Source organism: Indicator indicator, chromosome 26 (assembly GCF_027791375.1).
Source record: "Indicator indicator isolate 239-I01 chromosome 26, UM_Iind_1.1, whole genome shotgun sequence".
Lineage (NCBI taxonomy): Eukaryota > Metazoa > Chordata > Aves > Piciformes > Indicatoridae > Indicator > Indicator indicator.
In genome coordinates this window covers 10,931,766-11,072,969 of record NC_072035.1, presented here as the reverse complement: position 1 = coordinate 11,072,969, position 141,204 = coordinate 10,931,766, and the positions used below count along the sequence as shown (strand labels likewise).

The 141,204-nt window shown below is 50.6% G+C and overlaps 4 protein-coding genes across 6 annotated transcripts in view; all 4 read right to left on the bottom strand.

Annotated features, from left to right (window-relative positions):
• Positions 1–19,400, bottom strand: part of GRK3 (G protein-coupled receptor kinase 3) — a 92,244-nt gene extending 72,844 nt beyond the window's left edge. The window contains exon 1 of the mRNA XM_054392657.1: positions 19,288–19,400. Coding sequence (XP_054248632.1) covers positions 19,288–19,400 — 113 coding nt within the window. The remainder of the gene's footprint in view (positions 1–19,287) is intronic.
• A 22,663-nt stretch (positions 19,401–42,063) lies between these two features.
• CRYBB2 (crystallin beta B2) lies at positions 42,064–45,306 on the bottom strand. The gene is made up of 5 exons (XM_054392511.1): positions 45,253–45,306; positions 44,401–44,519; positions 43,450–43,582; positions 42,836–42,978; positions 42,064–42,232 (listed from the first exon to the last, which is right to left on the bottom strand). The coding sequence occupies exons 1-5, from the start codon at positions 45,304–45,306 to the stop codon at positions 42,064–42,066; spliced, it is 618 nt and encodes a 205-aa protein (XP_054248486.1).
• A 5,481-nt stretch (positions 45,307–50,787) lies between these two features.
• On the bottom strand, positions 50,788–54,458 carry CRYBB3 (crystallin beta B3). The gene is made up of 5 exons (XM_054392512.1): positions 54,357–54,458; positions 52,949–53,067; positions 52,694–52,826; positions 52,405–52,547; positions 50,788–50,953 (listed from the first exon to the last, which is right to left on the bottom strand). Exons 1-5 carry the CDS (start codon positions 54,429–54,431, stop codon positions 50,788–50,790), a joined length of 636 nt encoding a protein of 211 aa, XP_054248487.1. The 5' UTR covers positions 54,432–54,458.
• Positions 54,459–61,399: 6,941 nt separating this feature from the next.
• On the bottom strand, positions 61,400–136,334 carry KIAA1671 (KIAA1671 ortholog). 3 transcript variants are annotated; one of them, XM_054392602.1, is made up of 13 exons: positions 134,737–136,334; positions 133,717–133,810; positions 129,370–129,756; positions 126,568–128,937; positions 124,723–124,839; positions 91,378–91,383; positions 73,836–73,954; positions 68,290–68,545; positions 64,609–64,783; positions 63,618–63,745; positions 63,123–63,256; positions 62,511–62,593; positions 61,400–61,437 (listed from the first exon to the last, which is right to left on the bottom strand). In XM_054392602.1, the coding sequence occupies exons 1-12, from the start codon at positions 136,332–136,334 to the stop codon at positions 62,515–62,517; spliced, it is 5,463 nt and encodes a 1,820-aa protein (XP_054248577.1). In that variant the 3' UTR covers positions 61,400–61,437; positions 62,511–62,514. The 3 variants fall into 3 exon arrangements, with proteins under 3 accessions (XP_054248577.1, XP_054248578.1, XP_054248579.1); XM_054392603.1 differs by lacking the exons at positions 91,378–91,383; positions 124,723–124,839; positions 126,568–128,937; ... (1 more) ...; positions 133,717–133,810; positions 134,737–136,334 and adding an exon at positions 91,427–91,751; XM_054392604.1 differs by lacking the exons at positions 91,378–91,383; positions 124,723–124,839; positions 126,568–128,937; ... (1 more) ...; positions 133,717–133,810; positions 134,737–136,334 and adding an exon at positions 77,239–77,427.
• Positions 136,335–141,204: the final 4,870 nt, after the last annotated feature.

Genomic DNA, 141,204 nt, shown 5'->3' with positions numbered 1-141,204 from the left:
GACCTGGGGTTGTTGAACCTGGAGAAGAGCAACCCCAAGAGGGGATCTGATCAATGTTCAGCAAGAGCTAAAGGACCTCTGGTGGGCTAGAGGATGGGGACAAACTCTTGTCAGTGGTGCCTAGAGGTAGGACAAGGGGCAATGGGCACAAACTGGAACCCAGGAGGTTCCATCTAAACAGAAGGAGAAATTTCTTTGGGGTGAGTGTGCTGGAGCCCTGGAGCAGGCTGCCCAGAGAGCTTGTGGAGTCTCCTTCTCTGGAGAGCTTCCAAACCCCCCTAGCCATTGTGATCCTGGGCAAGCTGCTGTGGGTGCCCCTGGTTTAGCAGGGGCATTGGACTGGATGATCTCCAGAGGTCTCTTCCATGATGGGATCCTGTGGAATTGAAGTGAGTACCTGGCAACACAGTGCAGTCCTTTGCCTTGTGACCAGGGGCACAGCAGCACCTGTGCCAAGCTCAGCCAGGGAGATCTACCAGGTGGTGACACTGTGAAGAAGTTCTGGGAGAGTTCTACTGCAGGTAAAGCAAGGGTCCTGATCCCTGGCACTGCAATGGCACCACCCATTGCTGATGCAGAGGGGTGTGGGCAGCAGGGTGCTGCAGCACAGTTGTGGGTGCTGAGCAGGCTTACCTCTTGCAGCCCCACAGGAGAAAGAGCAGAACAGAAACACCAAGCCCCTGAAGCAGCTCAGAACATGCTGCCTGGCCAAAAGCAAGCAGAAAGATGACTATCTGTATCTTCATCAAACTATGGACTTGGTGAACAGCACAGGTCACCCTAACCTGGTCAGCTCCTCCACCTCCCCAGGAGAGGACTTTATTCCAAGCATGAAGTGAAGAACCTGCTCAGAGGAGCTTTAAGCTGCATCTTGAAGCTCTGGTTCCTACAGCCAGCATCCTGGTCCCTCAGACTTGAGCAAAGGAATCCACTGCAAAGCAGCCTTCAAGGTTAAAATGCATTCTGTAATTAAAATCTGTCACTGTCTAGGAGCTCACATGGTGGCAGGCAGGCTGACAGGATGCAGACAGTCACAGTGCCAAGGTCAGGACAGGTGGAAAATGCCTGCTTGGAAACACATCTTCTGGAAAACTAAGAAGCAAACACCTTATGTTCTTTTTAACACAGTAAGGGGTGTGCATGGCAAGAGCACTGCTCATCCACAAGCCTTCCTCTCAGCAGAGCTGCACCATAAGCAGCAAACCAGAAGGTTCCCTAGGGAAGGAGCTCACTCCAAAGCCAGGATCTGTCCCTTGTTGCAGGGGAATTATAGAATCCCAGCATGGTGAGGATTGGAAGGGACCTCTGGAGATCATCCAGTCCAACCCCCCTGCTCAAGCAGGGTCACCCACAGCAGCTTGCCCAGGATCACAACATCCACATGGGTTTGGAAGCTCTCCAGAGAAGAAGATTCCACAGCCTCTTTGGGAAGCCTGCTCCAGGGCTCCAGCACCCTCACAGTAAAGAAGTTACTCCCTATGTTGAGGTGGAACCTTCTGGGTTCCAGTTTGTGCCCACTGCCCCTTGTTCTGTCACTAGGTACCACCAAAGAGACTGTCACCTTCATCTTGATAGCCACCCCTCAGATATTTATAGACATGAACAAGATTCCCTCTCAGCCTTCTCTTCTCCTGACAAAGCAGCCCCAGGTCTCTCAGTCTTTCTTCATAGCAGAGATGCTCCAGTCCCTTCATCACCCTCTCAGCTCTCCTTTGCACTCTCTCCATCAAATCCCTGCCTCTCTTGAACTGGGGAGCCCAAAACTGGACACAGTATTCCAGGGCCAAGCAGAGTCAGGGGAGAACCTCCCTGGCCAACCCCAGTGCTGACAGAAACAGCAACTCCTGCTCTTCCCCAGCCATAACACATCAGTGATGTTCTGTGACTCCACAGCTAAGCCTGTAAACTTCTGCTAGGTGTCTGCATCTGCAACCACACAGCCATCAGATGGCCACCAGAGCCTGAGGAACAATCCATCAGGCAGCCAGAAGGACGGCCACAGCAGACATGGAACTACACAGAAAGCAGGAGTTACGGAGGAGACTAAAATAAAGAGCATTCATTTTGACATTCCCTAAAAGTTCTGCTCTTCATTTCCAAGCTGTGTGGATTTTGGTGGCACTGAATGATGCAGGAGCTCTTTTGAAAGCATCTTAAACCTAGAAATGAGAAGGGGAAGGAAAGATGTGATGGGATGCATGATAAACATACTCTTATGACTGGAACTGGATCAAGAAGCCTTCTTACCACTGTATCTTAAAGGAGTTTGTAATCATTTACCTTAAAAGCACCTGATTCCTTCTGACCAGTGGATCAGAGTGCAGCTTTGTGAGCTATTATCTGTTGTAGAGGTGCACCCCACAGCTTGAAAAATCGGTGTTGGGCTGTAAAGAATCAGATCTGCATCAAGGGTGGGCTCAAGTTACACTCACCAACAGATTCACCTAACAAGATAAACAGAAAGAAAAAAGAAGGGACTGGAGAACAGGTCTGGGGAGGAGCAGCTGAGGAAACTGGGGTTGCTCAGCCTGGAGAAAAGGAGGCTGAGGGGAGATCTCATTGCTCCCTACAACTCCCTGGAAGAAGGTTGGAGTGAGGTGGGGATTGGTCTCTTCTCCCTAGTATCAGGTGATAGAAAGGGAGGATATGGCCTGAAACTGTGCCAGGGGAGGGTCAGGTTGGAGATGAGGAAAAATTTCTTTGCTGTAAGAGTGGTCAGGCATTGGAACAGGCTGCCCAGGGAGGTGGTGGAGTCACCAGGGTTGGAAGGGACCACAAGGCTCAGCCAGTTCCAACCCCCCTGCCATGGGCAGGGACACCTCACACTACATCAGGCTGGCCAGAGCCTCATCCAGCCTGGCTGCAAACACCTCCAGGGATGGGGCCTCAACCATCTCCTTGGACAACCCATTCCAGGCTCTCACCACTCTCATGGGGAAGAACTTCTTCCTCACTTCTTCCTCACTATCCCTGAAGGTGCTCAAGAAACCTGTGGCCATGGCACTTTGGGACATGGTTTGATGGCCATGGTGGTGTTGGCTTGATATCTGGACTGGATAATCTCAGAGAGCTTTTTCAAGCCAAACAATTCTATGAAAGAAAGCAAGTCACAGAGCAGGAGACAACAGGGAGAAGGAAAGAAACACCTCACGATAGAGAGCAAATCTGTGAGTGATTACTAATGGTGCTATTATTGCCTTGTAATCTGTTGATGACTGGCATGGAGCACCTCTCCAAATGAACACCCAGCTCCCCCTGAATGAAACTGTAAACTGCAGTGAGTCACTGGAGCACAGCCCCAGGGCAGCTCAGCACTCCACTTCAGGGGTGAAAGCAAAGGGCAGGCACTTGATGGAAGCAATAAAAAAGAATTAGCTTCCCTCTTGTATCAGAGCTAAAAAAATGGTGAACACCTCACAAAGCACTCAATCCATTTCATTTTGTTTTCTCTCAGCCTTGTGCCCAGTTCAGAGGTCAAGAGAAGTTAAAACTTCTTCAAATGATTTTGTTCCCAGATGCTGTAGAAGACATTTCACACCTTGCAGCTTCTTTTCAGATAATTTGTGGGGCAAAGGAACCACCCAGAACCTACAGCCACAAAGGACCAGGACACCATCTCATCTGATACCTCTCTCTAAGACTTGTAAAATTCTGGCATTCAAGAGGAAACAAATCATTAGAAGCCTGGGAAAACACATTTTTTGGACAATAGTAAATTAATATGGAAAAAAATATTCCTCTTATTCTGTGATTTTTGAGCATCCTATAGTATTACAAGACAGCAACACAACATCCAACTGACTACGTCATGCAAAGAAAAATAGAAGTGGTGCATTAAGTGGTTGCTCAAATCAGCAAGAGTGTGGCCAGCAGGACCAGGGCAGGGATCATCCCCCTGCACTGGGCACTGGTGAGACCACTCCTCAAATCCTGGGTTCAGTTTTGGGCCTCTCAGTCCAAGAAGGACATTGAGGTGCTGGAGTGGATCCAGAGGGCAATGAACTGGTGAAGGGTCTGGAGAACAGGGCTGGTGAAGATCAGCTGAGGGACCTGGAGTTGGTCAGCCTGGAGAAGAGGAGGCTGAGGGGAGAGTTTCTGGGTCTCTAAAACTCCCTGAAAGGAGGCTGGAGCCAGGTGGGGGTCAGTCTCTTCTCCCAGAGAACAAGAGATAGGACAAGATAAAATGGCTTCAGGTTGCTCCACGGGACGTTTAGGTTGGACATGAGGAACAATTTCTTCCCCTTAAGAGTTTTCAAGGCCTGGCCCAGGCTGTCCAGGGCAGTGGTGGAATCCCCATCCCTGGAGGGCTTTCAAATCCCTGGAGATGTGGTGGTGCTGAGTGGCTTAGCGGTGGCCTGGCATTGCTGGGTTAAGGTTTGATGATCTGAAAGGACTCTTCCAACCAAACCAATTCTGTCACCCAGGACAAGATCAGGCTTCTGCCATATCCTACCCCTTCTCACCCATTTCTATCTCTCTATCTGCCTTTGCACCCTGTCCAAGCTCATGCTGAGCCCACTGCCAAGTCCCCATCACCGCACTGAACTAACGCTCTTAGCATTGCCAAGGCTGATTAACAACAGCACACTCCACCCAAGAACCCCCTGCGTGACAGAAGGATTAAAGCCCAGCAACACCCTCCCACCACCCCCCTCTGGTGTGCATCTCCTCCAGGAGGAGCAGCAGCTTGGCTTCTGCAAACTGTATCGATGGGTTGAAAGTCGACACCGAGGCAGCCAACAAGCAACAGCTTTGTAGCTACTTCGAAACACGCACTGTCCTCACGTTCCTGGAGGATCATCTGCATCGTGGCTGCTGAAACCTGACTACAAGAGCTTCTGAGGACATGAATTTTTCAGGAAGAATTAAGACAGGAATGTCAAGCAAGGGCCTGCCCCTTCTTCCCCACCAGAGTGCTGCTGCTGAAAAACTGGAAGGGAGAGAAGCGGCAGCAAAATCCAAACCTCCTCGCTCCTCCTGCAATTAATTTGTCAATTGGAATTATTCTTTATCCAAAAAAAAAAAACCAAACACAATTAGTGAAGAAGAGCCAATTCTCTTCAATTTTTTCTGTAGCTGTACAACCTTTAGGACCTTCTCTCAAAGGAAGATGGAATCCTAAGCATCAGATGAGCTACAGCTGAGGCTGCCTGAAACACGCCTGCCATTTAGTTATTCATCTAGAGTCTCAGGATGCAATTTCACAGAAGCTTCAATCTCTGTTTGCACTAGGCCAAATCCATCAGAAAGCTGCTAAAATTGGACCACAAAAATCCTGCCCCAGAGGTCTCTGAACTGAGAGCATGACAGGGTCAACAAGCACAATTCAAATACCAGCAGAATGGCACAGGGCCATTGATAGGATCCCAGAATGCCAGCACGGTGAGGGTTGGAAGGGACCTCTGGGGACCAGCCAGTCCAACCCCACTGCTAAAGCAAGAGGTCAGCCTGAGCAGCACCCACAGCTGTGCTGCACACACCCCTCTGCATCAGCAATGGAGTGCCAGGGATCAGGACCCTTGCTTCACCTGCAGTAAAATTCTCCCAAAATTTCTTCACAGTCTCACTACCTGGTAGATCTCCCTGGCTGAGCTTGGCACAGGTGCTGCTGTGCCCCTGGTCACAAGGCAAAGGACTGCACTGTGTTGCCAGGTACTCACTTCAATTCCACAGAATCTCAGCCTCCAGAGATCATCCAGTCCAACCCCACCCTGCTCAAGCAGGGGCACCCACAGCAGCTTGCCCAGGATCACAATGGCCAGCTGGGTTTGGAAGCTCTGCAGAGAAGGAGACTCCACAACCTCTCTGGGCAGCCTGCTCCAGGGCTCCAGCACCCTCACAGCAAATAAATTTCACCTCCTGTTTAGATGGAACCTCCTGGGTTCCAGTTTGTGCCCATTGCACTGACAAGAGTCTGGCCCCATCCTCTTGCCCCCCACAGGTCCTTTAGCTCATGCTGAGCACTGATCAGATCCCCTCTGGGGCTGCTCTTCTCCAGGCTCACCAGCCCCAGGCCTTTACAACCACAGCTTCTTTTTCCCCTTCAGAAGGTTCAGCAAAACAAGATTCATCAAGAATGAAAACTGTGAAGAAATACCTGGCTTCAGAATCAGATCTTCCCAGAACTCTTTCCAAGCAGCTTGAACTACAGAAATCCCCCTGTATTTTCCCTCTCCCTGAGGAACTGATCCCCTTTGATGAGGCCAAGCATCCCTCTGGAGCCCAGCATCCCAAACACAGCAGCAGCAATTCCTCTGAAGCAAAACAAAAGCAGAGGTGTAAAATTGCCTTCATTGATTTGCTGCTTCTCAATGGGCATTTTAACCTGGCAGTTATTTTAAGGTCCCAGAAGGGAGATGTGAACAAAATAACCATCATCATTACAGCAATTTGGCAAGGAGACCGGGAAAATCTGGGGTTAAAAAAGGTAATAAAGAATAAAAAACCCAGAGGACTGATGCACAGACACACAGAATCACTTCCACCAGTGAGGAAAAATGTGATAAGGAAGATTTGGTGAAGCCTCCAGGCTGGGAGAGTTGGGGTTGTGCAGTCCAGAGAAGGCTCTAGGGAAACCTTCTGGTGACCTTTCAGTACCTGAAGTGGGGCTACAAGGGGAGCTGAGAAGGGACTTTGTACAAGGGCCTGCAGTGACATGATGAGGGGCAACAGATTTGATCTGGAAAAGGGGAGATTTAGACTGGAGATTAGGAAGAAAAGCTTTACAGTGAGGGTGGGGACACACTGGAACAGGCTGCCCAGGGAAGTAATTGAGGTCCTATCCCTGGAGATGTTCAAGGCCAGGTTGGATGAGGCCTTGAGCAACCTGGGCTAGTGGGGAGGTGTCCCTGCCCATGGAAGGGGGGGGTTGGAACTAGATGATCTTGAAGGTCCCTCCCAACCCAAACTATTCTATGATCCTATGAAATAGTGAATAATAATGTGGTAAGGAAAACATGGTGAAGCCAGGCTAGAGACTTAAGAAAACCAGAAAATTATGAGAAGGCTGAGGAAGAAATGCTGGGGAAGCTTCCCCCAAAAAAATCTTTGGAGGCACTACCCTGGCTGTCTTTATAGACCAGGAGACAGCACCCATCCATCCTCAGCTCCATGTGGAGCTCCTGCACCATGCAGCCCTGCAGAGACCCAAAGCTGGGTGACAAGCACCCATCCATCCTCAGCTCCCTGTGGAGCTCCTGCACCATGCAGCCCTGCAGAGACCCAAAGCTGGGTGACAAGCACCCATCCATCCTCAGCTCCCTGTGGAGCTCCTGCACCATGCAGCCCTGCAGAGACCCAAAGTGGGTGACAAGCACCCATCCATCCTCAGCTCCATGTGGAGCTCCTGCACCATGCAGCCCTGCAGAGACCCAAAGTGGGTGACAAGCACCCATCCATCCTCAGCTCCCTGTGGAGCTCCTGTACCATGCAGCCCTGCAGAGACCCAAAGCTGGGTGACAAGCACCCATCCATCCTCAGCTCCCTGTGGAGCTCCTGCACCATGCAGCCCTGCAGAGACCCAAAGCTGGGTGACAAGCACCCATCCATCCTCAGCTCCATGTGGAGCTCCTGCACCATGCAGCCCTGCAGAGACCCAAAGCTGGGTGACAAGCACCCATCCATCCTCAGCTCCATGTGGAGCTCCTGCACCATGCAGCCCTGCAGAGACCCAAAGTGGGTGACAAGCACCCATCCATCCTCAGCTCCATGTGGAGCTCCTGCACCATGCAGCCCTGCAGAGACCCAAAGTGGGTGACAAGCACCCATCCATCCTCAGCTCCATGTGGAGCTCCTGCACCATGCAGCCCTGCAGAGACCCCAAGGCTGCAGGAGCGTGGCAGGTGAGCATGCAGGTGGTGCTTGTCCCCACCACACCACAGCAGCCAGGCTGGGGTAATGAAGGCTTTGCCTTGCCCAGCTCCAGAGCAATCTGCCCTTTCCCCACTTCCTTTCTCAACAGGACTTGACACATGCTGACCAGGACACATTCCTGGCATGCTGGAAGGGGTCTGGGGGGGGGTTCCTCTGTGGAAGGGGTTTCTCCTGACACTCTCAGAAACCTTGATTTATTTATGCAAGGAGTGTTTATATCAGTGTTTATGCTGGAGTGGAATGATTTTCTGGGAGAAACCAGGAAGGCATGGGGAGAAGCTGCTCCTGTGGGAAACAGCTGGATTTTCTACAGCCAGAAACTGCTGCTTTCCCATCAATTTAGTTCAATTAAAGGATGTTATCTGGGTTATGCACCTGGACCTGACAGCTCCTGAAAGGCTTTTTTTCTAATGTTACTAATTACTCCACTCCACCACCACCCCCCCCCAAAAAAAGCTGTTATTGAGAAAAAGATTAAACCAGGTCATTCCACATGATTTCACCAGAACTTAAACTGAGAGCTGCATACATTCCTTTCCTGATGTTACAGTGCCAGTGGTTGGCTCAACACATTCCACATAGAATCATCAAGGTTGGAAAAGACTCCCGAGATCATCAAGGTTTGGGAAAGACCCCCGAGATCATCAAGGCTTGGAAAAGAACCCTGAGATCATCAAGGTTTGGGAAAGACCCCTGAGATCATCAAGGCTTGGAAAAGACCCCCGAGATCATCAAGGCTTGGAAAAGACCCCCGAGATCATCAAGGTATGGAAAAGACCCCCAAGATCATCAAGGTTTGGAAGAGACCTCTGAGATCATCAAGGTATGGAAAAGACCCCCGAGATCATCAAGGTTTGGAAGAGACCTCTGAGATCATCAAGGTATGGAAAAGACCCCCGAGATCATCAAGGTTTGGAAGAGACCCCCGAGATCATCAAGGTTTGGAAGAGACCTCTGAGATCATCAAGGTATGGAAAAGACCCCCGAGATCATCAAGGTTTGGAAAAGACCACCAAGATCATCAAGGTTTGGGAAAGACCCCTGAGATCATCAAGGTTTGGAAGAGACCCCCGAGATCATCAAGGTATGGAAAAGACCCCTGAGATCATCAAGGTTTGGGAAAGACCCCTGAGATCATCAAGGTTTGGGAAAGACCCCTGAGATCATCAAGATTTGGAAGAGACCCCCGAGATCATCAAGGTATGGAAAAGACCCCTGAGATCATCAAGGTATGGAAAAGACCCCCAAGATCATCAAGGTATGGAAAAGTCCCCCAGGACCATCAAGGCATGGAAAAGACCCCTGAGATCATCAAGGTTTGGAAAAGAACCCCAGGACCATCAAGGCACGGAAAAGACCCCCAAGATCATTAAGGTATGGAAAAGACCCCCGAGATCATCAAGGTATGGAAAAGACCCCCAAGACCATCAAGGTTTGGAAAAGACCCCCAAGACCATCAAGGTATGGAAAAGACCCCTGAGACCATCAAGGTTTGGAAAAGACCCCCAAGACCATCAAGGTATGAAAAAGACCCCCAAGATCATCAAGGTTTGGAAAAGACCCCCAAGACCATCAAGGTATGGAAAAGACCCCTGAGACCATCAAGGTATGGAAAAGACCCCCGAGATCATCAAGGTATGGAAAAGACCCCCAAGACCATCAAGGTTTGGAAAAGACCCCCAAGACCATCAAGGTATGGAAAAGACCCCCGAGATCATTAAGGTTTGGAAAAGACCCCCAAGACCATCAAGGTATGGAAAAGACCCCTGAGACCATCAAGGTTTGGAAAAGACCCCCAATAAAATCAAGGCTGGACAAAACCTCTGAGACCATCAAGTCCAACTGTTAACCTGGGAAGGTGCAGGCTCTGCAGAGCCTCTGAGAGGAGTTACAAAGTTTATTAACTGTACCAAAAAGATAAATCTGCCTTTATCTACCTCCCACAGAAGCAAGGAGTGTGCTCTCCATGCCACAGCTTGGCTGAACTTCCTCTAGTCGATGCACCCAGCCCTGGGCATTGCTCCAGGCTGGTCCCAGCAGGACCCAAAGCCCATCCACGACAAGCACCAACTCCTGGCTCCACACAGATGCATCACAGCCAGAATGCAACATCCCACCCTGGAAGCTTTCCCCATTAACACCCTGCTGGTTGCAGCACAGGAACAGAATCCTGCACACGCTGATCTCCTCCCAGATCACCCACAGCCACCTTGCTTAATTAAGGTAATGATGCCCAAGGGAAGGTCTAGGTTTCAAAACATAAGCTTCAGCCTCACAGCATCCCCACAGGAGAACTAATTGGAACATCTCCCTGAAGGCCAGATCTCTCTGTGCTGTGCCCAGAGATGCTCCAGACTTCATCCTTCCTGAGCAGGTAAACTAACCTTTGGAACACACATCCCTAGGAACTGCACTGAGCTAAACGAGCAATGGCTTTCTTCATCATGCTGGTCAATAATTTAATTAAGGAAATAAAAAACACAGGGATAGTCTAGGACAGGAGACAAGCATGCTGGGCTGACATTGCTCTCTGATACCCCACAAACATGCTGGGCTCACACTGCTCTCTGATACCCCACAAACATGCTGGGCTCACACTGCTCTCTGATACCCCACAAACATGCTGGGCTCACACTGCTCTCTGATACCCCACAAACATGCTGGGCTCTCACACTGCTCTCTGATACCCCACAAACATGCTGGGCTCACACTGCTCTCTGATACCCCACAAACATGCTGGGCTCACACTGCTCTCTGATACCCCACAAACATGCTGGGCTCACACTGCTCTCTGATAACCCCACAAACATGCTGGGCTCACACTGCTCTCTGATACCCCACAAACATGCTGGGCTCTCACTGCTCTCTGATACCCCACAAACATGCTGGGCTCACACTGCTCTCTGATACCCCACAAACATGCTGGGCTCACACTGCTCTCTGATACCCCACAAACATGCTGGGCTCACACTGCTCTCTGATACCCCACAAACATGCTGGGCTCACACTGCTCTCTGATACCCCACTGAAGAGCAGACCAGAGCTGTCACCTGTGGGGCATGCTCCAGTGTCTCAAAAGCACTCTCACAGGTATGTTTAAGAACATGAAAAACAGGCAGATGCTCTGCTTTCCCACTGAAATTAGAAGACCTTCATCATCAAAGAGAGAAGTCCTGAGGAGAAGGACTCAAAGATGAAAAGCTGGACGTGAGCCAGCACCATGTGCTGCCAGCCCAGAGCCAGCCAGTCCTGGGCTGATCCCCAGCAGCGTGGGCAGCAGGGGCAGGGAGGGAATTCTGCCTCTCTGTCATGCTCTGCTGAGACCCCACCTGCAGTGCTGGGGCCAGCTCTGGAGTTCTCAACACAGAAGTGACAGGGACCTGTTGGAGCTGGGCCAGAGGAGGCCACAGCAATGATGGGAGGGCTGGAAGCCCTCTGCTGTGAGGCCAGGCTGGGAGAGTTGGGGTTGTTCAACCTGGAGAAGGCTGAAGGGGGCTACAGGAGATCTAGGGAGAGACTTTTGACAAGGGCTTGCAGTGACAGGACAAGGGGTGATGGCTTCAAACTGGAAGAAGCTGTATTTAGATTGGACATTGAGAAGAAATTCTTCACCATGAGGGTGGTGAAGGACTGGAACAGGCTACACAGAGACATTGTGGAGGCTCCAAACCTGAAAGTGTTGAAAGCTAGGTTGGATGAGGCCTTGAGCAATCTGCTCTAGCGGAAGATATCCCTGCCCACGGCAGGAGGGTTGCAAGAAGATGATCTTTAAGGTCCCTTCCAACCCAAACCATTCTAGGATTCTGCCTCAGCAATACAAGCTGCACTTCCTAGATGGCAAAGCTTTAGGAAGCACAAGAGCATGGAACCCATCTCTTCCAATAGTTTACTGCCTGCTCCAAGAAAGTGTCCAGTGAGCTATGAGATGCTCTACTGAACAAGGACACCCTGACCTTGAAGAGCACAAATCCATGCTGCTTGCCTCCAATACATCCCCCTCCAGGTTCACCCTAGTCCTCAGAACACCTGCCTGGTGTACACCACATACTGAGCCACCTCTGGCTCTCATCAAGCTTCACTTCCCTTGTCTTAGCTTAAACACTCAAGCCAGATAGAGCAGAGCTGCAAAATAATGAATCAGTTCATAAAACCACTTGACTTAAGAGTCCTTTTTCCTTCTGCAGTCTCACAAATTACATGGTCATTAAACCATTTTGCAGAATCACAGCATGGTAGGGACTGGAAGGCACCTCTGAAGATCAACCACTCCAAACCCACTGCCAAGGCAGGGGCACCTAGAGAAGGTCACACAGGAACACATCTGGGTGGGTTTGGAATGTCTCCAGAGATGGAGACTCCACCTCCTCTCTGAGCAGCCTGCTCCAGGGCTCCCTCACCCTTAAATTCAAGAAGTTCCTCCTCATCTTTAGATGGAGCTTCTTATGTTCCAGCTTGTGCCTCTTAGCCCTTGTCCTGTCACTGGGCACCACTGACAAAACCCTCCTGCTATCCTCCTGACACCCAGTTTTGAAGTATTGATCAGCATTGATGAGATCCCCCTCATGCTGCTCTTCTCCAGACTAAAAAGCCCCAATGCTCTCAGTCTCTCCTCCTCACAGAGATGTTCCAGTCCCCTCAGCATCTTTGGAGCCCTGTGCTGTGCCCTCTCCAGCAAGTCTCTGTCCCTCTTGAACTGGGGAGCCCAAAACTGGACTCAGTACTCCAAAAATGGCCTCACCAGGGCAGAGTAATCCACTTTGAACACTTTCCATATCCTGCAGGCTGTTTTTTTTAACTTCTTCATTCAAATTTTTTAATTCAAATTTTAGTAAGTCCTGGAAATGATGTAAAAAATGCCAAGAAACAATCTTGCTCAGCACAAAAAAAAAAAAAAAACAACTGTAAATGTCAAATGAAAAACCTGAACTGTTTTGCAATTCTAGACAGCCAAGCTTAAGGAGTTCTGCTAAAACAATTTAGAGTCATTACTGCTACAAGCAGATGGGACAAGCTTCAATGAAGCACCACCACCTCCCAGAGCTGAAGTTACTATGACATAAATTCATCTGAATTAACCATTAGATCCTTAATCCTCCCTATCATCTCCTGTTTCATTTTGCATTCATTGGCACTGTTTCTCTGCACAAGCCTTTGCAAAATCTGGGCCTGCTTTTTTTGTTGTTGTTGTTGTTGTTTGCTGTTGCTGAAAGCAGAAGGACACAGCACTTCTTCAGAAGCACTTCTACCCATTTACAACCAGAGAGTGAGGAAGAAGCACAACGTAGCACAAGGCTTCCTGGACTCACTATAGTCACAGAATCATAGAATGGGGTTGGTTGGAAGAGATCTTTAAGATCATCAAATCCAACCATTAACCCAGCATTGCCAGGGCACCACTCAACCGTGGGCCCCAGCACCACATCTACACAGCTCTGAAACCCCACCAGGCATGGGGACTCTTGAGAGGCCTTGAGAGCCTCTCCACAGCTGCCCACAAGAAGGTCGCAGAGAGGCTGGTGTTGGCCTCTTCTGCCAAGTAATTAATGACAGGACAAGAGGAAATGGCATCAAGCTGCACCAGGGGAGGTTTAGGTTGGAGATTAGGAAAAACTTCTTTCCAAAACTTCTTTGCTGCAAGAGTGGTCAGGCATTGGAACAGGTTGCCCAGGTGGAGTCACCATCCCTGGAGGTGTTCAAAAAACAAGTAGATGTGGTACTTTGGGACACTGTCTGCTGGTCATGGAGGTGTTGGCTAGAAGGTCGGACTTGATGATCTTCGAGCTCCTTTCCAACCTTAATTATTCTATAGGGACCCCCCCAGTACCCTGGGCAGCCTCTTCCAGGCTTTGACAATCCCTTCAGTGAAGAAATTTTCCCTACTATCCAAGCTAGACCTCCCCCTTCTCTATAAACAACCTGCAGATAAAGAAGGGGAGGTTGGCTCTAACACCACTGATGTGACCCTGCTAGACCCCAAAAAAAGCCTCCAGGTCCCACGTCTGCCATCAGAGACAAGAGAATGCAAATGGACAGAGGGAGACAGACAGGCAACTCCCTCAGTAAACACGACAAACTCTGCACCAACACAGCAAGCCCTGGCACATTAATCACAGTCAAACTTCATCAGCTTCACCACAAAAGACCTTTTAATGAGGGAGCCAGGGAGGAGCTTTGCAGACCTGATGGGCCAGAGCAGGCAGTGCCTCAATGCAGGGAAGGCCACAAGCTGCAGCAGCAGCCATCTGCAGCAGCTTCCAACGCCGTGGCACGGAGCAAGTTCAGTGCTACCTGCAGAAGCCCCAAACTGAACAGCATGCTTGAAGCAACAAAGAAGCACCTAGATAAGATGCAAAGGGGTGAGGGTGAGTGTAACAGCAACAAAGATGGAAATGACACAACCAATTGTCAGGAAAATGTTCTCAGAGACAGCACTGGAAATGAATGAGCGCAAGAAGGCGGCAGAGAAAATACCCTTGGAGTGGCCGAGACTGACAGGCAGAGAAACAGAGGATCTTAAGCAACTTCAGAGATGTTAAAGAAGGTTCAAGAGGTACAAGAGCATGCTGAAGGACACATCAAAGCAATGACTTAAATTCAGAGGAGTGTAGTGATGCCTGGAGAACAGCAGAAGCAATAGAGGCTAACGGTGCTTAACACCAGGCGGGAGACATCGCTTGGGTTTTGCCAGCGTTCGGCATTGCAACAGGGAAAAAGCAAATCTCAAATAGCTCAGGATGGAACTGGGAAAGGAAAAGCAACCTGTGTGCATTCAGTGAACCTCACTCAGCTGCTGGGCAAGGAAGCAAAGAGCACATCACAGCCTCTCATCACAAACTGCCCCAGCAAGGAGCAGCTGGGATATCAGTCTGTTAGGCTTCAGAGGTCAAGGATGGATGACAAGTGAGGAAAAACCTCATGTGAAAAGCATGGGGGATTTTTAAGAAACAAGCAACTGAAAAAAAAAAAAAAACACCAACACCACCTTGTATCTCCCCAAAAGGGCAGGATTCAGAAGGCAGCAGACTAATGAAACAAAAACAAAAAAAAGTTCGGGAGAAAAATCAGAATTAAATGGAGACATGATTACTGAAATAAGCAGGAAAGGAAAAACGAGATGAGAAACATCTACAACTGCAGCAGCAGAAGCAGGAGGGAAGCCTGGACAGATGCACACTGCTTTGTTACCATGCCCTTGGTATTTGTACACCAAAAGCACTCTAAGCTTACGTGATGTTTACAGTAAAGAACCTTTCAGGCTGACTTTCCTGGCGAGGAGGGCTGCAGGCAGCGTGAGGACAGCAGGCTCTGCACCCGCCTCCATTCCAGTTACCTGATCTCCTGGACTGGTTCTCTCAACTTCACATGATGCAAATCCTTTACTCAAAATAGAAGAAGCTGTTGGGATAGAGTGTTCTTCCACTCCCTTTGACCAAAACAAGGGAAATCTAAATTTGCATGGAAAATAAAGACTTCAAAAGTCTGTTGAAAAACCTAAAAAAAACCTAAAGGTGCAGTTAATCTACTCCTGTTCCCCCAAACTTAAAACATATTAAAGGACTGGAACATGTCTGATGAGGAAAGGCTGAGAGATCTGGGGCTGTCTAGCCTGGAAAAGAGAAGACTGAGAGGGGATCTTATTAAAGTTTAAATATCTGAAGGGTGGGTGTCAGGAAGACAGGGACCAGGCTCTTTTCAGTGGTGTCCTGTGATAAGGCAAAGGGCACAAAGTGGAACCCAGGAGGCTCCATCTGTGCACAAGGAGAAACTTCTTTGCTGTGAAGGTGCTGGAGCCCTAGAGCAGGCTGCCCAGAGAGGTCATGGAGATTCCTTCTCTGGAGACTTTCAAGACCCATGTGGATGTGTTCCTGTGTGACCTGCCCTAGGTGAACCCACCTTAGCAGGAAGGCTGGACTTGATGATCTTCAGAGGTCCCTTCCCACCCCTGCTATTCTATGATTCTATATGATGGCAATTCAGCAGAACAAGACTAAGGTTTCCCATTTGCTTGTATTTCAAACATGCTTTCCCTCCCATTTTAGGTCCTGTTTTTGCAGGACATTCTGCTTCTGACAGCCCCTCAAGTCCACCCATGCAAAACCTACCCCCAAAGAGGGGCTTTTTAGAAACCATGTAAAACCAGAAGGTATCTCAGCTTTCCCACTTCTTGGCAAGGCTCTTAGGAACGAAAAGGAGGAAACACAGAAGGGAAGGAAAAGCAGTTGACAGAGGATGGAAAAAGGTTTGGTTTGTTTTGCTGTCTCAAGAAAAACACCACCACACTAAGCCTCTTCCTCAGGCACTCAGCTCACTGGTGTTTTCTGCCCTCTTTCTTCCCAAAGTGTGATATTTAACAATTTGGGTACAAAAGCAGTCTTGAGGATGCTTCATGTAAACTCTCAGCAATAATCAGCCCCACGGCCAATAAACTCTTCACCCTCAAGAGTTTATGTGCTGCTAAGCCTTGGCCTGCAGCCTTGGAATTCACTCTGCCTGAGCTGCAGCTATTTCCTCGTAAACAGGAAGCCCCCTCAAAATTTGCATTACAGCAAACTCCCTGCCTTCATTTCGTGTCTTATCTCACACAGATAAAACACTGCCGACAGGTGTACCAGGCTCCAGAGGAGACAAATCCTAATGGGAGGAGGTGGGGGGGTGGTGAACACCTTTGTCTCTTGCATGAGGAGATAACCTCAGCAGCACAGAGGCCACAGCTGGGCAGCGGTTGCCTGCTGGAGATAAAGCAAGACCAAAGGTATTCCTGGGAGTAGAGCACTACAGTAAAGCAGGGACATTTCTTTCCAGGCGTGGATGTGATATTCCAGTGACCTTCCTGCTATCCATCCTGGTGACAGCCAGGAGCTGGAGCACCATGGCTGCTCACAGCCAAGCATTAGGAAGCTCAGCGCTCCTCCCAGGAGCTGCTCTCTCTCTCTCTCACACACACACACACAGAGAAATAAAAACACATCACTTGGAAGAATACTTTGATTTCAAACTCCTAAGAGAGGACTTTCTGTGCTGTATTTCTTTTTTAATTTTTTTTTTTTTTTACTGTTACTATATCAACCTGCATTTAAGCAGCTTGATTTATATAATTTTCAATGAATCACACTGCCCAGCGCTCCAGAGCATTTCTCAGTGTACCCAACACACCGTTGTCTGCTTTAATGAGAGGGATCAAAACCAAAAACCCAACCCAGAAGGCAGCGTGCAGACATCTGACACCAGAATAACGGTCGATTTCCTACTGTATGAGGAAATCCCTGGTTTCTGTTAGCAGCTGAGAAGTTCAGTCATTTCAGGCAACCTCCAGCCGTTTGTGGTCCCAGGCTTAGGTAAGTCTCTGTTCTCCTTTACGTCCACGCTTCCTCTCATTCATCTGCTGAGCTGTCTTACACGCCCCCTGTTCCACTGCACCGCTCACAGCTGCCAACCTCTCCCTTCCTTATGGCTTCTCACCTTCTTCAGAGCATGGCAGCCCAGGGGTGGGGGGGAGGGGGGGAGCAGGGGAGGGATGGCAAACAATCCTTTTCCTTTAATATTTCATGTAATCTGCAAACAGGTTCTTCCACATGCAGCTCTAGGGGCAAGGCGTTTCAGTCACCTAACCCTTCACCTTTCCTCCTGCTCTGCCAAACTTCCTCTTGCACTCTGGCTGCCATTTCACAGAATCGTTTTGGTTGGAAAAGACCTTTCAGATCATTGAGTCCAAGCATTCAAAGAAACACTGCATTACAGGATTGTTTCAGTCACAAAAGACCTCTAATTTCCCACCCCGCAGAGCCAAATGCAGGTGAACCATCTCCCTGAGCCCAGAGGAAAACTCCCAAACACCAACCAAACCAATCCTGGAGAAGCAGAGCAGCACACTGCAGGTTCTTCAGGCCTCGTGCTGCGCTGAGAGGCTTGCCACACACTTTGCACAAGGGGATGTGGGTCCGGGGAGCTGCCTTCAAGCCTCACCACAAGAATCAGTGGGGCTGGTATCACTCATGGCATTGCAGAGACTCACCCCTACACACTCTTCGTGTCCCCATCTCTGACCTTCTTGGAGGGGTCATGACCCTGCTGCAAATACAGAGCAGCAGGGCACATCACTGACGCTAAGAGCAGCAAGAGACAGGGTCAAAACCATGATAAATGTAAAGCCACCAGTACACCCAGTCAAGCACACCAGTACCTTGGGATAACAGTACATTTTACTGCTACTATTTTTCCCAATATTTATATATACCAGGAGAAAAACAAGCACCTTCCTCTGCCCAGCAAACCATCCTCAACCAGACCTTCAAACCAACTGCCCAATTTCTTCACCTGAGATCTCACTGCCTGGGGGTTAAGGTGGCCTGGGCACCTTTGTGCCCTTGCTCTGCAGCAACCCAGAATTCAAGCACCAAGGCAGAGAAAGGGGTGAAGAAGTGAGCAGAGGGCTTCAACCCTCTCAGTGACAGCAGACAGCGAGGCTAGGCCACCCGTAGGCTTGTAAACTGCCTACACATCTTGCAGTACATTTTGGGTTGGATTTTTTTTTTTTTTTTTGCTCCTGTTGCGATGTTTTGCTTGCTGGCTAAAGCTGCCTTTTAAACAGATACACACGGGGCCGTGCCAGAGGGGCAAAAGCTTCAATTTCAGCAATAAATAAGCCGTGCTCAGGTGATTTTATAACGCATGCATAACCAGGGACTGTTCACTCAGAAGCTGCTTTCACCACCAAACCTCAGCTATCTCACGGCACCTGTCTGCTCACCCAGCCAGCCCCACGGAAGCCAACGGTGATGGAACTGGCCACAAGACCTGCACCGGTTCATGGCAGAACATCACTTCTGCTCCATGAGCTCCTTGTTCGGAGGGGGGGGGGAAAAAACCCTCTCTCCAAGTCTGTCCTCCCTCCTCACATCTCCCTGCTGTCAAACCTCCTGAAGCATCACCAAAAAAAAAAAAAAAAAAAAGAAAAAAAAAAAACCACCAACCCAAACCCCAGCTCTGCAGAATAAACCAGTGAGAACGCTTCAGGCTGGTTTTATCGTTCTTATCTGCTTTTACCATTTTATTTCGCTCACCACTTGAAGAATTTCTCACCCTAGAGCATCAAGTTTAGGGTCAAGCAAACCGCCCCGAGCCGTGGGGGTGTTTTTCACCCCCGGCAGCAGCCGGCTTCTTCACCTCTTCACCCCGCAGAAGTTATTTCAGCTGAACGCAGCCGACCCGACCCCACGGCTGCCCCCGGCCGCAGCTCCGGGGCCGGCCCGGAGGCCTCGGGGTGGCCGGGCAGGGCGGCAGGACCGGCCGCCACCGGACCGTTATGTGCAGCCCCGAGGTGCCGGCACTAGAGGGGGGAGGGAGGGGAAGCAGGGGGAGGCCGCCGGGCCGGGGTCGGGAGGGGGCAGGGGCTCGGCGGGCCGGGGCGGGCGGTACCTGGGCTCGGGCAGGGTGATCTTCTTGCTGGCCCTGGCCGCCGGAGTGCTCTTGCTCTTCTCCATCGCCATCAGGTAGCTGACATCGGCCAGCACCGCCTCCAGGTCCGCCATGTTCCCGCTCCCGCCGCCGGGCTGCAGATGGAGGCTCCACCGGGGGCAGCCGCCCCCGAGGCGGGGGGTTGGCGGCGGGCGGGCAGGCGAAGCGGGCGGGCAGGCGGCGGCAGTTCCCCCCCCTCCGCCGGTGCCACCGAGCCGCCTCCCGGGTGCGCGTCTGCGTGTGTGTGTGTGTGTGTGTGTGTGAGAGAGAGAGAGAGAGAGAGAGAGAGCGGGGGGGGGAACACAGCGGCCGCCTCCCCGCCCTCCGCGCCCGGGGCTCGCCGCCGGCCCTCTGCGCCCTCAGTCCGCGGCCGCCGCGAAGCCCCCCCCCGCCGCCCCGCTCTCCCCGGGGACACCACACAGCCAGCCGCGGCCGTGCGCCGCCTCCGCCGGGCCGGGCCGCGGCCCCCTCAGCGCCCGCCCGCCCCCGCCGGGCCCATGGCGGCTCCGGGCGGGCAGGACCGAGCGCGGCCGCGGGGCTCGGCGGCCATGGGCGGGCGGCGCGGCCGCAGGGGCTGCCCGGCGGCGGCGGCGGCGGCGGTCGGGGCTGAGGCGGCGTCTGCAAAAATCCGGACCTGGATTCCTCCGGAGAGGCGGAGGAGAGGAGTTGGGGAGCGGGGTAGTGGGGGGGGGGGGGGGGGGGGGGGGGGGAGCCGGTGGGGACGCCCACGGAGATACCGGGGAGGGGGCGGCTGGGGGCTGCCCGGCCCTGGGGGCCTTCGCATGGCTCCTCCCGCTGCAGAAGGTGAGGGGGAGAGGCCAGGACAGGTTCCCGGGGGTGGGGGCGGACAGTGGGGGAGGCCCCTGAGGCTGGGGGTCCAGTGAGCCATCGAGGAGTGGGGGGAGGGGGGGATTGTCTCGCTGGTTATTTGTGTCACAGGTGGGTTTGGGGCTGCAGGAGCTTCCCGGGGGGCCCATGGGGAGCCCAGAAGCCAAAGCCCAGGTAGCCGTAGCCCATCATGGCTCAGATCAGCAAGAGCGTGGCCAGCAGGACCAGGGCAGGGATTGTCTCCCTTTACTCAGCACTGAGGAGGCTGCATCTCGAATCCTGGGTTCATTTTCAGACCACTCACTCCAAGAAGGGCATTGAGTGGCTGGGATGTGTCTAGGGAAGGGCAATGAAGCTGATGAAAGGTCTGGAGAACAAGAAAAGGGGCTAAAAGCACCTGGGGTGGTTCAGCCTGGAGTAAAGGAGACTGAGAGGAGGCTTTCTGACTCTCTAACTCCCTGAAAAGAAGCTGGAGCCAGGTGTGGGTTGGTCTCTTCTCCTAAGAAACAAGTGTGAGGACAAGAGGTTGCCCCAGGGAAGGTTTAGGTTGGAAATGAGGAACAAATTCTTCCCCTATAGGGTTGTCTAAGTCCTGTCCCAGGCTGCCTAGGACAGTGGTGGAGTCCCCATCCCTGGAGGTGTTCAGACAATGTGGGGACATGGCACTTCGGGATGTGGTTTAGTGGGCATGGTGGTGGTGGGTTGATGGTTGGACTCTATGATCTTGAAGGTCTTTTCCTGCCTTAATATTTCTATGATGTCCAAGGAGAGCCTTGGCTGCACCTCCATGCTGAGTTGGACACATATCTTTTAAAATTAATTTCCTGACAGTGCTGGAACATGATGTGCATTAGAAAAATGGGATAAAATAAATCATTGAATCATTTTGCTTAGAAAAGACCTTTAAGATCTCCAAGTCCAACTCTACTGAGAATGCAATCAAATGAAATCAAAACCCACCTGGACGTGTTCCTGTATGGTTTACTCCAGGTGATCCTGGTTTAGCAGGGGGGTGTTGGACTAGATGATCTTCAGAGGTCCCTTCCAACCTCTACCATTCTGTCATTCTGTAACAAATAAATCCATGTGTGAAACCCTCACTGCTGCTCTTTGAAACTCCTTCCCTGGCAAACAATGGTGCCAAACAAGGCAGCACCCTGAAACCAAAGGTCTCCTGGGTGCTCCTGCCATCAGCAGAGCTCCTCGCTCCTATTCCTGGCTCAAAGCTGTAGTAGCAGCTCTGCTGCAGCCAAGCAGATATGCAGATTTCAGCTTCTCTCTTTTCTCAATTTCATCAAATATGTCATAAATAATTGGCTGAATGAAAGGCTAAGTCAATGACAAGTCTGAGGTTTAAAACTCAGCTTGTTTTGAGCTCCTTTCAAGTGCCGCCACTCCTCCTTCCTACATCTTTATGAAAGTCAATGATCTGATTAAAGCTAGGTAGAGCCTGCTGCTGGGAGGATCTCACTGTGCTGCTCGTTGTGAACCCTCTGAGAACCTGATTTTGTTGAAAATCTTAATTGGAGCCAATGCTTTTTACCAGAACAGATCGTTTGGGGAAGGTGGCTCCTCCACTGATGATATTCTTGATAGCCACAGAGCAGGGCTGAGGCTTGGGGTAGAAGGGAGCAGAGGAGGACCTGGGCCACGTCCCTCTTAGAAGCTCAGTGTGAAGTTTCCCACCAGCCCCATTTAAAGTTTTCACTGAGATGGGAAAGGGCATTTTTATTTTCAGGGCTTGCAGTGAGCTCTGGGTCTGGCTTGTAGGTCACAGAATCATTTTGGTTGGAAAAGATCTCTAAGATCATCCAGTCCAACCATCAACTCAACACCACTGTGCCCACTAAAGCATGTTCCAGAGTGCCATGGCCACATATTTCTTGAACACCTCCAGGGAGTGTGACTCTACCACCTCCCTGAGCATCCTGTTCCAATGCCTGACCACTCTGGACGTGCCATGATGTGGTTCCCGTGGTCCTCAGGCTCAATCCAGACCTGGAACTCTCACTCCAAAGCTTACCTCAATGCTTCTGTGTGGGCTCTCCTTTCATATGATGGGACTGACATCTTCCTGTGGTGCCTTTCCCCAAACCTGGCAGGGCATTCTTGCTCAGTCCTTTTGCTGTCTTTAAAGCTGTCCTCCAGCTCCTGCAGGGTTGTTGTCTGATTAGTTGTCCACAGAGAAGGGTACCCAGTGCCCTGTGCTGTAGCACACTGATTACCAATGCACCTCATCTGTGGAACCATTTTAGACTTCTAAGATGTTTGAGTTTTGATGGGAAAGGTCAGGTCCAAAAAACTAGGTTTGGCCAAAAAAAAAGGAGTCCAAAACTGTTAAGAAGGAATATTCCAAACTAATGTTATCTACTATTCTAATTTGTTCAACCAAGAGTAAACATCTGTCACCCTCACCACATCCTTAGCGTGGTTATGTGAGTGGACACCTCCTTTTTCCTGGCTCTTCCATGGTGACAGCCAAGTTGCAGCTCCTGCAGCCCCCCTGTCCCTCCCCACTCACAGATATTTCCATGCAGAGAACTGGCTTTTCATTTCCTGACCTGTGAACATGAAGAAGCAGCAGCAGCCCTGTTGGGAGGTTGCCAACCCTGACCTGATAGTGTTGGTAAACACCACCATCACGATGTGACCACATGGAGGGAGGGGAAAGCAAACAGCAGCCCGGGGTGGCATGGCTGATGGAGGCCCTTTTGCTTTCTAAAATATTTAAATGGCTTCACAGTGATGGGAGGTGTCCAGCCTGGAAAGAAAAAACCAGGAGCAACTAAGTGATGATAAAGGGTGGTCAAAGCAGCAGTCAAAGCCCCCTCAGGGTCTGTCACAGGAAAGCCTCACAAATTGAAGAAAGGCTGAGAGAGTTGGGGTTGTTCAGCCTGGAGAAGAGAAGGCTCCAGGGAGACCTTCTAGTAGCCCTTTAATAATTAAACTGGGCTTAAAGGAAAGCTGGGACAGCCTTAGAGCAGGGCCTGTTGGGACAGGACAAGGTGGGAGGGTTTAAGCTAAAAGAGGGAGATTCAGGCTGGAGAGAAAGGAGAAATGTTTGATGTCGAGGGTGATGAGAGCCTGGCCCTGGTTGCTCAGAGAGGTGGGAGATGCCCCATGCCTGGCACCATTCCAGGGCAGGTTGTTCAGGGCTGTAGTTGCAGATGTCCCTGCTGACTGCAGGGGGGTAGGACTGGATGAGCTTTAAAGGTCCCTTCCCACCCAAGCCAGTCTCTGATTTGTGATGCTGTGATAGCCATAATGGCCATGAAAATGCCACTTGGGGTTCCTAATGCTCTCCTTTTTGCTTCTGTGCCATTATCATCTGGGTTTTCTTGTAATGGTCACTTTGAAGGCATTCTTGGTGACAATTTCTGGGAAGTCCTGACAGCTAGCATCAGAAGCCTTGTTAAGAAACCTGTTCTCTTCTTTCTGCTTTTATGTTTCCACTGGTGCTAGCCACTGTAGCAGCAGCAGTGGGAACCAAAACAGTGATGGGTTATAAGAAAAGGTGTTCTCCCCACTATTCATTTAAGAAGTCTGTGTGCAGTGCAGTCAGAGGTGGTGGTGTGACCCCAAAACCACCTCTGTGCACTGCCCTTTGAGGTGGGTACAGGTCTGGCTGGCACAGTTCAAACTTTCACATCCTACATCCAGCCAGGCTGTGATGCATCAGCACCAGGGCAGGATGGGTCTGATCATAGAATCAAACAATGGTAGGGATTGGACCTTTGGGAATCATCCAGTCCAACCCCCCTTCTAAAGCAGGGACAGTCACAGCAGCTTGCCCAGGATCACAATGTCCTGGAATCTTTCCAGGGAAGGAGACACTACAACCTCTCTGGGCAGCCTGCTCCAGGGCTCCAGCACCCTCACACCACAGAATTTTCTCCTCCTGTTAAGATGGAACCTCCTGGGTTCCACTTTGTGCCCATTGCCCCTTGTCCTGTTGCTGAGCATCGCTGACAAGAGTCTGGCCCCAGCCTCTTGCCCCCCCCCCACTTTAGCTCTTGCTGAGCACTGATCAGATCCCCTCTCAGGCTGCTCTTCTCCAGGCTGCACAGCCCAAAGCCTCTCAGCCTGATTGAATCATTACCTCCAGCAGCAGTAGAACTCATGCATTTTGCAGGTTTCTATTCAGAGGTTAGAAGGTCACAAGGGTGGGTGCATTTTAATGATAGAAAGGAAGCAAACCTGATTTTTCTCCTGAAGGTGAAGCCAGCAGAGCAGGTAATGCAGGGAATATCAATTCCCCAAGTGCCATCTGCAGCTTTTCTTAGCATCTGCCTGTCTCCAGCTTTGTATTCGTCTTCTGTGTGTGGTTTGCTTGTTTTGTTTGTGTGTTTTGTGCCTTCTGTGTTGGTTTGGGTGTTTGTGTGCACATCCCTGTGTTTATAAACACTGCTCAGTGTGCTTGCTCATTCCCCCAGGTAAAGGAAGCCCCAAATTAATCGATGCCAGGGCTGGCAGAGGGCATGATGAGATCCACTCAACGCATTCCAGCACCTCCTGACATCTCTGTGCATGCTGATTGATACTGCTTGGTGGAAGGAAACATGCCTCGTGGTCTGTCTGGGCTTGAGCACAGGGGTTTGTGCTCCTCCAATGCAGAGACAAGTAGCCCTGCCTCCTCCCTGGCATCCCTCCCTTCCTCCCTTCCCAGGAGTGAGTTTCTCCTACCATCTGGATGAGATTTAAATGTTTAATTTTGCACGGCTCTGCTTCAGAGGGTGACGGATGGTACTGCAGAGAGCCAGGAGCCTGAAGGGGATTTATTCATGCACCCTACACTCCCCACATCCCATCCAGCTGATGGTGCAAAACAGGGCACACTGAGATGGAGGTAGGTCTGTCCTGCTGCCCTCAACCTGTGCCAAACCTGATAACAAATAAGATCTCTGCTGCCTGATCTCTTGCAGGGCACAAACTGGAACAGAAGAAGTTCCATCTAAACATAAGGAGGAACTGCTTGAATTTAAGGGTGATGGAGAACTGGAGCAGGGTTCACAGTGGGGTGGTGGAGTCTCCATCTCTGGAGACATTCCAAACCCATCTGGATGTGTTCTTGTGTGACCTTCCCTAGGTGACCCTGCCTTGCTAGGTGGATTGGACTGAATGATCTGCAGAGGTCCCTTCCAACACCATTCTGTGGTTCTGTGCTAGGTGTGGCTGCTACTAACAATTCCCCCTTCTCTTGAGGGGAATGTTTACACAGAAGGTTATTAAAAGCTATTTTTTAAAAGTATTTCTAAGAGATGATACCAGAAACTCACAGTCTGAGATGAACAGCATTAAGCAGTGTCTAGCCTGGTTCCATCCAGAGGATGCTGCTTACAGAGCCAGAACCCTCTCATGCTCCTTGCTCCTCCTCAGCAGTGCTGACGGAGGCTGATAGATTTATTGGTGACATATCCCAATGGGACCTGACTCTCCATGGCTTGTTTCAAAGAATCCTAGAATTGTTTGTGTTGGAAAAGCCCTCTAAGATCATCCAGCCCAACCATCAACCCAACACCACCATGACCATCAAACCATGTCCCAGAGTGCCATGGCCACAGGTTTCTTGAACACCTCCACCACCTCCCTGGGCAGCCTGTTCCAATGCCTGACCATTTTTGCATGAATGAAATATTTCCTAATCTCCAACATAACCCTGGCACAATTTCAGGCCATTTCCTCTCATTCTATCACCTGATACTAGGGAGAAGAGACCAAACCCCCACCTCATTCCAACCTCCTTCCAGGGAGTTGTAGAGAGCAATGAGATCTCCCCTCAGCCTCCCCTCCTCCAGGAGAAGCATCCTGCTTGTGTAATAGCCAAGCAGAGAGGTTACATTTCTCTGCTTCCCCAACTTCTGGCAGCATTCTCTGGGGTGTGACATCGTGTTTGGCTGAAAGGCAGAGGGCAGAAAGCCTTTCCCCATCCTCCTTGACTGAGCTCTACTCACCGAAGTAGTAAATCAGCTTCTGAGTGCAGGATTACCTGGGGGGAAAGCAGAGGAGCAGCAGCTCCTGCTTAATGAGGTTGTGTGGGGATTTGTTAGTCAGAAATGGTGAAGTGCCTGGAGGACAACAAGAGGTAAAGAAATACAAACTATTCTTAGTGAAAATGAGGTGATCTCAGCCCTCCCCACAGCTGCATCTCCCTGCTGTACATGAACAGAGTTGTAGAACCACCATGCTTGGAAAAGACTTTTAAGATCATCAAGCCCTACCCCTACCAGGGTCACTACTACACCATATCCTTGAAGCACCATGTCTAGATGGCTTCTAAAAACATCCAGTAAATACTGATCCTGTCCTAAGCAGAGACCAGAGGATGCAAAGTCACCACTCCCAGGCAGACATGACAGAGAGAAACATTTTCAGCCCAGCAGCCCCCCAAAAAACAGTCTCACATTCTCTCCTTTGCCTGCTAGGCTTCTAAGAAGTGCTGGGCTCCAGGCTGGCTTTGGTCTCTCTGCCTGTCCATGCTGGGCATACCTCTGCATCCCCTCTCCTTAATGCTGCACTAGTCAGCAGTGAGAGGCAAGATGGGAAACAGAGTAATTAATGGCCCTCCCTGCTGCTGCTTTTATTCACTGACTATCCCAGGAGCAATTTCACAGAAGACAGCTTCTGCCTTCACCATGCCATTGTATTTGGCACCTGGAATCTCAGGTGGCATGAGCTGAAGCTCTGGCCTCCCAAAGAAACACGTTGACTCCTCTGCATCCCTACAAATTCCTCCAGCTTTCTCCTGGATGCTCCTAACAAAGGCACCCCAACCACCTCTGACAGATGCAGCAGTTTGTCACCATCAAGTTCCTCTGGGTAGCTAGCTAACATGAGCTTAAGCTTTAATTAGGCAACAAACAGCAATTAAAGCCTCAAAACGCATTATTCACCATCAGCCCTTTGTATTTGAGTAGTCTGACTAACAATAATCACAAAATCATAGAATGGTTTGGGTTGGAAGGGACCTTAAAGATCATCTGGTTCCAACCCCCTTGCAATGGGCAGGGACACCTTCCATTAGAAAAGGTATCCCAAGGCCTCATCCAGACCGGCCTTGAAACACCTCCAGGGAGGGGACATCCACAACCTCCCTGGGCAACCTGTTCCAGTGTCTCCAAACCCTCACTGGAAAGAATTTCTTCCCAATATCCAGTCTAAATCTGCCCTCCTCAAGCTGAAATAACAACAACAACAATAACAACAACAACAACAACAATAATAATAATAATAAATAAATAAAGAAGTCCTCTGTGGACAGAACTAAGAACAGAGCTGAAAGCCATCTTGAGCTTTTTGCATGAGCAAAACCCAGGCACAAGAGGTCCTGCAGCTTGTAATTGCCTCACACCATTTCTCTCAGCACTCTAATAGAAACATCTTTCAGACATTTGTGAGCTTTTTTTTTTCCCCCTGCTCATTTTTAATTGCCATGCAAGACAGAAATATCCTGCTGCTGGCTTCTTCCTCAGTCCATGCCTTGCCAGGCTGCTGGTTCTTCATCCGAGGCTGCTCTTTTCTCCGTAGGTGCCTGAGAGCCTGCCAGCTGTGCTCCAGGTGTGCTCCCAGAGCCTGCCGCAATCTTTTCAACCTCGAAATGGTCCCACAGGGACAATTTAGCAGAGCCTGGCAGTCTGTGGCAGCAGGTTGAGGAGGCTGTGCTGGGGACAGCAGGAAGCCTTGTCCTCTCTGCTGGGTGTGGTGGCAGCGCCTGGCTGGCCTCTGGCTTGGCTCAGTCCTCCAGGAGGAAAATTTGTGTACCTTTCAGATTGCCTGGGATGATTGTAGTGGTATTTTTTCATCAGTATAAATTGTGAAGGAGTAATGAATCTAATTCAGATGATGGCAAGATCAGAATGTCGTTCTGCTGGCCCCTCACTAATCCAATTGCCAGCCACGCAGGACGGTCTTCAGTAAAGATCCATCCCATAAAACCTGGGGCCTGGATTCTGGGCAGATGTTGATGGATGTGGCCACATCTGCTTTGGTGGATCAACACTGATGGCACCCCTGGACCTCCTGCTTCTCTGGTTTAACTGTGCTCACTCCCCAAAGGTGCAGAGCATCCTGGTCCAGGAACTGATGGCTTACGATGGATTTACCGTGAGCATGGTCTGACTCATCTCGCCATCAATGGAAGCCTCCAGCCTGGTTTCCATGGCCTCTGAAGTTTTGGGATGGCTGCCCAAAGGAAGACTTTCACTATGGGGTTTACTCACAGAAATGGTGTTTTCAAACTCCTACAGATGACATTTCTCACCACCCTCACGGCAAAGAATTTCTTCCTAATCTCCAGCCTAAATCTCCCCTCGTCCAGCTTCATTCTGGTTCTGTCGCAACATCTTACAGGAGGTAAATCATGCAGAGCTGCACATTCAAGCCCTCATCTCCAGGGTGCCCATTGCAGGAGTAGATCAGGAGGAGACCATTAACTCTGGCAGGCAGCAGGAGCAGACAGCAGCACCCCGAGGCGATGCTGGCTGCACCAGGCGCGGTGGGAGCAGGTTGGCAGATGGAGACATTCAGGCTGAGATTCCCCCCAGAGTGCCAGCAAGGATGCCTCTGCCCAGCCAGCCTGTGAGGAAGCCTTCACAACATGCTCCTTGGAAACCATTCTCCTTCCCTGAGAGATGCTTTTGAGTTATTCCTCCTTCTCCTGGCTTTTCATACTCTGTTTGCACACCCATTGGCATTTGCTCTCCTGGCTGATCATTCACCCAGATCCAATAGCACACATCTGGTCTCCAAGCTGGCCCTGGGTGCCTGATATCCCCACAGGCAACAGCAGCGTCAGCTGCAAGCTGCATGGTGGTGGAAGCCAAAACCCTGAGCCACCCCTGAGCTGTTGTACCCCCAGTGCTGGATGAGAAAGGGGCACCTCTGCCATGCTCTGATCAAGAGGCAGGTCTCAGCATCTCGCCCAGGAGCAGGGTGCAGAGCTTTGGTGCCAACACACATGCCTCCAGCAGTTTGATCTGGGCAGAGAAGAGCCAAGACCTGTGGCTCAGCATCCCCTCAGCACACCCAGCCCAGGTGCTGCTGCTTGGTCCTGCTCACCCACTGCTCTCACTGCTTGTCTTGCTGGACTGACATCTTGCTGGAGGAAGCAGGAGGTGCCTTCTGCCTGTAGCACCAGCCATTGTGCCCACAAATTCAGGAGGCACGAAGGGAGGCTCATCTCCGCAGAGGAAGCCAGACAAGGGGGCTACACAGGCAACCCATTGTCCATGTCCCAGCCCTCCTCTCCTCTTACCTGAGTGTTGTACTTGAACCCCACATGGGAAAAATCCTCCCTGCCAGGCTGCTCAGGAACCCAGAAGGGCAATCTCATGTTCCTCCCAAGCCAGGCATTCTGCTGTTAATTTTTCTAGTTGGCTGCATCCCTCTCCAGTTCAGTGAGAGAACACAACTCCCTCTGCAAAAGAGAGCCAGCCTGGTGCGTTGAGTGTCCTGTGACAGCACAGCAGTGCTGTGGGCTGCTCCTCCACCTTGGTCAGCCTGCTCCAGGGCACTTCAGGTGCTGTGGATCGAGCCCTTGTCCAGGCAAACCCCGCTAGAAGCATGGGGTGAAGCAGCAGGACTGCACTGCCTGCTTGGGAACAACATGGGGGGGAGGTTATTTGCACTTCCATCACATCAAAGGGGGCCTTGTTTGGATTCTTCTCCTTTTAGCCTGGAGGAGAAGAAGGGGAAAGATTGGTTCCTATTAATAGCCTCACATCCCACAAGATCCAAGCCTTTAGAGGAGCCATGAAAGGCTGCAGCATCTAATTCTCTGGATAAATGCTGTCATTTGGGAAGTGTGTGCTCAGCAGCTTTGATTAATGCCTTCTCCAGCCTGGCAGGAGATGATAGTGATAACTGACTTCTGGGTGTTGGTAGCATCCAGGTCCCAGAAGAGCCTCACAGTGCCAACTGTGCCCTGAGAACCACCAGCACGGGCAAATGTGCTGCCTTCCTCCACAACTGCCTGATTTTACAGCAAACATCCCCAGGACTGGCATGGAGCAAGGGGCAGAAGCACTCCAGCAAGTTGAGGGGCCAGCAAAGCTGGGCAGAGCTCCTCACAGTGATGGCAAACCACTGGTCCTGGTGAGATGCTCATGATACCATCTTTACCAGGGAAGGAGCCAGCAGGAAGCACTATCCTGTGGGGGCAAACAGGGTGAAGGCATCAGGACCTCCCTGCTGCAGGGAAGGACCAGGGGCTGCAGGCAGGGTGGTCATTTTAAGGACATCTGCTGCCCATCTGCAGGCACCTGACCTCATCCTGGAAGAGGGTTTCTCTTGTGTTGGCTGTAGGAATGTGCAAAGGACTGTCCAGCTGTGAGCAAGGCTTGGGGTGGCACCATCCATGGCCACCTGCCTGGGATTAGCAGGACAGCAAGGAGGGACCTGCCCCCACTCCTCAGTGCTCACCATGGGAACATACAGAATTATATCAGCTCTACCTTAAGCTGATTTTCAGGCTCTTCAGGTTTAATCCAGTTGCCTGCAGGTGCCCCTGGCAGGTAGCGATGGCCGTGTCATCACCCCACGCAGGGGTACTGGGGACTGGGTTGACCTTTGTGTGCCAGGCATGAGGCCCCCAGTTGGGCCATCCCCAGGATACTGGTTCTGCTCTCATGCCAGCACCTGAATCCACAGCTGCTTGGTCAGGAGGGAGGCCAGAGGAGAGTTCCATGGGGACAAGGAGGCACGGTGGCTGCGGAGCGAAGCTGTGCTCCCGCTGCACGGTGCACAAGAAGCAGCAGAAGGATTTGCAGGATCATAACCCAGCCTTCCTGCAGTCCCCAGATGCCAAACAATTCCTCCACCCTCTCAGTGCCCTTGTGAAGCAAACCAGTAAATTATCTTCATTTCACAGCTGAGGAAACGCATTCTCAAAGAGGCTGCTCTGCCCAGGGGCACAGAGGCAGCAGGACCGTCCGTGGATGGGGCCCGTGGGCACATCTCAGCAGCATCCCAAAGCCAACCTGCCCTGGGGAGAGAAGGGACAATTCACAGAGGGATTTGTGTGTTGAAAAAGCACAGTGGGTAAATTGCCACTGACCTCAAAAGGATCTTTCTGCTAAAATGCATTCACATGGATTCAGCATCAGCTTTAGCTCAGCTTTGACCCGTGGTGCTGGTGAAAAGCACCTCTCCTGCAGGACAAAGCAGTTTGTCCTCTCCAAGACGCAGTCATCATGCACTAAAAGCAGATCAAAGCACCATGGGATGGAGAGGAGACACTTGTTCCAATTAAACACTAAAAGCAACGGGCTCCTTTCGGCTTGGGTAGGGCTGGGAAGGGCTCAGTGCCTGGAAACCACAGACAGGAAAGTGCAGGCTGCTGATTCCTGCTGCTGCACAGGTGAGCATGCTGCAGCCTCTGCAGATCCACACCTCTCCTGCTGCCTTCACTGCCTGAGAGAGAGCTCCAGGGCAGGCATCTTCTGCACTGCAGGGCTATGGGGTGATTCAACCAGGCATTGCACTTGTGTTCAGAAAGAGAACTGTGTGGGTTGGAAAAGCCTTCTAAGATCATCCAGTCCAACCATCAACCCAACACCACTACGGCCATCAAACCATGTTCCACAGGTTTCTTGAACACCTCCAGGGATGGGGACTCCACCACCTCCCTGGGCAGCCTGTTCCAATCCCTGACCACTCTTGCAGCAAAGACATTTTTCCTAATCTCCAACCTAACCCTCCCTTGGCGCAATTTCAGGCCATTCCCTCTCATTCTATCTCCTGATACAAGGAGGAGAGACCAACCCCCACCTCACTCCAACCCTCTTTTCACGGAGCTGTAGAGAGCAATAAGGTCTCCCCTCAGCCTCCTTTTCTCCAGACTGAACAACCCCAACTCCCTCAGCTGCTCCTCTCCAGGCCTGTTCTCCAGACCCTTCACCAGCTTCATTGCCCTTCTCTGGACATGCTCCAGCCCCTCAATGTCCTTCTTGGAGTGAGGGGTCCAAACCTGAACCCAGTGTTCCAGGTGTGGCCTCACCAGTGCCCAGTACAGGGGCACAGTCGCTTCCCTACCCCTGCTGGCCACACTACTGCTGATCCAGGCTGTTAGAGAGAATCGGGAATAATTCAGGGACCAAAATGTCATTAGTGTGCATGGACCTGCTATGGTCACTGTACTTGCATCCTTGCAGCACCACCACTGTCCCCAAAAGAGAGCCACCATCCTCTAGATACCAGATCAGTGTTGAAAGGGACTCTAACAGTTAAAGTGCCCTGCTTCCCTGCTCAGCCTCTGCCTTTGGAGTTCATCTCAGCAGATAATGGACTTTGCCTTCGGACTTAATCTTCTGTAAATCTCTCCCTTAATTGCTTATCATTGGAAACCTCAAAGCAGCCAGGACAGACACTTCCTGACATGTGATCCAGCTGTCCTCTCCCTCCCTGCCACTGCCGGGCTGCCAGCAGGCACCCAGGGCACCCAGAGCATGCAGCACAACCAGAGCACCCAGTGCATCCAGAGCATCCAAAGCACCCAGAGTATTCAGAGCACCCAGCACCTCCAGAACACTCAGCACAACCAGAGCACTTGACAACACCCAGCACTCCCAGAACACCTAAGAGCATCCAGAGCATTCAGCACACCCAGAGCACACAGCACACCTAGCACAAGCAGGGCCCCCAGCACACCCAGAGCATCCAGAGCATCCAAAGCACCCAGCACACTCAGAGCACACAGAATATCCACAGTACTCAGCACCCCCAGAGCACCCAGGGTATCTAGAGCACCCAGCACAACCAGAGCACCCAGCACACCCAGAGCATCCAGTACAGCCAGCACACCCAGCACTTCCAGTGCATCCAGAGCATCCAATGCACCCAGCACACTCAGAGCACACAGAATATCCACAGTACTCAGCACCCCCAGAGCACCCAGGGTATCCAGAGCACCCAGAACACCCAGAGCACCCAGCACACCCACTGCAGCCAGTACAACCAGCACACCCAGTGCATCCAGAGCGTCCAATGCACCCAGCACGATCAGCACCCAAAGTATCCAGAGTACTCAGCACCTCCAGAACACCCAGGGTGCCCAGAGCACCCAGCACATCCAGAGCCCCCAGTTCAGCCCCAAAACAAAAGGTGTCTGTTCACTCCCCTCTCCATATCCCATCTTCCCACCCGTGGCAGAGCAGAGGAAGCCCTGGGGAAGGGACCACACCAAAGTGCTGGTGCAAGTCCAAGCTGGTGGGACCTAAACCACCCGGGATGCAGCCCCAGTCAAAGCTTTGCCTTTACTGGGAGGTGCTGCGTGTTCCAATGGAGAACATCTTGGCTGGCAGCTGCGAGCTGCATTTCGCTCTGCTGGCTGTGGAAGGAGCCATCCGGCGGTGCCGAGGCAAGACGTCAGCCGCGGGAAGGTTGCTAAGCGAGCGGTCCCCCTCCTTATGATGCACAACTTGATGGCTTTGGCTCCCTGCATGGCTGCTGCTGCTGCAGAGAAGTGACATTTGTCTTAGAGCAGACGAGCAGCCCAAAATAGTGCGTCTCGCTGCTCTTTGCTGAAAAATGTCCTCATTGTCTGCTGCCCCGTGGCTGGGAAAGTCACTGCGGGATGCAAAGCCCTTCCCTGGGGAGTTGGCTTTGCTGTGGGAAGGATGGGGAGACACCAGATCGGTCAAGTCATGCTCAGGGACTGAGCGTTGAGGGACCCCCATGTGCAGGGTGGGGCTGATGGAGCTGCTGGGAGCTGGTTTCTCTCTTGCTCTGATCATCTTCCTCTCCCTGCCTGGAATTTCTGTTTTCCTGATGCTTCACTTGGTGTTCTTCTACAGGTCAAATGTCAGGAGCAGAGGGGACAGCCTGAGGAGAAGAATCTCTGCTGCTGCACCTCACAGATGCTGAGGGACACATCCTGGGGATGCTCTGGAATGCATCCTGGGAATGCTGAGAGACACAACCTGGGGATACTGAGGGACACAACCTGGGGATGCTCAGGAATAAATCCTGGGAATGATGAGGGACACAGCCTAGGGATGCTCTGGAATGCGTCCTGGGAATGCTGAGAGACACAACCTGGGGATACTGAGGGACACAACCTGGGGATGCTCAGGAATGAATCCTGGGAATGCTGAGGGACACAGCTTAGGGATGCTCAGGAATGCATCCTGGGGGTGCTGAGGGACACATTCCCACTCCTGCACAAGCGTCCCACACCTGCTGGCCTCCTGCCTCTTGCACAGGGCACTGCTCTGCCCCAGGGACCAAATTCTGCTCTCACCTCACATTCCAGACCTGCCAGCAAGAGCAGAGGGACACAGAAGTGGCAGATGGGACGGGCACAGAGGTGGCAGAGGGGACATCTCTCACTTCCCACCCCCAAGCACCCAGTTAAAGCCAGTCCTACAACCTCATAATGGGAACAAGGAGGAACCAGCTGCTGTTTCTTCTTTAAAGGCTTAAACCCAGCTCAGCCCAGGCTGGTTTTTAGAGGAACTGACCAACAGAAAGGCACAGCCCCAGCTCCTCTGGGGAAGGAAAAAAGAAGGTTGTGCCCATCCTGAAGAGAGAAACTTGTTTTGCCTCATTCCCCTGGTTTCCTAAGCACATCCCAACAGCTGACCTGTGCAGCACTGCCATAATCCTCTGCTAGATTTTAATCCCATTATGCTGCCATGTGCTTGCTCCCAGCCCGCCTGGGCTGTGCAGAGCAGATGGTCCCTAATTGGCACTTTTGCTGCCCAGGACTCCACAGCACTGGAAAGAGGTTCTTGGCCCTTCCTGGGGATGTTGGAAGGGAGACCCAACACTGGCTTTTCCGGACTCAGATCATAGAATCATAGAATTGTTTGGGTTGGAAAAGACTTTTCAGACTGTTGAGTCCAACCATCAACCCAACACCACCATGACCATTAAGCTGTGTCCCCAAGAGCCATGGCCACACATTTCTTGAACACCTCCAGGGATGGGGACTCCACCACCTCCCTGGGCAGCCTGTTCCAGTGCCTGACCACTCTTGCAGCAAACAAAATTTTCCTCCTCTCCAACCTAACCCTCCCCTGGCACAATTTCAGGCCATTTCCTCTCATTGTATCTCCTGATACTAGGGAGAAGAGACCAACCCCCACCTCACTGCAACCTCCTTTCAGGGAGCTGTAGACAGCCAGAAGGTCTCCCCTCAGCCTCCTCTTCTCCAGGCTGAACAACCCCAGCTCCCTCAGCTGCTCCTCACCAGCTCTGTTCTCCAGACCCTTCCCCAGCTTTTTGTTGCCCTTCTCTGGCCCCACCCCAGCCCCTCAATGTCCTTCTTGGAATGAGGGGCCTGAAACTGACCCCAGGAGTCGAGGTGTGGCCACACTAGCACCCAGTAGAGGGGCACCACCACTGCCCTGGAAGTGGAGGAATGCCACTGGCTGCTCATGTCCTGTTCCCCATCTCAAGCTGCTGTTTCTGGTGCCAAGGCACAGCACTGACAGCAGCTGCAGGGTGTGGGGTGGTGTGGGGTGGTGTGGGGTGGTGTGGGGTGGTGTGGGGTGGTGTGGTGGATGGGTCACACCACAGTCTGTTGGTGATCACCAGGATGAGGAAGCAATCAGGGCTGCCCTGGAGGCTGCCCCAGCCTTTTCTGGGTAAAGCTGATGGATGCCAAGCCCCATCCCACACCAGAAAACAGCACAGGGATGACTGCAGCATCACAGCCTTGCCCAGGAGGCTCCTCAGCTCTGTCAAACTCCTTACTTCCCAGCACAAACCTTTAGCTTTTTGTGTTATTGAAGTATTTGGGGTTTGTCCTGTTTCATAATCGAGCTGGGGACACACAGGGAGGGGCTGAGGGCAGCACACAGGGCAGCAGCAGCTGCTAATCCCCTGCTACATTTTAATCCCATTATGGCTCCATGTGGCTTTCCAGTGCTGGCCTCTGAACAAGTGATGTTTCCTAATTAGCATGCCAACTGGACAGGAGTTCTACTCACTGGAGGGAGCCTAGGAAGCTGCAAACCTTTCTGTCCTTCCTTTTTTACCCACTTCACACTCACGTGAGGAATAAACCCAAGCAGCAGGGAAGCCCATGGGAGCCTGGCACCAGAGCATCCATAAAGCTGCTGCTGCAGCACAGAGCCTCAGGCACAATGAGAAGAGGAGGCTGAGGAGAGACCTCATTGCTCTCTACAGCTCCCTGAAAGGAGGTTGCAGTAAGGTGGGGTTAGTCTCTTCTGCCTAGTATCAGGTGATAAAGGAGAGGAACTGACCTGAGAGAGGTTTAGATTGGAGATGAGGAAAATTTTGTTTGCTGCAAGAGTGGTCAGGCATTGGAAGAGGCTGCCCAGGGAGGTGGTGGAGTCCCCATCCCTGGAGGTGTTCAAGAAACCTGTGGCCATGGCACCTGACACATGTGGTTTAGTGGCCACAGTGGTCTTGGGCTCATGGATGGACTCAATGATCTTGGGGGGCTTTTCTAGACCAAACAATTCTGTGGTTCTATGAGAAGCATTTGTCTCACTGGTTTCTGGACAGGGTTTGGTGTTACCTCAGCATGTAAACACCAGAGATCTCCACCACTGTCCTCTGGGAGATAGGAGAAGCCACAATCCAGACTGACACGAGTCCAGTGATGCTAATGGGTCCTGAGCCAGCAGCCAGCAGTCCTGGCTTAGCTCATTTCCCTTTCTAATCCTGTGGCTTTGGCTGCAGCATTGGGACCCTCAGCTGGAAAAGGTACAAGACACCCCCCACAGCCTGCACCCCCCCACTGCTGCCACTGGTCACTGCAAACAGAGGTGACTTCAGACAGACAAGACAAACCAAGAAGTTCTGCTGGCACATGGCATGCTGCCAGCACCCAGTGTGCCCCCACAGCACCTCCATCCTTCCCCAGGGACCCACCACCCAGCAGGACTCACCATGCAGCAGAGGTCTTCTAAGACCCTCACTCCGAGAAGGACAGTGAGGGGCTGGAGTGTGTGCAGAGAAGGGCAACGAAGCTGGTGAAGGGTCTGGAGAGCAGGGCTGGAGAGGAGCAGCTGAGGGACCTGGGGGTGTTCAGCCTGGAGAAAAGGAGGATGAGGAGAGACCTTCTTGTTCTCTACAACTCCCTGAAAAGAAGATGGAGACAGGTGGGGGTCAGTCTCTTCTCCCAAGGAACAAGCAACAGGACAAGAGGAACTGGCTTCAGGAACCGCCCCAGGAGAGGTTTAGGTTGGGCATGAAGAAAACTTTCTTCCCCTTGAGGGTTATCCAGGCCTGTCTCAGGCTGCTGAGGGCAGTGGTTGAGTCCCCCATCCCTGGCGGGGTTTCAAAGCCTTGCAGCTGTGGTGCTGAGGGCCATGGTTCAGTGGTGACCTGGCAGTTGGTGGTTGGACTGAAAGACCTCTTCCTCGAACACAAACCCTATGAGGAGAGGCTGAGGGAGCTGGGACTGTTTAGCCTGGAGAAGAGGAGGCTCAGGGCTGACCTCATTGCTGTCTACAACTACCTGAAGGGAGGTTGTAGCCAGGAGGGGGTTGGTCTCTTCTCCCAGGCAACCAGCACCAGAACAAGAGGACAGAGTCTCAAGCTGTGCCACGGGAGGTTTAGGCTGGAGGTGAGGAGAAAGTTCTTCACAGAGAGAGTGGTTGGCCATTGGAATGTGCTGCCCAGGGAGGTGGTGGAGTCACCATCCCTGGAGGTGTTCAAGAGGGGATTGGACGTGGCACTTGGTGCCATGGTTTAGGTAGTCATGAGGTGTAGGGTGACAGGTTGGACTCGATGATCCTTGAGGTCTTTCCCAGCCTTATTGATTCTGTGATTCTGTGTGATTCAAGCTGATTCTGTATTTCTATGAGTATTTATGCATGAATTCCTCCTGCAGCCAGCACCCATTCCTGCCTCTGACCCATGGGCACAGCCACCCCACAGCATCCCCACCACCCTATGGCACCTGCAGCTCCCACAGGCACTGCAGGGATGGGTTTGGGGCTGGAGTGCCTACGGGGCAACGGCTGTGAAGCCTCCCCCATAGTATTTACCGGGTGGAGAGAAATAAAATAAAATGAAATAGAATGAAAAAAAAATAAAAAAAAATCCCACTTTGCCAGTCTGGAGAACAGCTTTAGCTCTCCTGTCTCTTGGCACAGCAGCAAAGCCACCCACCCGCTGGCAGAGCTGTGGCACTGCTCAAATATCACCGGCGCCCGCCGCTGACAGCTCCCACTGTGCCCCCGCAGCGAGGGCGACGCTCCAGGGGACACAGCCCAGCAGCCACCCTGCCCGTGCCAGGGAGGGGATGGATGGTGGCAGATGGCACCTCGGCCCCTGGCGTGGGATGGAGGCAGTTGGTACCTTCTGGATAAAATGGAAATTAAGAATTGGAAGGGGGGGGAAAAAAAAAAAAAAAAACAAAAAAAAAAAACAATCCCAGCCCCCAGTTTCTCCCCGCGGGTGGTGGCGGTGCCACCTCAGCCCTGCCCAGCAGCAGCTGCACCTTTGAGGGGGGCAGCACGTCCCCCCAGACTCTTCATAGAGTCACAGGATGGCTGGGGTTGGAAGGGGCCTTAAAGATCGTCTGCTCCAACTGCCCTGCTGTGGGCAAAGACACCTTTGGTGTGGTGGTGATGTTTACAAAGGTGGAAAAAGCTTTCTGAAGCCAAGGGTGGTCCTCACACCCATCAATTACCTTCACCCTCCAACCCAGCCCTTGCTCCTCAACTTGGTTTCTCAGCTTCAAGTACCAACTGGTGGCTTTTGCTATTTAACTGCCATGCTGAGCATCCTCCAAGTCTCAAATTTCTGCTCCTCCTCTTCTCTGGATCCTCCAAAAGGAAAAGGGAAAGGAGAGATGGGAGGAGGAGGAAGAGTAGGACACATCCCAGAGGAGGACACAAAGCTGGAGCCAGCAGCCCACGCTGCCTTCTCCAGCCCCACGCTCCAGGCTGGTGGATCCAAACTTCTGGGAAAGCCATAAATGGCTGAAAACTGATCCCAGTGAGGGAACACCCGAGGGCTGAACCCCAGCTTCCCCTGCTCCCACAGCCAGGGGTGCCTTGTCCTCTACTCCCCAGCCCACCAGCCCCATAGGTGGGTAGCATGGGCACAGAGGGTGCAGGGATTGTTTGTACCATCACTTCCTGAGCATTGTGGGGGTGAGCTGGGTGGCAGCCAGAGCCCCATCAGCTCCTGGCCATGTGCTGGCATCTGACAGCTCCCATCTCGGCACTTGGCACAGGGTGACACGAGAGCAGAGAACCAGCTCTGCCCTGGTGACACCATGCTGCAGGTCTCTGCTTGCCTTCCCCAGACCAGACCTGGCTCTTTGCCTCCCTCAGCCCAGACCACGGCTCTGGGAAGACTGGGAGATGTGCCCACCCTGCAGTGCCAGGCAGATGGCTTCCCATTTGTCATCTGTCTCTGCTTCAGAATGCAACCAGATGGGGTTAGCTCTGGAGAGAGCCACCCCTGCCCCTTCCAGTTGGGAACAGCAGACAGGCTCCCAGCATCACCAGGGAATGACAGCATTCCCACCTGAGAGGAGAGCTGGGTACCTGCCAGCACCATGGCTATGCCCACACCCTACTGGCAAGCACAGTGCCCAGTGGCACAGGGAGTGCTGGGGCTGCATGGCCACCCAGCTGCCATCCCTGCAGCACAGGGTCCTTCCGTGGGCAGTGGGAACAAAGTGGGCAGCAGGGAATGTGGTGTCCCAGCACCTCTCCAGCCTGGGTAGGGACAGCTGCATCCCAGGGGTGACAACATCCAGCAGAACAGTTGGCAGGAGGAGCTGTGACCTCCTTTGGTGAGGGCAGGTCTGGGGACTGGGGTTGCTGGTGAGCAGCTGTGAGTCAGAACAGGAGCAGCTGCCACAGAACAGGAGCCTTTGCTTGGGCAGGAAACCACATCCCCTGCTACGTGAGCTCCTGCAGAAACCATCCACACCTGTGCCCCACCACCACCCCACAGCCAGCACCTGCCTGGGGACAGGCCCTGCTTGTGCCACAGCCACTCAACTTCCTCCTGTCTCTGGCTCAGGGTCCATCCTCTTGTTTCCTTTGTACAGGAGGAGAAACTTCCTTGCTGTGAGGGGTCAGAGCCCTGGAGCAGGCTGTCAAGAGAGGTTGTGGAGTCTCCTCTGCAGAGCTTCCAAACCCACCTGGACATTGTGATCCTGGGCAAGCTGCTGTGGGTGACCCTGCCTGAGCAGAGGCATTAGACTGGGTGATCTCCAGAGGTCCCTTCCAGCCCCACCATACTGGGATTCTGTGATCCTGTTAAAGGGCAGGACCCTGGGGGGGATTTGGGGCATCACTGAGTCCCCTTGATATGGCACCTGGGGCAGCGTGGTGGCTCCTGATGTCCCAGGAAGCAGGCTGGGGTCAGGAAGTGGAAAAAACTTACCTCAGCAGAGCGTGAGAGCATCGAGGTGACCTGAGAGCACCCAGCCACCAGGTGTGGGAATTCCCCTACCAGCCCCAGAGGAGCCACCTCCAGCTTCATTCACATTTTCCTCTTCTGCTTTTGGTGCTTGCCCCTTCAGGAGCTCCCCGAGGGGCTGCAGGGACTGTGGGTGCCCCTGCAGGGACTGTGGGTCTCTGCTCTCCAGCTTAGCAGGTTCCACCTCCAGAAGATGCTGTTTCCTGCTGACAGCTCACAGCCCAAACACCCAGACAGGGTAGAGCTCACCCAGCAGCAGCTCAGTGGGGAGAGCGTGGGTGCATTCTGCTGGTGGAGAGGACTGAGATGGCTCAGCAGCCTCCACCACCATCACCACCTCACCCAGCATCTCCACCATCACCAACACCACCTCACAGAGCCACAGAATCCCAGCATGGTAGGGGTTGGAAAGGACCTCTGGAGATCATTGAGTCCAAAAACCCTGCCAAAGCAGGAAACCTCCAGCACCACCTCCGCTTCCACCTCCACCTTCACTTCCACCACTGCCTCCAATTCCACCACTACCTCCAATTCCACCACTACCTCCTCCACTGCAACCTCCACCACTTCCAATTCTACCTCCAGCAGCAGCCTCCACCACCCTCACTGCCAACTCCTCCATTACCTCCTCCACTGCCTCCTCCATCTTCAGTGTCAGCACTGCCCCAGGCCCCGTCCCAGGTTGGGTCAGGCTTGTGGTTCCTTTGTAGGAGCTGCCATCCCACAGCTTCCTCTGCTGAAGGAATCCAAGCATTCTACAGCATCATTAATGCTGAATTAACTCCTTCTTGCTAATGAAGCTCACAGCTCCTAATAATTACTGCAATTATTTAGCTGGGAGGTGTCCTGACCAAGAGGGCAAACCCCTCACCCATCATGGCACCCACCATGGCACCATGGAGCCTCAGGGCCACATTTTGCTGGCCACAGTAGGACATTTGGCTGTGCACCCTGGGACAGGGCTGAGCCCTGCAGACATTGTGGTTGGATCTCCTTCTCTGGAGAGATTCCAAACCCAGCTGCCATTGGGATCCCAGGCAAGCTGCTGTGGGTGCTCCTGCTTGAGTCCTCCAGAGGTCCCTTCCAACCCCCAACCATGCTGGAATTCAGGGATTCTGTGACCCCCCCTGAGGGATGCAGGCTGCAGAGAAGATGAGTACCTCCCATCCCTCCTGCTTGAGCCCCCATCTCCAGGCAGCTGGGTGACCTACCAGCTCTGGTGATGAGCAGGAGACCAGGAGGTGGGTGGGATGCAGATGGCATGAAGGGCACTGAGGATGCAGCCACAGCATTCCCCCTCCCCCCTGCCCAGGAGCACAAGGTCAGGATGAACATCTCACTGCTGGGGTGGGAGGAGGGGGCCTCTTACAGCCCCCAGGGAATGACAGGGCCAGAGGCAGGACTTTGAAACTCCAAGCTTTTATTCAGTTGCTTTGGCAGCGGCGGGCATCACACAGAGGGGGAGGTGGGAGGTGAGGCCACGGGGGGAGGTCAGCGGCGGCCGGGGGGAACGCTTGCTCCGCTCCCCACACCCCAGCAGGGGCCGGGGGGGCTCTAGTTGGTGGGGTGGTAAGCACCACGCTGGTGCCACTGCATGTCCCGGATGCGCCTGACCGACTGGATCTGGGGGTGCTGGGCGCCGAAATCTGAGCTGTCCTTGTAGTCGCCCTTCTCAAACAGGTACTGGTAGCCCCTGTAGCCGGGGTACTGGTATCCCACCCACCTGCCAAGGCAAAGCAGAGGGAGAGGGGGGTCAGGCACCACCACATAATTGCAGAAGGCACTGGGTTGGAGAGATCCCACAAAGGTCATCTCGGCCAACCCCCTGCACAGCCAGCAGCGACATCTCCAGCTCGAGCAGGTTGCTCAGGGCTGCAGCAAGTCGGACCTTGAATGTCGGCAGGGATGGGGCACCAACCACATCCCTGGGCAACCTGCTCCAGTGTCTCCCCACCCTCATTGTGAACAAATTCCTCCTGATGTCCAACCTCAGTCTCCCCTGCTCCAGTCTCAAACCATTGTCCCTCATCCTATCCCCACAGCCCTTCTGAACAGTCCCTCCCCAGCCTTCCTGTAGGTCCCCTTCAGATACTAAAATGCAGCTCTAAGGTCTCCCTGCAGCCTTCTCCTCTCCAGGCTGAAGAGCCCCAACTCTCCCAGCCTGTCCCCACAGCAGAGGCGCTGTAGCCCTCTGATGGTCTTTGTGACACCTCCTGCGCTGCCGCTCGCAGTGGAGCAGCCGCGGGCACAGCCAAGGTCGCTCAGCCACAGCAGGATGCTCCAGGATGCTCCAGCACCACCCAGGTCCCGCTGCCCCGGTACTCACGTGCCACTCTGCACCCGCACGGAGGAGACCTTCTCCTGGTAGCCGTGGGCATGGAAGCTGGGCACATCGTCGTCGATAATCTCGATCTTCTTGCCGGTGAAGCTGGGGTTCTCGTACAGCACGATCTTGTGCTCCTGGCTGTCCTGCAGCGGGCAGAGCAGAGACGGGGAAGGGAGAGGCGGGGGGGGGGGGGAAGCGGGGAGGGGACATCAGCTGCCGCCGCTGCCCCGGGGCTGGGCAGGGCGGGGGCAAAGCCCAGGGCTCTGGGGAAACCGAGGCGAGGGGCTGGCACCGTGTGCCGCTACTCCCACCCATGCCAGGGGCTGCTCCGCATTCCTCCATCCAGCTCCGAGAGCCGGTGCCCGCCCGGGCACTGCCAGACTTACCAGCAGACGTCCTCTCCTCTGGGGTCACCTGCCAGTGCCCCCTTCCCCACGCTCCCTCCGAACCCCCCACCGGCTCCCCGGGCCCCGAGGGCTGGGGCGAGGGTGGGCAGGAGGGGGTGCCCCTCCGGAGGCCCGCGGGGCTGGGGAGGGCGGGGGAAGGCTGGGGAAGACCTTCTGGCTGCAGACCTTGGTCTGTCGGGTGGGTAGTGGCTGTCTGGGTGCTCTCACCACTTTGATGGGTCTCAGGGAAGTGATGCTGTCGCTTCTCCGGCTGTTGGTCCAGGAGTCCCAGCGGGGGTACTCCCCCTTCTCAAACACAAACTGCTCCCCTTTGCAGCTTGCCTGCTCGTAGCCCACCCAGCTGCAAGAGAGCAGGGAGGGGGAGGGAGGGGAGAGCTTCAGAAGGGGCAGCGGCGCAAGGGCTGGCACCAATCCCCGGCACCGGCCCTCAGGCTGAGCCCCTCTGCTCCCTGTTGAAGAATGGAACTGAGCACCGTGGTGCCTGGTGAGGTGCCAGCAGCAGTGCCAGGGTGGGAGCGGACAGCCCTGCTGCAGAGCAATGCCTGGCACTGCCAGTCCCGTGGTCCTGCTGGCAATGACACCACAGGACTTGCCAGTGTGGATGCTCCAACGTGGTGACCACCCATCCTTGGTTCCTGCAGAAGGGATGGGATCACCCACACGTCCCCAGTGGGGCTGTGCCCCTGCCAGGGTGCTCCACAGCCACCTCGTGCTTCCTGGGTGCAGGTAACAGACCTGGCACTTCCCCAGGTGGGTTTCAGGGGCTGCCCATCGCCCATCGCCCCCAGTCTGGGGACCACAGTCCCTATCCAGGACCACGCACAGAGGTCAGTGGGCAGATGGGGACAGGAAGTGCCACCAGCAGCACCAGGCACTGCCAAGGTGCCATCTCCACCTGTCTATGTGCCCAAAAAGAGACAAACCAAACTGGGGGATGTGTAACACCATGATCCACACCCATGCCCACTCCCCTCCCACCAAGCAGGGTTAGGGGAGACCACCCACCCAGGGGACCACTAGCACCTAGAGCAGCCTTGGCCACACAACATCCAGGCTGTGACGCAGGTACCAGCAGTGTTGGGGGGAGAGATCCCCTCCACACCCCATCCCCTGCCCCCCAGTCCCCCTCCCCGGGCCCCCAGCCCCCCTGACACATACGGTCCGGAGTGCACCAGGATGGAGCCCACTTTGTCCACGCCGGCTTCCTTCAGGTTGGGACAGGCACCGCTGAGCTCATGGCAGCGGCCCTGGAAGTTCTCTTGCTCAAAGATGGCAATCTGGAAAACAAAAAAAAAAAATGGGTGCCTCAGAGCCACCCCCCAAGCTCCATCATGGGGGGGCACACGCTGTCCCCAGCCACCAGCTCAGCCCCACCATCACACTGCCCCCCAAAACCTGCACGCTGGTGGCTTTTAACCATCTACCAGGTGGCTTTTAACACATCTCCCACCACCAACCAGCACCTCCAGCACTATGAGCATGCAGCTTCTGGTCCAGGATGGCTGCAAGTCCCTACTGGGTGCCAGCTCAGCACCCTGGTGCTGCCTACAGAGGGATGTCCACGCTCACACCAGGCTGAAGCATCGTGGCCGGTGGTGGTTTGCAGCGAGCTGGGTGCTCAGCACACACTGGGGAGGTACTGGGGATGCTCTGGGTCAGCCCAGGGGCTGAGCCCTGCCAGCTCAGCACAGATTTCATGGGTCAGTGGGTGGCAGGGACAGATCTGCTGAGTCTGCAGAGGTGGCAGGAGATTAGGAGTTGATCCCTTCCCACCCATTCAGTCTGCACCAGGGCTGTGGGACACCAGCAAAATCCCATTCCTCCCCCACTCCACTGCCCAGCCCCTTGTCCCTCAGCACCAGGGTACTGCTGAGGGGATGCATGATGGCAGCTCAGCTGCTCCCAGACTGGCCAGAGCCCTGGGATGTCCCAGGGCCACAATTTGGGTGCTTGATGAGGCTGAGGGTGCCTCAGTCTCAACACAGAGTGGAGGAGAAACCAGACACTGACCTTGGAGCTGGCTTGTTGCTGCTTGGAGGCTGGCATTTGGTGCTCGGAAGCCATCATAAGCTGGGTTGTCTGCTGCCTTGGGAGGAAAACTCAGCAGGTTAAAAGCTGCTGCCCAGGAGGGAGCCAGGACAGTGCTCAGGGACCCATGTCTGGACCCTGCATCCCACCCAGCACCCAGCTGCTGGCTGCTGAGTTGCGTGGAAGGGGGGACAAGGGTGCTAGCGCAGGGGTAGGCACAGAGTGGGTTCACTGGGGCCAGACCCTGCTCAGAGCTACTCATCACCACAAACCACCTAGGGTCATGGTGCAGCCCAGGTGATGGTCCCAGTGCAGCATCACCCATGATGGGACCTGCAAAGGGTCTCCAGCCCAGAGTGAGGGGACCCAGGGCATTCCCAAAGTCATTCTTGGGAAGCCGAGCTCCTTCAGCCAAGGCTTTTCCCACTGTCCTTGCCCAGCAAGTGACTGCTGGGGAGTCCCTGTCCTCCATGGGGTGATGAGGAGAAGCCCTGGGGGTCCCACCACTGACCCCAGCTGTGTGTGCATAGCAGAAGGTGTCCCTGCCCATGGCAGGGAGGTTGCAACAGGATGATCTTTAAGGTCCCTTCCAACCCAAACCAGTCTATGATTCCACGACCCTCATCCCCAAGCCAAATGGGACCCCCTGTGTCCAAGCAGATTCCAAACCAGCTGAAAACAGCTCCTTCCCAGCAAAAAACTGTGGCTGGGGGCAGCAATACTCCTGAACTGGCCACCAGAGTTTAGGCTACAGAGCAGGGCAGGACCATCTCCTGGAGCTCACCCTCGGCGCGCCCACATCCCAGTGCCATCTCCACAGCTCCAGGGAGGATCAGGAGGAGACACCAGCAAAACCAAACCGAAACAACCAAAAAAAAAAAAAAAAAAAAAAACAAACACCAAAACCCCAAAAAGCAGGATGATAAAATAGGGGGAGGAAAAAAAAAAAAAAAAAAAGTCTTACCAGTTCTACCAGTACCCTCTTGAGCCAGTGAGGGGCTGGGGCCGGGAGGTGGAATTTATACCGAGCCGCGGCCAGCGCGGTGCCAAAACTATTTACAAACTGGTTAAAGCAGGAGTCCAAGCGAGAATGCTGGATTAAAGGGCAATGAAAACCAGGGTCAGCTGATCAGCCCCAGCTTTTGTCTCCCCAAACCCCAAGTTGGGGAGGTATTTCATTAGCTTTCACATTCGGCTCGCCCGCTTTGTCGGGTTTGTTGGCAAGGAGATTTGGAGTTTGCATGCATCAGCCGAATGCATGCCAAGGCCCACGGCAGCCCTTGCAAACAAAGCCCCTGCCAAGCCCTGCTTCAGAAGTTTTGGAGCCAGAGACTTTATCCCCACCTCCCCCCACCACCAGCCCAGTGCCCCCCTCAGCGAGCTGCCCCCCACCGCAATCTGCTGAAGTTGGCTCTTCCCAAGCGTGATGGAAGCGGTGGTGAGCGCCTGGCTCTGCCCCGTCTGCCGCCCTGGCCAGCAGCACCCACAGCCCCTGCCAGTGCCACCACACACAGCGCACAGCCACACAGTCCTCTGGGCTCCCAAGGCACCTCTGGAGATCATCCAGTCCAGCTAAAGCTGGGGCACCTAGGGCAGCTCACACAGGAACGTGCCCAAGGTGGGTCTTGAAAGTCTCTAGAGAAGGAGACCCTGCCAGGCTCCTGGGGTTGGGGGCACCGTGGGAGTGCTGTGGCATCATAGAGTCACTGAATGGCTAAGGTTGGAAGGGACCTCAGAGATCATCTACTCCAACCTCCCAGCTGTGGGCAAGGAGACCTCTCAACTAGACTTGGTTGCTCAAGGCCCCATCCAACCTGGCCTTGGACACCCCCAGGGAAGGGGCACCCACAACCTCCCTAGGCAGCCTGTTCCAGTGTCTCACACCACCCTCATACTGAAGAACTTCTTCCCAACATCCAGGCTAAACCAGGGCAGGAGCTGGTGTGAGGCAGCATCCTCAACCTAAGCATGAGGGCAGCTGTTGTTAGGCTCCTCCTCTGTTACCAACCCCACCTTTATGGGGTCTCTGGGAAGTACCCAGCCCCATGGAGCAGCAGGAACAAGAGCATGGAAGCCCCACCACCCCCTCCAGGACAAAGCTAGAGTCAGTGGTGGGGTCTCACAGCCTCAGATGTGTCCCCATAGCTGGGTCATGCCCAGCAAGGGTAGCACCCATCTGGGGGACAAGCTGAGGGTCATGAGCAGGAGCAAACCCCCTTTGCTGGCACCTTGCTGGTGGGTGGACATCAGGGCTGTGGGATGATTTTGGCTGCAGAAGGTGAGTCTCTGGGAGACAACAAAGCCCTCAGAGCCCCTGGATGCTCTGCAGCACCCACAGTCCCTTTACAAGCCCCCTCCCTGGGACAAGTGAGTTCCCTCTTGTCACCCCAACAAGTGCCACCCAGCATTAACAGGGCCCAGACCAGCTCACAACATCTCATGGGGGTCCCCAGTGAGGTGCTGCAGCCCCCACCCCAGCACCTCTGGCTGCTCACCCAGCACCCGGGGTGGTTGCACAGAGTCAGCTCTGCCCCCTGAGCCTGCCCAGGCAGTGACATGCTGAGGGGACAGTCCCCACAGTCCTGGCTGTGAGTGATGGGGTCTCATGGGGCTGTGGGAGCCACAGGTGACCCCATGGGAAGTCACTTCGTGCCAAGGACAGGGTGGGCAGGGTAGGTTTGTAAGCAAGTGCCCACACCACTCCCAGCTGCCTCCAGCAAGCCAGGCTCTGCCCTCCTCATCCTCCTGAGCTCATTCATATGGGGGGTCCCCAGCCGAGGACCCCACCCTGGAGCTGCCCCAGGTCCCAGCACAGGGCCCCTGCATCCCCAGGACTGCCGATGGGTGGCAGTCACAGTGCTTGGCACAGCTCCTGCCAGGCTGTGATTCCCTCCCCTTGGCTGGTTTTTAGCCATCTCAGCTATGGGCACTGGTGATGCCCCAACAAACTACAGCCCTAGCAGCCTCACCAACTGTCCTGGAGGCAGCTTTTACCACCTAGGGCCACAAAATCTCCTTGAACAGCTGCGAATCCAAGCCCAGAAAGAAAAGCTCTGGAGTGGCTGTTTGGTGACTGGCACCAGGTGACCTGCTCCCATCTCTGCCACCAGCCCTTAGTGGGCCCCAAGCCCAGCAGGACCTCTGGCTTCTGCCTTGGCAACCAAACCAGACACCCCATATGTCAGAGACCATCCTCAGGGAGCCACAGGTCCCCGAGGGAAGCTTCCCTGGAGCTGGGTTGGGGTCCCTGCAGGGCACTGGGGCCAGGCACAGCCCTTACCCCATGGCATGAGTCCCACTTTGGGGACCTGGCACCACCTGGGGACAACTGTTCTCCACATGCCCACCACTCCTGGGACTACCTCAGCCACACCTCCATTCCTGAGGATGCCCAGGACCCCCAGACCCCCCAGCCATCACCTTGGCCTCTGGGCTTGATGTCCTCCCACTTGTGGAGCAGACAGGGCTGGGGAAAGAAGCCATAAGCAGTGCTCCTCCAGCCCAGGGAGATGCTTTCAGAAGGGGAAGAGTCATGGCAAAAACCCTTGGCAAGGGTCCCAAGACCACCCCCAGGGCTGGGCTCCCCCCTGAGCCCCCCAACACTGGCAATGCCAGCACCAAGCCATGGCACAAGCAGAGGTTATCTGGGGACAGGTGCAGCCTTTGTATAACACACTGCAAATCCTGCTCCCTCCCCACCTCTGCCTGCACACAAAGAATCTCAATTTTTGGTGGACAAAAACACTCAATATGTTGGAAAATCCCCAAACCTTGGTAGAGAATCCTTCATTTTTTTTAGGAGAACCTCGATTTTTCAGTGGAAATCCCAAAAACACCTTGGAGAAACTTCTAAATTTTTAGAACCACCTCAAAAACTTGGCAGAAAACCTCCAGTAATTTTAGAAGAACCTCAATTTTTGGGTGGAAACTCCCAAAATTTTGTGGAGAAACCTCCAGCAATTTTAGGAGAATCTCTACTTTTTGGTGGAAACCTCAAAAAGCTGGTGGTGAACTCTCCAAATTTTTTACAAGAACATTAAAATACTGGCAGAAAACCTCCAGTAATTTTAGAAGAACCTCCACTTTTGGTGGAAACCCCAAAAATATCACAGAGAAACCTCCACATTTTCCAAACAACCTCAAAAACTTGGCAGAAAGCTTCCAGTAATTTTAGGTGAACCTCAATTCTTGGTGGAAACCCAAAAAAAAATCATGGAGAACCCTCCAAATTTTTCAGAAGAACCTCAAAAACTTGCCAGAAAACCTCCAGTAATTTTAGGTGAACCTTAACTTTTGGTGGAAACCTCCTAAACCTGGTGGAGAAACCTTCCCCATTTTTAGAAGGACCTCATCAAATTGTCAGTAATCTTAGGAGAACCTCAAAAACTCTTCAGTAATTTTAGGTGAACCTCAGTTTCGGGTGGAAACCTCCAAAACCTGGTGGAGAAACCTCCCCCATTTTTAGAAAGACCTTAACAATTCCTCAGTAATTTTAGGTAAACCTCAATTTTGGGGTAGAAACCTCCTAAATCTGGTGGAGAAATCTCCCTCATTTTAGAAGGACTTCAACAATTTGTCAGTAATCTTAGGAACCTCAGGACTACAAACTTAGTACCAAATCTTAGGAGAACCTCAACACCACCAATTTTAAGTGAACCTCAACTTTTGGGTGGAAACTTCCAAAACCTGGTAGAGAAACCTCCCCCATTTTTAGAAAGACCTCAACAATTCATCAGTAATCTTAGGAGAACCTCAAAAACCCTTCAGTAATTTTAGGTGAACCTCAATTTTGGGTGGAAACCTCCAAAACCTGGTGGAGAAACCTCCCCCATTTTCAGAAGGACCTCAACAATTCATCAGTAATCTTAGGAGAACCTCAAAAACTCTTCAGTAATTTTAGGTGAACCTCAATTTTGGGGTAGAAACCTCCTAAATCTGGTGGAGAAATCTCCCCCATTTTTAGAAGGACCTCAACAATTTGTCAGTAATCTTAGGAGAACCCCAAGACCTTACAAATCTTAGGAGTACCAAATCTTAGGAGTACCTCAACAATTCCCCAGTAGTTTTAGGTGAACCTCAACTTTTGGGTGGAAACCTCCAAAACCTGGTGGAGAAACCTCCCCCATTTTTAGAAGGACCTCAACAATTCATCAGTAATTTTGAGAGAACCTCAACAACAACTCAGTAATTTTAGGTGTACCTCAACACACCACCATGAAACCCACCCAACCTTGAACCACAGCTTGACTCTACCCCATCCCCTCCTTCCCCAACCAAAACCAAAACCTCCAAACCCCAACCCTGACCACCCCCCACCCAGGAGCAGGCAGGGTCCCAGCAGCCTCCAGCTCAGAGCTTTATTGAGGTTTTGGCACAAAGGAGGGGGGGGAAAAAAAAACAAAAAAAGAAAGAAACAAATCCCAACCAACAAAACACAAAGGCCAAGGTCACGGCATCACAGCTCAGCCCCACGTGGGGTGGGGACATCAGGGGTGGGGGGGGCAGCAGGGCTGCCCCTCAGCTGTTCTCGAAGCAGCCCCTCTGGTGCCACTGCTGGTCGCGCACGCGGCGCACGGACTGGATGAGCGGTTGGTTGGCATCCCACTCGTTCCAGTGGCGGTACTCCCCCTTCTCAAAGACGTGCTGGCGGCCCCGGTACCCCGGGTACTCGTAGCCCACCCACCTGCCAGGGGGTGGCAGGCAGCTCTCAGCACTGCCCCCGGAGGCAGCTCTGCCCACTCCCATCCCCACGGGCACACGTTCGCCCCAGGTCTGAGTGGAAGGGCAGCATCCCTGTACCACCCCACGGGCACACGTTCACCCCAGGCCTGAGTGGAAGGGCAGCATCCCTGTACCACCCCACGGGCACACGTTCACCCCAGGCCTGAGTGGAAGGGCAGCATCCCTGTACCACCCCACGGGCACACGTTCACCCCAGGCCTGAGTGGAAGGGCAGCATCCCTGTACCACCCCCCACTGCATGGGCACATGTTCACCCCAGCCTTGAGTGGGAGGGCAGCATCCCTGTACCACCCCCCACTCCATGGGCACCTGTTCACCCCAGCCTTGAGTGGGAGGGCAGCATCCCTGTACCACCCCACCCCACAGGTACATGTTTAGCCCAGGCCTGAGTAGAAGGGCAGCATCCCTATAATACCCCCCACCCCACAGGTACATGTTCGCCCCAGCCCTGAATAGAAGGGCAGCATCCCTGTACCACCCCCACCCCACAGGTACATGTTCACCCCAGCCCTGAATGGAAGGGCAGCATCCCTGTACCACCCCCCACTGCATGGGCACATGCTCACCCCAGCCCTGAATGGAAGGGCAGCGTCCCTGTACCACCCCACGGGCACATGTTCACCCCAGCCCTGAATGGAAGGGCAGCATCCCTGTACCACCCCCACCCCATGGGCACACATTCACCCCAGGCCTGAATGGAAGGGCAGCATCCCTCTACCACCCCATGGGCACATGTTCACCCCAGGCCTGAATGGAAGGGCAGCATCCCTCTACCACCCCCACCCCACGGGCACGTTCACCCCAGGCCTGAGTGGAGGGGCAGCATCCCTGTACCACCTCCAGGGCTGTGGCAGTGTCAGGGGATGGTGCTCAGGGTCACCACTGCATCATCAGCAGTGGCCACTGCTCCATCACCACCAAGTGCTGCATCCCCAGCAAGGCTGCAGCTGCAGAGCCCAGCTGCAAAATGCCATGGTGCCCATAACAGAGAAGGGGCCAGGGCTTCCCCATGGTGCCCAGCCCTGGGTCAGGGCAGAGAGCTGTCACACAGCCCTGGTGACACCGCTGTGGTCCCCCTCACTCCTTCTGGAACAGGGAAAGGGTGGGAGTGGAGAGGGAGTGAGGGACATGATGGGCATGAGTGGCATTGCAGGGACAGGTGGCTCAGCTGTGCCAGGCAGCTCTGCCACCACCCTGGGGGAGTGGCCACAGTGGCATGGGATGGGAACTTGCCAGGGTGTCAGCATCCTGGGCAGGACCAACCACAGTGGCACGGGATGGGACCTTGTCAGGGTGCTACCACCCTGGGGGGACCAGCCACAGTGGCACAGGATAGGACCTCGTTGGGGTGCCCCCATGTTCCCCCTCCCCTCTCAGTGCCACCATCCTTACGTTCCATTCAGGGCCCTGACACTGGCCACACGGTCCTGGAAGCCATGGGCCCAGAGGCTGGGGACATCATCGTCCACGATCTCCATCTTCCTCCCGGTGTAGCCTGCGTTCTCAAAGAGGTGGATCTTGTGGTCAGGGCTGTCCTGGGGGAAAGTGTGGGTGAGGGGCTGCTCCGTGCACTCCCAGCCCCCCAGCGCTCTCCCCCCTCCCCCAGCCTGGCGGTGCCCATGGCTGTGGCCGCGGGGCTCATGCCCAGGGGCAGGGGCAGCACGGAGCAGCCACCACTCACGATCTGGAGGGGCCGGATGGACATCAGGCTGTCGCTGTTGTGGCTGTTGGACCAGGAGTCCCAGCGGGGGTAGTCTCCCTTCTCCAGCACAAACTGCTCCCCGGCGAAGGCCTGGCGCTCGAAGCCCAGCCACCTGCGGGAGGGGGGCTCAGGGGTGGCACAGGGCAGGACTGCTCCCCACCAGCAGGAGGTGCTCTCCCTGTCCATCCCTGCTCCCACCCTATGGTTTGTCCATCCTCCACACCCTGGACTTACGGGCCAGACTCCACCTGGATGGAGCCCACCTTCTCCAGCTCTTTCTCGGTGATGTTGGGGAGCTCCTCTGTCAGCTCGCATTTCTTCCCCTGGAAGTTCTCCAGTTCGTAGATGGTGATCTAAAGGGGTGAAAGATGCTGTGCTGGGGCAGATGTCCCCTGCCCTGCTGCAGGACCCTGCCCTGGCAAACACAAGCAGCAGCGGAGTGAAGTGGTCCTGCCGCATCCTCTCTGTCTGTGCCAGCATCTCTCCTGTCCCATGGCAGAGCAACCTGCCCCTGAGCCATCAGACAGCTCCTGGGCTTCTTACTGCAGCCAGGTATTGGCCCCAGCTGTCTGCTGGGTGAAGCACAGGCTGATGTTTCCTCTGTGAAGGGCTGCAAACAAGGTCACTGCTTCAAACACAGCATCAGAAAGGGAGAAGGTTTGTGCTGGGAGCCCTCCAGGGCCCATGGGCTGTGGTCTTCTGCCCCCAGCCTGGTCACAGCCCATTGCTGCTCCTCCAGGTCCATTCGTTCTCCCAGCCTGGTCTGCAACGAGCTCATTTTTTGGTGTTTCCTCTAAACCCTGCCAGGTGTAGAGACCACAGCAGCTCCATGGGACCTCCTGCTCTGGGCAGAGCTTCAGGCTGGGCTGCAGGATGAGTTCAAACTGATGCTGGAGCACAGCAGGAAGCAGGGTCCAGGGTGCCTGGCACAATCTGGGGACCAGGAGTGTGGCACAGTGGGAAGGCACCTCCCGGCCCCTTCCCAGGACAAGGGCAGAGTCTCCTGCAGGCACTGCATGACAGGGAGCATCAAGGGACAGAGATGACACTTGTGGTCCTCAGAGACTTCTTCCCACCCCAAAGCACTCAGCAGCCCAAGCTCCCAGGCCCTCTTTGAACCAGCTGCAGAATCTGCTCCCACTTCCAACCTTTCCAAACCAGGAGCAGCCTTGCCCAGGTCTCCAAGCTGTGTCCATTCCAACACCCACCACTGATTTACCTCCAAACCATCACCTAGGGCAAGAATGATGAGCCAAGAACCACCCAGGGAGTTCCACTCCTCAAACCTACAGCTGATCCCACCACGCTGGGGTGTTTTATCTCCTGGATTCAATCTCTGTGCAGCTGCACACCAGACCAGCAGGCAAACAGACTTGGCAGCCCCAAATGCAGCATCACCTCCTGCCAGGCAGCAGCACCTCCCCCAGGGGACGTTTCTGTCCCCCAGGGGACGTTTCCCTCCCCAGCCCACAGCCCAGCTCGATGCTTGAGGAGCAAATTCATCAGAGCTGCTGCGTTAGGAACCCGGAGGCCACTTTCTCCCCCAGTCCGACCTGCGGTGCTTTGACAGTGGTGCCAGCCTTGCTTGGTGACCCTACAGCATCACCCACAGTCCATCAGCAACCAGCTGCCCCCAGTGTACCTTGTAATTGCCACCTCGCTCTCCAGCACCCTCCCCAGTCGCCATCTGCTCAGGGGGACTCTGCTGCTCAGTCATTGTGCCTGGAAAACCCAAACAGCAGGAGGTTAAGGTGGTGGTGCTTCAGTGCCTGCCCTCAAACCATCAGATACTCAATAAACCACCACAGATGGCACAGGAAAGGGCACTACAGATTAGTGCAGAGCCCACCAAGGCAGCAGCTGTAAATCCCTACGGATGTCCAGGCTAGAAGGCTCCATTATCCATCCTCCTGTCCCTCATGGGCCCTGCATCCTCACCCAGGTATCACCATGGGGCTGGAGAGCCCATGGCTGAACCAAACCATCTTCCAGGTGCCCCAGGATGCCTCTCTAAGCCTGGCCTGTTTTTCCAGGATGATTTTGCCCATTTCCATCTGCCAACATCTTTCACCACTAAGAGAAATTTGAAGCTTTTGCTTGTCATCCTGAGGGACATCAGATTCCTGGAGCCACCACATTGGCTGGTAGGAGAGAACCAAGATCATAAATCCATAAAAGAGCTTCAGTTGGAAAAGACCTCTGAGATCACCAACATTCCCTCTCCTTGTTCTCCAGGAAAATCTCCCAAGGTTCCTACTGGAATAGGAAATCCAGTCCAAACAATCAAGAGGTTACTTAGATGAACTAAAGAACCTGCATTTGGCATCCTCAGCCAAAGCCCTGCAGCATCACTTCTCACCCAATTCTCATCATTAACCCGAGGTTGGCTCTAGCAAGACTTCAACTCAAGACATGCTAACTCTTTTAAAGCCCCTTCAAGTCTGATGTGCTCAGCCAAAGCCCTGCAGTGTCAACCCTTGCCCATCATCAACCCAAGTTTGGCTCTAGCAAGACCCCAACTCAAAAGACCCCAACTCAAGACATGTTAACTCTATGAAAGCCCTTTCCAAGGCTTCAAGTAATCAAAGCCTTTCAGCACCAATTCTTGCCCATCATCCAGCCAAGGCTGTCTCCAGTGAGACCTCAAGACACACTAATTCTCTTTTAAAGCCCCTTCCAAGTCTCCAAGTTTGATATCCTCAACCAACCACTTCTGGCCCAGCATCCACCCAAGGCTATCCCTAGCAAGACCTCAACTCAAGACAAGCTAACCCTTTTGGAAAGTCCCTTCCAAGTCTCCACGTTTGACATGCTCAACCAAAGCACTGCAGCATCACTTCTTGCCCAGCATTAACCTAAGGCTGTCTCTAGCAAGACCTCAACTCAAGACAGGTTAACTTCCTGGAAAGCCCTTTCCAAGTCCCCAAGTTTGAAGTCCTCAACCAACTACTTCTTGCCCCTCACCCACCCAAGTCTGTCCCTAGCCTGTTTTGAGTTGAGGTCTTACTAACTCTTTTTAAAAGCCCCTTCCAAATCTCCAAAACAACCAAAGCCCTGCAGCACCAGTTCTTGCCCATCACCCACCCAAGTCTATCCCAAGCAAGACCCCCACTCAAGACAGACTAACTCTCTGGGAAAGCCCTTTCCAAGTCTCCAAGCAACCAAAGCATCACTCCTTGCCCATCACCCACCCAAGGTTGTCCCTAGCAAGACATCAACTCGAGACAAGCCAATTCTCTTGGAAAGCCCTTTCCAAGTCTCCAAAGCAACCAAATCCCTGCAACACCACTCCTTGCCCATCACCCACCCAAGCCTATCCCAAGCAAGACCCCAGCTCAGGTCATCCTAACTCTCAGGGGGAAGGCCTTTGGGAGCATCCAAGCAGCGCGGGCGCTACCTCTCGCGGCGTGTTCCGGCTGTGCCGGCCGGCGGGGGCTGCCCTGCCTATTTATGCCTTGCTTCTGCCCAGCCCAGCAGATTGTTTGGACGCTGAGGCAGCAGCTGCGTCCACGGAATTCCATCCATGAGACCTCATCTCAATAGCAGGGGTGAGCGGGGGCGAGTGGGGGTGAGCCGGGGCACGCTGCCGCCGGCAGTCACATTTCTCCCCCCCGGCCCTTGAATCCGTGCGGCGTGCTTTAGAGCAGATTAAGCGGGAACCTCACGTCAGCAGGTTCAGGCTGCTTCTTGCCAGGTTCTCTGGAAAACTCTCCCCATCAGCAGTTCCCGGGGAGGGGTTGGGAAACCCAGCGCAGCGCGCAGCAAAAACAAACCGCCCCGCGCCGGGCAGCCGGGCGGTGCTTGGGTCTGCACCTGGGGACCCCCTCCCGGGATGGGGAATCCCTCGCTGCTCTGGCCAAGCCTTAAGGGGATGAAATTGTTCCTCCTGTGCAACTCAAACCCTTCCCTGGAGCACCTGAGGCACTTGCCTCCTGTCCTGTTATTTGTTCCCTGGGAGAAGAGAGCAATCCCCACCTCACTGCAACCTCTTTCCAGGGAGCTGTAGAGAGCAATGAGGTCTCCTCTCAGCCTTTTCTCCAGGCTGAACAACCCCAGGTCCTTCAGCTGCTCCTCACCAGCCCTGTTCTCCAGACCCTTCACCAGCTTCATTGCCCTTCTCTGGACCCACTCCAGCCCCTCAGTGTCCTTCTTGGAGCAATAGGCCCCAAACTGACCCCAGGATTCAAGGTGTGGCCTCACCACTGCCCAGTACATGGTGACAAACCCTGGGCTGGTCCTGCTGGCCACACTCTTGCTGTCAGAACACAGGATGCTGGTGGCCTGACCTCATGATTCTTTCTGAACCACACACAGCCTGTCCATGCTGCTCTCCCCTACAGATTCTCCTTGATTCAGGGTCCCACGGAGTTCCCCTGTGCTTGGACCAGCAGATCTCTGGCCAGGTATCTCCTCTGGCTCCTGGATCTTCTCAATGCTCAGCAAGAGGATGGGGCCAGACTCCTCAGTGGTGCTCAGTGATGGGACAAGGGGCAATGGGCACAAATTGGAACCCAGGAGGTTCCATCTGAACAGGAGGAGAAACTTCTTTGCTGTGAGGCTGCTGGAGCCCTGGAGCAGGCTGCCCAGAGAGGTTGTGGAGTCTCCTTCTCCACAGAGATTCCAAACCCACCTGGGCATTGTGATCCTGGGCAAGCTGCTGTGGGTGCCCCTGCTTGAGCAGGGTGGGGTTGGACTGGATGATCTCCAGGGGTCCCTTTCAACTCCCACCATGCTGGGATTCTGTAACAGGTGAAATCAGAAGAAATTCCACAAGCATTATTTGGAATTAGAATTGAATTGTATCAACAGCCTGGGCTGTCCTCTCACAAGGAAGAACACATTGATAGATCTTTTATTACACAACCTGAAGGACATCAATATTGAACCCATGTACAACACAAGGAGGTGGTGGAGCAGAAAAAAAGACTTCCCCACTCAGCAACATTCTAAAGACACTTTTTAATTGGACATTGAAGCATTAAACATCACTCAGTAGTAGGTTCAACTACTCAGTACAGTCAAGTTTCAGTGCATTGTCCAAGCAGGGGGGCAAATGTGGACACATTCTGAGGGCTTCATGGAAACCCCCCGAGGGTCCAACCCCTCAGCTCCCTCCAGCCCAGCAGAAACACCAGACAGAATTTCTGGTCTTCATTTATCAGACCAAAAAAGCATCAGATCCTTCAGCTGTTGGTAACACAACGCTGTTGACCTGCTGAATTGGGAAATGGAGCCTCTCATGAGCAGGGGCTGGGGGGGAGGGGAAGGAATTTACCTGGTTTCTAGACACTGTTTAAAGTAAGCTCCACTTCATCTGAGGAAGAAAAGCCATCATCATCATCATCATCACAGAATCATCATCCTTCTCTCATCCCCACACAAAACACTGCTGCTCAGGGCTGGCCAAGTGCGTCACACACGGCTGACAACTGATGGGAGCCTCCAGTGCTTGCCATGAAAATAAAAATACCCCCAAAAGACACGTCTGCCAAGCTTATCTTAAAGAGTCACCTTCTCCACCACCACCTAAAGAAGAGGGAAGAAGGAAATCTGTGCAACACCTTAAAAATTAGCTACAGAGGAGCTTGTCAGCAGCCTGCTTGCTGCAGCTAGATCAAGTCCATCTCCCATCACCCAGGGTCAGAAGCCACACGCTTGAGTGATCATTTCTTAATGGGGAGCAGAAGGGGCTGTGGAAGTGTGGTGTGAAATAGGGCAAAGCAGCATGGAAAAGATGTTCTCTATAAGAGGAACACGCTCCTTGCACCTCCATCACGTAGAGGGAGCTGCTCCCAGAACTAAATCTGGGAAAGAGACAGAGATGCACATATGGGACTCGTCTCCTGACATTCTGCTGCTGTTTCCTATGAGCAGACTGGGGCTGGAAAAAAAAAAAAAAGAAGAAAAATTTTAAAAAATCACCTCATCTGAGACTCCTCCATGAGAAGAATTGGCACAAGGTTTTGGCAGCTACCAGCTTGATAGACAGCAGACCAGGCATGCCACTCTGGCTAGCAGTTGCACCATGGTGGTAACCCCACGTAAATCAAGCTCTCTGAAACACTGATCATCAGTGACAAGTCAGGAAATGAGTCCAAGTGCTGGTGCTGTGTCTTTTAATGTCTAGAGAGGCCCAGCAGCAGGACAGGGGAAGTGCAACGTGAGGAGCAGCAACTGCTCCAGCTCCAGTCCCATGGCTGTGATACTGCCCCAACACCAGGATGTTCCCACACCATGGTGCCCCAACACCAGGATGCTCCCACACCATGGTGCTCCAACTCCAAGATGCTCCCACACCATGGTGCTCCAACACCAAGATGCTCCCACACTATGGTGCCCCAACACCAAGATGCTCCCACACTATGGTGCCTCAACACCAAGATGCTCCCACACCATGGTGCCCCAACACCAAGATGCTCCCACACCATGGTGCCCCAACACCAAGATGCTCCCACACCATGGTGCCCCCAACACACCATGATGCTCCCACACCATGGTGCCCCAACACCATGATGCTCCCACACCATGGTGCTCCAACTCCAAGATGCTCCCACACCATGGTGCCTCAACACCAAGATGCTCCCACACCATGATGCTCCCACACCATGGTGCCCCGACACCATGGTGCTCCCACACCATGGTGCCTCAACACCAAGATGCTCCCACACCATGGTGCCCCAACACCAAGATGCTCCCACACCATGGTGCCCCAACACCAAGATGCTCCCACACCATGGTGCCCCAACACCAAGATGCTCCCACACTATGGTGCCCCAACACCATGATGCTCCCACACCATGGTGCCCCAACACCAAGATGCTCCCACACCATGGTGCTCCAACTCCAAGATGCTCCCACACCATGGTGCTCCCACACCATGGTGCCTCAACACCAAGATGCTCCCACACCAAGATGCCCCAACACCACAGTGTTCTCACACCATGATATTCCCACACCATGGTGATCAAACACCACAGTGATCCCACACCATAATACTCCCAACACCATGGTGCCCCAACACCATGATGCTCCCACACCATGGTGCTCCCACACCATGGTGCCCCAACACCATGATGCTCCCACACCATGGTGCCCCAACACCACATCATCCCCATGCCACGCTGTCCCAACATCACATTGTCCCCATGCCACACCATCCCACATGGCTTTAGGGTGGCTGGAAGCTTTGCCCAGTCCAGGAGGGCACCAAAGAGGAGAGAGCTTCAGTCTTGGTCTCCCTTCATCCTTGCACATTGCTGCTTTCTGAGTTGAGCTGTGAGGAACCCCAAGAAGACACAAACCACCTCCCTCATCAGGCTACATTTTTCAAGGTTTGCTGAGAAGAGCACTTAATTGGGAAGGGGGGGGGTGAGGGGTGAGGAGGGGAAACAATAAAAGTCTGTCTGAAGTGGACACCTGGGTTGGTATCTCAGAATCTGTATTCAAAGGTATGAACATAATTGAGCTGTTAGTGATATTCATCACACCCCTGTGTTATGCAGGAGATATCTACACCACTATGAGAACATCAGTTTGACCCAAAGGAAAGGAAAAGCATCTGAGAAACTGAAGATCACTTCGAGGTTATCCCATCCCCCCCACCCCCCCCCCAAAAAAAAAAAAAAGAACAAAAAAAAAGCATTAAAATAAAAACCAAAACAAAACCAAAAGAAAGCCAACAAACCCAAAACTTCAACCTGGTATTTACAACAGCTTTAACAAATAAAAACCTGAAGTGGGACTTACCCAAACTGCTACTAAAGTGACATTCAACAATGAACTGGAACCCTGATAGGAGTGGAACATCCTTTCCCCCCCACCCCCTTTTCCCTTCCTTGGTTATAAAAAGAGTATTTACACTATTTTTTTCTGGGGGGAGGGGTTTGTTTTTTGACTTTAAAGAGAACTGGGGGTTGACATTATTGCTTGATCCATTTTTTGTGTGTGTGTGTGTTTTCAGGAAAGACATTCCACTGAAGCAATTATTCCACATGCAGACAAAACACAGAATTCTATCATTTCTGCAGCGTGACACCCCACCCCCCAAAAGAAAACCCCAAAACAAACCCAAAACAGAACGTTTTTTCTTGTGTTCATCTAAAAATTCTCTTCCCCTCTTCCCACGTAAATCTCTATCAGCCAATCCCCCCCGAAAAATACATCTTACAAAAAAATAATCAAGTTTTCCTTTGTCGATATGGCAGTAAACAGGATTTGTTCTTGCACTCTCTCACCTTCCACAAACTTCATTCTAAACAGGAGCTCACTACTTTTTTTTTTTTCTTCCCCCCCCCAAACCAAAAATAAAAAAGGATAAAATTCGATTTCCAATTGGTATTTTTCATAAGCAAACACAAAGCCCAGGTTCCACCTGAGGCATCTAACCCAAAAGTCACACTGCGGTTGGAGCTGCTGAGCAGAAGTGGAGTTCCTCCTTCAGCACTCCCAGCTGGAAGATGACAAATCTTCCTGAAGTGCTGCCTGGGAGTTCTTCTGCCAGGTGAGGCCATCCTCTTTCTCCTTTTCTTCTCCCACACCTGACACCAACCCAGCTTTGTATTTGACTATGAACGTTAAGCAGCTTTCTCCACAAAACAGGAAGGCACCATGCACATAGCAGTTGAGGCAGGAAGCAAACAGCAGCAACATGACATGAATTTTAGGTTCAGATGAGTTAAGGCTTCTGTTAAACTTCTTTATCTTCTTCTAGTTAGCATCAGTATCTGAAAAGAAACAACAAAACAGAAGCAATTAAGTGATGGTAGAACGTGGCCAAAGAAGCAGCAGAGTCCTCTCAGGGTTTGTAAAAGGAGAGCTCCACAAATTGAAGGGAGGGTGAGAGAGTTGGGGTTGCTCAGCTTGGAGAAGAGAAGGCTTCAGGGAGTCCTCAGAGCAGCCTTCAGTAATTAAAAAATGGAATTAATAGAAAGCTGGGGACAAAGTTTTGAGCAGGACATACTGGGACAGGACAAGGGATGATGGTTTGAAACTAAAAGAAGGAAATTCAGACTGGAGAGAAGGAAGAAATGTTTGACACTGAGGGTGGTGAGAGCCTGGCCCAAGTTGCCAAATGAGGTGGGAGATGCTCCATCCCTGGAACCACTGCAGGTCAGGTTGTTTGGAGCTGTGAGCAACCTGCTCTGGCTGCAGACATCCCTGCTGAGTGCAGGGGAACTGGACTGGATGAGCTTTAAAGGTCCCTTCCCACTCAAACCAGTCTGGGATTCTATAAAATCCATTTCAGTGTGCAGTGAAATGGATTTTATAGAATCCATTTCTATAAAATGCAGTGGCAGCTTAGTCTTGTCCTATTTCATGCACTGAGTGCTCCAGAGCTGCTCAGACAACTGCTGGAACAACCTACACCAAGATTTTCCCAATGGGTGCAAGCCTCAGCCAGTGAGAGTCTCATTCCTGCTGGGTGGAAGCATCATGAAATTGCAGCACAAACAGGCTGAGTGCTGTTAAAATAAAATTATCTGCAGAGAGCCAGTGAAAGACAAACCCCACAAGTCACAGAAAGCATCTGGGAATGGAAACTTCTCTTCTATGAAACCTCCTCTGCCTCCTGGGCCCACAGCTGATACAAGCCTGCTGCCCTCCCAGAGCTGTGACACTGTTAAGGAGGTGTCTCCCATGGCAGATTTTTGTCCCTGTGTCCTCTCATGTCACAAACTCCTTCTTCTGAGTGACCTGATCTAGTTGGGGATGTCCCTGCCTGCTTACTACAGGGGAGTTGGGTCTAGATGACCTATCTAGAGGTCCCTTCCAACCCAGTGATTCTGTCCAAAGGTACCTTTTCAAACCTGATTCTCATAATGGCTCTGTCTCTTCTTTGATTTCAGCTCCTTCAGCCACTGAGGAGACTTTTCTTCTGACCTAAGATATAAAAAAAAAAAAAACCAACAAAAAAACCCCAAACTCTTTAATGATGAAAACTCGTTAGAGACATAAAAATTAAAGAAATGTGCAACTTCCTCTCCAGCCTTGAATTGAGAAGGCTCAGGGGAGACCTCACTGCTCTGACAGCTCCCTGAAGGGAGGTTGCAGTGAGGTGGGGGTTGGTCTCTTCTCCTTCATATCAGGTGATGGAACAAGAGGAAATGGCCTGAAATTGTGTCAGGGGAGGGTTAGGTTGGAGATGAGGAAAAATCTCTTTGCTGCAAGAGTGGTCAGGGATTGGAACAGGCTGCCCAGGGAGGTGGTGGAGTCCCCATCCCTGGAGGTGTTCAAGAAATGTGTGGCCATGGCACTTTGGGACATGGTTTGATGGCCATGGTGGTGTTGGGTTGATGGTTGGACTCAATCTCAGAGGTGTTTTCCAAGCTAAACCACTCTACGATTGTTTCTTTTTCCTTCCACTCAAACAAGCATTAGCATCCTTCTGTGGCTGGTGGAAGCTTCTCACCTCTCCTCCTTCTCCACACTGGAGGGCAGCACTCTGCTACCAGGAGTTCCAAGCTGGGATTTTGGGGACTTGAAGAGCTGAGCAGAGCTTATTTCACCAGGACTCTCAGCCTCGTGTCTTCTCCTTAGCTGGGCCTGAAGTAGGAAAACAAAGAAGGAACTTTTGAAAGGCAGCGTTGAGAGGGTTTTTAGGATGCAAACCAAATCACTCAGGCTTCTCGACTCACAAAGGTCCATGATGAAATCAGAGAACCCCCTGCAGCTCTGGAGCAGGTTTTGCTATGGCAAAGCCAATTTTTTTCCCAAGTCACTTCACAGTCCTACTCAGTTCAAAGGGAGAAAGATAACCTCAAGGTTTCCCTACACATTATCCCCCCGCCCAACGCCATCCCAGCAACTTTGTCATCTCCAGCAGAGCTTCCTAGCTCTGTTCCTAGAGCCTCTGCAGCTCCCGAGCATCTCTGACTACCTCCTGGTGTACTCTGCCCATGGTCACCTTGAGGACAGAGTGGTCCATCCCAGGAAACACGGGAAGCCTCTGAGCGTGTAGGGATGAGGACCTTCCGGTCCGGTGGATCTTGTCTTCTTCATCAGAATCCTCCTGTTGCATAGTTGTCTTCTCTTCTAATGGTTAAAAACAAAAGCAGAGGGGAAACAAAACATCAGTCAGGAGGTTCTTCATCTATACCTTGTTCTAGATCATAGACTGGGTTGGGTGGGAAAGGACCTTTCAAGCTCAGCCAGTCCAACCCTCTTGCAGCCAGCAGGGACATCTCCAACTACAGCAGGTTGCTCACAGCCCCAAACAGCCTGACCTGCAATGCTTCCAGGGATGGGGCATCAACCACCTCTCTGGGCAACCTGGCCAGGCTTTCACCACCCTCAGTGTCAAACATTTCTTCTCTCCAGTCTGAATTGCCCTCTTCTAGTTTCAAACCATCACCCCTTGTCCTGTCACAGCAGGTCCTGCTCAAGAGTCTGTCCCTAGCTTTCTTCTCAGCCCCTTTAAACACTGAGAAGTTACCAGAAGGTCTCCCCAGAGACTTGTAGATATTGGTAACACTTGCAAGGAGCAGCTCAGGAAACTGGGGGTTTGCAGCCTCAAGAAAAGGACACCGAGGGGAGACCTTCTGGCTCTCTACAACTCCCTGAAAGGAGGCTGCAGCCAGATGGGAGTTGGTCTCTCCTTCCAATGAACAAGGGATAGGACAAGAGGAAATGGCCTCAAGTTGCCCTAGGGGGAGGTTTAGGATGGACATGAGGAACAATTTCTTCATGGTAAGGGTTGTCATGGCCTGGCCCAGGCTGCCCAGGGCAGTGGTGGAGTCCCCATCCCTGGAGGGGTTTCAGAGCTGTGGAGATGTGGTGCTGAGGGCCATGGGTTGGTGGTGCCCTGGCAGTGCTGGGTTCAGGGTTGGCCTGGATGAGCTGAAAGGTCTCTTCCAACCCCAACGGTTCTACGGTCCTTTCAGACAGTTGAGGGATACCTGTGGAATCCTTAAACATCCAGGCATTATCTGGCTCCTCTGTCAAAGAAAACCTGCTCTCAAACTCCAGCCCCCTGCTTCTTCTCAGGGAGTGGGAAACGGGAACCCGGCGGCGTCTCTTCTTGCTGAGCTGGACGCGAGTCTTCAGCGCACTGGAGTCCAGGACAGCTGTTTGCTGGGGAAAGAAGCAAAGCCTGAAGTCATCTTCACCCTTTCCTCACCTCCTTCAAGGCATTCACCCCTTCAGGCTAATATATAGAGCTCAATTAACCTGATTATTATGATTATTAATAACGTCAAACTCAGGTGTTGATCTGTTGGAGGGTAGGAGGGCCCTGCAGAGGGACCTGGCCAGGCTGGCTGGGTGGGCAGAGGCCAGTGGGATGAGATTGAACAAGGCTACGTGCTGGGTTCTACATTTTGGCCACAACAACCCCCAGCAGCACTACAGGTTGGGGTCAGAGTGGCTGGAGAGCAGCCAGGCAGAGAGGGACCCAGGAGTGCTGGTCGGTAGTAGGCTGAACACTGCCCATTGGAATGTGCTGCCCAGGGAGGTGGCGGAGTCTCCATCACTGGAGATGTTCAAGAGAAGCCTGGATGAGGCACTTAGTGCCATGGTCTGGTTGATTGCTTAGGGCTGGGTGATAGGTTGGACTGGATGATCTTGGAGGTCTCTTGCAACCTGGTTGATTCTATGATTCTAGGAAAAACTCTGCTAAAGAGAATTCCTGCAGGGTGGCTACCTAGGTGAGGTGCTGCCTCTTTGATCTCTCTTGGCTGGACATGTCTCATCTGCATGAATTATTGTCACCAAATCAATCCAAACCAATGGCAATAAATTGGATTTTAGGTTGCCCAGAGTGTTTTAGGAATAGAGGCCTCACCTAGCTAGCAGTGGCTGAAGGTCAGTAAGAGGATCTGGATCTCAAGAGAGGAGCTACACAAAATCCTCTTGAAGCAGAGGGCTGCAGAACCCTGTTCCGAGGGGCTGACACCTACAGATGTTTCAAGCCACTCACCAGCAACAAGGAGACTGAAAAGCTAAATGTCACAGCATTCAGAAAAGGTCTGTCACCTGCCATTTCAAGGCAAAAGCATTTCCAGAGCAAAGGAGGAGCTGCACTTGAGTTATTTCTCTAAAGCCATTTGTTGGCAGAGGTTTGTCTGCAGTCAGCAAACCTCCATCAGCTTCTTCTTCAGACGTGGCCTTGCTTCTTTGCAAAGAGATGTCAGGTCAGGAATAAGCCACTCCTTAAACCAGCCTATCACCAGCTGTAGTTAAGCCATGAGTGTGCCATAAGAGGCACCTTTAGCTGTCCAGGACCATCTCCACTACCTGCAGAACCACTGATGGACAGAGACAAAACGCCGTCCTTGCTGTTCTGGGCACCAGCAATTCCTTTAGGGTGCAAAAAGTGTCCTTGGGATGTCCTGCCAAAGGGTTATCAGCTGATTGCACAGCTGAGCCATGTGCTGTCAGGGATCTCAAAGCAATGGTGCACCCAGTGTGGCTTCTGCTCCAGAGCTGGCATGGGCTGGAAGAGGAGAGCAGCACCTGCCTTGGCAAAGCACAGCTTTCTGCAGCTCCTCAGAGATGGCAACATCAGCAGAGAACAGAGCTGGCTGGAAGCACATTGGAACAGCCTCCACAGGAAGCAGCTGAGAGGTTGTGAACACTCAGTTCTGCTGCTCCAGACCAAGCTGCCTCCAGCACAAATGTTCTGTAGAGCAACCTGCTCCTCAGGTCCTCATTGCCCTCTACACCTACCTAAAAGGAGGTTGGAGTCTGTCTCTTCTCCCTAGTATCAGGTGATAGAATGAGGGGAAATGGCCTGGAATTGTGCCAGGGGAGGGTTAGGTTGGAGATTAAGAAACATTTCTTTGCTGCAAGAGTGGTCAGGGATTGGAAGAGGCTGCCCAGGGAGGTGGTGGAGTCCCCATCCCTGGAGGTGCTCAAGAAACCTGTGGCCGTGGCACTTGGGGACATGGTTTGCTGGCCATGGTGGTGTTGGGTTGATGGTTGGACTCAATGCTCTTAGAGGACTTTTCCAACCCAAACAATTCTGTGGTTCCAATTTAGGAGGCATCATGGTGCTTCAGCAGCACAGCAGCCTGCCTGAGACCTTCCTAGCCTGGTGTGATTCATCTAAGTTGGGAATCTTGCACTTGCCAAGCTATCTGCCATCAGTGTGGAGCAAAAGAAGGTGGTGAAGCAACTCTAACCAAAGAAAAAGCAGCACCTCTCCAAAGCTGAACAGACAAACTACTTATGCCAGTGCCTTCAGAGAACACCAAACCTCATCTGACAGCATATGGCCAGAAAAGAGCAGCTGCAAGATCTTTAAGCATGGAGAAAAAAAAAAAAATCATCCTTTCAACTGCAACTGTAAGCTACTACAGGATGAGTAAATAAGGAAACTGTTAGTAAATGTCTTCATAGCCTTAAATCTGCACAGCTCGTGGCACAGCAGTCAGCAGCTATTTGTGGGATTTAATTATGCTTCCCACGTTCACCAAGTCATTTAGCTCTTCTCTTGGAGCTCACCAAGGAGCAGAAAGAGAAGGAGCAGCTTCAGCAAGCCACTGGCAAAGGTGATCTGAGGCCAAGGGCTTCTTGGGATCTTTCAGGACCTAAGGATGCAGGAACTGGAAGGACTTTGTGACCTTTGATCTCCAGCTATTTCAGGCAGAAAGATTCAAACGTGATCAAGAAAAGGAAGTTTTCAGGCAGGCAAATTCCATGTGACAAAGAAAAGGCAGAGATTGGGGGTGAAGCTTCCAGAAGATGCTGCTTTGTGGTGCTGAACAACACAGCTGGCATGGATCACAGGATCACAGGATGTTAGGGGTTGGAAGGGATGTTTGAAGATCATCGAGTCCAACCCCCCTGCCAGAGCAGGACCAGAGAATCTAGCACAGGTCACACAGGAACACATCCAGATGGGTCTGGAAAGTCTCCAGAGGAGGAGACTCCACAGCCTGGAGCTTGCTGGTGGACAGGAAGCTCTCCATGGAACAACAATGTGCTCTTGTGGCCAAGAGAGTCAATGGGATGATAGGATGTATCAAGGCAGGTGTGTCCAGCAGGGCTAGGGAAGTTCTTCTACCTCTCTACTCTGCCCTGCTGAGACCACACCTGGAATCCTGTGTCCAGTTTTGGGCTCCCCAGTTCAAGAGAGACAGAGACCTGCTGGAGAGAATCCAACAAAGAGCCATGAGGATGCTTAGGGGACTTGAGCATCTCCCCTGGGAAGAGAGACTGAGAGCCCTGGGGCTGTTTAGTGTGGAGAAGAGAAGACTGAGAGGGATCTGATCAGTGTCTATCAATAGCTGAAGGGTGGGTGTCAGGAGGAGGGGGTCAGGCTCTTTTGGGTGGTTCACAGTGACAGGACAAGGAACAATGGATTCAAACTAGAATATAGAAGATTTCACCTCAACATGAGGAGAAACTTCTTTACAGTGAGGGTGACAGAGCCCTGGAGCAGGCTCCCCAGGGGGGTTGTGGAGTCTCCTTCTCTGGAGACTTTCCAAACCCACCTGGATGCATTCCTGTGCAGACTCCCCCTAGGTGATCCTGCTCTGGCAGAGGTTGGACCTGATGATCTCTTGAGGTCCCTTCCAACCTCTGCTACTGTGAGACTGTGATACCTCCCTGGGCAGCCCGCAACCAGGGTAACTTACATCAATGAAAGAGAAGTCTGTGGTCTTCTCATCAGGGCAGGTGTCTCCTGGAGGAGGTAAATCAGTCCCATCAGTAGAGTCCATGTCAGTGCTGGAACGGTCCAAGCTTGTGCTCCTTTGGTCTTTGGAGAAGTCATGGTGGTCAGGCAGGCAGGCAGGCTCTGCTTGAGAGGACAGGGAGGACGGGTGGCTGCTTGGAGGCTGCTTCCTCGTCGAAAGGACATCGTTCTCGGAGGAGGGAGATTCAGGCACAAAGCTGCAAACAAAAAGAGAGATCAGTGAGACTTCAGGGGGAAGCAAGACGTGGAGAATTGTTTGGATGGCACAGCAGGAGCAGGGAAATGATGGTGTCCCTGTGCTGGGCACTGGTGAGGCCACACCTTGAATCCCGGGGTCAGTTTCAGGGCCCTCACGCCAAGAAGGATATTGAGGGGCTGGAGGGGGTCCAGAGAAGGGCAACTAAGCTGGTGAGGGGTCTGGAGAACAGGCTGGTGAGAAGCAGCTGAGGGGACTGGGGTTTTTAGTTTGGAGAAGAGGCTGAGGGGAGACCTCATTGCTCTCCACAGCTCACTGAAAGGAAGCTGGAGCCAGGTGGGGGTTGTTCTCTTCTCCCTAGTATCAGATTAGAGAAGGAGAGGAAATGGCCTGAAGTTGTGCCAGGGGAGGGTTAGGCTGGAGATTAAGAAACATTTCTTTGCTGCAAGAGTGGTCAGGGATTGGAACAGGCTGTCCAGGGAGGTGGTGGAGTCCCCATCCCTGGAGGTGCTCAAGAAACCTGTGGCCATGGCACTTGGGGACATGGTTTGCTGGCCATGGTGGTGTTTGGGTTGATGGTTGGACTCCATGATCTTAGAGATCTCTTCCAACCCAAACAATTCTATGACTGCATGCACACCATGCAGTGAGTGTCATTTCCATTTCACAGGACTCCAAGGAAACCAAAACATCTTCAGCAGTGCAGAACATTTTGGGATGCAATTTTTAGGTGCTAATAGAAACTGGACTTAAAAAAAGAATCCTCTCCCTGTGTTCTGACAGAAAGAAGTGTCCCTGCTGGTGTCATCCCAAGCCCAACAGCTCCTCCCAGTGAGTTCTATCAAGAGCTTGCTTCTCTTATTGTCTCTAGTTTTGGTCCACAAGGAACACAAGCAGCAGTAACTCCTGAATCAAAGTGGGAATGTTTAGGTGGCTCAGATCTCATTGGGAAGTTTAGCAGTTTAAGTGACAATGTGATCACACAAGTGCTAAGGGCTTGACTGACTCCTGCCAGGCAGGATGTCTGCTGGTTTCAGGGTGGGTGGATTTAAAGCACGCAAAGAGGACTGGGAAGGGGAAGAAGGAGGCTGGAAATCACTAGAGAGCACTCTGCACGGGAGAAGCTGAGCCACTGCCTCCTGACAGCCCTGGAGCCATCCCATGTCAGGCTTTGAGCAACCTGCCCCAGTGGCAGATGTTCCTGCTGATGGCAGGGAGGTTGGGCTGGATGAGCTTTAAAGGTCCCTTCCCACCCAAACCAGTCTGTGATTCCATGAGTGGGGACAGCAACAGTCACAAATGCCCCGTGCTCCTCCACCATGCTCATTCCTAGCCTGGACACTAGATCCAGAGATGCCCACTGCAGAACCAACCTCTTCCTAAAGAGCTTCTCTTTTGCCTCAGGGAGTATCTGGGAGAGAGCTGCCCAGCCCTCCAGCCACAGGTTTTTATCCTTCATGGCTGCTGGAAGGGAGAGGTGGCAGCAGGTGGCACCCTAAGGCAGGGCTCCACCAGCAGAGAGGCTTTCAGGGTGCTTCAGGGGAGAGCAGCCAGGGCTGGCATCCCTGTGGGGTGATGCTCCTGACCTATTCCTAAAAAGATTCCCTTTGCCTGGGCTGACAGGAAGCAGGTTGTGGTGTCAGGACTGAAAGCTGTGTGCAGTCACATAGGTTGGGAGGCTCCTTTAAGCAGCAGGAGATGGTAGGAAACCCAGAAAGACTCTGCTGTCAGGGCTGTCCTGATTCTAATTTTAGGAGTTTAAGTTTAAAAAAAAAAAAACCCAACCTCAAGTATTTCAGGAATTCTGACTTTCCCCCCCCACCTCCCCTTTAACAAGAATCTCTTGTTACTAAGCATCTTTTCTGCAGCAGGTACCCAGGAAAACTGTTCCCAAGCTCCCAAACCCCCTGGACACGAAGATCAGTATCTGCACATTCTTCAAACAACAAACCTTAGGATTTGGTGTCATCCCCAGGGACAAATCCTGGCAGGAAAACACTTGGGATTGTGCTGCTGAACAACCATTTTCTCTCCTCCTGCTGCAGCAGATGACACCATTGCCAGCCTGGCAGAGCAAAGCCAATGCAGGAGGAGGCTGAATGCCTCTGCCCTCCTTCAGCAGTGGGCCCCAGGATAATTAACAAATGGGACTAATGAGCTCCTGGGGGAACTTCTGGTCTAGCAGTTTTGTCAGACATTTGGTATCTGCAGCGTGAGGCTTTAGATCCAGTAGGATATGGAAGAGTGTGGAGATGAAAGGCAATCTGCAGGCTTATCACCTCCCATGGAAATTCAGATGTATGCTAAAAGGATCCTGATTTGCACATCTCCAGGAAGCCTCCTCCCTCCCACATCCTAATGCACAGAATTCCAGCGTGGTGGGGGTTGGAAGAGACTTCTGGAGATCATCTAGTTCAACTCCCCTGCTAAAGCAGGGTCACCTCCAGCAGCTTGCACAGGATGCTGTCTAGGAGGCTTTGAGGTGACTCCAGAGATGGAGGCTCCACCGCCTCTTTGGGCAGCCTGCTCCAGGGCTCCAGCACCCTTAAATTCAAGAAGTTCCTCCTCATCTTTAGAGGGAAGTTCCAGTTTGTGCCTGATAGCCCTGGTGCTGGACTGGGTACCACTGGTAGAAGCCTGGTGGCATCCTCCTGACACCCAGCCCTGAAGTATTGATCAGCATTGACGAGATCCCCCTCAGGCTGCTCTTCTCCAGACTAAAAAGCCCCAATGCTCTCAGTCTCTCCTCCTCACAGAGATGTTCCAGTCCTCTCAGCACCTCTGTATCCCTTTGCTGTGCCCTCTCCAGCAAGTCTCTGTCCCTCTTGAACTGGGGAGCCCAGAACTAGCCCCACTACTCCAGATGTGGCCTCACCAGGGCAGAGAGAAGGGGGAGGAGAAGGTCTCTGGACCTGGGCACCACTGACAGAAGACTGGCCCCATCCTCCTGACACCCACCCATGCCATGGTGCCTGTTCCCCTGGTGGTCTCTCAGCTGGGGGTTCAACTTATGGCAGAACACCAACCAGGATGGTGTCAGGGTGTGTGAGGAACAGACCACCATGGGCCATGCAGCTGGCAAGACACAAAGCCTAGGGGAAGTGAGCCAGGCTAAACAGGAAAGCTGAATTATCTGAGTCTGCTGCAAGTTCCTGCCCCTGGACCTGGCAGAGGAGATAATGGCTTTGAGCAGACACAGAGACCTGCTGGAATCACCCATGGCAAGAGGAGGAGAACAGCTGCACTTGTGCTGGCAAGGGGTATAACAAATAAACTGCAAACAAAAGGCAGTGCCAGGAAGATGTCCATTACCAAATGCAATATTGAACAGCACAGCACTCTCAGTCCTCTGCAAGTGCTTGAATGAATGCACCAGTAATTCCCCTGCCACAAACCAAAGAATCATGCAATGGTTTGGGCTGGAAAGGACCTTTAAGATCATCTAGTTCCAACTCCCCTGCCACGGGCAGGGACATCTTCCACTAGGACAGGTTGCTCAAGGCCTCATCCAGCCTGGCCTTGAACATCTCCAGGGAGGGAGTAGCCACAACCTCCCTGGCTAACCTGGTCCAGTGTCTCCCCATCCTCCCTGGAAAGAATTTCTTCCTAATCTCCAGTCTAAATCTCCTCTCTTCCAGCTCAAAGCCATTGCCCCTTGTCCTAGCAGTACAAGCCCTTGTAGAAAGTCCATAAGTCAAGACAAAGCAAAGCAAGAGGATGTTGAAATGCTGAAGAGTCACTATGCTGTGAGAATAAAAAAAAAAAAAAAAAAAAAACAAAACAAAACAAAACACTAAACACTTCTTAGAGTGGAAAGAAAATTCCAAGCCCTGAGGATTAAGTTCAGTACTTTCATAAATCAGGATTTTTTAGGTGGAGCTTTTCTAATCAGGGAGAAGCCTCCAGGTTTGAAAGAACATTCAAATATAGCGGAGGGGGGGGAGAAACAGGAAAAAAATCCTCAGCCAAAGGATCATCAGGCACTGGAACAGGCTACTTAGGGCAGCGATGGAGTCACCATGCCTGGAGGATGAGGAACTTAAGGAACATGGCCTAACAGTTGCATACAGATGTTGGGTTAAAGCCGGACTAGGTGAGCTCCAGATCTTTTCCAACCAGGCAATTCTGTGAGTCTGTTTGTCTGTTCTGCAGCTGAGACAAGAGTCTTGGTTAGGAAACTGATTTCAGAAGATGTCTAGAAGACACTGAAGTCAGAGTTAATTTTGCAGGAGACTTGGATGTCACTGTTGGCATGTCACCCCAGCTCAGGGAGCTTCAAGCTTGATTTCCTAGCAATAAAATATTTATAACACACAGTTCTCAAGTGCAGAACACACCACACATAATTGGCATTAATGTCTGCTGTAGGAGCTCAACAAGCATAGCATTAAAAACAACCCCCAGAAAATGCTCTTTTGATAGCACACTGACTGAACAGTCAGGGCATTGCTCACACAGGGTAGACAGCATCACAGAATCAGCAAGAGTGGAAAAGACCTCCAAGATCATCAACACCAACCTCCTGCCCAACACCTCCATGACCATTAGAACATGTCCCAAAGTGCCATGGCCACAGGTTTCTTGAACACCTCCAGGGATGGGGACTCCATCACCTCCCTGGGCAGCCTGTTCCAATCCCTGACCACTCTTGCGGCAAAGACATTTTTCCTCATCTCCAACCCAAACCTCCCCTGGCACAATTTCAGGCCATTTCTTCTCATTCTATCATCTGATATTGGGAAGAAGAGACCAACCCCCAACCTCACTCCATTCTCACCAAAGGATGGAGTTCAAATTTCAAACCTTAGTGCAACATGCAGATGTTGAGGACTGTTTCTTCACCTATGGACTAAAGATGCTGAGGATCCTGGAGCATCTCTGTGAGGAGGAAAGGCTGAGAGCCCTGGGGCTGATTAGCCTGGAGAAGAGCAGCCCCAGAGGGGATCTGAGCAATGCTCAGCAAGAGCTGAAGGACTTGTGGAAGACAAGAGGATGGGGCCAGACTCTTGTCAGTGGTGTCCAGTGACAGGACAAAGGGCAATCAGCACAAACTGGAACCCAGGAGGTTCCATCTGAACAGGAGAAACTCCGGTGTGAGGCTGCTGGAGCCCTGGAGCAGGCTGCCCAGAGAGGTCGTGGAGCCTCCTTCTCTAGAGAGCTTCCAAACCCAGTTGGGCAAGCTGCTGTGGGTGCCCTTGTTTGGGCTGGATCTCCAGAGCTCCCTTCCAAGCCCACCCATGCTGGGATTCTGGGATTCCTCAGCCAAGGAGCAGCCTTCCCAAGGGCCTCACCTGTCCCCGCTGTGGCGCTGCTCGTTCCAGGTGCCGTAGCGGCTGTCGGGCTCCTGCACCAGCGTGTCCGTGTCCTTCGCTCCTGGGGGCTGCCTGGTGAAGCACTGCTTCAGCTGGTCCTGCAATGGAAGAGGTGGAACATCTCAGCACCCCTTTTAGCCCAGGGATAAAGGCTCAGCAGCTTGGATTTGCAGAGGTGAACCTCCCAGTCAAACAGAAACTTCGGAAGCGGCTGCGGAACCACAGAGAATTCTCCTGGGGGCTGCATTTAAAGCCCTGCAGGTGTACAAGGGAGACATTAACTCTGCTGCTCCTCTGCTGCTGTCATTAAAGGACCTTTTTTCTTTGGTTAAAAAAAAAATATACAAAAATAAAATGCATTAACAGTTCGGTTTGGTTGGAGAAGGCCTCTAAGAGCACAGAATTACAGAGTGCAGCAGGTTGGAAGGGACTCTCAGAGGTCATCTTGTCCATGCCCCCTGCAGGCAGCAGGGACACCTCCAACATGAGATTTGACCTTGGACGTCTTCACCAACCACATCCCTGGGCAACATGCTCCAGTGTCTCCCCACCCTCATTGTGAACAAATTCCTCCTGATGTCCAACCTCAATTTCCCCTGCTCCAGTTTCAAACCATTCCCCCTCCTCCTATCCCCACAGGCCCTTCTGAAGAGTCCTTCCCCAACCTTCCTCTAGGTCCCCTTCAGATACTGAAATGCAGCACTAAGGTCTCCCTGGAGCCTTCTCCTCTCCAGGCTGAACAGCTCCAGCTCTCCCAACCTCCCATAGCAGAGGTGGCTCCAGCCCTCTCTGATCATCTTTATGGTCTCCTCTGGATCCTCTCCAGCAGGTCCCTGCTCTTCTTGTGTTGGGACTCCAGAGCTCCAGCACTCCAGATGAGGTCTCACCAGAGCAGAGCAGATCATCAGGGCCAAACAAATTGTCTAACAGCTACACAGAAGTACCACAGTGTTTCATGGCTGAGATGCTTGGGGCACCACAACTCAAGTCAGATCACATTTGCATGTTCTGGCACTAACATCTTGGCTTGGAACAACTTGCTGCTGCAGACAAAGAGCATGAATGAAGAACACCCTGGGATTGCAAACCCAAAGCTTCAGAAGGTGAGGGAAATAATGTGAGACTGAATGTACCAGAGTGACAATTGTCAGGTCTGCCACCAGCCTGCCAGATCACACAGCCCACTGTGTCCTACATCCCCTTCATTGACAGAAACCCACACGAGACAGACCAAAGCACCCTACCTCTTCTCCCTAGCCTCAAGGGATAGGACAAGAAGAAATGGCTTCAAGTTGCACCAAGGGAGGTTTAGGTTGGACATGAACAATTTCTTCCCCTTGAGGGTTATCCAGCCCTGTCCCAGGCTGCCCAGGGCAGTGGTGGAGTTCCCATTCCTGGAGGGGTTTCAAAGCCATAGAGATGTGTTGCTGAGGGCCATGCTTTAGTGGTGCCCTGGCAGTGCTGGGTTCATGGCTGGACTGCAGAATCTTAAAGGTCTCTTCCAACTACAACAACTCCATGATTAACTCAAACTTGTGCTAGTGTCTGTGATCCATTCTCAGCCTGGGCAGCCTGCCCCAATGCCTGACCACTCTTGCAGGACAGAGATTCAGGCCATTTCCTCTCATCTTTATCCATCCCTTGGAAGAAGGGGGGGCAAAGGTGAAAGAAGAGGTGTGCCACATGTGAACCTAGGCCAGATACAGCTATTCCCTCTCCCAACAGAGTGTTTCAAAGGGAAAGGCAATGAAAAAGAAGGGTTTAGGGGGGTCTGGTGTCATCTTAGAGCACAAAGATAAACCAGGATTAGGAATTTTCTTCTTTATAATCACAGAAAGATTTCCCCAATCAAATAAACACCACTTGGGAGCCTGTATTCAGATGCTGTCACTGCCCTTTGATCTTTTACTTCAGAACTTTTACACCAGTAGCCAAGGAAAACCAGAAACCTCCACTTAAAGCAGTGAGTTGGGCACTGATTTGCCTCTTAGGTTCTCCTAAAACAAGACATTATGATTATGTCTCTTTTCAGAGCTGCCTTGGAATTAAGCTGGGTTTAGGCAAAAATCCAGGGCTGATTGCTCCTGCAATTTGCAGTTCCTGAAAATGATGCACACACAAGAATGGTTCTCCCAGCACACACACAAAAAACCCACCCAAACAATGAACCCTAACTAAGAATGGTGGAAAAACTGCCTTGCATCAACGTGAAAAGAAGAGCTGGTGTGTGAGGAACAGCAGTTGAGAGAGCTCATGAGTCAGAATCTGCACAGACAGTGCCAAAAATATCTTTTGTTTGCACAAGAGACTGAGACATCAGACAGCCAGGATGACACCTCACAGCTTGAAGTGCAAGAAGGGAAGTTAAAAATCTGCTGGCAGCAATTGGACACAAAGAGGGGACTGCACAAGTTTTGACCATCTGCCACCCTCAGCCAAACTCCAAGAGAAAAGGTTTGGTTTGGGGTTTTTTTTTTTGCTAATTTATGTTTTCTTTTTCTCTCTTCTCTTTATAATGCAAGTCAGAAGTTTGGTCAGGTTGCCCATATTCTGAACTCCTCAGTCCCTTAAGTGTGACACTCAGTTTCAGAAGGGTTTAGCAAGTCCTTACAAATCCTGAAAACCAATTTGCTCCTCTGCAACACACCAGGAAGATGGCCAGACACCTTATTCCATTGGAATGCCACTCTGCTACAGAATCAGAGGATTGTTAGGGTTGGAAAAGCCTTCTAAGATCAACAACCCAACACCACCATGGCCATTAAGCCATGTCCCAAAGTGCCATGGCCACAGGTTTCTTGAACACCTCCAGGGATGGGGACTCCACCACCTCCCTGGGCAGCCTCTTCCAATCCCTGACCACTCTTGCAGCAAAGAAATTCAGGGCATTTCCTCTCATTATTAGCTCAGACTTGTCTCTGCTTTGAACAGGATGCTGGGTGGGATGACTTCCAGAGGTTCTTCCTAACCTGAACTATTCTACAGTTACTCTAAGGATTATTACTAAGAGCTAAACTATTTATTTTGGACCTCTGACAGAATCATCAAGAACATAACATCACATCCAACCAACAAGCCCAGCCCCCAGCCAACCAGCCCAGCCCCCACCCAAGCCCAGCCCCCACCCAAGCTCACCACCCAACCAAGCCCAGCCCCCAACCAAGCCCAGCCCCCAACCAAGCCCAGCCCCCAACCAAGCCCAGCACCCACCAAGCTCACCACCCAACCAAGCCCCAAGAAGGAAGCCTTGGAAACCATACAAAATTTCCCAAGCCATATGATTTCTTTCTCCCTCTCTAAGTATCCAAAAGCCAAGATTGAAGGTGGAAAGTCTGACCCTGTGGAACCAAGCCCCTGGGGATTCCCACATTCCCATACTTACTATCCGACGGATTAGTGCTGCCCACAAGGAGTAAGTCATGGTTGAAGACCAAGGCTCCAGTTAGCTTTTTAAGCAAGAAGGTTCACCAACTCTGTTTCACTGAGTTATTGAAAGGAGGAACTGTCCTAAGGTCCCAGGCAGGAGGCAGCACCTTCTGCCTCCCACCCCACCCTCCATGCTGTGCTGACAGATAAACAGTTCCAGGAATTGGACTTTTTTTTCCTGACCTGACTGATGAAGAAAGTTAAGAGAGCTCCAGAGCAGGCTCCACCCCCAGGCATGGACAGATGAGGATGGCTTCCTCAGCCCTCTTACACCCCCTGTTCAGCACAGGAGCTGCAAACCAAGGAGCACTTGACAAGTGCTGGACCAAGCCCAAGACAAGTGACAACAAGAACTGAGTTCATCTCATAGCCTCAAGGGCTACAACATTATAACAGACTCCTGGAATGGTTTGAGTGGGAAGGGACCTTTAAAGCTCATCTAGTCCTGCAGTCAGCAGGGACCTCTGCAACCAGAGCAGGTTGCTCACAGCCCCAAACAATCTGCCCTGCAATGCTTCCAGGGATGGGGCAGCTCCCACCTCTCTGAGCAGCCAGGGCCAGGCTCTCACTACCCTCAGTGTCAAACATTTCTTCCTTCTCCCCAGTCTCAATCATCCTCTTTTAGTTGCAAACCATCACTCCTTGTCCTGTCACAACAGGCCCTGCTCAGAAGTCTGTCCCCAGCTCTCTGCTCAGCCTCTTTAAGCACTGAAAGGCCACCAGAAGGTCTCCCTGGAGCCTTCTTTTCTCCAGGCTGAACAACTCCAACTCTCCCAGCCTGGCCTCACAGCAGAGCTGCTCCAGCCCCCATTTATTATTCAGGCCACCTCCACTGATGCCAGCAGGTAAGGAGATGCACTGAGCAGCCTTGATGTGCTGGCTCAGGAGGAACACCCCACCATCCCCCGTGTCCTCCTGAGCTGGAGAGGACCAGCTGGTTTAACCAGGAAACTGCAGCTACTCAAAAAAAAAACCAAACCCAAACCCTTCAAGCCATAAATGTTTCATGTCTCCAAGTGCAGAGGAGTAGAGCCCAAGTCCCACATTCCCATAAATGCTATCAGCCACTACATCCTCACTGTTGCTATGCAACCCCAGGCTGGCTCTGCTGTATCTGGTTCCTCTACCCCTTCCATGGGGATACGACCAACAACCAATTATATCTCTCATGGTAAAAGCTACAGCAGTGACCTTATGAAACAGGAGCTGTTTTTAGAGGGTGACTGGCTTTATTCTCTACCTTCCCAGCTTCATGTACAGGTCTAGAATCCCAAGCTCTTTCTCCCTGGAAAGGGAAAAACCAAACCAAAACAACCCCCCCCCCCCAAAAAAAAAAAAAACCAAATGTTGCAGAAAAGCAGAAATCTGCAGCAGGAAGAGGGAGGGTAAATAGTGTCATAGAATTGTTTGGGTTGGAAAAGTCCTCTAAGATCATCCAGTCCAGCCCTCAACCCAACACCACCATGGCCACCAAACCATGTCCCCAAGTGCCATGGCCACAGGTTTCTTGAACACATCCAGGGATGGGGAGTCCACCACCTCCCTGGGCAGCCTGTTCTAATCTCTGACCACTCTTGCAGCAAAGAAATTGTTCCTCATCTCCAACCTAAACCTCCCTAACCTTCCCTTCCAGACCTGACTCCAGGGAGTAATTGCCAGGAGTAAGCTGTGCACAGCTTGCACCATGAGGAACTGGGTGAGGAGAGCAGAGAACAGCCTGAGCTGCTCTCTCCCATGTGCTGACAGCTCAGCTGCTCTCCTTTACAGGACACCCACAACACTTCACATCACCAGTCCTAGGACCTTGCAGATAGGAGCACCAGCCTTCAGCTGAGATGCCAAACCCTTGGCTTCAGTCTTGCATTTGAACTGAAGGAAAACAAAACTAAATCTGTTGGATTTAAGCAGCATTCCTCTGAAACGTGCAACTCTCTTGGGGCTATTTTCACCCTCAGACACCCAAATTGAGCCACAGACCTAAAAACTATAAATGATTTGAGGAGGGGGTCGGTTCAGAGCTGATGGGGATCCTCCTCAGCACCCCAGCAGAAAAGGAGACAGGGTAATCATGAGGGTTGAAGGCTTCACTCAAGTTTGACCTTGACTAGACCACCTCCAGGGGTCCCTTCCAACCCTTCCCATTCTATGGTTCTATGATTCTAACCAGCATGTTCCCAGCCACACCTTTCCAGCCCAAGCTTGAGCCTCCAAGATACCTGAAAACATCACAGCTCCCCACAACGTGGCACTTTTCACACCATCTGAACACACAAGTTGACTTCCCCTGCTTGCCAGTCCTTAGCTAATCATTTCTTCTCCATTAACAGATCTTTCACTCCAAAGTCCCAGTTCTGCCATGCCACCCAGGAGTCAGCTCCAGCCAGGAAGAGGGGAGATTTAGACTGGAGATTAGGATGAAATTCTTTCCAGTGAGGGTGGGGAGACATTGGAACAGGTTGCCCAGGGAGGTTGTGGATGTCCCCTCCCTGGAAGTGTTCAAGGGCAGGTTGGATGAGGCCTTGAGCAAGCTGGGCTGGTGGGAGGTGTCCCTGCCCATGGCAGGGGGGTTGGAACTGGATGAGCTTGAAGGTCCCTTCCAACCCAAACCATTCTATGACTCTATGAAAGAAATCCATGACTGGAAAGACAAAGAGACCTCAAGTCCACCTAGAGCAGACTCTGGCCACAACAGACAATGTGGCCAAATGAATCAGGATGAAGTCAGTTTTGCCAGATCCCATGGGATCTGCTCCCTGCTTTTGCAGAGTCTCTTGGTGAACCTCCCTGTTCCATTGAGGCTTTCAAAGGCATTTTAGACTTTGTCATTTTTTTGTTTTCATACCCTGAAACTAGAGCTGTGCTGACTTGCTGTCAACACTCACCAGGCATGGATCATGTGGTTTCAGAGCAAGGCTGAAGATAGAGCAGAGGTTGGCTTGATGTGAAAAAAAAAAAAAGCAGACAAGAACCAAATTCTAAATAGACACCTTGCCAGGGCTGAGGGAGCCACAGCAGAGCTTGCTCTGAGCATGGGAGAACAGAACCAAAGCAGGCTGGAGGAGATAGCTGGGAACACCTTTCCCATCCCTCCTGTATCAGCAGGCTGAATTATCTTCTCAGCCTCAATCACAGAATGGTTTTGGTTGGAAGAGACCTTAAAGATCCAATAGTCCAACCCTTACCCCAGCACTGCCAGGTCACCACCAAACCACCAAACCATGGCCTTCAGCACCACACCTCCATGGATTTGAAACCCCTCCAGGGATGGGGACTCCACCACTGCCCTGGGCAGCCTGGGCTACATCTGGACAATGCTTTGGCCTTGACTACCCTCAAGGGGAACAAATTTGTTCCTCATGTCCAACCCCATCGAAACCTCCACCTTGTGCAACCTGAGGCTGTTTCCTCTTGTCCTGTCACTTCTTCTTTGGGAGAAGAGACCAACCCCCACCTGGCTCCAACCTCCTTTCACGGAGCTGTAGAGAGCAATGAGGTCTCTCTTCAGCCTCCTCTTCTCCAGACTAAACACCCCCAGTTCCCTCAGCTGCTCTTCACCCAACCTGTTCTCCAAATGCTTCACCAGCTTTGCTCCCCCTTTCTCTGGACCCACGCCAGCCCCTCCATGTCCTTCCTGGAGTGAGGGGCCAAAAACTGAGCCCAGGATTTAAGGTGTGGCCTCACCAGTACAAAGGCACAATCACTTCCCTACTCCTGCTGGCCACACTACTGCTGATTCAGGTCAGGATGCTGGTAGCCTTCCTGGCCACCTGGGCACACTGTTGGCTCATCTTCAGCTGCTCTTGACCAGCCCCCCCAGGTCCTTTTCCACCAGCCCCCCCAGGTCCTTTTCCACCAGCCCCCCCAGGTCCTTTTCCACCAGCCCCCCCAGGTCCTTTTCCACCAGCACCCCCAGGTCCTTTTCCACCAGCACCCCCAGGTCCTTTTCCACCAGCACCCCCAGGTCCTTTTCCACCAGCCAGTTTCCAGCCACTCTGCCCCTAACCTGGAGCATTCATGTGGTTCCTGTGAGCCAAGCACCAGATCCAGCACTTGGCCTTGGTGAACCTCATCCCATTGGTCTTGGACCATTAATGAAGCCTGGCCAGATCCCAAGGGACTTAGGCACTCGAGCTACAAAGAAATGAAACCCTGAGAAAGCAAACATAGCAGGAGCAGTGCCAGAGGCACACCAGCCTGTCCACCAGGAGATGCTGAGCAGAACAGTGCTGTCCTACCTCAGAGACTCAGGAATTCACTCTCTCCCAGAGGGCACGTGGAGATCTCATCAGCATGAATAAAACTTGGCACCAAGAGTTGAACAGAATCCCTTCCTCTTCAACATTACAAGAGGACACAAGCCAGGACAAGACAATTTTGTGCTGAGATATGCTGGGAAGGGAATAGATTTGACTTTTTTTTTTTTTTTTGACTTTTCTTTCTTCCTTCCTCCAAAGCTCCATCCTTGAAACCACTACTCCAAATGCATGATCTCACAGCTAATGTTTTGGGTTGTTTGGTTTTTTTTTTTTTCACCACATAAGACACAAGTTAAACTTAAAACTAACATTCTTGGGCAGGAGAAAAAAAAAAACCAACAACAAAAACCACAACAAAAAGAGTGTTCTTGAGTTGAAAGTCTAAATTTGAAGATGCACAGAAGCTGAGAGGATTTCTTGACAACAACAGGCAGCTGTTAGAGACTCCATCTCAGGCAACCTGGAAGATGTTTTACAAGAGAGCAAACAAGATACAGCCAGACAGAAAGCAAGAAAACACCACTAGGAATTCCTGGAACCATCACAACACTACAAAATCTCAATAAAATAAGATTGCCACTGCTAGGAGCTGTGCTCAGTGATGGGTTTAACACAATTTATCTGCTCCTGAGAGCAAATTGCTATCACTTAGAGCTTTTAAACCCAACAAACAGGGTGAGTGAGCACAAAGTGAAGCTCTAAATAGCTCCAAATATATTTATGTTCTTTTCTTATGCTGAAAGAACATGGTAAAATGAAAATAAAAAAAAAAAAAAAAAGAAAAGAAAATCAAAATCAACCTCTAGCAGCCAACCTCAGTAAAACCACAGAGTGAAGTTGTCCAAGTTGATTATCCCCATCAAAATAACAAGGGGACAACAAAAGGCAGGCTCTTCAGTGCCCATCACTATGAGTTTATGGCCCAGATTGATGCTGCCAGCTATGTTCATGGCCTGTTAAGCCAAAGGGAAGTTATTAGGAATGAAAAAGCATGAACTGTTTCAGCACTGGCCCTGGGATCTGTGTTAATTAAACTGAACAGCTTCCCTCCCCCCACCCCCCAGCCCTGACACAAGACAAATGACTCCCTTCCCAGAGCCCTCAGCAAAGTGAAAGGCAAAATTCCATTCCCTGGTGGTACAAAACATGGCATTTTGGAGAGCAGCTCATTCTGCTTTTGGTCAGTCTTCAGGCAAAACATTTGGGTTTGTTGGGTTTGCTGCAGGGGCTGTGGAGTCCTCACACCTTGTAGCCTTCCCTACACTGAGATCTTGCAGCCAAGCTCAGAATAAAACCACCAATTTCCAGTTTGTTTTTTTTTTAATTTTTATAATTTGTTGATGCTCACCAGAATAGGACAAATAAGAATTGCAGACAGACCTTGGGTGACATCAAACCAGATAGGATTGAGCAAAACTCTCCAAAGCAGTGGTACAACCCCAGGTGATGGTTGCATCATTCACCTGCACAACTCCAACCTGGTTTTAAGGGTGCTCCTCCTGCTCTGCAGCACCACAAGAGGGCTGGATAAAGCCCACCATCATCCAACCTTTCCAAGAAACAAGCTGACTGCACACCTCATATTAGCTGGGAAAGAAAAATCTGTCAAAATTAAAAACCAAGATGGGAAACCCAGCCTCTTGTAGAGGATGACAGTGCAAGGGCTGTGGGACACAAAACCCTCTGAAGGATCAAGCACCCTTCCAGCACATCTGGGGCTCATGCAGTCAAATAAAACAGCAGAGAATCCCACCGTGGTGGGGGTTAGAAAGGACCTCTGGAGATCATCCAGGCCAATCCCCCCTGCTCAAGCAGGGGCACCCACAGCAGCTTGCCCAGGATCACAATGTCCAGGTGGGTTTGGAAGCTCTGCAGAGAAGGAGACTCCACAACCTCTCTGGGCAGCCTGCTCCAGGCCTCCAGCACCCTCACACCAAGGAAGTTTCTCCTCCTGTTCAGATGGAACCTTCTGGGTTCCAGTTTGTGCCAACTGCCCCTTGTCCTGTCCTTGGGCATCACTGAGAAGAGTCTGGCCCCAGCCTCTTGCCCTTCACAGGTCTTTTAGCTCTTGCTGAGCATTGCTCAGATCCCATCTGGGACTGCTCTTCTCTAGGCTAAACAGCCCCCAGGGCTCTCAGCCAAATCAATTTCCATCTTTATGTTGAATTACTATTAAACCTGAATCCAAACATGAGAACTGATGCTGACAGATGAAGCCTGAATACAAAGACCACTTCCATCACCTGAGCAGCACAGCAGAAACCAAAACACAGCTGAACACTCTGTGATCTAAGCAGAGAGCAGAGCAACCCCCACTGAAGCCATGGACCACTCCTGGTCCAAGCAGTCACAGAATTAATAGATCTGCTTCTATTTCAAAAATCTCCTTCCAAAGAACCTGAACAACCCCTGAGGTTCATCACAGCTCTGCTGTCCATGCCAGCAGCCTGGAGGACTCAAAGCAATAAGCTGCACAACTTTTAATAGCAGTTTGAAGGGACAGCTAAGGAATGGAGGGTATGAAACAACCACCCAGCTTTTAGAGTATGGCAACAAATGGAGCTCTAGAACTAACGGTGTGGTCAGGAAACCAGATATGACACCTAGAATAGAAGCATGATTAAACACAGGCCACCTTTAATGAAAGCATCTCTGCTCCTGTTACAAAGACATGGAGCTGATGGCATCTGGGGACAGTCTTTGGTGCCCAGAAACAGGACAAGGGGCAACAGGCACAAACTGGAACCCAGGAGGTTCCATCTGAAACGGGAGAAGAAAATTCTTTGGTGTGAGGGTGCTGGAGGCCTGGAGCAGGCTGCCCAGAGAAGTTGTGGAGTCTCCTTGTCTGGAGAGCTTCCAAACCCTCCTGCACATTGTGATCCTGGGCAAGCTGCTGTGGGTGCCCCTGCTTGAGCAGGGGGTTGGACTGGATGATCTCCAGAGGTCCCTTCCAATCCCCACCATGCTGGGATTCTGTGACATGAGATGAAAACTGGGAAGAAGCCTCAAATAAAACCAGCTGGAAGTAGAAGCTGATTTTTCTCCCAAAGTTTCTGTGTAAAGTAACAACTTTTGCAAGCTCAGCAACAGATTCCCAGCTCCCATCTCAAGATGGAACCACCAATGGTCCCCATGCCATTGTGTGGGGACAGCTTTCCCTGCTCGTGACCGGCAATAGCAAGGCTCAGGGTGCAGCAGGCAGGGAGGAAGTTCCCTCCAGCCCACAGTGACACCTTTTTCCCTTCAGCTGAACCTGAGAAGCCTGCATTGCATCTATTTGTAGCAAATTAGCTCAGAGCAGTTAAATCCTGTGGAAACAAAAAGGGGCTGAGGAGGAGATCTGAAGGTACGGCCACAGGAACAGGCTACAGCCCAGCAAAAAGAGAGGAAGGAAAAGCTTGAGGGGCAACAGCCACTGATGAGAAAAACAGAGCTCAGGAGGTTGGGCTGTGAATGAGGACAGGACAAAGCAGCAGAGGATTTGATTTCAGTGATGAATTGCAATATTACAGGTTCCACCTGAACAGGAGGAGAAACTTCTTTGGAGTGAAGGTGCTGGAAAGCCCTGGAGCAGGCTGCCCAGAGAGGCTGTGGAGTCTCCTTCTCTGGAGAGCTTCCAAACCTACCTGGGCATTGTGATCCTGGGCAAGCTGCTGTGGGTGTCCCTGCTTGAGCAAGGATGATCTCCAGAGGTCCCTTCCAACCCCAACAGTTTGGGATTCTGGGATATATTAAATTCTGACTGATCAGCTGTAGGTTTGAGAAGCAGAAGATAAAGTAGCTTTAGCTCTCAGGTTCATTTGTCCTAGGATTTAAACAATTCTTAAAAGCAGAACTGTTCTTCCTCTAGATTCAGAATCAGATTGCTCTGTGTCAGACATTTCTTTATCTAGGTGATATTTAAGGCATACTGGAGGGGAAAAGGGAAGAATGAAAGAAGGAAGAAAGAAAAAAAAGAAACAAGAAAAAAGGGGATAAAGGAAAAGCAATGGGGGGGGGAAAGGAAAAGCAATGGGGGGGGGGGAAGGAAAAGCAATGGGGGGGGGGAAAGGAAAAGCAATGGGGGGGGGAAAGGAAAAGCAAGGGGGGGGGGAAAGGAAAAGCAATGGGGGGGGGGAAAGGAAAAGCAATGGGGGGGGGGAAAGGAAAAGCAATGGGGGGGGGGAAAGGAAAAGCAATGGGGGGGGGGGAAAGGAAAAGCAATGGGGGGGGGGAAAGGAAAAGCAATGGGGGGGGGAAAGGAAAAGCAATGGGGGGGGGGAAAGGAAAAGCAAGGGGGGGGGAAAGGAAAAGCAAGGGGGGGGGAAAGGAAAAGCAAGGGGGGGGGAAAGGAAAAGCAAGGGGGGGGGAAAGGAAAAGCAAGGGGGGGGGGAAGGAAAAGCAAGGGGGGGGGGAAAGGAAAAGCAAGGGGGGGGGAAAGGAAAAGCAAGGGGGGGGAAAGGAAAAGCAAGGGGGGGGGAAAGGAAAAGCAATGGGGGGGGGAAAGGAAAAGCAATGGGGGGGGGAAAGGAAAAGCAATGGGGGGGGGAAAGGAAAAGCAAGGGGGGGGGAAAGGAAAAGCAAGGGGGGGGGAAAGGAAAAGCAATGGGGGGGGGAAAGGAAAAACAATGGGGGGGGAAAGGAAAAACAATGGGGGGGGAAAGGAAAAACAATGGGGGGGGAAAGGAAAAACAATGGGGGGGGAAAGGAAAAACAATGGGGGGGGAAAGGAAAAACAATGGGGGGGGAAAGGAAAAACAATGGGGGGGGAAAGGAAAAACAATGGGGGGGAAAGGAAAAACAATGGGGGGGAAAGGAAAAACAATGGGGGGGGAAAGGAAAAACAATGGGGGGGAAAGGAAAAACAATGGGGGGGAAAGGAAAAACAATGGGGGGGAAAGGAAAAACAATGGGGGGGAAAGGAAAAACAATGGGGGGGAAAGGAAAAACAATGGGGGGGAAAGGAAAAACAATGGGGGGGAAAGGAAAAACAATGGGGGGGAAAGGAAAAACAATGGGGGGGAAAGGAAAAACAATGGGGGGGAAAGGAAAAACAATGGGGGGGAAAGGAAAAAATTAATGGGGAAAAGGGGAATAAAGGAAAAAACACCAAAAAACAGTGGAAAAAAGAAAAAAGAAAGAAAAAAAGGAGAGAAAATAAAAGCAGGAAAAAAGTAAAAAAGGGGGAAAGGAGAAAAGAGGGGGGAAAAAAGGAGAAAAAAGAGGGAACAAAAAAAAAAAAGGAAAAAAAGGAAAAAAAGTGGAGGCTAGAAGAGGTTTTTCTAAGGCACAAATTCACAGTGTCCTGTTATTAAAGGCTGTTTCCCAGATAAGATCTAGAGGATGATGAGGTAGATCCACCCAAGCTCCCATCCCCAGGAATCTGCTGAGGAACCTCCTCCCTGTTGATCCTACCAAGCAACATAAAGCAGCAGAGATGGACCTGGGTTGGGGAATCAGTCCTGCCAGGCACGGAGCAGGGAAATGTAACAAGGTATGAGCAGGAAAAAAGAGAACAGAAAGAGAGTAAATCCTTGAGCTGTTAAAGTGCTGGAAAAGAAAATCATTTCCTCTCTCTTGATCCCTACCTTTGATGGCCTCCAGCAAGGAAATAAGCAATTACGTCAAATCCCTTTCACTCCAATCCCAAAGCTCCTCTGGCAGGGATAAAAATCTCTCTTACAGCCCAGGGAAAAAAAAAAATAAAAAAAATAAAAGTGCTATCCACGAGGCTTTTCCCAGCTGCAGAAGTTCCCAGCTAAAATATGGTATTAATAAGGTGCTGATCTGCCACTTTTCCCACATTTCAAGCAATTGGGAACTGTGCCTATGGGAGCAGCCCCGAGTTTTCCCACGGTGGGATCCAGCAGCAGCCCCGTGCCACAAACATTGCTCCAAACCTAGGATGGCAACTTCAGGATAGAAGCAAACAGACAACAAGATTATTTCTGAGCCCAAGCATTTGTTCTAAGTCCCAGACAGCCAGTAAAGGATGAAATGGTTTTTTACTGGAAAGAGGGGAGATGTAGGTTGGATGCTGGGAAGAAGTTCTTGTTGATAGTTGGACTCAATGATCTTATTTCCAACCAAAATAATTCTATGAGGGTGATGAAAGCCTGGCCCAGGATGCCCAGAGAGGTGGGAGATGCCCCAACCCAGTAATCATTCCAGGTCAGGTTCTTTGGGGCTCTGAGCAACCTGCTCTAATTGCAGCTGTCCCTGCTGACTGCAGGGGGTTTGCACTAGATGATCTCTCAGGTCCCTTCCCACCTAAACCATTCCATGACTCTATCAGTGCTTTAAAAACCCTTTAATTCCTCTAGAAGATGCCTGAAGCAGTGACAGGAGATCCATCCAAACACTAACCTATTATTTCCCTTGGTATTTAAGCTGAAAGTCCATCAAAGTCCTAAGGGGACAAACAGACAGCTACGTGGTGCAGCAGAAGGCACTCTCACACCTCCATTACTTTCAACCTCAGTGTCAAGTTTCCTCACCCTGTGTTAAATTGTGCTCTTTGACTGAGCTTTGACAGATTCCTTGCTCTTCTCCAGTGCCAAGTTCTCAACCAGTGGCCAGCAGCTACAGCAGAGACAGGACTGAAAGCCCCCAACACATGCTGGGTCCACCCACGGCAGGAGCTGCCTCACCAACCAGCCAGCCTGGCTGCTCCTTGTTCAAAAACTCCATCACTGAAGCATCAGAACACCATGACTGCTCTGCAGAACATCCCTAGGACAATGAAGATGTCAGTTGATGATGAATTAGATGCTTTGTACTCAATTCCATAGTTGCTCTGTAGCTCCAGCAGCTCTGAGGACTAAGTGAAACCCTGTCCCAAGCCAGAGAAAAGATTAATAGCTCAAGGGCCGTGTTCACAAGTTGTTCTGTGGAGACATAATGGCACAGCTATGAACTCTCACAAGTGCCAGGACCTTCAGTTTGAGCACAGGGGTTGGGCAGAAGTTAAACCAACTTCAAGCCTAAAGCCAAGCCCGCACCAAACTGCAGCTGGAAGAGCAGAGCTGCAGCTCCCCTGTGGTTGTCTCCAGTGACCACACTGGAAAGGTGACCTCGTGTCTCATGATCTCTGCCTCTGGAAGCAGTGCAGTGGGAGGGCAGCAGTGCAGATGTCCTCTGCAGGTTCCACATTTCCATTTTTCAGTCTCTTACACAAGTGGGTTTGGGGTTTTGGGGTTGGTTTTATGTTTTTTGTTTATTTTTCATTCAGCTAACTCCAGTAAGTGTTAAGACACCAGCTTCAGAAAGACACCAGCAGAACTTCTCCATGCTGACACTGTAACTGTGGTTACCAAATATTTCCCTCTTCATTCTCTTTGGTTTTTTTTTTTTTTTTTTGCTCACATGACAACATTTTCTTTCCCAGTACAGTCAAACAAGAGATGAATAGCAAGCCAGGACAAAAATCTGGTTAACCATACCTGATAAAAAAAAAAAAAAATTAGTTCTGGAAAGAGCCTGGACACAGAAGCCACACCTGCCCCAGGAATGTGACTCTACCTTCAACCAGGCAGTGAACAAACCTCTAGGAGGCCACATCAGAACTTCACATAGTTACAATTCACAATGACCAACCACTTCATTTATGAAGCAAAACAATGTTTGAGGCACTTTGGAGGGCAAGCTATTCAGGATTGACCCATGTCCTGGTCCCAAGGCTTATCTCCACTCAAGTCAACCACAGCAGACCCATTTCCCAGAGCTTGAGTTTTAAATTATCCATTTCAGGCACAAGTCAAATCACCAGTTCAAGCTTCTCTCCATGAAATAAAATAGAATAAACTGGATTTACAGAATCATAGAATGATTTGAGTTGGAATGGACCTCTGGAGATCATCCCGTCCAACACCCCAGAGCATGCTGCCCAGGATCACAACGTCCAGGAGGGTTTTGAATGACTCCAGAGATGGAGGCTCCACAACCTCTCTGTGCAGCCTACTCCAGGACTCCAGCACCCTTAAATTCAAGAAGTTCTTCCTCATCTTTAGCTGGACCTTCTTATGTTCCAGTTTGTGCCCATTACCTCTTGTTCTGTCACTAGGCACCACTGGCCCCATCCTCCTGACTCCTTGAAGCATTGATCAGCATTAATCAGATGCCTTCTCAGGCTACTCTTCTCCAGGCTAAGCAGCCCCAGGGCTCTCAGCCTTTCCTCCTCACAGAGATGTTCCAGACTCCTCAGCATCTTTATAGCCCTTTGCTGTCCCCTCTCCAGCAGCTCCCTGCCCATCTAGGTCCCCTAACCATTCTACCTTTCACACATTATAACCTAAAACCATCACTGCTTTGCAGCATTTGCTGGAACCAGGAGGTGCCCAACACTGGCTGCCAGCAGCATGGAGAGCCCAGCCCAGCTCCAGGAACCTGCAGCCCTTCCACAGGGAAAAGGCTTCTCCACACCACCCCCACACCACCCTGCCATGTTATTTAATGCAGATCATCCTTCCTGCAAACAACCCAGAAACCAGGAAAGGGAATGGGAAAGGGAGGGGTGGGGGGCTCTACATAGCATCTGGTGTGATGGACCGTGGGCTCTTCACCTTTCTTTGCTCCCATCAAGTCCCAGCCTGCCTCTGCCCCACCACAGCCCTCACAAGTAGATCACATAGCTGCTATTTCATGGCCAAGTAGCAAGCAGGGTGAGACAGATCCCTTCTTTTTCAATACAAGTGGAAAACAGTGAACATTTTTTTATCGAGTGCAGGCTGGCAGCCCTTTAACTCTCCTCACAAACAGAGTTCCAGGCTTTTTTTTTTTTCTTCTTTTTTTTTTTTTTTTTAACTGAAAACCCACCCATATCTGTGAATGTTCAAAGTCACTCTGACCTGTGGTGTTGAAATGAGCAACACAAGCACAGTTCTGGACTAAACTTTCCTTTTCGAACTTCAGACAAATATTTGTCCTACCTTAGCACAGATCAACACCACTTTTCCCCATTCCCCAAACCCTGGTGAACCACGTTCTCTGGCACATGAAAACAGCAACCTGTGCTGCAGAAATCAGCTAGGAGGAGACAGCACTACCTGGAAGTGCTTTGGGGGGCTGTTTGGACTTTGAATAGCTGACATCATCAGAATGGTTTGGGTTGGAAAGGACCTTCAAGATCATCTAAGTTCCACAGGCAGGGACACCTTCCACTAGACCATGTTGCTCAAGGCCCCATCCAGCCTGGACTTGAACACTTCCAGGGAGGGGACATTCACCACCTTCCTGAGCAACCTCTTCCAATCTCTCACCACCCTCACTGTAAAGAATTTTTTCCCAATCTCCAGCCTCTTCCAGCTTAAAGCCATTGCCCTTGTAAAAAGTCCCTCCCCAGCATTTTTGCAGCCCCCTTCAGGTACTGGAAGGCTGCTCTAAGGTCTCCATAGAGCCTTCTCTTCTCCAGGCTGAACACCCCCAACTCTCTCACAGCCTGTGCCCATAGGGAGTTGGTCCAACCCTCTGATCACCTTAGCCTGTGCCCATAGGGAGGTGCTCCAGCCCTCTGATCACCTTAGCCTGTGCCCATAGGGAGGTGCTCCAGCCCTCTGATCACCTTAGCCTGTGCCCATAGGGAGGTGCTCCAGCCCTCTGATCACCTTAGCCTGTGCCCATAGGGAGTTGGTCCAACCCTCTGATCACCTTAGCCTGTGCCCATAGGGAGGTGCTCCAGCCCTCTGATCACCTTAGCCTGTGCCCATAGGGAGGTGCTCCAGCCCTCTGATCATCTTCGTGGCCTCCTCTGGACCAACCCCAGCAGATCGATACAAAACACACATGATAGAAATTAAAGAATAATAAATAGGCAATCAGATGACCACAGATAAAAAGCTGCCACAACCCCAGGTCGTTTGCACTGTGATCTACCTCCAGGGGCTCAAAAAAAACAAAAGGTGGATAGCTTACAAGCTCAGGTGGCTCTGAACTGGTCTGCCTCTTCCTCAAAGAGGAAAACCTCTGCTGACTCCGCACAGAAAACCTTCGGAAGGACTCTCTGCTCCGGGATGCAAAGTGCCTGAAGGAGGAGGTTCTCTTGAAGGAGGGAGTCCTGCTTCCACCTTCCCCACCAGTCCTCTCGTGAGCAACTGCAGTAGTGACTAAATTTAGTGCTTCCTGCAAGGATCTCCGCACTGTGCCCATCCACTGGGTCATGTGAGTTTGTGCCACTGTCAGTTTGTCTCCAAGGTAATCCATTTTCATTTATTTCTTTTTTTTTTTCTTTCCCAGTAGAGATGAGAAATCAATATTCAGTAGCAATGACTGTAAAGTATAGATTTTCCTCAACAACCCTGATTTGATTTTTTCTTTCTTTCTTTTTTTTTTTAATCAAGAAGATGCCACTTGGAAAATATTCTCAGCATTAAACTGGAACCAGCAGCATGTTTCTGTTATTTTAACCAAGAGGAAAAAAAAAAAAAAATAAGCAAGGTGAAGGTGGAGGTTTGTCAAGTAGGGAAAAAAAAGAAAACACAAACCAACAAAAAAAACCCACAAAAAAATAAAAGACTTTTCCTACTTACACTCAGGATTTCCAGAGTTCCATCAAAACATGTTTAAATCAGCCAAGAGGGGGGGGGCAAAAAAAAAAAAAAACCCCACTAAAAAAATCAAGGTTTAAATCCACAGCCACTCGAAATGAGTCCATTTGCAAACAGGGAATTGGGTTTCTTTACTGTCTCATCTCAAAGCTGGGAAAGCAACTCCCTTCTGAAGCCAAGTTTGGGGTTTTGCTGTAAATACATCAGAAGGAGGAAAAAAATGGAATTCTTCTGGCTCGGCAGCTTCTCAGGTGACAGGAGAGCAAAGAAAGTTCTGATGCTTCCAGACAATCCATCTAGCAGCAAACCAATCGGATCTTCTGAGCAATAAATCCAGATTCTTTTCTTCCTCCCCCAACAAAAAGCTCTGCAGGCAGATATGGGGGTCAGCAGAACCCCCTCCTCAGCAGCCTGCCCATCTCCTGAGCCCTTCCCAGGCTTTTCCCCTCCAGCAGCACGGATCACAAGCTTGTGAGGCACAGGAGGCTGAAGGGGAGCAGTGTCAAACCTGCTGCCTTCAAGACCAGACTTGCTGGTGGCTCAGCTACTGCCAAGAGATCTTCTGAATGACATCAGCTCCTCTGCCTCAGGGGGGGCTTCGGAGCCACGGAACGATGCCGGCCACGGGCAAACGCTGTGCCGGCAGCCAGCAGACTTTCCCCAGCCTGCTGCACGGCTCCTCTCCTTAGACAACCTGCAGACCCACTCTGAAGCCACTGCTGCCCATCGCAGCTGTCTGCAAGCCCGTCCCAGTCTCAGCAGCAAGGTTTGCCATGGTCCCGGTCCCAGCAGCAAGGCTTGCCATGCTCGGCAGGCTCCCGGAACAAGGGGTTACAGGGCAGGCGAGAGCTGCCGCTGGCTCCGGTCTCGGGTTCCCTCCTCTCTGTCCCTGCCTGGCCTCTTCTCCAGAGAGGAGGAAACAATGAGGTAGGTGACAGAGCCGCAGAGGCTGCCCAAGGAAGGAGCTGGGCTGGGCTTTATTAGAGTACAGGCAGGGTTACCATGGCAACCCAGGGAACAGCATCTGCTTGCTGCCCGAGCAGGCAGGAGTTGCACGGATCCATTGGAATGATTCATAGTTTGCATATGTCACGTGGACCTGGCTGATTTTAACCCTTCCAGGAGAAAACAGGAGCGAGGTCCCTGCCAGGGAATGTCCCAACACCGACACCAGAAGGTTCCCCACTGGCATGGGGCAGGTGAGGACAAAACTCCCCTCCCTGCCCCAGCCCTGCCATCCCACGGGATGCTCAGCCAGCACCATCACGTGTAACTGGTTTATGATGTGATTTACAGGCTCAACCACCACACTTTCAAGGTAGTCACTGTGGAAGCAGGGTGAGATAATGATTAAGCCAGAAGCTCAAAACACAGCTGAACAGGTCTGACCATCTGAAGTTGGGTGGCTTTTTTTCCCCCTCCCCACTTTCATCGCTGTTAACTTTGGCAAGCGAGAGCTCATTGTCCTTCACCAACTCTGCTCCCTCCTCCTCATCACCTGGCTCACCATGGGGTAGGTGCCACCACTGCAAAGCCCACACTAGGTTGGGGGAATGAGAGGACCTCTGAAATAAAAGCAGGTAACAGATGTCACCAGCCATGGAATGCCTGGAAACCACCTGTAGGGGTGGACAGCAGAAAGAAAAGCTAAGGCTTTAGATCAGTACACACAAGTTGGTGTCCAAAGTCAAGACCTGACTAGTTCAGAACCAAGGGGAAGGAGAGACACAGGTCTGGAGGTAAGCCCACAAGGCATGTTGCAAGCTGCTCAACTTTCTTGTTTATTCAAGAGGTTTTAGTTGCTGTTGCCTAATTTGCCATACAAAGTACCACGGTCTTGCATCATCCTCTCCATCTCTAAAACACCCAGGAGGAGATTTAATGGAATGAGTTAACTTCCAGATAACATTTCATGAAATAGCTGTCACCAAGTCCTGCTGTCTCAGAAGTGCTACTTAACCATGCACACACACACCTATGATGCTGGGAGCCAGATAAGTTGTCCTGCATTTTAAGCTCTGCTTTCAAGAGTTGAACTCCACCAACCTGTAACTTATCTCCAAGAAAAACTTTGCTGACAAAACATAAGGTTCCATATCTTATTCCATGTGTTACTCTGAGAGAATCACAGAATACAATCAAAGACTCATTAAGGTTGTAAAAGACCTCCAAGATCATCAAGTTCAGTCGTCAACCCAACACCACCAAGGCCATCAAACCGTGCCCCAAAGTGCCATGGACACATGTTTCTGGAACACCTCTAGGGATGGAGACTCCACCACCTCCCTGGGCAGCCTGTTCCAATGCCTGACCACTCTTGCAGCAAAGAAACTTTTCCTAATATCCAACCTAAACATCCCCTGGTGCAACCTGAGGCTGCTTCCTCTCATCCTATTGTTAGTTACTAGGCGGAAGACATCAACTCCCACCTCGCTCCAACCTCCCTTCAAGGAGTTGTAAAGAAGGACGAGGTCTCCCCTCAGCCTCCTCTTCTCCAGACTAAACAACCCCAATTCCCTCAGCTGCTCCTCACATCCCTGCCCATCACAGGGGGGTGAAACTAAATGATCTTTAAGGTCCTTTCCAACCCAAACCACTCAATGATTCTACTCTTCAGTTTTGAACACATCCTATTCGTTTCAAACATTCTCAAGTCAGTCTAATAAAACTCCTCAGTGTGAAAATGGAACCTAGCCAGAAGAGAAAATCCTTTTCTTTCCTCTCAGCTCTGCTTTCAAAGAGCTACAGAGTTGGGGTTGTATGGAAATGGAAAGAAACCTTTGATCACACAGACCAAGAGCTGCACATTTCTGATCATGAAAAGAATTAAAACTTATTCTGACCCAGTTATGGATAATGTTCCATGGACCATGGAGATCCTGCACCCACAGCTGAAATTTAAGACTTGCCTTTTATGCTGTTTAATCTGAGCTCTAGAATCCAAACATCTCTGCACTTCGAAGCAGAGCTCTTGCTGCAGCACAGGGATCCTTCACCAGGCACTTTGCTATTTTGGAAGGTTTCAGGCTCTGTCTGACTTGGTATCCCCCCAAAATAGCAAGCAGAGAGCTCTGGGCTGTAGCTGCCATGCAAGTTAGTCAGCAGATCCTTCACCTACTAAAGAGGACAGGCAGAGCTCAGCTGGGACTTAAACCAACCTTCTGGAGCATTGCCTGTCACAAGATGGGAGGAGAGGCACAACCAGATTCCACCCAAGATCTGCAGAAGGTGGCTTTGCTACAGCTCACTGCATGAACCCTCTCAGATGGTTGCATGACTTGAAGAATCTGAAAATGCACTATGGAATATATTCCATTTTTTGGTTAGAACTCCCCTGAAAAGGGATTTTAGGATCTGAAAATGCACTATGGAATATATTCCAATTTTTTTGTGGTTAGAACTCCCCTGAAAAGGGATTTTAGGATCTGAAAATGCACTATGGAATACATTCCAATTTTTTGTGGTTAGAACTCCCCTGAAAAGGGATTTTAGGATCTGAAAATGCACTATGGAATATATTCCAATTTTTTGTGGTTAGAACTCCCCTGAAAAGGGATTTTAGGATCTGAAAATGCACTATGGAATACATTCCAATTTTTTTGTGGTTAGAACTCCCCTGAAAAGGGATTTTAGGATCTGAAAATGCACTATGGAATACATTCCAATTTTGTTTTGTTGTTAGAACTCCCCTGAAAAGAGATTTTATACCCAACTGACCATTTCCACCCTCAGAAAATTGAAGAACTGCTGGTTTGGGTCCATCTGCAACACTAAACTTTGCATCTTCTGGCTACCTCATGAAGACACTGCTAGGTTCTTGAGTACACACAGCATCCTAATTAGTGCTTAGATTTGCACCTCAATGAGCAGCATGGCAAAATGTTTAAGATAATCAGATGTGATTTCACCTCAAACACAACTGGTTGAAGATTTTTTTTTTTTTTCCCTGGGCAGCCTGTTCCAATGCCTGACCACTCTTGCAGCAAAGACATTTTTCCTCATCTCCAACCCAAACCTCCCCTGGCAAATTTCAGGCCATTTCTTCTCATTCTATCATCTGATATTGGGAAGAAGAGACCAACTCCCAACCTCACTCCGTTCTTACCAGAGGATGGAGTTTAAATTTCAAACCTTAGTGCATCATGCAGATATTGAGGACTGTTTCTTCACCTATGGACTAAAGATGCTGAAGGGTTTGGAGCATCTCTGTGAGAAGGAAAAGCTGAGAGCCCTGGGGCTGATTAGCCTGGAGAAGAGCAGCCTGAGAGGGGAGATCTGATCAGGGCTCAGCAAGAGCTAAAGGACCTGTGGGGGGGCAAGAGGATGGGGCCAGGCTCTTTCCAGTGGTGCCCAGTGACAGGAAAAATGATAAAACTGGAACCCAGGAGGTTCCATCTGAACAGGAGGAGAAACTTCTTTGGTGTGAGGGTGCTGGAGCCCTGGAGCAGGCTGCCCAGAGAGGTTGTGGAGTCTCCTTTTCTGCAGAGATTCCAACCCCTCCCTGGGCACATTGTGGTCCTGGGCAAGCTGCTGTGATTTACCCTGCTTTAGGAGGGGGGTTGGATTGGATGAGCTCCAGAGGTCCCTTCCAACCCCCACCATGCTGGGACGCTGTTATTTCAGAGCACACCCTGCCATGGGTGCCAGATCTGCTGCCTGTGGGCAGACACACATCAGACCAAGAAATCCCAAGCTCCCCAGGAGCACACCAACCTGTTCTCCCCAGGAGCACACCAACCTGTTCTCCTCCTTTCTTTCCAGGGCTCCCCAGAACATGCTGTTCTGCAGCACTCCACACAAACTTCCCAGCTGGCAAAAAGCTCCCAACTGTACTTTAATTAAACAACAGCACATGGGTTCCACATGGGCTCCATTTACTCCTCCTCTGGTGAATCCACAGGGCTTTTGAGAACCACCACCCACCAGAAGACAGCTCAACCTGTGAAGATGTTCTCAGTTTCCCAGCTGCCTTCAGTCCAGTAAGGGATTGTTTCTGAACAAGAACAGGACAAGACCATCTTCTGGCCTGGATAAATAGGGGTGATTACCTCACCCTGCAGCCAGCCTGGATCCATCAAGGGTCTGCAGCTTCAGCAAGCAGCAAGCACACATTGCTAACCAGCTCTGCATGACTAATTACCCCAGCAGCACATGGGACCTCGTTATTCAAACGTTGCTGGATGCTTTTATTAACATCTCTTCCACCTACCACTCCAAAACACAGAAGTAACAATCCCCGTTTCCCCACCCCACAGAAGAGAATTCTATAGCCACATTTTATTTCCCACAAGCTCCTTTCAGCTCATTAGCAGCTTCACCTGCTCTCAAATACATCTAATTTTTGCTAATGACTGTATAGGTTTGGGAGGTCAAATTCCATACAAGGTTGCCTAGAGCAGCACATAATCCACACACCAGGAGAGGCAGGTGGAACTTGCAGCCCAGCCTCATGATGAGTGGGAGCTGTTTGAGGCCACAGAGACTTCAGAGATGATTGCAGAAGGTTCTAGAGAATGAGTTTCATGAGGAGCAGCTGAGAGAAGTGGGATTGTTCAGGCTGAATGAAAGGAGGCTGAGGAGAAACCTGACACTCTGTAAGTCCCTGAAAGAAGGTTAGAGCCAGGTGGGGTCTCTTCTCCCAAGGAACCAATGGTAGGACAAAGAAATGGCCTCAGGTTGCCTCACGGGAGGTTTAGGTGGGACATGAGGAACAATTTTGTGCCTTCCCAAGGCAGTGGTGGAGACCCCATCCATGGAGGGGTTTCAAAGCTGTGGAGATGTGGTGCTGAGGGCCATGGTTTAGTGCTGAGCTGGCAGTGCTGGGTTAAGGGTTGGACTGGATGAGCTGGAAGGTCAGTTCTGTGATCACCACCTTCCTTCTGGCATTGAAGTGGAAAGACAACCCAGCTGAGGACATACCAAAAGGATATCAGGGATTAGTTTTCACCTAGACTGGATCCCTGAAGGATCCTTTGTCAGCACAGCAGATGTGACAGAGGAGGATGGACAATCCTAGCCTGCAAAAAGGAAGCCTTGGCTTTCCCCTTGTGAGACCCTGGCTCAGAAGCCCATTCTCCTGGTGCTCCCACCTCACACTCCATGGCTCCACTTCAATTAGCAATTCTTCTCAATAATTCATGCATTGAAGTGTTTGCTGTGAGTCAGCATCCCATGTTCAAGGAAGTAGCATGGCCAAGCACTTGCAAAGCCCAGGACAGCTTCAGTTCCATCCTGAGCCTCTCTCAGTTTGTCCCTCTCAGTTACGCTCTGTCTTCAGCAGCCATGGAGAAGCAAAGCCTGTCCATGTAAGGCTGTCCTGCTCCTGCATTCCACACCAACTCTTTCTGTTTCATTAGTAAGAGGACTTAATTTAACCTGTTGTGTCAGTCATGATGGACTATTTAAAGACACAGCACAGTGCTGGGCTCAGCTGCATGGCTCCAGACTCAATTACTCCTTGGGTTCCTCAGACACTACAAAACAACTTCTGGTTTTGATATGCTCCAGGCTTATGCCTCTCTCTTCTGCACTTTGCCATCTGCATTGTCACTTTCACAGGACTAGCCAGCCTTCCCAAGTACAGGCTGCATTTCTCACACCTAACAAAGGCACTTCAAATTGCCATTTAAAGCAAACAAAAAAAAAATGCTTTAGTACTCAGTCATCTGAAATACCTGGACCGGAGCACCTCCAAGAAAGAAAGGATGAGAGCCCTGGGGCTGTTTAGCTTGGAGAAGAGCAGCCCCAGAGGGGATGTGCTCAATGCTCAGCAAGAGCTGAGGGACCAGTGGGGGAGAAGCGGCTGGGGCCAGTCCCTTGTCAGTGGTGCCCAGGGACAGGACAAGGAGCAGTGGGCACAAACTGGAACCCAGGAGGTTCCATCTGAACAGGAGGAGAAATTACTGTGGTGTGAGGGTGCTGAAGCCCTGGAGCAGACTGCCCAGAGAGGTTGTGGAGTCTCCTTCTCTGCAGAGATTCCAAACCCCCCTGGCCACTGTGATCCTGGGCAAGCTGCTGTGGGTGTCCCTGCTTGAGCAGGGGGCTTGGACTGGATGATCTCCAGAGGTCCCTTCCAACCCCTCCATGCTGGGACTCTGTGATTCTGTGAAATCCCTTGGTCCAGTCGAGTGACATTCTGAGAGCAGAGCTGATGTGATCACACCACAGAATCCACCTCTATTTTGAAGTCAGCAGTCCAGACCAAGATCCACAGCAGGCTGAGGACTGTATCCACAGCTCAGCATCCCTCACACTCACATCTCGGGGCATCACCAGCACTGATGCAGGAATCTTGTGTGCTCATACTGGAACAAACTTAAGCCACAAGTCCCAACAAAGCCAGCACTGCTGCACAGGTCCTCTTAGAGACCACAAAACCCTGGCTTCTCCTCTGACTTTTACACAGCATCACACAGACCATCACAAAACCACAGACAGGACATGGCCTCTATGCCAAGTCATGGAGGTAAAGTTAGCTTCTTACTCCACTCTTTATCCTATTTGCTGTACTGAGCTTTCCCATGCCTCAAATCCAAGAATCCCCATGAAACTTAACACCAGCCAGAGAGTGTTTTACCTGCTTGGATTGGTTTGGGTTCTTTTCTGGTTGAGGGCAGTATGATAAATACAACCCATCTGGATTGTTTCACAGATAGCATCAGTCTGGAAGGGACCCCCAGAGGACATCTTGTCCAACCCCCCTGCAGCCAGCAGGGAAACCTCCAACTAGAGCAGGCTGCCCAGACCCACATCAACTTTGAATGTCTCCAGGGGTAGGATCTCAACCACATCTCTGGGCATCCTGTTCCAGTGTTCCACCATCCTCACTGTGGAGAGCTTCCTCCTGAAGTCCAACCTAAATCTCCCCTGCTCCAGTTCCAAACCATTGCCCTTTGTCCTTTCCCCACAAGCCCTTCTAAACAGTCCCTTCCCAGCTTTTCTGCAGGTCCCTTTTAGGTATTGAAATGCAGCTCCAAGCTCTCTCTGGAGCCTTCTCTTCTCCACTTGCCACAAGAACCAAAACCAGTTTGTGGTCAGAAAAAAAAAAAAAAACAAGGGATGGGGGAGGGTAAGAAAGAGGAACAAAACCAGTTAATTGGACAAAGTCTTTCAGCCCAAGGACTTTGTCCAGTGTCTACACAGGCTGAAACCTCTGTTGTAATCTGAAGCACAGAGTATCTCAATATTTACACTCAATATTTGCTTTCTATCCCTAATTAAATTTCCAACTAAACTCCAGATAAAACTCAAGCACACAGCCCCAACTTCTGCCTACTCAGAACTGAAGACAACTTTTGCATGGGACTTGACTCTAAAGGCATTTAAAGTGCACACAGCCAACTACAAAAGAGATTGAAGTTCCATTTCCACATTTTCCCCCTCCTTGTATTATTTAAAAATACAATAATTCATAATTATTTCACAAACTGGTAGGCAAGGAGAGGCTGCAGAGGTTCTGGATCACTGGAATGATCCAGGTGCTGGATCATCTGGAATGTTCACACAAGCACACATTAATACAAGAGACATGAGGAGACCTCCCTGCTCTGCACAACTCCCTGGAAGGAGGTTGTAGTGAGGTGGGGATTGGTCTCTTCTCCTTAGGGTCAGGTGATAGAAGGAGAGGAAACGGCCTGGAATTGTGGCAGGGGAGGTTTGGGTTGGAGATGAGGAAAAATGTCTTTGCTGCAAGAGTGGTCAGGGATTGGAAGAGGCTGCCCAGGGAGGTGGTGGAGTCCCCATCCCTGGAGGTGTTCAAGAAACCTGTGGCCATGGCACTTGGGGACATGGTTTGCTGGCCATGGTGGTGTTGGGTTGATGGTTGGACTCAGAGTTCTTAGAGGGCTTTTCCAACCCAAACAATTCTATGATTGTATGATTTCCCTTTTTTAACAGCAAGCATCCCAGAGTCCCTTCATGCAGAGGCAGAAAAGCACTTAGAACATTCCCTGCCACAAAAAAAAAAAAAAAAACCAAAAGAGACCTCAGGGAGGAAAACACCAACTTCCCTGCAGAGCTACAGCACAGGGTTTGCCACTTCCCCAGAAGCAATGAATAAGCTCTGCCAAGGTTTCATGAACAATCAAGCAGCTCATGGTCACTGCATGGAACTTCTTAAAGAGCAGCTAAGGGAGGACAATGAAAAGGAGCAAGGAAAGAGAAATGAGGAGGGGAGGGGAGGGGGGAAATCATGTACAGAAAGAGACTGGCTCAGACTGCAGGGAGAACAAAACAGCAGGGAATTAAAGAAAATAAGTGTGTAAGAAGCAGCAAAACCCCTCCACACTGCCCAGGTACAGCTGGCACTTTGCAGCATCCCTGGATCATTCCCAGCCAGGCTCAGGATCAGGTGTGAGCTGTCCCCAGAGTGATGGGAACATAGACACAATGTTCTTTGGGCTGGGTGCTGCTGCCAAGGGGACTCAATGCTTGGGGTAAAAACAGAACTCACTTCTCCAAGACTCATTCCCTGCCTGTGGTTCCTCTCCTGTCCCTGCTTCCCCCATGGCAGAACAGGAATTTTGTTTCCAAAAGCTTCTGCAAGCAACATAGCAGGAAGGAAACATTTTCCACCTTGTTTTGCATCGTTTCTCTTTACTGCTGACATCCCAACCTTCCCAGGCTGTACATCCATCTGAGGTAACAATGACTTGGAGAGAGAGGCATGAACCAAGCAGGAAAGTGCATCTGGTGCACAGGAAATGAAGGTTCAAATGACCACTTCTGAAGAGCATTAGAGGGTTTAGGAGCAAGTATGAGAGAGGTGCTTGATGCTCTACAACTCCAACAAGGCATCAGGGATATTAAGGGGGTAAACACCTCTAGGCTCCCCAGCTGGAGAGACTGGGAGCTACTGGAGAGAGTCCAGCAGAGGCTCTGAAGATGCTGAGGGGCCTGGAGCATCTCTGTGAGAAGAAAAGGCTGAGAGCCCTGGGGCTGTTTAGCTTGGAGAAGAGCAGTTTGAAAGGGGATCTGAGCAATGCTCAGCAAGAGCTAAAAGAGGCTGGGGCCAGACTCTTGTCAGTGGTGCCCAGAAACAGGACAAGGGGCCAGGGGCACAAACTGGAACCCAGGAGGTTCCATCTGAGCAGGAGAAGAAACCTCTTTGGTGTGAGGCTGCTGGAGCCCTGGAGCAGGCTGCCCAGAGAGGTTGTGGAGTCTCCTTCTCTGGAGAGATTCCAAAGGACATTGTGATCCTGGGCAAGCTGCTGTGAGTGCCCCTGCTTGAGCAGGGGCGTTGGACTGGATGACCTCCAGATGTCCCAACCCCACCATGCTGGAATTCTGGCTCATACCTACCCAGTGGTCATTTATTAGAGCTGAAGCTTATGCCTGAACATGGACTCCCATCTCACCCAAATCCTCTGACAACTAACAGCTTCTCCATGATACACAGAATCATAGAATGATTTTGGTTGGAAAAGACCTCCAAGCCCAACTGCCAGCCAAAGTCCACCATGGCCATTAAACCATGTCCCACGCCCACACATTTCTTGAACACCTCCAGGGAGCAGCAAAAAGCTGTTGCAGTGTTGTGTGTTCAGCTCCTCACATGCCCATGAGCAAGGCTGCAAACCATCTTCATGTACAGAGAGCTACCACTTTTAGCACCTTTTCCAACTCAACCTTCTAGGAAAGCAGAGAAGCCCAGTCTGATAAAGCCATTTGGAATGCACATCCACATCATCCACACATTTCAAACTGGATAAGAAGCTCAAACTGGACAGGAATTTTGCTGGGACATCATCTTTCCTCCCCCTCTCACACAAGAAGCACGTTAGCACGTAGGAAATGAAATATTCTTAGCACAGAGCAGCATTTTGCAATGTTTGCTAAAGAAGGTCAGATCCCAAATGCATCTCATCTGCCAGCAAGTCCACCCCACAGCTCCACTTCTCACTTAGTATCCTAGAATCAGTCAGGGTTGGAAGGGACCACAAGGATCATCCAGTTCCAACCCCCCTGCCATGGGCAGGGACACCTCACACTACAGCAGGCTGGCCAGAGCCTCATCCAGCCTGGCTGCAAACACCTCCAGGGATGGGGCCTCAACCACCTCCCTGGACAACCCATTCCAGGCTCTCACCACTCTCATGGGGAAGAACTTCTTCCTCACTTGGTCTCCAGCACAATTTGCTCACTCTTCTTGCAAACATTGAATTGTTCCAGTTGGAAAAGACCTCTAAGACCTGCACCAGAAGCAGTGTGAGCAGCAGGGTGTGTGAGGTGATTCTGCCCATCTGTTCTGCTCTGGTGACACCCCACCTGGAGTCCTGCATCCAGTTCTTGTGCCTCCAACACAAGAAGGACATAGAACTTTTGGAGCAGGTCTAGAGGATGCTGTGAAGATGATCAGAGTGCTGGAGAACCTCCAGTGTGGAGACAGGTTGAGAGAGCTGGGGCTGTTCAGCCTGGAGAAGAGAAGGATCCAGGGAGACCTTAGAGCAGCCTTCCAGTACCTGAAGGGGGCTGCAGGAGAGCTGGAGAGGAACTTTTGACAAGGGATTGTAGTGATAGGACAAGGGGAAGATGGAAGAGGCGAGATTTAGACTGGAGGTTAGGAAAAAATTCTTTACAGTGAGGGTGGTGAGAGACAGGAAGAGGTTGCCCAGGGAGGTTATGGATGCCCCCTCCCCAGAGGTGTTCAAGGCCAGGCTGGACAGGCCCTTGAGCAACCTGGGCTAATGGGAGGTCTCCCTTCCCATGGCAGGGGGGCTGGAACTAGATGATCTTGAAGCCTTTCAACCCAAACCACTCCATGATTGTAAGCCCCCTGAGCCCAACCACCAACCTAAGCGCCGCACGCTGCCATCCTGTGACAGCTGTGAGTTTCACCTTGCAATCCAAGGCTTTAGGCAATGCCAGTCTCAGTAGGATGAGCAGCAATAACTGCAGTAAGCAGAGAGCCAAGTGTTTGGGGAAACATTCATCCTTCTTTGTCCCCCAAACTCTTGTTTCTCTTGAGCTGGAGAAAGACCCAGTTAAACATCCTGAACACGCAGAGTTTTTCTACCTGGAATTGTTTCGGAGTCAAACAAAGCTATCAACCTTAGAGCAGAGGGAAGGAGCTAAAAATACCCTGTGCTGTTTGGAAAGCTCCTGTACATAATCATCTGGCACTTCCCTTCCATCTCAATGGAGGAGGATAAAACTGAACAACAAAGCAGAAGCAGGAAATTCCTACAGCACAAACACTCCGGGAAGCACTAACGACGTTTTCTTTACATTATGGTGACATCAAAAGGATCCAAGCAAGCCAGGGATGGAGAGCTGCAGGCTTTTCCCACTTAACACAAACAAAAATCCAGGATGGAGGTTGTTTGGTTGATGAACATCACCATACAATTAGCAGATATTCCCTTCCCTGTGGGCTGAAACTACAAACAAATTAGCTCCAAGCTTCACAAGAAGCTAAGTATTGGATGACCAGAAGCCAACAGTATGACTTTGTGTCCAGGAAGGCCAACAGACTCCTGGGGTGCATCAAGAAGAATGTGGCCAGGAGGTCCTCCCCCTCTTCTCTGCCCTGGTGAGGCCACATCTGGCATAGTGGGGATAGTTCTGGGCTCCCCAGTTCAAGAGGGACAGAGGCTTGCTGGAGAGGGAACAGCAAAGGGCTCCAAAGATGCTGAGGGGACTGGAACATCTCTGTGAGGAAGAGAGACTGAGGGAATTGGGGCTTTTGAGTCTGGAGAAGAGCAGCCTGAGGGGGATCTCATCAATGCTGATCAATACTTCAAGGATGAGTGTCAGGAGGGTGGCACCAGGCTTTTATCAGTGGTGCCCAGTGACAGGACAAGGGGTAACAGACACAAACTGGAACATAAGAAATTTCATCTAAACATGAAAAGGAACTTCTTGAATTTAAGCCCTGGAGCAGGCTGCCCAGAGAAGTGGTGGAGTTTCCATCTCTGGAGTCATTCAAAGCCCACTTGGATGCTGTCCTGTGCAACCTTCTCTAGGTGACCCTGCTCTGGCAAGGAAGGTTGGACTGGATGATCTCCAGAGGTCCCTTCATCCTGTGATTCTATGATCAGCTTTTGTATCACCTAAGGAAGATGCTGTGGAAAAGCAGGAGCTCTCCTGCAGCAGGAGGTATCTAATGTCAACAAGAAGCACAATGGGAAACTGATACAGGAGAAGAGGAAGCCATTTGCACAGTGAAATTAAAATATGAGCATGGAAATAAACACAAAGCAGCAGGACACCACAGGCTGCCTCAGATGTGTTCTGAGGAGCAGTGCTGCTGTTTGATCACAGGCATCATCCCAACACACCACTGATTCTGTTTTTTAACCAAGGTCCCACCTCCAGTTGGGCAATTTCTTCAGATGCCAAGCAGCCACAGGGCAAAGGCTTCAGCTGGCAAAGGACTTTCTGGCACCAGGAGGGCAGAACAAAGCAGTGCCATGTCCCAGGTGCTCATTAAATCCAACATGGGACCAGGCATCTCTCCATCACTTCACCTAATGGACTCCCACAGGTTAAGTAGGGGAAACTGCAAAACACACTGGAAAAATGCTCCAAGATCATCCAGTCCAACCATCAACCCAACACCAGTATGGCCATTAAACCATGTCCCCAAGTGCCATGGCCACACACCTCTTGAACATCTTCAGGGACAGTGACACCACCACCTCCTTGGACAACTATCTCCAAGAGAGACTTCCTGAGGACAGGACATGGTCTAAAACACCTCCAACTGCTAAACTTTCCTCACAGGGCAAAGGAGGCAGGTGAAGGGGAAAGAAAACAGGCTTGGGAACGTGCTACCTCTGCTCCAAACACCAACAGGAAGAAGAGTCAAATGATGTGCAAAAGAGAATGGACAACCTGACAGGAGGAGGCATCCAAAGTATTTCCTCCTCTTCAACTGACAAAGTTTTACTGCTGCATATGAGCAGTCATCAAACCCCTCCTCACCAACCCCCCTCCTGCAAAGGCATGGAAATCCCACTTCAGGGATAACCCCAGAGCCACCAGTTTCATTCCTTCTCCTCAAAACACCACCAGGAAATGCTGATTCATCTCACAAAAGGTGGCTTAAGAAGGTTTGAAGCATTACAGCTCAGCCAGCATCTCACCTTCCATCAGAGCAGCCATTCCACTATGTGGGCTGGATGGGGCTGGCCACCCCCACCCTGGGAGAGCAGGAATCTTCTGAGCCAGATCCCCTTTTTTCCTGACCCTTCTCAGTGGTGCCCAAGAGCTCAGACTCCTGCAGCAGAAGACCAAGGGCATGGAAAGCACTGAGGCTGTCACCAACCCTCCCACCCACAGAGGAGCTGTCACCTTCTAACCCCAGCTGATGGTGAAGCATCAATGCTGATCAATAGCTGAAGGGTGTAAGAGGATGGGGTCTGACTCTTCTCGTGGTGCCCAGGGACAGGACAAGGGGCAATGGGCACAAACCCAGAGGGTTCCATCTGAACAGGAGAAGAGAATTCTTTGGTGTGAGGGTGCTGGAGGCCTGGAGCAGGCTGCTCAGAAAGGTTGTGCAGTCTCCTCCTCTGGAGAGATTCCAAACCCACCTGGATGTTGTGATCCTGGCAAGACGCTGTGGGTGACCCTGCTTGAGGAGGGGGTTAAGACTGGATGATCTCCAGAGGTCCCTTCCAACCCCCACCATGCTGGGATCCAGGGATCCTGGGACATGGCAGGCATTCATCAGCCTTAACCACGAATCACTACATCAAATACTTCATTCCTTCCCAGCTTCATTCAGGCTCAAGATGAACCTTGAGAGAGCCCCGGAGAGGGTTACCAGGATGATTGAGGGTCTGGAGCACACATCCTTTGAGGAGAGGCTGAGAGCCCTGGGGATTTTTAGTCTGAAGAAGACTGAGAGGGCATTTAATCAATGTTTATAAATATCTGGGGGCTGGGGGTCAGGAGGGAGGGGACAGGCTCTGCTCCCTTGCACCCTGTGTTAGGACAAGGGGTAATGGATATAAACTACAGCACAGGAGGTTGCACCTCAACATGAGGAGGAACTTCTGCACTGTGAGGGTCACAGAGCACTGGAACAGGCTCCCTAGAGAGGTTGTGGAGTCTCCTTCTCTGGAGACTTTCCAGCCCCATCTGGATGTGTTCCTGTGTGACCTGTGCTGGATCCTCTGGTCCTGCTCTGGCAGGGGGGTTGGACTCGATGCTCTTCAGAGGTCCCTTCCAACCCCTAACAGCCTGTGATGCTGTGAACCTTAAGTTACTTTTGAGGAGGAGCTCTGCACCCAGTACAAAGTCCTGCCATACCTTGGGGCAAGTCCACCACAAAGAACTCCTTTCCCCATGGCTCAAGCTGCTCCCCTCCACCGCCGTTTCCTTTCAGCCCAGTAAACACGCTCTGGCTGGACCAACAACTCACAACTGCTGAAAGAACAGGAACAATAGTGGGAACTTGGCCATCTCCCAGCATCAGCCACCCAGACAACAGCATGGGAAAGCAGGAACTGAGTCAAAACAACTTTAGATCAAAATATTAGTAAGGAGGCAGCAAAGTTCCCTCTGCTTTGTATGGATAAATGAGGTTCTGCAAACCCTTTCAGCCCCCCCCCCCCTGCAGTACTCATTGCTTCAGGGGCACATTACAGCACAAGGGGCAACTGGACTTGATGATCTCAAAGGTTTCTTCCAAACTCAACAGGTCAGTGATTCTAATGGTTTGAAACTAGAGCAGGGTAGACTTAGACTGGACATGAGGAAGAAGTTCTTTATTGAGGGTGGTGGAACACAGGGAGGTGGGGACCTGGACAGGCTGGAGAGGTGAGCACAAGCCAACCTCATGAGGTTCAACAAGACCAAGTGGAAGGTCCTGCATCTGGGTCGAGGCAATCCCAAGCACTAATAGAGGCTGGGCAGGGACTGGCTGGAGAGCAGCCCTGAAGAAAAGGACTTGGGGATGCTGGGGGATGAGAAGCTCAACAGGAGCCAGCAGTGAGCACTTGCAGCCCAGGAAACCAATCACATCCTGGGCTGCATCAGGAGAAGTGTGGCCAGCAGGTCAAGGGAGGTGATTCTCCCCCTGTACTCCACTCTGGTGAGACCCCACCTGGAGTACTGCATCCAGGTCTGGAGCCCCTATTACAAGAAGGATCTGGAGGTGCTGGAACATGTCCAGAGAAGGGCCATGAGGATGATCAGAGGGCTGGAGCTGCTCTCCTATGAGGACAGACTGAAAGAGTTGGGGTTGTTCAGTCTGGAGAAGAGAAGGAGACCTTCTTGTGGCCTTCCAGAATCTGAAGGGGGCTACAAGAAAGCTGGGGAGGGACCTTTTAGGATGTCAGGGAGTGATAGGACTGGGGGGAAAGGAACAAAAAGTAGAAATTGGTAGATTCAGATTGGATGTTAGGAAGAAATTCTTCCCCATGAGGGTGGTGAGACACTGGAACAGGTTGCTCAGGAAGGTGGTGGAGACCCCACCCCTGGAGATATTCAAGGTCAAGCTTGCTTGGGCTCTGAGTAACCCAAGCTAGTCACAGATGACCCTGCTGACTGCAGAGACCTCTAGAGGTCCCTTCCAATTCAGTGCATTCTATGATTTTATAGTGGAGGGGGAAGCAGGGAGCCCCCCAGCTCCAGCTGCTCCCAGCCCAGAACAGCAGCATCACCACCATTAAAACGACCAAGTCTTCAGGTGCTTCCTTCTTACCTAACACAAACTTTGTGGGCCAAGATCACAGAATGTTAGGGTCTGGAAGGGACCTCGAGAGATCCTCTAGTCCAACCCCAGATTCTCCTGGAATGCTCTGCTCCACAAAAGCATTTGATGGTACATTAAACTGCACACCACACCTAATCCTAACAGACTCTCCTGGACGCTTCCCGGGTGAGCTCTGAGGCTGAGGAGGACATGTGGCCATGAGCCAGGACGTGGCCACCATGGCTGAACAGCACTCTCTTGTGTTCCTGCAGGGAATGGGCTTCCCTGGCCAGGCTCTGTCTCTCTGACTGCTCCTAGCAACCCCACACCACTCGGAATTCCTCCTCCACAGCAGCGTTCAGGGACCGGGGAACTGCTTTTCCAACAGATTTGTCCCTGCAAGGGGCTTTGCCTACTGAGATTAAAAGGGAAGGTTAGGATCATGGAATTTTTTTGGTTGGAAAAGACATTTAAGTCCAACCATAACCCAGCACTGCCAGGGCATCACTAAACCGTGGCCCTCAGCATCACAGTTCCACAGCTTTGAAAGCTCTGCAGGGATGGGGACTCCACCACTGCCCTGAGCAGCCTGGGACAGGCTTGGACAACCCTCACGAGGAAGAAATTGTTCCTCATGTCCAACCTAAACCTCCCCTGGGGCAATGAGCTGCTGGCATCAGCACAGTAGATAAATCTCAGATAACATCTGAGCGTGAAGGATTTTTAAGTCTTTGGGAAAAGAAATGTGTGTCTGAAACACACATCAGAAGGGAAGCCCACAAAGAACAACAGCTGACACCAGCTGGGTTGGACTCAACGATCTCCAGAGGTCCCTTCCAACCCCTGCCATTCTGTGATTCAGGTTCAAAGCTTTGACAGGCAGCCCAGGCTCCCCTGGCTGGCAGATGCTGTTGGTTTAAGTCAGACAGTCTCATCCTGGGCTGGAGAAGCTTTAGAGGGACCAGAGCTGTGCAAGGCACCTTCTCAGTCTGGAGAAAAGAAGGCTCTGAGGTGACCTTATTGTGGCCTTCCAGGATCTGAAGGGGTCTACAAGAAAGCTGGGGAGGGACTTTTTAGGCTATCAGGTAGTGACAGGACTGGGGGGAATGGAATGAAGCTGGAAGTGGGGAGATTCAGGCTGGATGTGAGGAAGAAGTTCTTCCCCATGAGAGTGGTGAGAGCCTGGAATGGGTTGTCCAGGGAGGTGGTTGAGGCCCCATCCCTGGAGGTGTTTGCAGCCAGGCTGGATGAGGCTCTGGCCAGCCTGATGTAGTGTGAGGTGTCCCTGCCCATGGCAGGGGGGTTGGAACTGGCTGATCCTTGTGGTCCCTTCCAACCCTGACTGATTCTATGATTCTATCCACAGGAAATCCCCTAGCAGTGCACACTATGGGAAGCCACACACCATCAACCATGAAAGCCTTGGAATTGTTTGGGTTGGAACAGACCTTTCAGCTCATCAAGCCCAACTGTTAGTCCAGCACTGCCAGGTCACCACCAACCCATGGCCCTCAGCACCACATCTCCACAGCTTTGAAACCCCTCCAAGGATGGGGACTCCACCACTGCCCTGGGCAGCCTGGGCCAGGCTTGGACAACCCTCAAGGGGAAGAAATTTTTCCTTGTGTCCAACCGAAATCTCCTCTGGAGCAATTTGAAGCTATTTCCTCTTGTCCTATCACTTGTTCCTTGGGAGAACAGATCAACCCCTACCTGGCTGCAACCTCCTTTCAGGGAGTTATAGAGAGCCAGAAGGTCCCTGCCCTCAGCAGGGAGAGCCACCAGCCAGGGCATGCAGTTATGGTTTCCTCCCCTCACCCAGCAAACTGCTCCTGCAGTGACTGTGTCCCAGTGCCCTGCTATTATCAAGCTGCCACTTCCTTTGGAGTGGCACCTGATAAAGAGGTATCAGAACCACTCCTACAGGATAGCAATTAAAAATCTTGTCATCACAAACTTTGGATCCTGCTTCTTACTTAAATACCCCAAATTCCTTTTGACTTAGGGGACATCTTCCTGTGTGACCTGCCCTAGGTGATCCTGCTTGGGACTGGATGATCTCCAGAGGTCCCTTTCAACCCCTACCATCCTGTGGTGCTATGACTGTCAGTAAAGAAAAGTTTGGGTTTTTTTAACCCATCACAATGCTGCAGGGTAATATTTTATTTAAGCCCTACCATTTTCTTTTCAGCCCTCTCAGGATGCTGCCTTCATTTGCTATTGGAACAACAGTCACTGAGAAAAAATAAAAGCAAACAAAAAAAAAATCCCCAAAACATGAAGGATGGTACCTGGCATGCCCAGGAGACTCACCACCACCATCACCCACACCAGAAGGGCAAACTGAGCACTGAGTGTGGAGTCCCTTCCCATTACAACTGTGCCTCACAGTATCATGTGTGTACAACACTGGGCTACAAAATTGATGAGGGAGTCTCTGCTCCTGCAGGACCTTAGTTTCACCCAGGCTTTAGGACCTTCATCTTGAAGTGGAGCCAAAGCCACTCTGAGGCTATACCTGGACCTGAGCAAAGCCTTCCACACTGTCCTGCACCACATCCTGGTCTCCAAGCTGGTGACACATGGGTTTGATGGGTGGACCACGAGATGGATGAAGAACTGGTTTGATGGTCATACCCAAAGAGTGGCTGTCAATGGCTCCATGTGCCAGTGAAGCCCAGGGACAAGTGGAATCCCTCAGGGATCAGTCCTGGGACCAGGCTTGTTCAACATCTTTGTTGGTGCCATGGACAGAGGCATTGAGTGCACCCTCAGCAAGTTTGCTGATGACACCAAGCTGTGTGGTGCAGCAGACAGGCTGGAGGGAAGGGATCCATCCAGAGGGACCTGGACAGGCTGGAGAGCTGGGCACAAGCCAACCTCATGAGGTTCAACAAGACCAAGTGCAGGGTCCTGCAGCTGGGTCGAGGCAATCCCAAGCACAAATCCAGGCTGGGCAGGGACTGGCTGGAGAGCAGCCCTGAGGAGAGGGACTTGGGGGTGCTGGTGGGATGAGAAGCTCAACAGGAGCCTGTCAGTGAGCACTTGCAGCCCAGAAACCAACCAGAGCCTGGGCTGCATCAGGAGAAGTGTGGCCAGCAGGTCAAGGGAGGTGATTCTCCCCCTCTGCTCTGCTCTGGTGAGACCCCACCTGGAGTACTGCATCCAGATCTGGAGCTCCTATTACAAGAGGGATATGGACATGCTGGAAGGTGTCCAGAGAAGGGCCACAGGGGTGATCAGAGGGCTGGAGCACCTCTCATGAGAAGAGACAGAGAGTTGAGGCTGTTCAGTCTGGAGAAGAGAAGGCTCCCAGGAGACCTTCTTGTGGCCTTCCAGAATCTGAAGGGGGCTACAAGAAAGCTGGGGAGGGACTTTTTAGGATGTCAGGGAGTGATAGGACTGGGGGGAATGGAGCAAAACTAGAAATGGGTAGATTCAGATTGGATGTTAGGTAGAAATTCTTGCCCATGAGGGTGGTGAGACACTGAAACAGGTTGCCCAGGGAGGTGGTGGAAGCCTCATCCCTGGAAGTTTTTAAGGCCAGGTTGGATGTGGCTCTGAGCAACCTGATCTAGTGTGAGGTGTCCTATGGCAGGGGGGTTGGAACTGGCTGATCCTTGAGGTCCCTTCCAATCCTGACTGATTCTATGATGTTTTCAAGGCATCTTCAGCCACTCACCTGGCCCCAGATGCCTCTCCTGTCAGACTCAGCTGAAACTAATGAAATGATCCATTTTCTGAGGCAGCAGGATTTATTGAGCTACCACATGTCCCTGCTCACTACAGTGGGGTTGGACAAGGTGACCTTCAAGGGTCCCTTCCAACTTGATGCATTCTGTGCACTGTGGGGGGATCCAGCTCAGGTCAACCTCTGGCTGTGCAGAGGCAGATCCCCTATTCCCTGGAAATCCCACTCTTCTCTCAGGTAAAAGGGTGCACTGGTGACTGCTCTCAACCCTTCCAGCTGTCTCCTCTCTGTCTTACCTGGATTGAGCAGCAATCCCAGAGCTCTCCATTGAGCCCCAAGATCTTGGTGGCTGATTGTCTCTGATAACACCTCAGCACTGCAAGTCCACCCAGCACCCTAAAGCCAGGTCACTCACCCACCATCAAACCAGCCAGGACCATTCTGAAGGTAGCTCAGCAGAACCAACCACCAGAGTCTCTCAGATGGTTCCTGACCAAGGCACAAAAGCTGTTCCCTGCACAGTTCACCTCCTGGCACCCAGCACTCTTCTCCCCATGAGTACTGCAGGACCTGCTCAAAATCAGCCAGGACTCCTGTTCTTTTCCTTTACACCCATCCTGGAACAGATCCAGAGTTTCCCTCTCTCTTGCTGGCTCTGTTCTCACTGCAAGAAGCTTGACCTCTGCTCACCAATCCGGTTTATGTTACCTGGTCCTACTTGTGCCCCAGCTCATTGCTTATCATTATGCTCCCATGGTGACCTCAGAGACATCAGAAAGGAGATAACATCATCAAAATTGCAGCAGCCCACAAAATCCCCCTGGGGCAGAGCAAGAATTCTGAGATTCTTCCCAATTTCGAGATGGCAAAGGGCAGGAACAGAACCAGCTGAGAGTGTTCCCTGAGTGGCTGTGTTCACAAGCAACCAAACAAAGCTGGCTCTGGGACAAAGGAACAGGAAAGCTCCCTGCTGTGGTTGCATACCTGCTGTATTCACAGAATCACAGAATGGTAGGGGTTGGAAGGGACCTTACAGATCATCTAGCTCCAACCACACTGCCAAAGCAGGATCAGCTAGGGCAGGTCACACAGGAATGCACCCAGATTGAAAGTATCCAGAGAAGGAGACTCCACAGCCTCTCTGAGCAGCCTGCTCCAGCACTCCTCACAGGAAAGAAGTTTTTCCTCATGTTGAGGTGGAACTTCCTGGGTTCCAGTTCATGTCCATTGCCCCTTGTCCTATCACAGGACACCACTGAACAGAGCCTGGCCCCTTCTTCTTGACACCCACCTTTCAGAGATCTCACAGAATCAACCCAGTTGGAAGAGACCTCCAAGATCATCAAGTCCATTCACAAGATCCCCTCTCAGTCTTCTCCTCTCCAGACTAAACAGCCCCAGGTTTCTCAGCCTTTCCTCATCAGACAGACATTCCAGTAGTGAGCAGCTCAACAACACAACTGATGCAACTGCTGGACAGCAAACTAGTGAGCTGCACCTAAAGGACTTCTTATGCAAGTCAGACCTAAAGATGCCTTCTATCAGCTGCAGCAAAGCTCCTCACCAGCTGGAAGAGGGATGATGAACACCTTAGGTGCCCTGAAAAACACTCAGATACAACAAAGAACACAGTCACTGAAAGACTGACATCTGAATGCGTAATCACAATGATTAAGCAATTAAAGGTGATGAAAAGATCACGGCTAGGAGGAAGGCACATGGCAGAGCAGAGAAGGAAGTGATGATGTGGAGTACAGAGAGCTATGAGTCAGTCTCTGAACCACAGATGACCACAAAGCAGCATGCAGTGCTCTGCTTCATGCTCCTCTGTGTGTGAAGAGGTCCAGGTACCAAGTACAGCCTGCAGCTGAGCAACCTGGCAAGCTTGGATCCCAGGTTGATGGAAAATGCAGTAAGAGGAATCAGTGCTGATTCCAGCTGGAGGGTGAACAGTCAGCCCTGGAAACACCAGGAATAGCAGCATCACTAGAAGCCTACAGGAAAACACAGGACTGACTATCAGTGGTCCTACCAAGGGCTGCAGATAGACCTAGGAAACAGCCTAGACCCCTTTCTTTTCTCCCCTTATCTCCAGCAGAAGCTCACTTCTGTGTCACACAGGTGACATCTCAAACCATCTGTAATCTGAAGGGACAGAACCAGAGAAGGGTCAATATGCTGCTGGAGCCACAAACCACAAGCTTCTGAGAAACTTCTCCCAACTACAAGAACACTTAAGAGTACAAAGAGACAATTTACTGAGGGAGAACAGAGTCCTGCTCTTTCCCCTCTCAAACAAGCATCCATCAGACCAACACCAGACTCTTATCACACCAGCCAGGAGCTGCTAGATTCTTGGAGAGCTGTCCTAAAGACTCCTCCAAGCTTTATGCAGCTACCTGGCAGGCTCCATCAGCACTCTTGGCTTCCTCTTTTATCGTTCTGCTTTTTTTCCCTGCAGTCATTCTCAGTAACTCTCCTCAGCCAGCCTTCTGCCACCAAAAAGTCTGATGCTCAGCCTTCCCAGAAACCTGCTTCTCAGGAATCTCTGTTCCAGTGTTAAAACATCACACTGAAGAAAAGCCCAACCAAGAGCAAGCTGGAGAATTTCAGAGTCCTGTGGTGTGCCTCATTATGAGTGGAAAGGATCCAGGTTTGATAAGCTCACTTTTCTCCTTATTACCATAACTCAAACTGGAGAGGGAGCTCCAGGTTGAATTACAGGACAGAACTCTGCCTGTATCTCATAGAACCTATGGAACAAAACACTTTGCTGGCCACAAAGATGACCTTTCAGAAACTCAGAGCTGCCACCCAACAGCCCTGCCTACCACCTCTGGGTGGTCAGCCATCATTTCACACATACTTGGGCAGACCACTTGTTTGGACTTGATGATAATTCATAGAATGGTTTGGGTTTGAAGGGACCTTCAAGACCATCTAGATTCAACCCTCCTGTCATGGGTAAGGACACCTCCCACTAGACCAGGCTGCTCAAAGCCCCATCCAACCTGGCCTTAAACACCTCCAGGGAGGGGGCAGCCATGACCCCCCTGGGCAACCTGTTCCAGTGTCTCCCCACCCTCACTGCAGAGAATTTCTTCCTAATATCCTAATATTCCTAACAATGACCTTAGAGACCTTTTCCAAGCAAAACAATTCTATGGTTCCATGCTATGCTCAAAAAACACTAAGAGGTCTTCCTCTGACAACTTTCCTACACATCCCAACAAATAACCTCTTTAAAGAGGAATCAGCAAAAAATTAGCAGATAGCTGGCACTCAGTGTCCATCAACTCCACCACCACTGTGGAGAAGCAAAACAAATGCAGAAGCAGAAGAGAGTAACTTGAAATAGTAGCTTTTCAAAGTGGATTTTCATTATAAGATTTCTTTTTAATTAAGAGTTACAGCTTCCTCAGGTATGTCTCCCTAATGAATAAAGCATCTTGGCTCCCCAGGATGAGATTAAATGACTTCAACACAAAGCTGGTCAACTAACCCCAAACAGCTCTGGTTACTCCTGATGATGAGGAGGAAGAGCTGATAAATATCTCCTTGGTTGCCTTCAGTTCAGTAAAGAAAGTCACAAAAGGCAGAGCTTCCCCCTTAAAATAGCTTTTAAAAGAGAAATTTAGTATCATGAACATCACACATGTTCCTCCAATGTTTCCTTGTAATGCATCAGGAGATTGTAGACTAATGGAAATGCCTGAAAAGCACATAAAGGCCTCTAGTATTGCATAGTTACACAGAAAGCAACACAAAGTTGATTAAAACTGCACAATGTGTATTAGGTGTCATCCCAAGGATCTTTTGGACTGATCCAAACATTTGCTTTGTTGTTGGTGGTGGGTTTTTTCCTGGCCTTATAGGAAACCATGAGACAGGTGTGAAAACAAAAGGATTCAGAGATCATTTTTAGACTTCTCACCAAGCAAACCACCAAGAACATTCACCCCCTCATCATGCTGAAGTCTGATACCTCACCCTAATTTTTTTTAATGTGCAGTTTAAAGAAAGCTTTTTTTTTTTATCTAGAAAAATCAAGTAAATAAAAACCCAAAACTTAAGCAGCATCCCAAGATTTCCATGGTTTACAACACTACAGTCTCCAGCAGGAGAAGATCACAGAATCATTAAGGTTGGAAAAGACCTCTGAGATTATCAAGCCCAACCTTCAAGATCTTCAAGCAAATGCCCAGTTCAAGTATTATTTTCTCTCCCAGCCACAAAAAGAAATCATTAACAGTAGGCAACCTAACCTCACCTCAATTTACTGTTGAGCAAAGCACATCCAAGGCAAGGATTGCAAAATTCCACTCAGAATGAGAGCTGCCAACTTGCTGGAGTTCCAAGCCACACTAGCAAGCAGCTGACAGGAAAAGGTTCAAGGTGTTGGTGGTGATTCTACACTGAATTTGCAGCTGAAAATATCACTAATTAATACCACCAAGAACTGAAAACTGGTATTAAATTAGGACAGATTAAGCCAAAAAGTAATTAGGTTCAAGGTAATGCAACTCATCAAGGTGTTACAAATCAAATCCATCTTTTTAGAGCTCTGAAAACAGTAGACCAACAGCAACCCCTGTGCAGAAGTTAACCCTTCAGAGCCCACAAGAGGAGCACAGCAGGTTGGGAGAAAGCTTTTCATTGCCAAGGAGGGCTGGAAGGGGAAGTGCTCACCCTTAGTGAAACCTCTCAACACACCCAAATCAAATATAAGGCAGGAATGGTAAATACCCAGAGGTCTAAAGCCAGGAATCCTGACCATTCTCCTGCCCTGGCAGGCAGCAGGGGAAGGAGCTCCTGGAAGCAGCAGCCTCTGGAGTCCAGGGAAAAGCTTTTCAACGCATGTCGAAGAACATTCCTAATGCAAAACTGCAACTGCCCTGCCTAGGAGCAAACAAGGAAGAAATTCCAGCTACCAGGAGGCTTTTCTGAGGCACGTTCAAGCAGCCTTCAGTCTCCTCCTTTTTCAGGGAGCATTAAAAATAGCTGCTCTCAGCCACCCCAAATCCCACATTCAACATTACTGCTCAGAAAGACCAGAAGGGAACTGCAAAGCGAAGCCAGCGCGACGTCTGAACGCCCTCAGGACTGCTGAAAACAGTGAAAAACCACCCCAAACCCTGGCAAGTGGAACCACACTGAAAAGCCACACTTACCCACAAATACTGCAGCAACTTCAGCAAACGGGGACAGTAATAATACTCCATCTTCCACAGCACAAAGTTAAGGCAACCCCATCCTCGCCGGAGCCACGCTCCGCGCTCCTCCCCGCCTCCAGCAGGAGTTCAAAGCAGAGCAGAGCAATTAAATACAACATGAATAATGTACCACGGGTCCCACGTCACCAGGCTGAGCTCACAGCTTTTCAAACAGCTGCTGGGGCTACTTAGAAGCAGGAGCTGAGCTACAGCAGCAGCAGCATGTGACTTAACCACTTGGTATCGAGCATCTAACCGCTCCGACTTCTCCCAGCCCGCTAATCCGGGAATGGGTTAGTCTAGAATTAATAATAGCACTGTGGGGTTTGCACTAAAAACCCTTCATCTGGCAGCAAAAAAAAAAAAAGAAGAGAAGCTTCTAAACCCACCAGGGTTTGTAGGCTGGGTTATGAAACACTATTAAAGCCATAGCAGCTGCTGGCTGACCTTGTTTTTCAGTAATGTGCAAGGAAAAAAAGAGGGGAGGGTGAGGGGGGCAAAAAGAAGTGAAAGAAGAGCTCCTGCTTTTAATATGCATTTTTGTGAAGGAGAAGAAATAGACACCAAGTGGCTTTTTAGACACCACTGGAATGTGCCCAGCAAACAAATATTACCAAAAAAGGAAGCAAGCCCAGGCAAACCCAAATATGAAGCAACAGAGTGTCACCCTCCTTTGGGCTGCCTTAGAAATGGGAAGTGGAATGACCAAAGAGAGGTGAAGAGAAAAAAAAAAAAAACAAACAAACCCAAGCATCATAACTTCTCAGAGACTCACACACACAACCCCACCACAGTGGGGGTGGGAAGGGAGCTCTGGAGATCACCCAGGCCAACCCCCCCTGCTCAAGTAGGGGCACCCACAGCAGCTTGCCCAGGATCACAATGCCCAGGTGGGTTTGGAATCTCTCCAGAGAAGGAGACTCCACAACCTCTCTGGGCAGCCTGCTGCAGGGTTCCAGCACCCTCACAACAAAGAAGTTTCTCCTCCTGTTGAGATGGAACCTCCTGGGTTCCAGACCATGCCCATTGCCCCTTGTCCTGTCACTGAAGAGTCTGGCCTCATTCATTTCCATCTGTTCCTACTTTTCTTAACCTGTGTCCTTTTATTTTTCTTGATAAGAAAACAAAAGCTAAGCTGCAGGACCCAGTCCTGGGATGATCCCACAGCCTTTTTCCCTTCCCAGAACTCCTCCAGCTTCCCCCTTCCCTAGGGAAGGACAATATGGAGGTGACACAAAAAAAACCTCCAGAACTCCACTGCCTCCTTTGCTTGAGGTAAAAATCTCCCCCTCCCATTCCCCTCTGCCATTTTTCTGATTCCCACATAGAAGATCCTTTAAAGCTGACAAATTCCTCTGATTCTCTTCCAGGCTGTTTCACTTTCTGTAGCCAGCAGAGCAATTCACACATGATGTTTGTCAGTACATCTGCTTCCATCTGGGAAGGAGAGAAGGTGCAGCTTTAGAGGCTTTACCCCAAGCAGCAGCAGCAGCAGATGAGAAGGGTTTGTTTTTCAGTGGGCAGGAGAGACCAGCAGCAACTGGTGAACTGTGACGAGCCAAACTATGAATTCATCTGCACATGTTTGCACAATATTTACCTTCTCTCCCTTGCACTTCATTCCCAAAATATTTTTTTAAGAGGCAGCTCATGCTTTTCTTCAACAAATTCTCCCCCACCCACTCAAAACAGTGCAGCTTTACCCAGACACCACCATGGATACCATATTTTTGCCTCACCACAGGCCAAACCCCCCTGAAGTTTAATATAAAATAAAGAGAATTTATAACCACAGGCTGCAAAACAATTCAGGTCCACACCTGCAGTTTGTAGCTTTAGGTGGATGCCACCATGGCTACCAGATCTCCTTCACCAAAGGTCAAAAAAAGAAAAGCTTAATGGCAAATAAGTAAAATAAAATCTAGAACTAGAGGCTTCCAACCAATTCATGCCTACAGCAGTTCTCAGCTTTATATGGATACCACCATGGATACCAGTGGTCATGGATGCCCCCTCCCTGGAGGTGTTCAAGGTGAGGTTGGATGATGCCTTGAGCAACCTGGGCTAGTGGAAGGTGTCCCTGCCCATGGCTGGGGGGGTTGGATTGAGATGATCTTTAAAGTCCCTTCTGACCTAAACCAGTCTGTGAATTGTTTCTATGAATTTTCCTCACCAAAGGCCAAACCCCACCCAAAGTTTAATGTAAAATAAATAAAATCTATAACCAGAAGCCTCAAAACAATTCATGCCCACACCAGTTTGGAGTTTATATGGATACCATCATGGATAGCAGATTTTCCTCAGAAAAAAAAAAAAAAAAAGGCCAAAACCCCCAAAGTTTCACAGAATCATAGAATTGTCAGGGTTGGAAGAGACCTCAAGGATCAGCCAGTTCCAACCCCCCTGCCATGGGCAGGGACACCTCACACTACATCAAGTTGCTCAGAGCCACATCCAGCCTGGCTGCAAAAACCTCCAGGGATGAGGCTTCCACCACCTCCCTGGGCAACCTGTGCCAGTGTCTCACCACCCTCATGGTGATAAACTTCTTCCTAACATCCAATCTGAAACTATTTTTGTTCCTTTCCCCCTAGTCCTGTCACTCCCTGACACCCTAAGAAGTCCCTCCCCAGCTTTCTTGTAGACCCCCTTCAGATGCTGCCTTTAACCACACAAAGCAGTGGTTTGTGGTTCTCCACCACTGCTGCATGAAAGCTGCTCCATCTGCAGGTGAAGCTGCAGCTCCTTCCTGGGGCATGAGGACATCACACATTCCTCAGGTTTTAACTCACAGGACTCCTATCAGCCTTGATGACTCCCTCAGGAACTGAGGTTTGAAACCCCAACGTCAGCGAATTAATGACTGGTGTCAGTTGGGATGGGATCATTAGGATCCAGGAAAGATAATACTGGGAAGCATCTTCTGAATTCAGGTGGCTTCCCACTGCAGCCCGTGGCTCCAGAGACTTCTACAAGAGCACACAGTGCAGAACAACTCTTGGGCTTGCAGAACAAGTCTTGGTCTTACAATAAGGCTGCAGAAGCTGAGACAGTTTTGAAGTTTTGATTTCGCAGCTCTTCAAACCGGAGGTTCTAGAATTTGGTGAGACTGCACCTTGAGTACTGTGTCCAGTTTGGGGCACCTCAGAAAAAACAAAGACATTGAGGTGCTGGAGCAGATCCAGAGAAGGGCAACGATGCTGGTGAAGGCTTTGGAGAACAGATCTGGTGAGGAGAGACTGAGGGAACTGGGACTGTTTAGTGTGGAGAAGAGGCTAAGAGGAGATCTTCTGGCTCTCTACAGCTACCTGGAAGGGAGGTTGGAATGAGGCCAGTGCTGGCCTCTTCTCCTAAGTAACTAATGACCAGGACAAGAGGAAATGGCCTCAAGCTGCACCAGGGAGGTTTAGGTTGGATTTGAGGAAGAATTTTTGCTGCAAGTGTGGTCAGGCATTGGAACAGCCTGCCCAGGGAGGTGGTAGAGTCCCCATCCCTGGAGGTGTTCAAAAAAATGAGTGGATGTGGCACATCAGGATAAAGTCTAGTCATCATGGAGTGTTGGGCAGAAGGTTGGACTTGATGACCTCAGAGATCTTTTCCAACTTCAAGGCCTCTGCGATGAGTAAAACTACACCACTGCACCTTGCTTCCATGGAGCTGTGCTCACCCCTAAGAGTGGAGCCCCTGAGCTGCCCTGGAGGGTTTCATTCCAGCAGCTGGTTTAGCACAGGGCACAGTGCAATAAATGCACATTGATGACAGTTGGTTGTGTCAGCTGTCACAGAATACGTGAGAGTTCATTGCACTGCTCGAGAGGGGCAGGGGAATGAAGGTGAACAGTCACTGGAGTCAGCAGAGGCTATGAGGATGCTGAAGGGCCTGGAGCATCTCTGTGAGGAGAAAAGGCTGAGAGCCCTGGGGATGTTCAGCCTGGAGAAGAGCAGCCCCAGAGGGGATCTGAGCAACGCTCAGCAAGAGCTAAAGGACCTCTGTGGGGGGCAAGAGGATGAGGACAAACTCTTCTCAGTCATGTCCAGGGACAAGACAAGGGAAAAAAATGGAACCCAGGAGGTTCCATCTGAACAGGAGAAACTCTGGTGTGAGGGTGCTGGAGCTCTGCAGCAGGCTGCCCAGAGAGGTTGTGGAGTCTTCCTTCTCTGGAGAGATTCCAAACCCACCTGGCCATTGTGTTCCTGGGCAAGCTGCTGTGGGTGAGCAAGGGGGTTGGACTGGATGATCTCTAGAGCTCCTGGGCAAGCTGCTGTGGGTGAGCAGGGGGGTTGGACTGGATGATCTCTAGAGCTCCCTTCCAACCCCACCAGCTGGCATTCTGTAACACAAGTTGTCACTTTGAGCACTATAGCCTCCTCAGAAAGATAAGGGTAATCTCCAGTGACTAGCAACATGTAGCATGTTTTTTTGTCACTCTGCCACAAGCAACTTGCCAACCAACCAGATAAGACTAGAAACTGTTCAAACAAAACCACAGCACTTCTGTTTCCTTCTCATCCTCTCTGTAAAGCGCACTCAGTGAAACCCAGACTGCACTCACAGTCAGAGTAAATGCATCACTGAACTGTGGTCCTCCCATGGATCAAACACAACCACAAGAAGGCTTTCCACCAGAGGGAAGTATTGAAACACCCAGATGAGAACAGTGACAGCAGAAGTCTTGGCATTTTTCTCCAGATGTATTTTTCTCCGATTGCAAACAAAGGTATTAACGGTGGTGCCAGAAGAAGTGGTTCAGCTGTACACAAACTTCTGTGTTATCCATGTGGGGATTTAGGAAACACGAAAGTGTGAGGAATTTAATCCCCTACATGTAAAAACCACTTCTCTCAACCTGCTCGCTCATGATGGTTGGACTCAATGGTCTGAGAGGTGTTTTACAACCAAAACAATCATTGGAACAGGCTCCCCAGGGAGGTGGTGGAGTCCCCATCCCTGGAGGTGTTCAGAAAATGTGTGGACATGGCACCTTGGGACGTGGTTTGATGGCCATGGTGGTCTTAGGCTGACAGTTGGACTTGATCTTAGAGGTCCTTTCCCACCAAAACAATTCTGTGATCCATCTGCTTGAAGGCCAGGCTGAACTTCTGCTACCATGGCACAGCTGAACAATAAGAACACCGTGAGCAGGCCAGGCTGACCTTCTGCTGAACAATAAGTACACCATGAACAGGCTTTTCAGAGCCATACAAAGGAGCAAAGCACTTGGACCCTACTGAATTCCAGTGGATGCTGGACATGGGAGTTTTCCCTTCTCGTGGAGCTGACAGCCTTCCCTTCCCATCTCCAGCTACACTTGAGGAAGACAAAGGTTTATCTGGGGTAACCTCACACTTAACAAGCAGGCTGGAGAACAGCACTCATTTATTCAAGGGGATTACCTAAATAATTCAATGATCTCAGCACTATTTCTGAGAGCACTTCCCTCCCACACATTCCACCTTCTCAACAAAATCTTTGTATAGCCACACTGGAAGCTGACAGCACATAACCAGTTTTTAGGTGCTGAATGATAACTATCTGCTCTGTAAATAAGCCTCCACCTCCCTTCCAAGCTGAACCCTCCACCTGAAATCCATGCTAGGAATGGGAAAGTCAAGAGGATTTCAGCCCTTGACTACCCTCCCATGAAGTTTTAAGACTAGAATTGGAACAACAGGAGCCTGTTTCCCAAACTCCCTGTTCATAAACCCTTGATAGGTTTGAGTGTTTTCTTTCTTATTTTTCCACTAGGAAAGAAAATAAAAACCTCACTCAATTCCTTTTTTTTTTTTTTTTTTTTTGCTCCTTTTGTCTTGTTCTCTCTTCAAGAGCAGTTTGAGGAACTCCAAACCCAGGTGTGGAGAGCAATACCCAGCAGTCACCACACGAGTGTGCTGCAAACTGAGACTCTGAGATTTCTGAGCTTTGACCTTGGGCTGGTTTGGATGGGAACGCTTTTCAGTCACCTCTTTTGCACACAAGTGGAAGAGCTTTGACAGGACGTGGGACAAGTGAAAACATGCAAGTGCAGAATTATCAGAGAGGGCACTCTGATGTGCCAGCAGCACTGTTCCCCTGTAGCAAACCTTTTAACATGCTCAGGGGCAAAAATAAACCAAAAAAGGAAAATCTTAGTCAAAAATGAAGCCAAAAAAACCCCATAACAACCAAAAAAAAAAAAAAAAACCACAAACCCAAATCTACAGCACTTGAAGTGGTTTCACACAAGTTCTTCCAGTGAGGAAGGAGTTCAGTGGCAGCAGCAATGTCTCCCACAAAACTCTACAGTTGTAAGAGTTTCAAATCCTTCATTTTCCACAGGAAATGTTGGGATTATCTATCTTTTTCTTTGGGATCTGTAGATCTTAGCTTTGTATTTCATGACAGCTAGATATAGGATGCTGATTCCCAAGATAAAAATTCATCTGTCCTGAAGTCAGGACATCCTTCTGCAACTTAAGAGAGTATCACCCAACAACTTTAAGCAGGAATTTGCCCTAAAAATATCTATCATACAATGGTTTGGGTTGGCAGGGACCATAAGCAGAGCCACCTCCTGCTAGACCAGGTTGCTCAAGGCCCCATCCAGCCTAGCTTTGAATACTTCCAGGCTTGGAGCTTCCACAGCTTCTGACACAGATTAGGTATATCAGAAACAAATGAGATTATCAAGAACATCAGCAGTGATTCTTCACACAAAGGGTCCTCTTAGAAAGAAAATTAAATCCATTGTTTTTCAGACTATGACAAGGTTCTGTTTGTCCACACAATCTTCCAGAAAAGATCTTCTGGAAGAATCTAACCAACTTGCATTATCTACACCAAGAAACAAACAAAACCCCTAATGATCTAAACCCATCTTCAGACTTCAGGATGAAAATTCTTTGCTTTGAAAGACAAACCAACACTTAATGCTTTGTGTTGGATGATTTGGCACAGAGCAGGGTGGTGCTGGAAACCCCAGGCAGAAGTGTTTTCCACCAGTTAGACTCCACAAGAAGTGCCTTTGGTCCTTCTAGAAGACACACACTTTTCTTTTCCAGCTATTTGTGAAAGGAAAACAGTGCTGAGAGGAGGCAGCCAGGCTGCAGCTCCCTTAGCCCTGCCCAAGAGCCTCCTCCACCTACCTTGTCCACTTTTCTCTCCCTGTAGAAGCTGTGGTGGCTCCTCAGAGTAGAGGCCAAGGAAAAGTCTGTTCCTTCTGGTCTGTCTGAACTCTGCTTGGTCCACTCTTTCCTAGAAGCCTGTTAAAAGGAAGTTATGGATGTTGTTACATGTACACAGACAGAAAAGGTCCTCCTGAGATCAAAACCAGAGAAGGTCCAAAGGGGAAAAACACAAAATAGAAAACCATTAGAGCCATGAAGGTCCAGCTGGCCATGCCTCAAAGCATTAACATGTCCCTCTACTAAGGGCATCACTTGCACTGCACCAAAGTCAGCATCTGCTGTTTTATGGACAAATGAAGGTCATTCACCCAAGGAAAAAGAAAAAAAAAAAAAGTCATAATTTGCTTCTCTCAAGAAAAAATAAAACTAAAAACAAAAAACAAGCCATAAAAAGATCACTGGTGGCAGCTCATGAAAGAAACCCAAATTATGTGGACAGGCTGGAGAGCTGAGAGCAACTTCATGAAATTCAATAAGGACACGTGTAGGGTCCTGCCCTTTGGAGAAAAGAACCCCTAAACCAGTACCAGTGCTGGAAAGTAGCTCCAAAGAGAAGGACCTAGGAGTGATGGTGGACAACAAGTTCACCATGACCCAACAATGTACCCTCTTAGCCAAGAAGGCCAATGGTCTCATGGGGGACATGACAAGAAGAGTGTGGCCAGCAGGTCAAGGGAGGTTTTCCTCCTCCTGTGCTTTGCCCTGGTGAGGCCGTGTCTGGAGTACTGGGTCTGCAGTTCAAGAGGGACAGGGAACTACTGGAAAGAGTCCAGTGGAGTCTCCAAAGACGCTGAGGGGCCTGGTGCATCTCTGTGAGGAGCAAAGGCTGAGAGCCCTGGGGCTGTTGAGCCTGGAGAAGAGCAGCCTGAGAGGGGATCTGATCAGTGCTCAGCAAGAGCTAAAGGGCCCACTCTAGCAAAAGGATAAGGCCAGACTCTTGTCAGTGTGCCCAGCAACAGCACAAGGGGCAATGGGCACAAACTGGAAGCTCCACCATGCTGGGATTCTGTGATGCTTCTTTTCAAGCCATTATCCAATTGCAGAGTTCACCGTTTCACATCCTAGGTTGGCAGCATTAACAAAATATGGACTTGTTTCAAATTCTCCATGGAAACACCAATAAATATTTATACACCTGAAAGAAAAATTTGGTCATCTAGGACCAAATTCCTCCAGATAACAGAACCCAGAGGGAAATGAGTTCTGTTGCACTCTGCAGATCTGCTCACTGCTGCAAAGCCAACAAAGACACACAACAAAAGCTTCTTCTCACTTCCCTGAATCACTGAATTCTAGAGGCTGGAAAAGACCTCTGAGATCATCAAGTCCAGCCTATGACCTTACACCACGACATCAGCTAAACCATGCCACCAAGTGCCACAACCAACCTTTTCTTCAAGACCTCCAGTGATGGCAACTCTACCATCTCCCTGGGCAGTCCATTCCAGTGCCTACTCAGCCTTTCTGTGAGGAAGTGCTTCCTAATATCTAACCTAAACCTCCCCTGGCACAGCTTCACACCAAGCCCTCTCATCCTGTCACTAGTTGCAGGAAGCAATTCATCCTGTCACTAATTACAGGAAGCAATTAAGACACCAGTTGGCAAGAGAATCATGGAATCAGAGTGGCTCGAGTTGGAAGAGACCTTAAAGATCACCTAGTTCCAACCCCATGCCACGGGCAGGGACACCTCCCACTAGACCAAGGTGCTCAAGACCCCATCCAACCTGGCCTTGAACACCTCCAGGGAAGGGGGCATCCCTGGGCAACCTGTTCCACCACCCTCACTGTAAAGAAGGTTACCTTTTTGTCCTCATGGAAGAAGGTCTCTGAGGGAGGGGACACCTTGTGCTTCCACCCGCTGTCCGCGCTCTCCGGCGGCAGGCTCTGCCTGCAGCGGTACAGATCCTTCCTTCCCCTCACCTCTTGCACGAGCAGCAGGTTGCCTTTTCCTTGGTGGATTTTCTCCGAGTAGGACCGCCTCAAATCCGTGGGAGCACCTCCTAAAGCAGCTGTGTAGCTCCTCCAGTCAGTTTTACCCTTTGGATCGGGAGAGTCGCTCTCAGAGGTTGTCTTCTTCACGTTGTCTTTGCTCCTCATCACAGAGCTCTTCGCCGCGTTTTTGCTCCGGTCGCCTTCTGGAGACACCTCCAAAACCTGTTCTTTTGTGACCAGCTTCTTCTGGGAGTGGCCATCATCTGTCTTTATGGACAACTTGGAAGCAAAATTAACTTCCCACCTGTGCTCTGTGCCAACCAGCTTGACAGGCTGGACCTTCTCAATCACAAACTTTGAGCTTTGAGTCCTAGGCGTCAGGTTCACCTCTTCACCCTCATCAACGATGAAAGTCTTCTTGCGAGTGAACTCCACAGGGGAATTTATAAGCTTCTCTGGAGAAAAGCTGCTGGGATTTCCCCAGTAAGGAGGGCTGAACTTTCTGTCTTTGCACTTCTGTTTCTCAAATTCTGGGCTACACGATTCCAGCTTCTCTTTGCTCTTTTCAGTCACAATTAACTTCTCGGGTCTGTGGGGCTCTCCCGCACAATCACCTTGCTTGCTAGTAACAGAAGAGTGATCTGAGCCCTTCCACTCTTTCCAGCTGTAGGATGAACTCGTCCTATCTGACACATTCCTTTTGTTCTTTGATTTCTCCCAACTCAGTGAACTGTGCTCTCCAGAGAGCTTGTCTTGAACGCTGCTGGCCTTCACCGATTCCTCTTTATACTCTGCCATAAGCGCGTCGATATCAAGAATTTGGGATCTGTATCCATCCTCAGCCTTCCTCCCAGATAAATCACAACTACGTTCACTCCTTTTCTGGGGGCCCAGTTCAGTGTCTTTATGTGACTGTGCAAAACGTGGAGGGGATCTGGGCTCATGATAAGAGGAGACTCTTCTTCTGCTACTTTTGAGGTCACTTGGAGTTGTACTTTCCAGATCCTGCTTCAACAGGAAAGCATCAACATCTATAATGCTCTCTTTAGAATGATCCAGACCTCTTTCATGATGCTGTTGGTTATCTTTCCTAGGCATGTGGAAACTACCAAATGCAAGGCTTTTGGAAGAAACATCATCTCTCTCATCTTCTTTAACCCGATCCTTGCTAAAATGCACTTCCCTGGAGTCTTCTCTGCAGTTTGAATTTGTCACATTTTTAGCTGGTTGCTGCAACAAAGCTTTGGACCTCCCAGGAAAAACAGGGTCCAGGTTAACTGTTGCTCCCTCACTTGAGCCTGAGTTCATTTCACTTGCACTTAGAGCACCAGCACAGCTTTTCTCTTTCTTGGTACTAGGGGGCTGATAAGTCACTGCATAATAAGTTGCCTTTGGCTCAAAGGCAGAGCTCTGTTTTTTCAAGCCATCATCAGGACTTCCAAGAAGGGTTTGGGTTGCCTCATTGCCTTCCAGCCCTTCTTTGCCTTTTTTGCTTCTCTTTTTCACTGAGCTTTCATCCAGCTGCAGTGAATCTGTCTGGCTCATCCTCCTGAGGTTTTCAGAAGCGAGCCAGACAACTTCTTCTGTCTTGACAGAATCCTGAGGCAAGGTCCTCCTCCTCCACCTCTCAGAAATCTTCAAGTCAGAAACACTACTTCTGCTTCTCCTGAGTTTTTCTTCTGGATCCATTACTCTGTTTTTTTGATGGGCTGGTCTATCTAAGCTAAAGTCTTGCTCTTTGTGATTTAACTCCAGACTTTTCCTTAAACTAAAGGTCCTGGATTCCTCTTTATTGATGAGCAGAACTTTTGGATCAGGATGGTGGCTACTGGGAGATTTACAGAACTGCCCACTTGAGAGCACTGCAGAAGACTGGGCCACATGTTTATTCACACTTGTTGAAATAATTTCCCAGTCCAAGTTGGTTCTGAACTCAGAGCTCTCTGTCCCACCTGGCTTAAAACTCCTTTTCTCAGAAGAGCATTCCATCATGTTAGACGTCTCTCGTTTCTCCATGGAAGAGACATCATCCTGATCACTTTTCATTTCAGAAGGGACTTTGCTCCCATTCTCATTCACCCCCAAACATTTGCTTTTGCTTGTGGGATGAGGTGTTTTCTCAGCTACTGCCAAGTGACCAGGTTCAGTCCTATCAGAGTCTTTCTTCTGCCCAGGTAAAGTGCATTCACTGGAGAACAAATCCTTAGGTTCTCTCAACACAGACTTGCTCATAAGCACCTTTGTGCCTCCAGCTCCTGAAATAACATTTTCCTCCCTCAAGTAGAGGGTTTTACTACTCACTCTACCTGACTGACCATCATGGAGAACATCCTCATCCAGTTTGCTCTCTCTCACAGATGATTTCCTGGTTCTGAGAGTCATGGCCTTTTTCTCAGGAGCTATTGTAAGGGCTTCACTCAGAGCTCTTTCACCACACGTCTGAAAGATTTCGTACCTGGGCTCAATTCTCTGGCAAACGACGGAGTCTTCAGCATTTTTCATTGTGGGCTTTTCACTTTTCTCAGCCAAAGATTTTTCCGTGAGAATTCCCGAAGTCATTTTCTTGTCTTCACTTGAACAAGTCAGGTTTCCCCTTTTTTCTGCATCAGTATGTTTGGATGACTCGGATTGCTGGTGATGCTCCTTCTTTATACTAGTGCTTTCCTCCACATCTCCCATCCAGGACCACCTGGTGTGGCCCAAAGTCACCACTTCAGGCTTCACCTCCAGCTCATTGTTGGTTTTCAGTGCAGAATCAGTCCCAGGCTGAGCAGCAGCAACGTTGTGCCTCTGAACATTGTGGTCAAACATGGTGGCTCGGACGGTTTTAACGCAGGGTTTTTCCGTCAGGGGGCTTGGTTTTAGTTTTTTTTCCAGGTTGCTTGTGAATGAGGCAGAATTTTCACCCTGCTGAGGAAAATGCTGCCCATCCCCAAGGAAGCTTCCTCTCCTCTCTATGGGATCAGGTTTATTTGTGATCTTTAACACCTGCCGGCCTTTCCACGGGTTGCCAGCAGGGTGTGCTTCAGTGACATCTGCGCCAGGTGCCAGCTTGATCTCCTTACTCTGGAAAGAGAGAAAAATCCAACAGTTAGGATAATTTTATCTAAAAGATGTGCAATGGAGTTCACTTGAAGCCTTACTTGCTCCTACTCTGTGCAACAGCCTGCACAAGTTAAACTGACCCACCTTCTCTGAACACAACACCCACCGAGATCAAGGTCACCTAAGCAAACGAGCAGCTCCAGCTCCTGAATCTTGATTACAACATAGAAGCAGTCAGGGTTGGAAGGGACCACAAGGACCATCTAGTTCCAACCCCCCTGCCATGGGGGCCTCACACAGAGCCTCATCCAGCCTGGCCTTAAACAGGGCCATGGGGCCTCAACCACCTCCCTGGACAACCCATTCCAGGCTCTCACCACTCTCATGGGGAAGAACTTCTTCCTCACATCCAGCCTGAATCTCCCCACTTCCAGCTTTATTCTATTCCCCCTAGTCCTATCACTACCTGATAGCCTAAAAAGTCCCTCCCCAGCTTTCTTGTAGCCCCCTTCAGATACTGGAAGACCACAATAAGGTCACTTTGGAGCCCTCTTTTCTCCAGACTGACCAGCCCCAACTCTCTCAGTTTGTCCTCATAGCAGAGCAGCTCCAGCCCTCTGATCATCCTGGTGGCCTTCTCTGGACACCTTCCAGCAATTCCATATCCCTCTTGCAATAGGGGCTCCAGAACTGGATGCAGTACTCCAGGTGGGGTCTCACCAGAGCTGAGTAGAGGCAGGGAATCACCTCCCTTGACCTGTTGGCCACAATTCTCTTGATGCAGCCCAGGATCTGGTTGGCTTTCATAATTCTCTCCTAGCTGAGTTTTAGTACAAAGAAGGAAAATTAGATGAAGCATTGAGTAGCTGTGGAACAGCAGAGATATTCAAGGTGAGGCTCGACAGGGTCTAGCTGAGGATGCCTCTGCTGACTGCAGAGGGGGTTGGACCAGATTGACCTTTGGAGGTCCCTTCCAACCCAGACCCTTCTATGGTTCTATGATTGATACTGGCGAGGCTGCATCTGGAATATTGTGTCCAGTTCTGGGCCCTTCAATTCAAGAAGGGCCTCAGGGAACTGCTTGAAAGTGTCCAGCTCAGAGTCACAAAGATACTGCAGGGAGTGGAACATCTCCCTTGTGAGGAAAGGCTGAGGGAGCTGGGGCTCTTTAGCTTGGAGAAGAGGAGCCTGAGGGGTAACCTCATTCATGTTTATAAAGACCTGAAGGGCAGTGTCAGGAGGACAGAGCCAGGCTCTGCTCAGTGATGTCCAACAACAGGACAAGGGGCAATGGGTGCAAGCCGGAGCAGAGGAGGTTCCACATGAATGTAAGGAAAAAGATTTTCACTGTGAGGGTGACAGAGCACTGGAACAGGCTGCCCAGAGAGCTTCTGGACAGACTCTCCCTCACTGCAGACATTCAAAACCTGCCTGGGTGTGTTCCTGTGTGACCTGCTCTAAGACACCCTGCTCTGGCAAGGAGATTGGACTAGATGATCTTCAAAGGTCCCTTCAAACCCCTAATGTTTTGTGTTTCTGTGATACATGAAATATGCCCAACTGTGAGCTGCTGAGCTCAGATCCCACAAGGCAGTTGAATCTGCAGTGAGCTCACTCACATCCTACTCCAGAGGAGGCAACAGATGCAAAAAAACCAGCACAAAACTTCTGTAGGTTCACAACCCCCAGCTTCCACAGACTCCCTGATGAACATTTAATGTTGCAGGCTCTAGAGAAATTCCAAGCCCAAAAGCAGAGCACAGAGCAGCACCACGGGGGTGTAGGCACCTTCAGAGGAAGGCTTAACTCCCAGGAGAATCTAAATATACTGCATTTTGTCAAAATGGTCTTTCCCACTAGAGCTAACCAGTTACATGGTCAATAACTGGAAGGAACATGAAAACCTGGGTAAATAGCACAGTTGGAGCTCTTAAGAAGGTCAAGGCTGAGCTGAAGTAAAGAGAGAAAGCAAGAATTGGGTTTTATTGCCAGCTCTTCACTGTTATCTACCTGCAGGGAATGGAAGCAGCCTCCCAAAAGCTGTTATTTTTCCTAACACTGGTTGAAAAAGCCCAGCATGCAAAAAAAAAAAAAAAAAAAAAAAAACAACAAAAAAAACAATCCACACCAGCAAAAGATTAGTCCTTGGTCCTACAAGAGTTCAATCTTTCTTCAAACCCTTTCAACAAGAGTTTTATTACTTAAAACCTGAAATTTATTTAAGATTCTCTTAAAAAAAAAAAAAAAAAAAAACAACTGAAGAATGTCAGAAAATAAATACTAAATATTTTTTTTTTTGACCAAAGATTTCAAATCTGTGCTGTGTTCTTCAAGGAAATCCAAGGAATTTTTTATTTTATTTTTTTTTATATAATCCTATTTCACTGACTCATTCTGAAAACAGCACTGCCATTAGGGAAAGATCTTGTTTAAAACAAACACATCTTCTTTCAAAGGATATTAAAACTACCAAAGCTTGGTAGCTAGCTGCTAATTTCCATACCACATAGTCTTACCTTCAGCCTAGGCAGGAAACAAGCACAGCCATGAGAACTCCTAAAAAAAATACCTTTAAAACTACACTAAAATCTCCAACATTAAGAAGAAGTTTCAGCAGAAAAGTTTTGCAACACCAAAGAGTTGCTTGGAAACAGAGAGACTCTTAAAACTTTTGTAGCAAAATAAAGAACCACAAACTGGTTTGGGTTGGAAAAGAGCTTTGAAGATCCTCCAGCCCAACCTTTCAGACTTTGAGAGTCACACTTCAGCATCCAAATTTCTATGTCAAATGTTACTGAGGAGATGGAGAGGAGATCTACAACATGTATTTGATGAAGAGTTGTGAGCTAGATGTAGAAATGCTCCAACTTAGAGAAAATAAAGGCAAATCACACACTGGTTTGGGATGGAAGAGACCTTTAAGGGTCTTCAAGTCCAGCCTTCAGAGTTTCTGTGTCACACTTCAGTGTCCAAATTTCTAGGTTAAATGTTATTTAGGAGACAGACAGACCTGGAGCACCTCTCCTGTGGAAACAGAGAGAGTTGAGGCTGTTCAGGCTGGAGAAGAGAAGGCTCTCAGGAGACCTCGTTGTGGCCTTCCAGGATCTGAAGGGGGCTACAAGAAAGCTGGGGAGGGACTTTTTAGGGTGTCAGGGAGTGATAGGACTAGGGGGAATGGAATAAAGCTGGAAGTGGGGAGATTCAGACTGGATGTTAGGAAGAAATTCTTCACCATGAGGGTGGTGAGACACTGGCACAGGTTGCCCAGGGAGGTGGTGGAAGCCTCATCCCTGGAGGTTTTTAAAGCCAGGCTGGATGTGGCTCTAAGCAACCTGATCTAGTGTGAGGTGTCCCTGCCCATGGCAGGGAGGTTGGGATTGGATGATCCTTGAGGTCCCTTCCAGCCCTGACAATTCTATGATTCTGTGAACATGTATTTGATGAGGAGTTGTGAGCCAGATGTAGAAATGCTCTAAGTCAGAGAAAATAAAGGCAAATCACACACTGGTTTGGGTTGGAAGAGACCTTTAAGGGTCTTCTAGTCCAACCTTCAAACTTTATAATACTTCAGTGTCCAAATTTCTAGGTTAAATGTTATGTAGGAGATGGACATGAGACCTACAACAAGTTGTGAGCTAGATGTAGAAATGCTCTAACCCAGAGGAAAAAAAAAGCTAATCACTGCACAAACAGCCACAGCCATTTCACTGTGGGGGTTCAGGCATTAAAAGTCCCTTTAAAATAGGATACAAAATATTTTTCTTTCTCTGCCACCACACTGCCTATTTGACTTCAAGAGATGACACTGCCCTACGTTCCAGGCATGTCCTAAAGATAGCCTCACACAGGTAAACCTCTTAGGATTATGTCACTCTTAATTCTCTCCAGACCCAGGTTGAAGGCCCAGATTGATCATGACACACAGGATGCCAACCTTGCTGGAGACCACATCACCTGCTGCTGGTTTCTTACTTTTTGCTTTTCTTGCATTTCACTGGTGGAGTCATTCCTGGTCTCAGCAGATTTCTCAGGCTTTGCTTCACTGCTTGACGTTGGACTTGAAAACCTGAGAGAAGAGACTTCTGTTACTCCTTTTAGTCCAGTTAGGTAGCAGGAATGCTTCCTACTAAAGCAGGCTGGCAGCAAAGATCCAATAAATTGCATTTCTTAAGGAAAAATATCAGTATTTCATAATCATAGAATTGTTTGGGTTGGAAAAGACCTTTAAGATCAAGTCCAACCATCAATCTAAGATCACCATAACCATTAAACCACAAAGTGCCATGGCCACACATTTCTTGAGCATCTCCAGCGATGGGGACTCCACCACCTCCCTGGGCAGCCTGTTCCAATCCCTGACCACTCTTGCAGCAAAGACATTTTTCCTCATCCCTCAACCTAAACCTCCCCTGGCACAATTTCAGGCCATTTCCTCTCGTTATATCACCTGATACTAGGCAGAAGAGACCAACCCCCAACTCACTCCAACCTCCTTTCAGGGTGTTGTAGAGAGCAATGAGGTCTCTTCTCAGCCTCCTCTTCTCCAGACTAAACCACCCCAGCTCCCTCAAACTGCTCCTCATAAGACTTGTTCTCACAGGGAACCACATGCTCAAAAGAGGCATAGATCAGTGTATGATTAATCTCCTCTCATTCTACCACTAGGGAGAAGAGACCAAACCCCACCTCTCTGCAACCTCCTTTCAGGGAGTTGTAGAGAGCAATGAGATCTCCCCTCAGGCTCCTATTTCTCCAGGCTGAATGACCTCAGGTCCCTCAGCTCCTCCTCACCAGCCCTGTTCTCCAGACCTGCTCCAGCATCTCAGTGTCCTTCTCAGAGCGAAGGACCCAAACCTAAACCCAGGCAACGTCTCAAGAACAAGAGCATAAAGAATCATTACACTAAGTGGAACCCACATGGTTAGTTCTTTCACTGCACAAGTTCTACTGAATGAAGCTAAGAGGATTCAAGAGAATTTCTCAGCAACCTACATTTTGGTTAAGTCTGCAGAAAGCGGCCGTGCCTGAAGTGACCTGCGGAGGTTTCCTGGCTTCACGTCAGCGGCTTCTGTCGTCAGCTCTTTGATTCTCTGCTGGATGGTCACACATCTGTTCTCCTTCTCAGCAGCTGATGGGAGAAGCTCTGCATCCACTGGGGCACTGGGATTTTCTGAAGTAAACAGACTAATGTGTTTTTTGACACTGCCTCTCAGCACGTTACTCTCTTTTTCTGAGGAAGCTGCAGGGCTTTCAGAGCCCAGAAGCAAAAAAGTTTCCTTTTGCTCTGCTCTTTCTCCCCCCTTAGTAGTTCTACTCTCACCAGCGCTTTCCTGGCTTCTTTCAGACCCAAACAAGTCAGTTGTTACTTCTGGCTTTGTCTCACTTTGCTCACTTTTAGATTTAAGCTTTGTTTCCCAGGTGTATTTTCCGTGATTTAGGATGCCTACCTCCTGGCTGCTGCACTTCAAACTGGTTTTAGAAGAACTGCTTTTAGCCAACTCCGTTTCCTCACTTTTTGGCCCTGTTTCAGACTGATCGTGAGAGCCCACATCAGTCAAAGAAATGGCTGCTACGTTCTCCTTGCTCTCGTGAGGGGAAGAAGGCTTCTTGCAAGAAGGAGGATCCTTCTGTTCAAACTTAGCTGTGAGGTCCATGGACAACGGTCTTGGTTTTCTAGCCCAGGATTTGTCTGCAGGAGATTTTTCCTCGGGAGCCTCCATGGCGCGGTGCTTTTGATCTCGCAAGGATTCCAGAAAAATAGCAGAAACCGGTCTGTGTTTTGGCCTTTGCTGCACATCAGCAGAGAAATCAACCTTACTGCTGCCATTGTTCACACCCTCGTTGGTTTTCTCCCCTGGGTGAAGCTCGGGAGCATCTTTTTTCTCACTGGTTTTGAGGGAGTTCCAAGTGACCGGCCTAAGGCTGGAGCAAAACGATACCTGCCTGTGAAGAGACCCTTCAGGACTCTTGGAGATGTCAGAGGGTTTCTCCAGCCTCGTGGTGCACTGAAGCTCCTTTGTGTGCACAGAACTAAACACCTTGCAGTCCTCAGCAGCCCTTTTCCCTTGGGCCAGGCTGACCTTGGACTGCTCTGTGCCTGCTGCCTCGAATAGAATGACAGTGTTGGCAGTGGGACCAGTGTAGAAAGTCACATTGGTGACCATTTCCCCACCAGCCTTATTCTCGCTTTCAATCGCTCTCTGGTCTACCAAAGGAGGAACGTTTCCACTCAATCCCTTGGCAGAGGATGTTTCTTCAGGGGCCTTTCTAAGCAGACTGCTTGATCTGAAAGCTGGGACGGGAGGTTTGACGTTTGCAAAAGCATCTGAAGGTTTCTCTTTAGAGAAAGGCTTTGGGAAAAGCCTTGGCCTGGACCCTAGTGATGGCATGGTTGCAGACCTCAAAGCACTCCCAAACTTCTGGTTCTCTTCAAGAGCCAGTGATGCTGAGGCCTCCTTTGTCTTGTTGCTGGCATCTGAAAGCACGCTGACATACACACGCTGTGGTTTCTCCTGGCTCCTGAGCTCGTTTAAGTCAGGCACTGTCGTCAAAGACGCCAAAGCAGAATTGATTTCCACTCTTGTTGCCATAGCTGTGATTACACATTCAGCAGAACTGCAAAAGCCCGACCAGGGAAAAGGCTCTGCAAAGAAAGGAAAGAAAAAAATGCAAATATTGATGTACAGGCAGCATGAGCACCAACCAACATCCTTCCAATCTGAATTCACACAGCAGCTCAGCTGAGACTAAGGTGCCTTTCAGATATGCTGTTTACAGAGTGGATCATAATGAAAGACAGACTGATCCTCTTCCTCCTCCTCTAAAACCCCACCATTATTCACTGGCTAGGCTAAACAACCAAAAACTACAACCCAAAAACCTGCAAGAACATCTGTACAGCACCAAGCTCCCCTTAGCTGAGGAAGGTCCAAAGGCTGAGATACTTAAAAATCAGAAAATTCATTTTTGTTGTTGAATTAGGGCATCAGCTTCCCACTCACAGCAGCTGGCCAGATGCAGTGAAAATGTACTTGAAAAGCTAACAAAAAATATCAAGACTGATGGGGCTGGGTGTGTTCACAGAATCCTAAAATGGTTTGGGTTGGAAGGGAACTTAGAAATCATCCAACCTCACTGCCATGGGCAGGGGCTCCTTCCACTAACCCAGGTTGCTCAAGTCCTCATCCACCATGACCTTGAACATATCCAGGGAGGGGGCATCCACAGCCTCCCTGGGCAACCTGTTCCGATGTCTCCCTAACCTCACTGGAAAGAATTTCTTCCTCATCTCCACTCTTTCAGCTCAAAGCCATTGCCCCTCCTCCTAGTACTCCCAGCCCTTGTCAAAAGTCCCTCCCCCGATCTCCGGTAGCCCCCTTCAGGTACTGGAGAGCTGCTCTAAGGTCTCCCTGAAGCCTTCTCTTCTCCAGCCTGAACGACCCCAACTCTCTCATCCTGTCCCTATAGGGAAGGTGCTCCAGCCCTCTCTGTTATCTGTTAGCTAAGGTCTACAATTAAACAAGGGAAACAAATGAAGATCCTCCAAATCTCAAAAAAAGCTTTGCTGCCACTTACCATAATGTGCATTTCCTGCTGGAGCCAACTCCTACATCCCAACTCACTGCTCATAGTGAAAAACAAGATCCTGGTCACCAAGAAGACATTAAAGATGAGGGGAAAGCAATTGCTTCAGCAGCACTGCTCACAGCTCTCCTGCAAAGAAACAAAGAGCGTTCAGATTCCAGCATGGCACGCACCCAGCTCCACACAGGTAACACCACATCAGGCAACAGTCCTGAGCACTAAGGAAACAAGCTGACTCCCATTTTATAGAATCATGGAATTCTTTGGATTGGCAGAGACCTCTAAAATCCAATATTGAGTCCAACCATCAACCCAAGGCCATTAAACCACTTCCCAAAGTGCCATAGCCACAGGTTTCTTGAACACCCCCAGGGATGGGGACTCCACCATCTCCCAGGGCAGCCTGTTCTAATCCCTGACCACTCTTGCAGCAAAAAAACTTTTCCTAATCTCCAACCTAACCTACCCCTGGCACAACTTCAGGTAATTTCCTCTCCTCCTATCACCTGATACTATGCAGAAGAGACCAACACCCACTTCACTCCAACCTCCTTTCAGGGTGTTGTAGAGAGCAATGAGATCTCCCCTCAGTCTCCTCTTCTTCAGACTAAACAACCCCAGCTCCCTCAAGCTGCTCCTCATAAGATTTGTTCTCATGAGGATCCACAAGAGAGGTATAAATCAGTGTGTAATGATTTTGATTGTATTTGTGATGTGCAGCACGAGAGAAAGACATAGCTGGGGACTGCCTGGATCCTCACAGATTTTGTACAGAAAAACTTCTCATCAAAACACAGCTACAAGTGAAGTTAAGCTTCTTGCCAGCAGACTCTGTGGTTGCTACAAACAAACCAGGGCATTCTAGAATGATTCTGAAAAGGTCTGAGAAGCAGTTTGCCACTTTGCAATGGGAAGCATCCACCCTGGGTTGCATCAAGGCTGTAACCCTCCTGACCTTTGGGAGCTGTGAGGAGAACAGAGCCTCACCTCAAACAATTGGATGTCTTCCTCCAAGAGCCTTAGTTTTCCTTTTATTTTCTTTTTTGTTTTGCCCAGTGTCTTTTTCTTGCTCCCAGCCAAACCTGAGCATTAATATTTCATCTGGCATGCAATGCAGTTGTTTCTGGAATGCCTTTTTTTTTTTTTCTTCCCTCCTTCTCCCTCCTGCTAAACTGCCTCTAATAGGGGGGGAAGTTATTTGCAGAGCTTGGTTGTGGGTGAAACATACTTATGAGGATGATGCCTAACAGAATATTAAGAGGAGCTGAAGCTGCCCACAAAAGCAAATGGTTGATGAGAGAAGCAAACAAACCAGCACTTTCTGAGGTCTCCTGGGAAGCCCAACCTTCCACATAACCACGCTTTTAGCTTGGCTTCAGCCTTATCCAGTAATTCGTGTTGTTCCTGCTGAATGTCATCCTCCCTTGGCAGAAATCAAGGGTTTGCTGCAGCAATTCCCTTCAGCTGCCAAAGAATTGGACTTTCTGAACATACCCACCCACTAAGGAGCCGGGTGGAATCCCTGATGGAGGGTGTAAGCTGGGAAGAAGAGGTGACTCACTCGGGAGGGTGAGGGTGGAGAGCATCTGGTACCAAAAAACTGGGGATTCACCACCAGTTCAAAGCAGACTTCCTCTGTTTAAGGTTTGGTCTAGGCAGGTCTCTCCAAAAGAAAAAAAAAAAAAAAAATCAGCCCCTCTGTGACACTTGGAAGGGAAAAAGAGTTTGTTCTGTCAATGAGGGGGTTGTGGAGAATGGAATTGTGGAAGAACAAGATGTGATGAGGTGGTTGTACAGGTCAGAGGAAATGCCTAACGTGCTCTCTCAGTTTCTCCTCTTGGTGCATCTCTCTCTCGAGGAAAGCACACTGGCAAGGAGGTACAAACAGGAAAAACCCTAACCAAGAGTCTAGTTTTGACCAAGTCTATCTTGACAAAAGAAGGATTTGCCCTCAATTATCTGTAGAACAGTCATGACTGCCTCCCAAGCTGAGTGCAGAAAGTTTTGGAGCTCTTTCCAGCTCTGCAACCCCTGATCTTTAAGGTCCCTTCCAACCCAAACCATTCTCTGATTCTATGCTGTCCATCACATGGCCAGACCAGTGGATTTAACATGGAATTCTTGGTTTGCTGTAGAATTATGAAATGCTTTGGAAGAGAACTTTAGAGGTCACCTCTCAATGTTATTGCCTCAGGAGGGCCACTCTGACTTACTGAAGTAATTCAGTAATTACTGAACTCAATTAATCACTGAATTAACACTGAATTGCTTTGTAGTGCTTTAGGATTTGCTACCCCTCACATAGAGTAGTTTTGACTGGAAAAGCCATCCAGTCCAGCAATACCCAACACCACCATGGCCCCTAAAACATGTTCCCAAGTGCCATGTCCACATATCTCTTGAACACCTCCAGGGATGGTGACTCCACCACCCCCCTGGGCAGCCTGTTCCAATCCCTGGCTTTTAAGTGCCTTACCTTAGCACTGTAAATATGAAAATATAAGGTATAAAATTTTTCACCTCTGCTGAGGTGGTAGCAAGGAATTCAAAAGGGTTGTTGAAAACATTTCTGTTCTTCAGTGCATGCTGAGATCTGGGTGAAGCTCTGAGGAGTGGTGATAGTTACGCAACGGCACTGGCAGGAGCAATTAGAGATTTACAAGTGCTTGTAAAGGCTGCTATTTATAGGATGGGCACTCTAACAAAACACTCATCTCCCTCTGTAGTGGGAGAAAATGTCAGAGCAAGAGTATTTCACCCTGGTGATGGGGCTGGGCTGTAAGATACAGAAGAAGAGAACTTTGCCCTTTTGAAAAACATCCAAAACCGAAAGGATTCAAAATAGGTTTCACAAGGGGAATGGAGAAAGAACATTGCAATTGGAACAGCAGTATTGGAGGTGTGTGGAGCTCTGCAGGTCCTAAGATCTTGGTCATGTGAGAGTTGGCTTACGTCTTTTTACTTCTCAACCTGTTAATTATGAATATTGAGAAGCAGAACACATACCTCCCCAGAATCACAGAGTGGTAGGGGCTGGCAGGGACCTCGGGAAATCACCCAGCTCCAACCCCCCTGCCAAGGCAGGGTCACCTAGAGAAGGTCACACAGGAACACAGCCAGGTAGGTTTGGAATGTCTCCAGAGATGGAGACTCCACCACATCTCTGGGCAGCCTGCTCCAGGGTTCCCTCACCTTTAAATTCAAGAAGTTCCTCCTCATCTTTCTTATGCTCCAGTTTGTGCTTGTTAGCCCTTGTCCTGTCACTGGGCATCACTGAAAAAAAGCCTGGTCCCATTCTCCTGACACCCAGCCTTTGAGCATTGATGGGATTCCCCCTCACTCTGCTCTTTTCCAGCCCCAGTTCTCTCAGCCTTTCCTCATCAGAGACAGGTTCCAGTCCCCTCTGCATCTGTGCAGCCCCTGGCTGTACCTTCTCTCTCTGTTCTTTTGATTGTGCTGTAGTAAGCCTCGTGCTCATGCTGGGATTCACACACGTGGCCAAGTTGTTCTCCTCTTCATACGTGCACAGTGAGTGATTGGATTAAGTCATTAAGAGAACTGATCCCATCAGTGACTCTCCCTAGTGTGGGAAGAAGCAGCAACAGGATGCTTCTCCTGGAGGAGAAGCTTATTGATCTCCTCAACACCCTGAAGGGAGGTTGTAGTGAGGCAAGGGTCAGTCTCTTCTGCCATGTAACTGGTGACAGGGTGAGAGGAAACAGCCTCAAGTTGCACCAGGGAAGGGACCTGGGGTTGTTCAGCCTGGAGGAGGCTGAGGGGAGACCTCATTGCTCTTGAGAAATCCATGAAAAGAGTTGGAATGAGGTGGGGGTTGGTCTCTTCTCCCTAGTCTCAGGTGACAGAACTAGAGGAAAT

Excerpts from the sequence above, each read along its gene's own strand:
- KIAA1671 (XM_054392602.1), bottom strand. The coding sequence starts at position 136,334 with ATGGCAACAAGAGTGGAAATCAATTCTGCTTTGGCGTCTTTGACGACA. Across the intron at positions 129,757-133,716 it reads AAATGCAAGAAAAGCAAAAA|ATCAAGCTGGCACCTGGCGC; the intron begins GTAAGAAACCAG and ends CAGAGTAAGGAG. Across the intron at positions 68,546-73,835 it reads CAGCGCCACAGCGGGGACAG|CTTTGTGCCTGAATCTCCCT; the intron begins GTGAGGCCCTTG and ends TTTTGTTTGCAG.
- CRYBB3 (XM_054392512.1), bottom strand. The coding sequence starts at position 54,431 with ATGACTGAGCAGCAGAGTCCCCCTGAGCAGATGGCGACTGGGGAGGGT. Across the intron at positions 52,827-52,948 it reads ATCCAGGTGGAGTCTGGCCC|GTGGCTGGGCTTCGAGCGCC; the intron begins GTAAGTCCAGGG and ends CCCCTCCCGCAG. Across the intron at positions 52,548-52,693 it reads CCATCCGGCCCCTCCAGATC|GACAGCCCTGACCACAAGAT; the intron begins GTGAGTGGTGGC and ends ACTTTCCCCCAG.
- CRYBB2 (XM_054392511.1), bottom strand. The coding sequence starts at position 45,306 with ATGGCTTCCGAGCACCAAATGCCAGCCTCCAAGCAGCAACAAGCCAGC. Across the intron at positions 43,583-44,400 it reads ATCCTGGTGCACTCCGGACC|CTGGGTGGGCTACGAGCAGG; the intron begins GTATGTGTCAGG and ends GCTCTCTTGCAG. Across the intron at positions 42,979-43,449 it reads CCCTGAGACCCATCAAAGTG|GACAGCCAGGAGCACAAGAT; the intron begins GTGAGAGCACCC and ends TGCCCGCTGCAG.